This window comes from Caretta caretta, chromosome 9 (assembly GCF_965140235.1).
Source record: "Caretta caretta isolate rCarCar2 chromosome 9, rCarCar1.hap1, whole genome shotgun sequence".
Lineage (NCBI taxonomy): Eukaryota > Metazoa > Chordata > Testudines > Cheloniidae > Caretta > Caretta caretta.
The window spans coordinates 58948182-59058295 of record NC_134214.1 but is presented as its reverse complement, the minus strand read 5'-3'; the positions used below and the strand labels follow the sequence as shown (position 1 = coordinate 59058295).

At 56.6% G+C, this 110114-nt stretch overlaps 2 protein-coding genes and 1 long non-coding RNA gene across 5 annotated transcripts; 2 read left to right on the top strand and 1 right to left on the bottom strand.

Annotated features, from left to right (window-relative positions):
• Positions 1-3051: 3051 nt before the first annotated feature.
• Positions 3052-6921, bottom strand: BMP15 (bone morphogenetic protein 15). The gene is made up of 2 exons (XM_048865125.1): positions 6576-6921; positions 3052-3908 (listed from the first exon to the last, which is right to left on the bottom strand). The coding sequence occupies exons 1-2, from the start codon at positions 6919-6921 to the stop codon at positions 3052-3054; spliced, it is 1203 nt and encodes a 400-aa protein (XP_048721082.1).
• Positions 6922-34731: 27810 nt separating this feature from the next.
• SHROOM4 (shroom family member 4) lies at positions 34732-98619 on the top strand. Of its 3 annotated transcripts, XM_048864379.2 has the most exons (11): positions 34735-34956; positions 66751-66902; positions 73477-73608; positions 75183-77421; positions 79563-79624; positions 84655-85338; positions 88971-89101; positions 89184-89460; positions 90450-90627; positions 90890-91162; positions 92140-98619. In XM_048864379.2, the coding sequence occupies exons 1-11, from the start codon at positions 34819-34821 to the stop codon at positions 92407-92409; spliced, it is 4536 nt and encodes a 1511-aa protein (XP_048720336.2). In that variant the 5' UTR covers positions 34735-34818; the 3' UTR covers positions 92410-98619. The 3 variants fall into 3 exon arrangements, with proteins under 3 accessions (XP_074988448.1, XP_048720336.2, XP_074988447.1); XM_075132346.1 differs by lacking the exons at positions 34735-34956; positions 66751-66902 and adding an exon at positions 68175-70135; XM_075132347.1 differs by lacking the exons at positions 90450-90627; positions 92140-98619 and having other exon boundaries at positions 34732-34956; positions 90890-91155.
• On the top strand, positions 35135-37560 carry LOC142073204 (uncharacterized). The gene is made up of 2 exons (XR_012669943.1): positions 35135-36200; positions 37112-37560. It is a non-coding gene; the product is annotated as an uncharacterized LOC142073204 (long non-coding RNA).
• Positions 98620-110114: the final 11495 nt, after the last annotated feature.

The following is a 110114-nucleotide window of genomic DNA, read 5'->3' as shown; positions in this document are numbered from 1 at the left end:
GATCCATGGGTACTAAACTTCCACCTGGGGAGGGGCAGCCCTGTGCAAGCCAGCTACCCCCCACCTGCAGCCAGAGGCTGGGGCCATGGCCATGGCCTCGGCCTCCTGAGCAGCAACTCCCCTTTCAGCCTCAGCCCAGGTATTGCCACATCTAGTCAAGCAGCCAGTCTCCTCCCACACTGGCTGGGCATTTAATGCAGCTCAGAGGGGCCCAGGCCAGAGCAGGCCCTGGAGACTGAACTCTGCTCACAGCTGCATAGGTGCAGCTCAGGAAAGCCTGCCACACACAGAGTGGGCGCAGGGATGCTTCGCTGCTGCCTCGGCTCGGAGTGACAGACAACTGCAGGCTCCAAGGCTGGCAGCTCAGGGCCAAGCACCACTTTACATTGCACACTGTTTAGCCTCTTCTGCAGTGTCGCCGAGGTGGACAAGGGCTAGCACTAGAGATCATCCTGGGCATGTGACATAAGAAGGAATCTGAGTCCTTCTTAGCAAAACATGTCACCTCACTCAGACTCACAGGTTAGCTCTGCAATTGTCCATCTCCTGGCTCTTTTCACAGCCGAGAAGACCACCCCACCCTGCTGGGGAGAGGTGGTGGGCCAGTTCAGAGCCACCATCTTGCCCTCAGCACTGCCATTGATCCAGATTGTCCTTTGGCATAGCCCAGCTTTGGATCTGAGCTTTGAAGCTTGTGCATCAGTCTGTGGGTAGCTACCATTGTTTCCTTGGCACTGCCCAAGAAGGGCACCCCACTGCTCCAGCTGCTGGGTATGTCACTGCGCCTGGTCTCTGCGCTAGCTGCCAGGCCTTCCTAGCTATCCCAGAAGTAAATCCCCTCACTTGCAGACAGGCTGTGTTATAGGGATCTTTGCCATAGCATCCCATGGCATGACCTTGAGATAGTGGCCAAGAGTCCACATGACCTCCAAGGAGATGAAAGAACAATGCCACCCAAATTACCTTCCACTTCCAGAAACACAAAGTTCAGCAGACCCTCTGCCAGTGAGGCAGTCACCAGCCCTGGAACATGCTGAAAGGGGAAGACTAGACAGGGGCCTGGACTCAGCCTGGGGGAGCTGCATAGCAAGATGGGGTCTATTTAACAGGATCAGGATAGAGCCTTGCTTGCCTGAAGTTGTCTGCCCCCAGACTTGGATTCTTAACCCACTCCTTGCCCAGTGGAAATCTACCACATTGGGGGGGGGTTAGAAAGACCTGCCAGTAGAGGACAGGTCCCTCCCACCCAAGAAAAGGCTAGGATTCTCTTTAGCAAAAACAAACCAATTTATTTACATAACACTTAAATACAGCATATAATAAATAGAAAAGGCTGTAACAGGAATTCATTAGATTATGGCAGGCTACAGAAAGGAAAGCAATGAAAGCCAAGCAACATTGTAACCAGGGTTCAGTGGAACTGGGGAATACTCAGGCTGGTGCAGCAATAGGTAAAGAGGAAAGACTAGGAGAAAGGTCTCTGGACTCTGCTTCTAAGGTGCTTTGAACCAAAGGGAAAGAAAAGAAAAAAGGTTGCATTAAAGACTAAAATCTCATCCAAGTTGATCTGGGGGAGTGATGGGTTTCAGGTAGTTCCAAGAGAGTCTAAAACACAAGTGTCTAGTAAAGGTGGGCAATTTACTAGAGTTCACAGCTGGAGGGGATTAGCCAGAACTTGCTGGAGGCCTTGCGTGACTGGGCCCTAGTGCTAGGAGATGAGTTGCATCTCAACACCATCGGGCCCTGCAAGGGGTTCCCTTTTTAAGATTAAAAAAAGTTTAGTGCTTCACTTGAAGTGTGTTCTTTTCAGTTCCTAGAGAAGGACTTTTAAAAACTGCCCTTCCCTCTCCCCTGAAGCCATGGCCCAGAAAGACCCAGGGCTTTGAGAAAGTGACTCTCCAGATCCTGTGCTCCCCCCTCACCATGCATTGTCTCTAGAGCCCTCTGGCCAGCCCCTAGCTCACATAGCCCAACAAGCTACTGATGCAGACTACAAAGGTATTTATTTGGACAGGTCAAGTGTACATGTAATCTACTGGGATTAGTGGCCAATGCCAGAGCTGGACAGGGGGACAGCAGATATAGAAGTCACAGGACAGTACCAGTCTGAACTCAAATTAAGTATATGGAAGCCCTTAAAGTGAAGGACCCACACAGAAACCAAAAAGCCAGCACTGGCGAGAGGGAGACATTGACCCATAGGGGGAAGCCTTTGAGTATTAGAACCAATTGGCATCATTGCTCCCTGCTCCAGACTCATTTTAGGTTCCATTTGCCTGCAGAAGATTTAGCTTCCCTACCCCAAAAATCTTCAGTAGAAGAGGCCCAAGCTCCAGGCATCTCACCTATAACTCCAGCTTAGCTACTATTCCTCTAGAGAGTTCTGACAAGCACATTGCCATCTTCTCCATGGCCCCTTGGTGCATTGGAGCCATGCCCAGTTCCCACCTGGCCACGCAACTGTTCTTGAACACAGATGGAACAGTCTCTTCATACAAGAGGAAGCTCAGAGAGCATCAGACAAAACCCAGATGGCATGACAGTTAGTATATTCTCTAGATGTCAGTCCATCTCACCGCCCTGCCAATGGCTGAGCCATTTGACTAGTCATGCTTCCATCCAGTCCTGTAAAGCTCCCTAGCAGGAAGAGGAGTGCCCCGAAGAGAAGATACAAAGTGGCAGTCCTTTAATACAAGGCCCAGCAAACTCTTCCCTTTAAAAACTGCTGTTCCACAACATTTGCATAAAAATCCATTTGTAAAACATCCCAGCAGAGCCCAGTGTCCATTGTGCAATGGAGGCGGAGGACCAAGCCAAAAAAAATTGGACAAACTTTCTTAAAAACCCAGATCCTTTTGTGTGTGTGTGTGTAGAGGGGGCTGTCAAAAATGCAAAAAATTAAATGCACATTAAGCAAATTACTTCAGACAGCTGGGCATCTGGTTCACCATAGACTGAGTTGGAGTGGGGAGGCCAGGTGAAGGATCACCATGTCTTCATGCAAGCTCAGATGGTTGTTAGACATGGTGAATGGTTCTAGTGGGGAGGGCTTTATCTACAGGTGCAGGACTCTGCTATCATGTCTTCATACTCTTTATAGAGGATGCTGCCACTTTGCTCAATCATCAGCACACTGATGGGGCTGTACTTGTAGGGCACACAGGAGGGTCGGGGGACACTCTGGTCCACCAGCTGATTGACGAAGTTCTGCACGATGGCATGGTTGGGGGAGTTGTAGCCATAACGCAGGATGCGGGGGCATGTGCCCTTGCAGTACTTGGGGTTGTACCGGTGGGGGGCGATGATCCAGTGGTCCCAGCCCAGCTGGTTGAAGCTGACCCGGAAGGAGTGGAGAGCACACTCGTCCTTCTCAGTGCTGGTCTTCTGCGAGTAGCTGGGGAGATCCAGGATGAGGTTGCCTGCCTGGCGAGCTTTGCGACTCAGCACTGGCCCATCAGGAGTCTCCTTCAAGCCAGCTTTCCCTGTCTTGGCCCGGAGGCCTTTCCGAGTGTCATTGAGGTAGAGCAACAGGAAAGGGTCATTCATGGAAGCAGTCTCCTCCCAGCCAACTTCAGGCTCTGAGCCATCAGCTGGTCCCAGCCAGATACACACATGACTAAGGCGGAGCAGCTGGCTCTTCTTGGAGTCCCAGGCCCATGGCAAAGAGTGGGAAGTGATGTCCCTCTCCTCCCAGCTGTCCATCCTAGAGGAGACAAGGGTATTCCTCTTGCCTCTTTGAGGGGGTGAGAGCTTTGGAACCCCAGCCTCCCCAGCCAGCTGAACCACACAAGAGAGCTGGGCATGAGCCACTAGCAGAGTCTTAGAATAAACCACAGTGGCTCTCACCAGATGTTCACTTCCTGGCTGGATGTTCAGGTGGTAGTCGAGAGTCTGCATGTACCAGGGACCTGTGTGGGGGGAGGGAGGAGATGGAGTTAGTGTTCCCAAAAGCAAGACAGAACAGCCTCAAACTTACATACAAGCCACTTTGGGGAGTTTGTGCCCATGCTCCTGGAACAGCCAGTGCCCCCTTTCACCCTCTCCTCCTGGAACTGCCCACACCACCTAGGAGGTAGCTCAAACGCTCCCATGCATCTCCTGAAGGCCTCAAAGGGGCACTAAGAATGACCTGGATAGACCAGGCTTTTCTGCCCAGTTTGCTTCTTTAGAAAAAGTGCCACACAGGATTATTATTATTTTTAATGGAAGTAGTTTTGTCCCTAAAGTCAGATAATTTCGACCTGGTTTTTCCTAGGCGGCTTTATGGACAGCTGGAGATGTTTACATCATTACAGAAATCAAGGAAGTGAAACTTGATTGAGAGGGGAAGCTGTTTTGGTTAATTTAACTCAAGTGTCCAACAAACTGCTGGAGGAATGCTCTGTATCAAGTCTCCAGGCTGCTCCCATAGGTGCCCCAGAGAGATCTTTAGCAAGAGAGCCGTATTTCTGATCTTCTGAAAGAGACCTTATTCCTTCTAAATTGTTCAAGCTCTTTATGCATCAGAGAGAGCATGAAAGATTTCCTCCCCCACCCGCGGTTTGGAAAGCATCAAGGTCACATGGAAGGCATTAGAGAAGTCCAGAAGGTACAAAGCCCCAGCCAGGAAGGTACTAGAACCAGATTAGCGTATCAGCATCTTGCAGGGCTGCCTGGAGGAGCAGAGACGGATGGGGAGGGAAGGAGCATGCCTGCCAGCACAAGACAAAGCCATGTCAGAGCTGGGAAGAACCTCGGCCCTCACCAAGAAGGCAGGAGTTTCCCTTGAGCCAGTGCTGTGGCACCATCTCACATGGCCTCTGGCTGAGCCTGAACCCCCCTTGCATGTGAACACCTGCCATGGCAAGAGTCATATGCCATTATCCACTTCAGGCAGCTGGGCATAGTGGTTAGGACAGGAGTCAGGCAACCTTGGTTTCATTCTTTAACATGCCGTGGTCTGGTTGTGTGACCTTGAGAGAATTATTTCATTCCTGGGCCTCATAGCCCCCCCATGGACACAGGGCTGTCCCAGGAGCACCTCACAGGGGTGGGGGCGGAAGAGGAGCCTGCTCACAGCAAAGTGTGGCCAGACTGATCACATCCCCTTTATTAGGGGCTTGGGAAACAGCTGAGCTTTCCTGGCTCTCCATGGCCTCCTTGGCAATGGGAACAGCAGGCACGCTGCTTGACGCATTGAGACAGTAGCCAGACTCTCACTCTCCTGCCACAGACCAGCGGTGATGCAGAGCTGTGACTAGGCTGGGCTCCAGCCCTTGAGGAAGGGGGCAGCAACCAGCCCACACCCAAAAATCTTTTTATGGTTCCCAATTAGAGAGCTAACTGGAAGCACTGCTCTTCCTAGCCCAGACTCTGGGTTTGTCCCTATAAATAGCTGAATGAAGGAAACAAGTCTCTGCTCTGGGCCTCTCCCCAGCAGACAGCAGAACACACCCCCTTCCAGCGGCTCCATTTGACATAACAGACTGGACAGTCTTAGTATGAAGAGTTACGCTTGGCTGCTACTTGCAGCAGCACTCAGCTCAGTCATGCAAACAGCCAGCAGCAGAAGCCAGGGGAGACCAGCTGGTTGTGACTGAGGGTAGATTGCCGAGTGCCTGGGAGGGCAATACACGTTGGGCAGCTCTCTGGGCATGTAGGTCTCCCCTCCCACCCAGAAGCCTGTGAGAACCAGAGTCCCAAGGTAACCTGGGTCCCTGAGCACCGTGCAGCCAGAGAGGAGGAGGGGTGGAAACAAACAGCAGTTGTGTGCAGGGAGGAGTGAGGTTGGCAGCACAGAGGTGACAAGGCAAAGTCGAGAGTTCACTTCCTTGGCCAAGAACTCAGTACAGTTCCCATCGTGCACAAGACCTGCAGAGAAGCATGGGGGTGGGACACTGCCTTAGTCCTTCCTGTCACTAGCTTGCCCAGCTCCAGGGAGAACAGGCAGGTGCTTTGGACTGGAAAGGGCCAACATGCTGCAGTAACAAACATGGCCATTTGTGCCAGTGTACAGGGCAGAGCATCCCTGGAGCAGGGAGACCCCCTGTATCCAGCCTGCCCCCAGCCAGGGGGAGGCTCACTAGCTGGGGTCCTGATCTAAAGAACCCACACGGGGGCCAGTTCTGCACAACAAGGCCTGGAGCAACAAGACTCTGCCAGGCCACCTGCTGCCAGAAGATCAGCTCTCCTGTTCTAGTGCCAATGGGCCAGAGCAGGAGGGAGCTAAAGGCAGCATAGAGGAGGAGCGACTGAGGGTGGGGAGCTCTGGCAAAGAAGCAAAATCCTCCTGACTGGTGACTTTACAAGCACAATCAGCGTTATGGTAGCAGGGTTCCCAGCTCCCTACAGCTGCCCTTCCAGCTGCCATCTCCTTCAAGCCCTGGGCACTATGCAGCCAGTGCCCCCCATTCAAACACCAGCCCCCTGGGAACAGAATAATTTCCAGGGAGGCACCAGCTTGATCGTCTCCTCCCACCCCCTCCAGCCAACCCCCCAGTGGCTCCACCACCCCAGGAGACCCACCCGCCCACCGCCGGGTGGCTCACCCACCCCAGGAGACCAACCTGCCTGCCCCCCTATGCCTAGTGACTCACCTGCCCCAGGCTGCCTCATCTTGGCAAAGGGCCTGACCAGGCGCACAGCATTGGTGCCCAGCTTACGGTTCTGGCGGGGTCTTCCAGACCGGTCTGCCACATTCTGGTACAGGTTGAGCATGTAACGCAGCGGCTGCCCGCTGGCCAGCTGCTTCCGGCGGCAGCAGGGCCAGGCACTGGGGACCTGCTCTAGCAGCATCTGGATGAGGGGCAAGGAGGACACCCCAGCCAGGGCACTTAGGGTAGCTGGCTCCTTCTCTTCCTCCCCCATACTCAGCTCTAGGGGGAGCAGTGCAGCCAAGAGGAACAAGCTCCAAAGGGAGCAGAAAGGGCCCCCTCCAAACATGGCTAAGGGGCGGGTAGCAGGCTGTGGTTACAGGGATGGGCAGGGAGCTCTAGAGAGCTGGTGCTATGGAAGCCACAGAGAAGGGGGAAGCATTCTTCTCCCCCTCCCCAAAGGCAGGTGCTTTCTCCCTAGAAAGGGCAGGGTCCCAGGGCTTTCCTGCTTTCACTCAGCTGTTTCCACGCTGGGCCTTTAGGCAGCTTACTTGGGGGTGAGGAAAGTTTTGAGGCAGAATCAGACAATTTCTCTTCCCTGCCCTATTGCCCTCCCTTGAGGGCAAACCCTTCAGGATTAAAACTAGCCCCCCAGGGACCTGGCACAAAGGGGTTCCTCTGAATGCAATTTAAAAACCCCACTGGCCTGGGGTGGGGGACCAAGAAGGTCAGCAGGACCAGCACTCAGCAGGGGGCAGGGGGTTAAAAATCCTTGGGACCCAGACTAGCTCCAGCCCCTCCTCTCTGACCCAGACCACTGGGTTAAGAAGGGCTTAACCCTCACGTCCATTTTAAAGGCCCAGTGTTAATCAGGATTTAAAGGGCCAGGAGTTGTTCTCCACCTGCTCCCCATGCTCTGCTCTGCTGGGGCGGGTCAGGGACAGACGGATCTAGATTACAACACTAGGTGCCAGGAAGGGGAGAATAGGCCTCCCGGACTCTGACTAGCCAGGGGAGTTGGTACAATTGGGGCAGCTGCCAGGGGAGTTGGTACAACGGGGGCAGCCATCTGCAGATTGTCCCATAGGCACACTAGGGCCAATGACAGCTCAGGAGGCGGCCTAGTTACCAATAATTGACTCCTCTCTGTGGGGCTGCCTTACAGGGTCTCCCAGCTCTTCAGCACCTGAGGGAGGATTATTAGAGGCTAAGGCCTGGGTAGGGAGACCTCAGTGCTCTTCCCCACCTGCCACAGGATTCCTGGGCCACTCTCAGAAAGCCACTCACCTCCCTGCTCTGTGCCTCAGTTTCCCCATCTGGAACATGGGTTTGAGGATCATGAGCCACCTCACAAGGGGTCAGGAGGGTTGATGGGCCAGTGCCTGTAACATGCTTGGAGATCCTTGAAGGGGGAGTGCTGTGTGGCCTTATTGGCCTTCTAGAAGGGAAGTGACTTGCCCAAAGCCACTCAGTGGGTCAGTGGCAGAGCTGAGAAAAGGATCCAGTACACCTGAGTCCTGGTTCCCTGCTCCAGAAACAGCAAAGCTGCCAGCCCTGTCCCCCCTCCCACTGATGCAGTGTGCATGGGTACAGCGTCTCCACAAGGTTCCCAAGTGCCTGTAAGTCTGGTGCTGGGTGTCCCGTGCTGGTGCCAGGGCTGATACCAAATGCATGGAGAAGGGGGCGTGGCAGGGTTTACTCCCAAAGGTCCACTGCCACTGTTGTGTCACCAGACCCCATCCTAGCAGCAATTGCCTCTCTGAGGTGTCACGCACTGTTTGCTTTCCTCCCCACACAGACCCCCTCTCTGCATCCTTCCAGCTTCACAGTGGGGGATCAAGGCTTCCATGGGAGGACTGACAAGGACAGCATGAACCAGTGGTTAGAGCACTACACTGGGAGTCTGGACTCCTGGATTCTATTCCCAGCCCTCCACTCACTCTCTGTGTGAGCCTGGGCAAATGCTGTGCCTAAGTTTCCCCCGCTGTGCCTAAGTTTCCCCCGCTGGTCTGTAGGACATGTCCCTCAGGTGAAGGTGACATGCAGATTATTATCTGTGCTGTCATGAGCTGCCTGGAGAGGTCCTTAGCACAAGTCTCCTTCCCCCAGCCCTGGGCATTGAGGACTGTGCCACAGGCCTCTCATGCCAGGGGAAAGGGCCATGGAAGGGGATGAAGGAAGGGCTGGGGACTGGTCCCCACCTACTCAGGGAGGATTTTCCCAGCACAGTTCATCTCCTCTCAAGCAAGCATCTGAGGCCCCGTAGCCTTCACCTGGGGCTGTCAGTTCTTCTCAACTCACTGTCTCTAGCAAGCATCTGAGGCCCTGTAGCCTTCACCTGGGGCTGTCAGTTCTTCTCAACTCACTGTCTCTAGCCAGGGTCTGAGGGCATCACAGTCTTGCTGCCACTAGGTGGGAGATGCCCATGCAAGCCACCCTGTTCTGACTGGGACAGCGCTGCCTTCCCATCAGCAGCTACCTGAATCCTGGATGCTGCTCCAAGCCCCTGAGTATGTCATGCCCTGGGCTGCCTGCAGAGTGGTGGGTCCCACATGCTCTGAGCCAGTCTAAGGGTTTGGGTCAGTGCTTCCTGCAGCCAGGGCACAGGTCAACCTAAGCGTTAAGGCCTGTCCCAACCATAGCCCAGCAGTCAGCCACTAGCTCCAAGCTTGGAGGTGGGAGATTGTCTTCCCCTCCAGGATATTTGAGTTTTGCGTCTGTCTCCATGTGGCTGCAGTTGACCTAATTCTCCAGCAGAGGTCACTGTAAGCCTTTTCAGTGATGGGGTGGGAGGAGATGGGGATTTTGGGATCGGTATTCCATGAAATTGCGATGGAAGTTCTCTGTCCCAGTCGATGAGCCCTGGAGATGATGGAAATTGCTCTGAAAATGCATCTCACGAGAGTTAGAACCTCATGAGTTTTGCGGGTGCTGAGGGGAGCCTATGCCAGCCCGCTCAGAGCTTTGTGGCTAGCTGGCATGTGGCTTTAGCTCTGGCTGCAATGTTTCCTGCATGCACAGACTTCCATTGGATTAGCAGGGGTTCTCAAACTTCATTGCACCGCAACTCCCTTCCCACAACAAAAATTACTACACGACCCCAGGAGGGGGGACTGAAGCCTGAGCCCATCCGATCCCTGTTGCCCTAAGCTGGCGGGAGACCAAAGTCGAAGCCCGAGGGCTTCAGCCCCAGGTGGGGGAAGCTGTAACCTGAGCCCAGCAGCCTAGGGCTCAGACTTGGGCTCGGGCTCAGGTCCCAGCAAGTCTAATGCCAGCTCTGGTGACCCCATTACAACAGGGTCATGACCCACTTTGGGGTCCCAACCCACAGTTTGAGAACCACTGGATTAGAGGAAAGGAAGAAAGAACAAATATAAAATCCACTCCTCCCCAAGGTGAGGGCAGAGTGTGCACCTCCCCCAAGTCAGGAGGTCTCCCATGTGGCATTGCCCAGTAGCCCCGCCCTCTCCCCACAGTGGCATCTGGCACATGGGATCCTGACACCTCTGTGGACTCGCGTGTCCCTGCAGGCTCTGTTCCCTTCTGCAGTGGTGGTGCCAGCCCCCGGTGGATGCAGCTTGACCTCTCCTCAGGCGGCAGTGCAGAGAGGTCGGAGTAAAGACCTTGGCTTCCAAGTGTTGGCATCTCTCCTCAAAAGGGGACAGGGACACCCTGTGTGACTCTCTTGCGCCTGCCAGCCAGTGACTGGCCTCCTGGGCAGACTTACCTCTGGAGCAGAGTTCCCCTGGCAGGCAGGTGGCTGCTATGCCAGCCACAGCTCATGTTGGGGTGTCCCGGCCTACAGGCAGCCTTTCTGCCAAGGGAGCTATCAGGCAGCTCCCCGCTCCCTGAGCTGGGCCTTGCTCCTTCCAGAGCCTGGGACCCCAGTTGGTTGAGCCAAAGCCCACTGGAGTCAATGGGAGTCTTTCCACTGTTTTAGCAGGTGTTGGGGCAACCCCAAAAGCATCAGCCCACTTGGAGAGCTCCCATGCAGAGATAAACAGGCCAGGAATGAGAGAATTCACTGGCCAGAAACCTACGGGCCACATTCCCAGCCGCCGGCACAGTTCCAGCCGCCTGCACAATCCCACTGACTTTATGCCTGTTAAAACTTTTCTCCCCATTACAAAAGCAGAGGGCCAGGGTCCCTTTTGTGCTCTACCCCTCTGCATTCAGGGCCTGGTATCCCAGAGAGCTAAGGGCCAGCTCTCCCGTCTGGACTCCAGGTAGAGGAGGAGCATCACTCTTTGTCAGTGCAGCAGGGCTCTCAGGGAGCACAGAGTTGAATAGACAGGTTGGGACTTTTGTGCTCAAATGCTGTAAAACCAAACTGACTCTCTGCCCTGAATGCCACCAGCTTTGGTTCCATTCCACAGGTGGGGAAACTGAGGGTATGTCTACACTACGGAATAAGGTCGAATTTATAGAAGTCGGTTTTTTAGAAATCGGTTTTATAAATTCGAGTGTGTGTGTCCCCACAGAAAATGCTCTAAGTGCATTAAGTGCATTAACTCGGCGGAGCGCTTCCACAGTACCGAGGCAAGCGTCGACTTCCGGAGCGTTGCACTGTGGGTAGCTATCCCACAGTTCCCGCAGTCTCCGCTGCCCATTGGAATTCTGGGTTGAGATCCCAATGCCTGATGGGGCTAAAACATTGTCGCGGGTGGTTCTGGGTACATATCGTCAGCCTCCCGTTCCCTCCCTCCCCCCGTGAAAGCAAGGGCAGACAATCATTTCGCGCCTTTTTTCCTGAGTTACCTGTGCAGACGCCATACCACAGCAAGCATGGAGCCCGCTCAGGTAACCGTCACCCTATGTCTCCTGGGTGCTGGCAGACGCGGTACGGCTTTGCTGCACAGTAGCAGTAACCCCTTGCCTTCTGGCAGCAGACGGTGCAATACGACTGGTAGTCGTCCTCATCGTGTCCGAGGTGCTCCTGGCCGCGTCGGCTGGGAGCGCCTGGGCAGACATGGGCGCAGGGACTACATTTGGAGTGACTTGACCAGGTCATTCTCTTTAGTCCTGCAGTCAGTCCTATTGAACCGTCTTATGGTGAGCAGGCAGGCGATACGGACTGCTAGCAGTCGTACTGTACCATCTTCTGCCAGGCAGGCAAGAGATGAGGATTGCTAGCAGTCGTATTGCACCATCTTCTGCCAGGCAGGCAAGAGATGGGGATGGCTAGCAGGCGTACTGTACCATCTTCTGCCAAGCAGCCATGAGATGTGGATGGCATGCAGTCCTTCTGCACCGTCTGCTGCCAGCCAAAGATGTAAAAGATAGATGGAGTGGGTCAAAACAAGAAATAGACCAGATTTGTTTTGTACTCATTTGCCTCCTCCCCTGTCTAGGGGACTCATTCCTCTAGGTCACACTGCAGTCACTCACAGAGAAGGTGCAGCGAGGTAAATCTAGCCATGTATCAATCAGAGGCCAGGCTAACCTCCTTGTTCCAATAACAACGATAACTTAGGTGCACCATTTCTTATTGGAACCCTCCGTGCAGTCCTGCCTGAAATACTCCTTGATGTACAGGCACCCCCTTTGTTGATTTTAGCTCCCTGAAGCCAACCCTGTAAGCCGTGTCGTCAGTCGCCCCTCCCTCCGTCAGAGCAACGGCAGACAATCGTTCCGCGCCTTTTTTCTGTGCGGACGCCATACCACGGCAAGCATGGAGCCCGCTCAGCTCACTTTGGCAATTAGGAGCACATTAACCACCACACGCATTATTCAGCAGTATATGCAGCACCAGAACATGGCAACGCGATACCGGGCGAGGAGGCGACGTCAGCGCGGTCCCGTGAGTGATCAGGACATGGACACAGATTTCTCTGAAAGCATGGGCCCTGACAATGCATGCATCATGGTGCTAATGGGGCAGGTTCATGCTGTGGAACGCCGATTCTGGGCTCGGGAAACAAGCACAGACTGGTGGGACCGCATAGTGTTGCAGGTCTGGGACGATTCCCAGTGGCTACGAAACTTTCGCATGCGTAAGGGCACTTTCATGGAACTTTGTGACTTGCTTTCCCCTGTCCTGAAGCGCATGAATACCAAGATGAGAGCAGCCCTCACAGTTGAGAAGCGAGTGGCGATAGCCCTGTGGAAGCTTGCAACGCCAGACAGCTACCGGTCAGTTGGGAATCAATTTGGAGTGGGCAAATCTACTGTGGGGGCTGCTGTGATGCAAGTAGCCCACGCAATCAAAGATCTGCTGATATCAAGGGTAGTGACCCTGGGAAATGTGCAGGTCATAGTGGATGGCTTTGCTGCAATGGGATTCCCTAACTGTGGTGGGGCTATAGACGGAACCCATATCCCTATCTTGGCACCGGAGCACCAAGCCGCCGAGTACATAAACCGCAAGGGGTACTTTTCGATAGTGCTGCAAGCTCTGGTGGATCACAAGGGACGTTTCACCAACATCAACGTGGGATGGCCGGGAAAGGTGCATGATGCTCGCATCTTCAGGAACTCTGGTCTGTTTCAAAAGCTGCAGGAAGGGACTTTATTCCCAGACCAGAAAATAACTGTTGGGGATGTTGAAATGCCTATATGTATCCTTGGGGACCCAGCCTACCCCTTAATGCCATGGCTCATGAAGCCGTACACAGGCAGCCTGGACAGTGGTCAGGAGCTGTTCAACTACAGGCTGAGCAAGTGCAGAATGGTGGTAGAATGTGCATTTGGACGTTTAAAGGCGCGCTGGCGCAGTTTATTGACTCGCTTAGACCTCAGCGAAACCAATATTCCCACTGTTATTACTGCTTGCTGTGTGCTCCACAATATCTGTGAGAGTAAGGGGGAGACGTTTATGGCGGGGTGGGAGGTTGAGGCAAATCGCCTGGCTGCTGGTTACGCGCAGCCAGACACCAGGGCGGTTAGAAGAGCACAGGAGGGCGCGGTACGCATCAGAGAAGCTTTGAAAAACAGTTTCATGACTGGCCAGGCTACAGTGTGAAAGTTCTGTTTGTTTCTCCTTGATGAACCCCCCCGCCCCTTGGTTCACTCTACTTCCCTGTAAGCTAACCACCCTCCCCTCCTCCCTTTAATCATTGCTTGCAGAGCCAATAAAGTCATTGCTGCTTCACAGTCATGCATTCGTTATTCATTCATCACACAAATAGGGGGATGACTACCAAGGTATCCCAGGAGGGGTGGTGGAGGAGGGAAGGAAAATGCCACACAGCACTTTAAGCACAGCACTTTAAAAGTTTACAACTTTAAAATTTATTGAATGACAGCCTTCTTTTTTTTGGGCAATCCTCTGTGGGGGAATGGCTGGTTGGCCGGAGGCCTCCCCACCGTGTTCTTGGGCGTCTGGGTGTGGAGGCTATGGAACTTGGGGAGGAGGGCGGTTGGTTACAGAGGGGCTGCAGTGGCAGTCTGTGCTCCAGCTGCCTTTGCTGCAGCTCAACCATACACTGGAGCATACTGGTTTGGTCCTGCAGCAGCCTCAGCATTGAATCCTGCCTCCTCTCATCACGCTGCCGCCACATTTGAGCTTCAGCCCTGTCTTCAGCCCGCCACTTACTCTCTTCAGCCCGCCACTTACTCTCTTCAGCCCTCCACCTCTCCTCCCGGTCATTTTGTGCTTTCCTGCACTCTGACATTATTTGCCTCCACGCATTCGTCTGTGCTCTGTCAGTGTGGGAGGACAGCATGAGCTCGGAGAACATTTCATCGCGAGTGCGTTTTTTTTTCTTTCTAAGCTTCACTAGCCTCTGGGAAGGAGAAGATCCTGTGATCATTGAAACACATGCAGCTGGTGGAGAAAAAAAAAGGGACAGCGGTATTTAAAAAGACACATTTTATAAAACAGTGGCTACACTCTTTCAGGGTAAACCTTGAAAGTTAACATTACATACATAGCACATGTGCTTTCGTTACAAGGTCGCATTTTGCCTCCTCCCACCGCGTGAACGGATTTTGGTTGAATGCCAGCAAACATACACTGCAATGCTTTGTTCTACAGTGATTCCCCAGTACGTGTTGCTGGCCTGGAGTGGTAAAGTGTCCTACCATGAAGGACGAAATAAGGCTGCCCTCCCCAGAAACCTTTTGCAAAGGCAGAACCGCAAATGCCAGGGCAAAGTAATCCTTTCACATGCTTGCTTTTAAACCATGTATAGCATTTTAAAAGGTACACTCACCAGAGGTCCCTTCTCCGCCTGCTGAGTCCAGGAGGCAGCCTTGGGTGGGTTCGGGGGGTACTGGCTCCAGGTCTAGGGTGAGAAACAGTTCCTGGCTGTCGGGAAAACCGGTTTCTCCGCTTGCTTGCTGTGAGCTATCTACAACCTCCTCCTCATCATCTTCTTCGTCCCCAAAACCTACTTCTGTATTGCCTCCATCTCCATTGAAGGAGTCAAACAACACGGCTGGGGTAGTGGTGGCTGAACCCCCTAAAATGGCATGCAGCTCATCATAGAAGCGGCATGTTTGGGGCTCTGACCCAGAGCGGCCGTTCGCCTCTCTGGTTTTCTGGTAGGCTTGCCTCAGCTCCTTCAGTTTCACGCGGCACTGCTTCGGGTCCCTGTTATGGCCTCTGTCCTTCATGCCCTGGGAGATTTTCAGAAAGGTTTTGGCATTTCGAAAACTGGAACGGAGTTCTGATAGCACGGATTCCTCTCCCCAAACAGCGATCAGATCCCGTACCTCCCGTTCAGTCCATGCTGGAGCTCTTTTGCGATTCTGGGACTCCATCATGGTCACCTCTGCTGATGAGCTCTGCATGGTCACCTGCAGCTTGCCACGCTGGCCAAACAGGAAATGAGATTCAAAAGTTCGCGGTTCTTTTCCTGTCTACCTGGCCAGTGCATCTGAGTTGAGAGCGCTGTCCAGAGCGGTCAGAATGGAGCACTCTGGGATAGCTCCCGGAGGCCAATACCATCGAATTGTGTCCACAGTACCCCAAATTCGAGCCGGCAACGTCGATTTAAGCGCTAATCCACTTGTCAGGGGTGGAGTAAGGAAATCGATTTTAAGAGCCCTTTAAGTCGAAATAAAGGGCTTCATTGTGTGGACGGGTGCAGGTTTAAATCGATTTAACGCTGCTAAATTCGATCTAAAGTCCTAGTGTAGACCAGGGCTGAGGCATGGAGCGGGTCAGGGCAGCATTTTCAAGTGGTCAGGAGCACCTTGTGTTTGGGACCCCGAGGGTGTAACCCTCCTCTGCTGCACCAGGGTATGCGGTGTGAATCAATGGACTGGGCGATGAAACCGCAGCATGAAGGGTGCAGCGGAGATGAGCACCCCCAGCTCCCATCGACGTTGCTTCAGCGCCTCTGGAGACTATGCCCTGGGTCTCAGGCTGGGCTCCCAAAACCACTGAATATGCTGGACTTGGGGACTTGCCTGAGCTCAGGCAACGAGTGAGTGATAGCGCTGGAAATGGAACCCAGGTGTCCTGGCTCCAAGGTCTGTTTGTGACTAGGCCACTCATAGCTTTTAGGGCTGGAAGGGAGCATTGCGATTGTCCTGTCAGATTCCCTAGCTAATGCAGGCCAGCCAGTACAAGGCAGGGATTTCTGCCTCCAGCCATTGCTCCTGGGTGAGTGAGAGCGCCGTTTCAGGCTGGCCTCCACTCCAAGTGATGGATCCACATTCCTAGGCGAGCTGTTCCCCGGGGTGGATCCCCTGCCCTTTAAAAATGCCTACCTTATTTCTAGCCTGAATGGATCCCACTTCAGTTGCTGTGCTCCTGTCCTACTAAGATGGGCCTGCTGGGTTCGCCCATCCTGGGGAGAAGGCACAGCTGGCCCTTGTGGTTAGGAGTGATTGCAAGAGAGAGCGTTGCAGGGGCCACACCAGCCCGTCTGGCTGCCTCCTGCACACGCCCCTCTCGTTCCAGGGGGGCTCCCCCCAGCACGCAGGGCAGTGCTCCCAGTCCCAGCAGGGCTGTGCTTGGCTCCAGCTCTGGGCTCTCCCTGGGTCAGGGCGTGTGCTGTCACTCTGGAACGGGCTCAGAAAGCAGAGGGGACTGCATGGTCAGTCGCTCTCTCCCAAACCTCCCAAGTGGTGGGGGGAGCTGACTGTCCGGGCCTGTTCAGGGAGCCAGGTGGGGGGCTGTAGTTGGGGGCCCCGGCTCTGAGGTGCTGGGTGACTCATTGCTTAGGCTGCAGTACCGAGGGGATGTGGGGCCTCTGGACAGCTGGGGCAGAGCACTGGGATCCCATGGCCTGGTGGATGATTAACCAGCACTGGATTCCCCTGGTGGAGTTTTTGTAGACACTGCCCCCTTTTCACTGAATGATGTGTGAGACTCATAGGAGGGAGCGGCTGGTCTTACAGGCTTGAGTTGGTACAGTGGGTGAAGGATGGGGCAGATCACCCAGCTCCCATCCCAGCTCTGCCAGTGCCCCACAATCCTGCCTTGTGCTTCCCCAGCCCGAGGCCAGAGCCACAATGAAGCTGCGCCAAGGATCTGCAGCATGCCCTGCAATTCCAGTCTGGAGCTTCCCACACGCCCGGCACACACCTGCCACCACTTGAATGCTATAAATAGGGAGACACACCTTTCATTTTCGGTGAAAGCCTTCAGGCTGAGAGCTTTGCACAGAGCCAGGCTTGCAAATGCTTCCAGAAAAAGAAGGGACTGGGCCTCTGAAACAGGGATAGTTGGCATCTTATGAGCTCTGCCAGTGCCCCTCAGTCCCGACCTGCAGCCCCCTGCTGAGCCAGCCCTGGGCTTCCCACACACATACAGGTCTGTCGGTGCCCCTCAGTCCCGACCTGTAGTCCCTTGCTGAGCAAGCCCTTGGCTTCCCACACACACAGAGCTTTGTCAGTGCCCCGCAGTCCCAACCTGCAGCCCCTGCAGCTAACCCAGCCCTGGGCTTCCCCCCCCCCACCCCAGCTCTGCTGGGGTTCCTCAATCCTGACTGTAGCTGGCCCCATTCTTCAAGCCCTGGGGCTCTTTGGAGCAGACTCAATGCTGAAGAAGGGCCCTGTGGCTCTGTCGTGTACAGAAACACTCTGGTGAGTGCACCCTTCGCACTAAGCTGCCCTGTCTAATGCTGCCTGCGCCCCGGGATTTGGCAGCAGGGATTGAACTTGGGACCTCTGCATTTTAAAGCATGAGTGTGCCCTGCGTGAGTGAAAAGATCTCGCTCTGCCGGCTCATCAGCCTGGGTCGGTGTGTCCCCCCCCAACACACACACACACCGGGAAGGGGACAGAGCACCATGCGCAGTGACTGTGGCGTGAACCAGTCAGGTGGCCTCGACTTGGGTCCTTAGGGAGCCCTTCCCAGAAGCTAAAGAAACAGGGAATGGTGGTAGAGCGGCATCCCGTCCTCCTCACCTGGTGCCATGGGAGCTCCCCCTGGCCCTAACCCTGGATGTGTCTGTGGCTGGCCACCAGGGGGTTCTGTAGAGGCAAGTGGGCCTGGCAGGCAAAGGCTGAGGAGGGGGACTGAACAAGAGGCGTCTGCATGATATTGTGGATGCTGCCCCTGCCCTGCTGGGCTGGCTTTGGCCCCTGGGAGGAGGGGGCATAAATGACCAGAGTGGGGCACCAGGCCCAGGGCTGCTGCCAGGGAGCCCAGAGGCAAAGCTCCTGTGGGCCCTGCTGGGAGCAGGATGTGCTGGAGGCAAGAGGGGCAATCCATGGGGTGTGGCAAGGCTCAGAGACAGGCCAGTGCATAGATCTGGCCGACGGTTATGTGTGTCTGTGGGGGGATGGGGGCTTTGCACACATCTGTGTGTCTGCAGATATGAGCAATGTTTTGTGCACCTTTGCATGGCATGGGGAGAACTGTGCCCGGCGGGTGTCTCTGGGTGTGCGGGGACGTGTAATTGTGCATTGGTATTGTATAAAGGTGGGTGTGATTGTGCTGGGTTGTAGAAAGAGGTGTGTTTGGGGGTGGTGCAAGGTGTGTGTGTGTGAAGGGTGTGCATATGTGTGTAGTTGTACAGGGAGGGTGATGTGTTAGTGCTCACATGGCACTTGGGAATTTGGGGGCCATGGTATTTGGGGGATAAGCAGCTGAACATGAGCTCCCAATGTGACACTGTGGCCAAAAGGGCTAATGTGACCCTGGGATGCATCAACAGGGGAATCTCCAGCAGGAGCAGAGAGGGTATTTTATGCCTGTATTTGGCACTGGTGTGACTGCTGCTGGAATCCTGTGTCCAGTTCTTGGGCCCACAATTCAAGAAGGATGGTGATAAACTGGAGAAGGTGCAGAGAAGAGCTGCGAGAATGATTACGCGGTTAGAAAACCTGCCTTATAGTGAGAGACTCAACTTGCTCAGTCGATTTAGCTTAACACAGAGAAGGTGAAGGGGTGACTTGATCAGTCTATATCTATGTGGGGAACAAATATTTAATCATGGGCTCTTCGAAATGGGGCATACATTTTTAAGTGAGAGTAATTAGCCTCTGGAACAACTTTCCGAGGGGTTTGGTAGATTCTCCATCACAGGGCATTTTTAAATCCAGACAGGCTGTTTTCTTACGAGATCTGCACTAGGAATTGTTGGGGGGCAGTTCCCTGGCCTGTGTTGTACAGTTCCCTGGGGCTGGGTCCAGCTCTCCCTGCTGGTGCTGATAGGATGGGGGCTGCTTTGCTGCACTGGGCTCCGGTGCTCCTTGTTTTGGACAATGCTGCCAGGCCTGAGCTGTGCAAATAGGAAGGCCGTGCTGGAATGCTGTGTGCTGCTTAACATGGCCATAAACACAGCAGCAGAGCCATAAGCCATGGCAGAGCTGGGGCAGGTGCTGCAGCTGCTCTCCCCAGGTTACTGGCTGGGCTCTCCCAGCAGCCTCTCAAAGGGTGCACCGGGCACACACAACCCCTCTCTGCCACCATAAGCCACGGAGTTGGCAGGAACAGTAACAGAGACAGGCTGACCCACAGCTTCCCACCCCCCCGAGCTTCGGGCTGACCAGGTTTGGATCTGGGGTTTGGGCTCAGGTCCCTCGTGCATGTACACCTGCAAACACATTCCAGGGTCCCCAACCCTGTTCAGCATCACCAGCCTATTCTCCAGAGAGAGAAGGGGAGCTGCTCGCCCAGTGAGCCAGTGGCACTGCTGGGTGGATGAGTACCCAGGTGTCTTGGCATGGAGCCCTGCCCATCACATATCAATCATGCTCCCACCAGCAGTGGTTCTCCTCATTCCAAATGAACCTGGGCAAATCGTCTGGGGCTGTGCAAGTCCTCAGTGCCACTGGCCACATCTAGCAGTGAATGGCTACCTAAATGCCTGCACTTAACCCCTGGGTGCCCACCCGCATTGACGCCCAATGTGCCCACACAGCTACTCTACCCCAGAGGCATAGTCACATGGCCAGTGGTTCTGCGCCAGCCCTAGAGGCAACACCCTCAACACTCAGCAGTTGCAGAAATGGGGTGGGTAAAATTGGGGTTCCCTAAACCACTCCCAGACTCTCCCTGCTTGATACTGGACCCGAAGCTGCTCTGTCCAGGACAGCTCTGTCCAGGACAGCCACTCGGGCATTTCCAAGGGAATGGGCTGCTGGTAGGGTGGCCAGGTGTCCGGTTTTTGACAGGAACACCCAGTTGAAAAGGGACCCTGTCAGCTCCGCTCAACACCACTGACTGGGCCGTTAAAAGTCTGGTCGGCAGTGCAGCGGGGCTAAGGCAGGCTTCCTGCCTGCCCTGGCTCTGCATGGTTCCCAGAAGTGGCTGGTATGTCTCTGCAGCCAGTTGGTGCAGGGGCAGCCACGGGTGCTCTGCGCACTGTCCCCACCCTGAGCGCCGGCTCCACAGCTCCCATTGGCCAGGAACCATGACCAATGGGAGCTTCAGGCCTGTGGGCGCAAGCAGGGCGCGGAGCCTCCTGGCTGCCCCTGAGCCAGAGCCGGCCATGCCAGCCACGTCCCGGGAGCTGCCTGAGGTAAGCATCGCCTGGAGCCTTTACCCCAAACCACCTCCTGCACCACAAACCCCTCTTCCCCGGCCCCACCCAAGAGCCCGCACCCCAGCCGGAGCCCTCACCCCCCCCCCACCCAACCCCCTGCCCCAGCCCTGAGGCCCCTACTGCACCCAAACTCCCTCCCAGAGCTCACACCCCACACACCCCAGTCCTCTTCCACAGCCCAGAGCCCCCTCCTGCACTCTGAACCTCTCATTTCTGGCCCCACCCCAGAGGCCACACACCCAGCCAGAGCCTGCACTCCAATTCCCTGCCCCAGCCCTGAGCCCCCTTCTGCACCCAAACTCCCTTCTGGAGCTTGCACCCCGCCCCACCCCACCTCAACCCCGTGCCCCAGCCCAGATCCCCTTCCTGCACCTTGAACCCCTCATTTCTGGCCTTACCCTGGAGCCCACACACCGGAGCCCTCACCCCCCCCCAACCCCGTGCCCCAGCCCTGAGCTCTCTCTCACACCAAACTCCCTCCCAGACCCCACTCCCGCACTCCAACCTTGCCCCAGTAAAAACGAGCGAGTGAGTGAGGGCTGGGGAGAGTGCATGAGGAAGAGAGAGGGGGTGGAGTGAGCAGGGCAGGGCCTCGGATAAGGGGCGGGGCAAGGGTGTTCGGTTTTGTGTGATTAGAAAGTTGGCAACTCTCGCCTGCTGGGCTGGGCAGTGCAGACCTGTAACCTGTCTCATCTGACACTTGGGCAGGGCTTGCTGTGCAGATGGCGACAGGGACTTGGGTCTGTTCAAGTCAAGAGGCGTTTCCCCAGATTTTACTTTAAGGGTCTGGGGGGGTTGCTCTGAGCTGCGCAGAGCAGCTGAGACTGGGGGGAAATGTCAGTCTGCACCCCTAAACTCTCCAGCACCAGAGCTAGGGCCAGCACACAGAGCCAGTGGAACCCCAACAAGCTGTCTTGGGCCCGTCAGAGGAGGGGACCCCGCTATCTAGCGACGCAATGGTCATAGGTGCCGACTACAGCCCCGGAGCACCCACAGGGAAAAATTAGTGGGTGTTCTGCACCCACTGGCAGCCAAGCTCCCCTCACCCCCTGCCTCCGCGTCACCTCCTTCCCCCCCACCAGCGAGTGCATTGTGTGCCTGCTCTTCTGCCTACCTCCCAGCACTTCCTGCCCAACCGCCACCAAACAGCTGTTTGGCAGCTTTAGCATGTTCCAGGAAGGAGGGGGAGGAGCGGGAACATTGCTTGCGCTCAGGGGAGGAGGCGGGGAAGAGGTGGGGCTGGGGTGGGGATTTGGGGAAGGAGTTGGAATAGGGGCAGGGAGGGGGCGGAGTTGGGGCGGGGACTTTGGGGAAGGGGCGGGGCAGGGGAGGGGCAGAGTGGGGATTGAGCACCCACAGGAAAGAGGGGACGTTGGCGCCTATGCTGTGGTTCCTGGGCTGGCACACCCCATGAGGTTAGAGGGAAGCAAAGTGCTGACGGCCCTAGTTGCAAGTGAGATCGCTGCAATCCCACCACTCACCACTTGAGGGCAGTGAAATGCTCTCTGTCTGGTCATTCCAGCTGCAGAAACACCTGGCACTGTGCAGCTGGGCAGAGCCTGCTTCCCAGGCCTTTGGGGGCCAGAAATCCAGCCTGCGCAAGTGACAGGTGCTGGCTGATGGAGCAGAGACTGGCTGAGCCCCGACGGTCCCATGCTGACCGCCTCTGCCCTGCCCCCGCCCTGTGCTGGCTGCATCTGGTGCTGCTGCTGAGCTGCATGATGCTTTGCCTGTGGCTAGTGCTAGAGTGGCATTAGCCTGCAGGACTCCTGGGGTCCAGTCCCGGCTTTGACTGATGAGGTGACTTGGGGTAGAATCATGGAAGATTAGGATTGGAAGAGACCCCAGGAGGTCATCTAATCCAACCCCCTGCTTAAAGCAGGACCAATCCCCAACTAAATCAGGTAGGTCCATACCTCAGTTTCCCCACCTGTGGGAGGGAGCTATCGATCCTCCCCCACATAAGTGCTCTGAGATCTGTGGATGAGGAGCCCAGTGGCCAGCAGGGCTTTGTGTCTGTTCTCTTCTGGACACCATGATTCTGAATTTCACTGCGGCTCCAAAGAGCTGCAGTGGGGTGGCCCAGGCTGTGTGGGGAGGTTAGAGGAGGTGGCTGGGATGAGCTGCTCAACTCACGTCCCCAGGAATTTAAGGGGTGCTGATGCCAGAGTAAAAACTGCTTGATCTCTGGGTTATTGTTTAGGATGGGCCTGGAGCCCCCTCCCCCGCAACTCTGGACTGGACCTGTGCCCCGGCTGGGGCTCCCCATTCCTCTGTGCCTCCCCTCTCTCCCCGCCCCCCGCACTGTGCTCTGTAGCTCCTCCAATCCAGCATTGTCTCTTTGGCCTGAACCCCCGCCTTGCAGCCAGAGCCTGGGCCAGATCCCAGCTCATCAGTGAGGCTTTGTTGGACAGTGAGCCTGCTCCTCTTTTGCTGCTGGTAACAAAGACACAAGTCCCTCTCCTGCCCTGCATGGCTGTCCAAGGGACGGTTGCTTGTGTCCATCTGCACTTTGGATGGAGCCGGGCTGAGAGCCAATGAGCCAGCCTCCTTTTCCCCAGCCATCGGCTAAGAACTGTCCACTAGGAAGCAGTGGAGGGGCTGGTGTGGCTGGCTGGGGGCTGGGGCACGTCAAGCGAGACATGGCGAGATATGCTACAGCCCATGCTGCTCGCCAGCCTGGCTCCTTTCTCAGCAGGGTTGTTTCTCCAGCTAGCAATGGAGCAGTAGCGAGTGCCTGTCAGCTGCTTGCCTTGAGCTGCACCCCGGCTTGTGAGGAGCTGGGAGCGGGCCTTGGGACATGACAGGGTGTCCCTCAGAACCTGGTGTCTGGGCTCCCTTTGCTCCTCTGGCTGAATTACAAAGCCCTGGCCTGGCCGGGTGTGCGTGGTGCCAGGCCTACTTCTGGGGGCAGAAAAGGAATCTAGGCCTGGTTCAGCTCTGTCCACATAGCAACAGAATTCTGTGTGGCCTCTGCTGTAGGGACCCACCTGGGGAAGGTCCTGCCCAGCTCCGTTGCTCTCAACAGGCTGGCAGAGTCTGGAAGGGTGGCAGGCTGCTGCCACCAGGCACTGGGCTGGGAACAATGGGGTTTGTTTGTTAGCTCTGGGACGAGCTCCCAGCCCCCCGGCTTGGTAAATGACCTGGGCACCAAGGGCAGATCACTCAGACTGGAGGATGCAAATATAGGAACTTACATGGTGAGATGGGCACATGCACATGGAGCTCCAGCTCAGCCTTAGCACACATCCGCTGCAGCACCACCACCAGAGTGCAGGGTACTGGAGCTCCATGGGTAGAAGGGGCTGTATGGAATACGGGGTGGCCAGGATGACATGCTGGCGTGGAATATGTGGTGGTTGGTGCACATGGGAACTGGAGCACTGGCAGCTGGCACCCATGGGAATCGGGGCCCCGGGCATGTGCATATGGAGCCCAGGAGAATCGGGGCTGCACATGGAGCCCAGGGGAATCAGGGCCCCAGGCCATGTGTACATGGAGCCCAGGGGAATCGGGACCCCAGGGCACATGCACATGGAGCCCAGGGGAATTGGGGCCCCAGCACACTTGTAAATGGAGCCCATGGGAATCAGGGCCCTGGGGGGCACATGCACATGGAGCCTGTGGGAATTGGGGCCCTGGGGCATGTGCACATGGATCCCAAGGAAATCTGGGCCCTGGGACACATGCATATGGAGTACAAGGGAACTGGGGCCCTGGGGCACTGGCCTCTGTCACTGGATCACAGTAACGCCAAACACCAGGTCCCTGGAGCCCTTTGTTATATGTGGGTGATTGGTGTCCCCAAGGGGTGGACACTGTGTTTCATGGTTGGCACCTGATTTGCTCAAGGGCTCCCTGCAGTGCACAGCCTGGAGTAGCTAACCATGAAGCAGGTTCCCAGGTGGAGCTCAGGACAGTGCTGCCCTATGGCCATCCCCATCCCACAGAAGCAGTTGTAGGGGTTTCAACTCTTCCATGGCTAAGGATCAGCAGAGAGGATCTGAAGCCTAATAATGCCAGCTCCTGGGGACTCCCCATCCTGTGCGTGGGAGAGAGGTGACTTTGGCTGAGCTTTGAGCAGGTAGACGGACTAGAATAACCGAGATGATGCAAAGGGACATGGACAGAGCTGTGTGAGGATGCAAAGCAGGGGGTTGTGGGTCAGGATTGAGGGGCATTGACAGGATGGGTTGGGGGGAGCCCAGGGCTGGGCTATTGGGGTGAGGGGGCTGCAGGTTGGGATTAAGGGAAATTGACAGAGATGGGCTGGGGGGAGTCCGGGCCTGGGATAGCAAGGGGCTGCAGTTTGGAATTGAGGGGAATTGACAGAGCTGGGGGCAGGGAGAAGCCCCTGGCTGTGGTAGAATGGCTGCTTTTGGCCAGCACTGAGGTGAAGCAGCAGAGCTATTTGGGGGAACTCATGCAGCCCCAACGTACTCGCCTGGGGCCTGTGCTGCCAGCCCTTCCCCCTCAGCGGGGTTGCCTGCTGCTCAGTGTACAAATGTTTAACAGAGGCAAAGCTTGCCCACAGCCTCTCCCTGTCCCTTGGGGTTGCTGGCTGCGTTACCTGCCTCCTGCCATGTCTGGCACATGCTGGCTGGAGCACGGCAAGGGTGGGGCAACCGTGCCATAGACCAGGGCAATCCCCTGGGGCTGGACTGAGCCTTGTGGCTGGAAAGCCACAGCACCTGGACTCCCTGGCGGGTTAATGATTAGCCTGGTCTCATGACCTGGGGAGAGGTCTGCAGGTGGCTGGCAGTTAATGGGGTGTGTGTGTGTGACAGTGGTGCTAGTGGGGGCAAGAGGCTCCATGTGGGAGCCCCTGGCCTCTCCTCTCCTGCTTGACAGGCAGTGGGGCAAGGAGCTGAGGGCGCTGTCACCCCTGGCTGGGCAGCGCATAGTTATTAATGAGTGTCTAGGACCAACTGGGAGCAGTTATAAAACTGCCCTTGTTGTTGATCCTTTGCAAACCTGGGGAAAGTCCAACTCCCTGGGACGCAGGGGGATAATTAACAGAGGGGGCAGGACATAGGCGTCTCCCAGGAGCAGTGTGGCGCTGGGAAGAGGCTGAAAGTGTCAGGAATTTGCTCCCCTGGACAGTGGTGCCCTGCAATGCCCCAGAGGGTTTGGTGTCAGACAGCCAAGCCTTGGGCTCTGTGCTGCGGCCCCTGGCTGCTAGGCTGCATGCTCTGCTCTCCTTGAAGCAGGCTCCAGAGATTAGCGGGATGGGCAGGGAAACCAGAGCTTTGTGCGAGAGGCATCCCCAAGTGGGACCAGTAAAGGATCTCAGGGAGAGCTCAGAGCCCATGGCAAGAAGGATTTAACAACCTTACAGTAACAAACCCACCTTCCTGGGCAGCCCTATGGTGACAAACCTGGTGGCCTGACAACAACACTCCTGCCTTCCCCTGCAGCTCTACAGTAAGAAAGCTGCCCCACAGAGCAGCCCTATAAGAACACACTGGCCACCCTACAATAACACACCTGCCCCAAGAGGAGTCCTACAATAACAAACCTGCCTTCCCCTGCAGCCCTACAATAACAAACCTGCCCCACAAGCAGCCCTGCAATAACAAGCCTGGCAGCCCTAGAGTAAGAAACCTGCCCCACGGAGCAGCCCTACAGTATCAAGCAAAGATGTACTTGTGCTGGGGGGAAAGTTGGTAAAGGAAGCCAGTGTCAGTTCACAGCTTCCTAAAGACTCTGAACAGGAGAGCAATAAACAAGGCTTGCAATGTACGGCTGACATTTTGATAAAGTGCATTCAAAAGCCCTCAGCTGAGCTAGAAAAGTGGGAATGGTGGAGACGGGGTCAGGGACGCAGTCAAGTGATCCCCCAGGCCATGCAGCTGCGAGATGGAACACAATGGCCACCCCCTGCCTGATGGAACGGTTGCAGTCTGCCCCACTCCCGGCTCTGCACCATTCTAGACTGCATGGTGTGCCCTTTCCAGAATTCCTTCTTCGGGTTGGCACTTCACATGCCACAATGCCATTTCAGAGCAACAAGAGCAGATGTCGTCCCAGCGAGCTCATCAGGCTGTGGAGTGGCACAGGGATACTCTGGGCCAGTGTCGCTCATCCATCCAATATACCCCGGATGGACATCTCCCTGGCCTTAGCATACAGATCTTCATGGATTGCTGCTACAGGATGTGTTGACTGGAGCTTGCAGATGCCTACAAGTGTGGGCAGTTCCACATGGTTACAACTGGCCTGTGTGATTAGTTTGATATTTCCCATCAATCAGGCCCTCCAGCCTTCTAATCAGTGTTCCGCAGGATGTGACGTTCCTTGCCATGGATGGATTTGAACGGGGAACCTCCTAAGATAGCTCCCAGACCATTATACAGACATGGGCAGTAGAGATGCAGGGACTGATGTGGGTGCGATCGCTGCTGATGTGCATTTGTCCACCTGGCACATCAGAGCTTGGCTAAGATGCCTTGAGATCCTGGGCTGCAGGCTGCTGGTGATGCATAGAAGCGAGATGCCTTGTGACTCCAGTCGTCTTCAAAAGCGCTGGGAGTACAATGTTGTCTCTGCGAGTGAGGGGAGAGGAACCCGTCGGCCCTTTGTATATGCAGCTGCAGATGTAGCCTTTACCAGCTGGAAGACAGTTGGTTTCAACACTGAGACTCTGAGAACTGCCACAATCCCCTGGGTTTCAAAGCGCTGTGCACAAAGAACTAACCTTTAATCTCTGGCCCTTGGTTCAAGCCCGTCCTGGGGCAAAGCAATCAAAGGACTAGGAGGCAGAGTCAGCCAAGAGCAGAGTTGGTGGAGGGTGAAAAGGTTCAGGACCTTCACATAAGGAGTTCTGGGCCTGAGCTAGCAAGCTGCACTGAAGTCAGGATTGTTCCTTGGAGGGCTAGGTCCTGAAACAAAGTCACCTTTATTCCTGAACAGAGATCAGAACCTGCTGCAGGGCACTGACACCTCCCTTGCTCCAAGAGCTGGATGAGGTTTGCTTTGATGGTTGAGCTAATCAAATCAGGGCTTGCAGTGTCTGTGGGTGGGGTGGGAAGGGCCCTGCAGTGGGCTGTCATCACCTGAGGGAGCTGTGTTAAGTTCCTCATTCACTGGCCACAGCCTTTGCTGAGCTGGGCTGATCACACTGCAGGACACGGGGCGTCTGGGACACGAATGCAGCGATCTAAAAAGCCGCAGTTTCCTTCTGTCCCAAGGTGGCCATGACGTGGATGTGAGATTGGAGCTGGACCTCATGGCTGCTGTATGGTACTTGGCATGATGCAGTGGCTCTGTGCACCTGTCTCTGCCCCACACTCCCAGAGAATTATTGAACCTCTGACCCAGCTGCAACTTCTGTGCATGCTACCACTGCATTGCACTGGCCATTGTGTATGTGGAACTGCCCAGCTGTGTGTCATAGGCCTTATCCTGTTAACACCGAAGGAGATACTGCTCAGACTCGAGGGGCTGGGGCCTGTGTTTTTGGAGTTGGAGCGAGTGTTGCCTCCAGCAAGATGCCAGCTGTCAAAGCACAGAGACGCCCATGACATGCTGGAGGCTATAGACAGGTTATTTTAAAAAAGCAGTGGGAGCAGGAGGAATTGGGGAGGGTTGGAGGTGGGGAACTGGAAGGGAGGACAGGAGGCTCACAAGACAGTATGCATCCGATGAAGTGAGCTGAAGCTCACGAAAGTTTATGCTCAAATAAATTGGCTAGTCTCTAAGGTGCCACAAGTACTCCTTTTCTTTTTGCGAATACAGACTAACACGGCTGTTACTCTGAAGACAGTAAGGGAGGCCAAGTCACTGAAACAGCACAGCCCTCCTCCAGGCCCCTGTGCTCAGCAGGCCTCCACTCCCATGCCCAGAAGACATGTGAGGCACTCGTTTGAACAGACAGAAGCCTGCGGTGGCAGGGCCTGACTGGCCCAGAGGTCAGTGGTCGACACGAAGCAGAATGACCCTCTGGCAGCTTCTGGTTTCTGTACAGCATCCTCCTCCAGCCAGAGGACACAAAGCAGCAGAATCTCTGGCCTCATCCCTGTCCTGCAGCTTTGCCATCCGTACCCTCCAAACAAACAGCATCCAACAGGGCAAAGCAACAACTGTGGTAGCTGGTCTGTCTGTGAAATCCTCACTATGGTGTCTGGGCAGCAGCTTGTCACTCTGAGGACGTAAACACTGTAGCCTGAACAAGCTCCAGATGGGACAACTTGCAGCAGCTCATCAGATGTCCCCCAGGTACCACAGTGTGCCGGATCCAGGTCCAGGCCTTTGCCCTGCTCATCAGTGGGACTGGCCCCTGTTGCCTGAGAGTTGTGGCCTCTCCCTCCACAGCCATGACCCCTCTACTCCACTGGGCTAGCAAAACTGTCAGGGAGGCCCAGGAGAGCAGAGACAGGGCATGCACAGGAGCCAGACCTACACCCCCAAACTCCCTGTCACAAGATAAGAATTGTCCTTGGCCTCCCTGCGGGTAAATACTCAGCTGTGGAGAACACCCCTGCCACTCCTCTCACGAGCATGGCCCAGGGCCCGAGTTTAGCAGGCCCAGCTGCACCTGACCAGGTCAGCATGGGGGGCCCCTCCCTGCTGGGTCTCTGAATCCCCTGCTGGGAGTTAACCCCATATACCGCTGGCTGGCTGGGGCCCCTCTCCTAGGGGCCATGTTCACGTGAAAGGCATTAGCCGTCTGATGGCAACACCATGCAGGGCCGGGATAAAGAATCTGTGTCTTGGTGCAACTGTAGGAGTTGTAGGGAATAATCAGACAGGCCAGGAGACCTGGGCTGGCAGGTCGCTCTGTGAAAAGCATCCTGGGGTCTGGAATGACCATACGTGGACAGGTCATGGTTTTGGTATCCCCTGACAGACAGCCTCTTCCAGCGCTGTGCTGGGTGGTGGGTTCAGGCCTGACTCAGAGGGAGGAGCACCCCTGCTGAGTCACTCACACCATGTTCTGCAGTAGCTGGGGCTTTCCCCATGGCTTCCCATCCCAGCACCAAGCAGGCCTGGTATTGTGTAACTAGCGGGGCTAATAGCGAGACACCCCAAGGCAGCATGATTGCAGGACCAGATCAGTTTTTCCCTGTGGTTTCCCACACATGGACGTGCATCCCCCTCGGTCTGATGTCTGGCACGTCAGCCCAGGGAGCGTCAGAAGAGAAACACGGTTTCATCATTTCCCCATGGTTTGGCCAAGATTGTGAGAACCACCCAGACAGGCCTGAGTGTTAATGACAATGCAGTGACCTGGCCAGGGGCACTGGAGGAGACAGCAGCACCCACTAGCCAGCAGGAGGCACTCTGTATATCCACACACACCCATCTACCCTTAAGATGGTGAACACAGAAATGGACCAGAGAAGGGAATGAATATGCTTAACGGCAGCACCTGGGGCTAGGCCCCTTTTTGCATGGGGAGAGGTTTTCAAAGGCTTGGCCTATTTAATCTGGAAAGGAAATGAATAAGAGCAACTGATGGGGGCAGGACCCTGGCTCTGCTACTGACTCATTGTGTGGCTTGAGGTGCAACTCTATGTCTCAGTTTCCCCATTTAGAAAATGGGGATAGTGACACTGACCTCCCGCATATGGGTGCTGTGAGGATACACGAACTAATGTCTGGGCTGTGCTCTGAGATGCTCTGTTGGGAGGGCTGAGAGAAAGGCAAAGGATTATTATTTATTAATGAAGTCTGAAAGAACCATATATGCACTAATAAATGGCACAGCAAAAGCGAGCTGGGTGCTGCTATTTATCCCATCCCACAATGTACAAAGGGGCAGCTGGCAAAATGAAAAGGTGACAGTGGCTTAGAATCAAAGGAATCCTAGAATCAGAGAGGGAATACTGGTAGAATTCACCTGTGGAACCTGCTGCTGCTGTGCTGGATAGCACCACATTCCACTCAAGACCTTGCCAGACAGACCGGATTTACCTGGGCAGTGTTCAGACGCTATGGGCACTAGAGCAACCCCTGAGATAGACAGTGAATGATTAGGGTCCAAATCCTTTGCTGGTGAAACTCCATTGACCTCAATTACGTTACACCAGCAGATAATTTGGCCCTAGACATTGATCTGGTATTAACCTTCATGTTTCAGGCTTCAGCCAGTCTTTGTGAGACTAGGATGAGACCTACTGTCAGGGGCAGATCTGCTACCACAGTGCTCTTATACCTAACATGGAGGGCAGATTAGCCCACATATGCTACTGTAGGTGGCTCATACCTTCCTCTAAAGCAGAGGTGGGCAAACTATGGCACGCGGGCCACATCCGGCCCTCAGAACCGTCGGGCCCTAGCCTCCCTGGCTGGCGAGGCTAGCCCCTGGCCCCTCCCCCGCTGCCTCAGCTCGCCATGCCGCCAACAGTCTGGTCTGCCGCTCCTGCTGGGCAGCGCGGTGGCATGGCTGGCACCAGCCGGGCGGTAGGGCTGCGAGCTCCTGCTGCTTTGAGTGGCATTGTAAGGGGCCACGGAGGGGGGGATTGGATAAGGGGCAGCAGGTCCCAGGGGACAGTCAGGGGACAGGGAGCAGGGGGCGGTTGGATGGGGCGGAGGTGATGGGGCGGGAGGGGGTGGTTAGGGGACTGGGAACGGGGGGGCGTTGGATAGGCGTGGGTGTCTCGTGGGGCCTGTCGGGCAGGTGGATGGGGTCGGGGCAGTCAGGGGACAGGGAGCGGGGGGGGGGCGGTTTGGATAGGGGGTGGGGTCCCGGGGGGGTGGTTGGGGTGGGGAGTCCCGGGTGGGGGCGATCAGGGGACAAGCGGGGAGGGGGGTTGGATGGGTCGGGGGCTCTGAGGAGCACAGTCAGGGGGTGGGAAGTGGGAGGGGGCAGGGACCAGGCTGTTCAGAGGGGCACAGCCTTACCTACCCGGCCCTCCATACACTTTTGCAACCCCGATGTGGCCCTCGGGCCAAAATGTCTCCCCGCCCTGCTCCGCTCTAAAGCATCTGGTACCAGCCACTGTGGATACTGGGCCAGATGACCCTCCGGTCTCATCCAGTCTGGCAATTCCTATATTCCTGTGAATGAGAGCAGCACTTTACTGGGACAACCATCACAAAGGCTCTCAATCTTCATGCTGGGCATGCCCTGATCCTCTGATGGGCTCAGGAAGGAATTTTGATCCTGAAGATTGATCACAGGCTTTTCCAGCTTCTGCTAAGGGCCTAGCATTTGCCACTGTCAGAGCCAAGAGACGGAGATGGATCTTCAGTGTGTCCAAAACATCATTGGCCGTGTTCCTGTGCTAGTGTACAGCATGGTGAGTTGGCACTCTATGCCCTGGGGGTGTGGTCTGCCAGCTAGAGGATGTGGCTTGATCCCAATTCACCTAGTGCATGTGCACCTGCTACATCCTGCCACTGTGGCTTTCCCATAGAATATCAGGGTTGGAAGGGACCTCAGGAGATCATCTAGTCCAACCCCTGCTCAAAGCAGGACCAATCCCCAGTTTTTGCCCCAATCCCTAAATGACCCCCTCAAGGATTGAACTCACAACCCTGGGTTTAGCAGGCCAATGCTCAAACCATTGATGATTGGCCCCTCAGCGCTGCTCTTCCCCTGCTGGGTATGCGTCTCAGTGAGGTAAGGGCAGGGATCTGTTGGCTTTCAGTTGACCAACCCCCTGCTAATGTGACCACGAAGCATGCAGGCAGGTGGATCAACCATCTCAGAGGGACTGGAAGTAAATAGTTCCGGGGCAGGCATGGAGTGTGCTCAAGATGATGATGTCTCCCTTGTGCTGGGATCCCCCTGGGTATTGAACTGAAGTTAAGATCAGATGTGCCCCTGAATGTGCCACCTTGAAAACGTTACCGCACTTTCCCTGCTCCCTCGTCTCCCTCTGCCTTTGGGAAAGGCTACGGGCACTGTGGGAGCTTTCCTGCCTGCCAGTCACTCAGGCCTGAAGCCAAAGCAGAGCCACGTGCTAGGATCCCGTGCTCGGCAGGTGCTCTGGGGAGAGTGAGATGATTGCTGGCTTGGAGGGGTTCCCCCCCATCCCACTCCACCCCAGGGAAGGGGCCAGCACATCCCCAGAGAGCCCATGGCAGCTTTGCTACTGTGTGGTTCACCCCTCTGGCTCCTTTGCAGTCTGTTGCCCAGGGCAAAGTGGATTCACTCCACCTCGGGTGGGAGCGTGGAAAGTTTTCAGTCTGCTCCAGATGCCCTGATGGCCCGGGGATGAGGCAATTGCTTGGTGTGTCCTGAGAGCGACGCCAGGCAGGGCTGAAGTGAAGCACTGTGCAGCCAGCAGCAGAGAGTTAAACTGCAAGGGGAGCCGGGCGGGACAGCCCAGTGATTTTCAGGGTGGCTCGTTCAGGGGCACATCTGATCCTAGCTCACAAAAATGATAAACTTCATTGAAAAGAAATTGCAGAAAGTCCAGGCCCCAGTAGCTATGGCAACAGCATAAGGTCATTAGCCCCTGAGGCAGCACTAATGTCAGAGAGGAAGGATGGTCCAGTGGTTAGAGCCCTTGTCTGTGAGTTGAGCGACCTGGGATCGGCTCCGTGCTGCCACAGGCACCTTGTGTGCCTGTGGGCAAATCACCTAGCTGTACAGTGGATGGCCCTGTTTCACTTCACAGGGGTGTGGGAGATTAAATCCTTGGTGGTAGGGAGGGCTCAGATACTATGGGAATGGGGGCTGGGTATGTGAGTAGCTAACTTATACTGGCTGGCCCAAGATCAGAGGACCATGAAGGAGATTTGGTGCAGCATGGCCAGTCTGGGGGGATCTAGGGCTATACTGCTCCCCCTCCCCTTTGGGCAGGTTCATTTCCTTCTCCAATCAGGATTTGTTTTTGAAACTCACCAATTAAAAATTGACCAAGAAGCAAAAATACCTTGTAATGCTGGGTAAGGGCCATGTTTAAAATACCACTGCAGAATAGCAGCCTGCAGATGAGGTGTTTCTGTTTCACTCCGTGCTCGTGACCAGCTGGGACATGCGCACGCAGGACGTTCTGAGCGAGACGGTGAACATGCCTTTGCAAAACCGTGCAGGCAGCTGGGACTGAGTCATTATTTGCATTCTAGTAGCACTTAGACTAGACCCTAATCAGGATGAGGGCTCCATTGTGCGAGGCACTGCAGGCACATGTGGAGGAATCTTGCCTCACTGAAGCTCTCCCTGGGGCTAGGACATTACTCCTGGCCAGAGACAGGCGCTGCCCCGCAGCGTTTGCAATCTAATGAGATGTGGGGAAGAAAACCGGGACACAAAGAGGTGATATAACTCAGCCAAGGGCACACAGCAAGTCAGTGGCAGAGCCAGGATTAGCCACCTCCAGGTCTCTTGCCCCTGCCTGCCCTAGTCACTGAACAATGACTGAGCCTGCTTCCCAGAGGTGGAGACTGGACTGTGTACGAAGCAGAGATTGGTTTTCCAAGCACATACCTACAGGCATTCCTATATATCCACACACATATATCACCAAGGGGGGTACACACAGTCACCTGTCAAACTTCTAATCACCTGGGCACAGCATTATAGGTACATGCCAAGTGTCCCTAACTGGGTAGCAGGCTCTTTCCTTGCAAGGCTGGGTGCAACCCATGGGGCACTGAAGAGGGACAGGAATTGTTCTGAGGGATGAGTAAAATATCAGTGGCTTTCTGGTTATGACCAGTTCTCCTTAGAAAGGCGGGACACAGGGATTAGGCATCTGAGCTGTCAAGGGACACCATCATAGGACCTAACCACATCAGCCACACCATCAGGGGCTCGTTCACCTGCACATCTACCAATATGATATATATACCTGCTACTGTATTTTCCACTGCATGCATCTGATGAAGTGGGTTCTACCCCACAAAAGCTTATGCCCAAATAAATTTGATAGTCTCCAAGGTGCCACAAGGACTCCTCGTTGTTTTTGCTGGTACAGACTAACAAGGTACCACTCTGAAACCTGAGCTGTTAATGTTTCATGAGTTGTGCAAGGCTGATTTACACACACATGCACAAGGGTACCTACATACAAACACACGTGAGGATGTGCAGACACACATGCATCCTTCAGTATACATCTCTAGACATCCGTACCCACACACCTCAGTGTGCATACGGAGGTACCCACGTACCCAGGTACATATAGCCACATGCACACATGGCCATGCACACGTGTGCTTAAGCTCCCTATGTAAATACATACCCCAGCCCACGCCCGCAAGCGGAGAGTGTAACACTGAGGCCGGAGCCAGCCCCGCGCCCCACCCCGGCCGCGCCTCATTGGCCGGCCCCCGGGGCTGCCCCAGCCCCCGCTCGGCCCCCGCCTCCGTCACGCTGCTGGCTGCTCCGTGTCATTTCCTCCTCCTGCCGCGGGAGCCCGAGCTGGCCGGGGGATGTGGCGCGGGGGGTCGCGGCGCTAGCGGCCATGGAGCCGCCGGAGGAGCGCACCGAGAGCCGGTTGGTCTCCTTCCAGTACGTGCACGTGCAGCTGCAGGGGGGCGCGCCCTGGGGCTTCACCCTCAAGGGGGGGCTGGAGCACGGGGAGCCCCTCATCGTCTCCAAGGTAAGAGGCGGCCGGGGCGCGGCCAGCAGGAGGCGCTCTGAGCCCGAGAGGCGCCGGGGCCGCCTCGTCCTGCTGGAGGGAGCCGGAGCCGGGGCCGGGGCCGGGGCGCGCCTTGCTGGAAACTTTTGTCCGGGGGGCGGAAAAGCGGCTCGGCAGCGGGCGGGGGGTCCCACCTTTCTGGGCTGGAAGCTGGTTGCGACGGGAGCCGCGGCCCCTGCCCCGCTTTGTTTGCCGGAGGCGCCGCGGGGTGCCCTGGCCGGCCCGGGAGCGCGGGATCGAGCTCCAGGCAGGAGGGCGCAGGGAGCTTGGCCGGGGCTGGGGACACGCACACGCAGGGGAGGAGGCTTGGGACGTTCGTGGCCCCCGGGGCGATCAGACAGGCCGGGAAGGAGGGAAGCGGAGCCGGCCCGCTCTGCGCTGGAGGCGGGTCTCCAGGCAGCTGGGGCTGGGGGCGGCCCGGAAAGGGCTGGAGGCTGCTCCCCACTCGCTGCAGTGTTGGCGGCGCAGGGAGCAGCCCAGTCCGGGCGCCCGGGGAGGCGCTGTACTGCAGGCAGGAGCCCCCGGCGTTGGGGATGGGCCAGGCAGACCCTCTACGCTGGGTCTGTGCTCTGGGGGAGTGGGGAAGAGACTCGTCACCCTTCAGAAGCCGTGCGCCGCTTCCCATCCCCCTAGGCTGGCTGTGGCAGCCCCTAGCCAGGACACACTGCAGGCTGGCCTCTGGCCACCCCCCGTGTCTGTCCCTGGCTCAGCTCGTCCCGCTCCGGAGAGCTGGGCCAGGGGCTCTGCAGAGCGGGAAGGGCTGGCTGGAGGGCTAGGGACACTGGGGTTGGTGGAAGGTTTCCTGGGGTTGAGTAGGCAGGAGCCCGAGTGATGTGCTGGAGCAGCGTGTGACACCAGGCTGCGCTTCGCTCCCTGTTAATAAGGCAAAAAAAAAAAAATCAGAACCAAAAGTGTTTTCTTCCTTTGAGGGAAGAAAGGAGCAGGGGGTGGGGTGGGCACCTTGAAGACCCAGGTCTGAGCTCCTGTCAAGGCCAGAATTTGGGTGAGCGATGGATTTTAAAACAAGCTGCAGCTGCCCTCCCCTGCGCTGGGAGCAGTGTGTGTCTGGCACGGGATGAGGAAGAACTAAAAGAGACTAACCCCTCCTCTCCGTCCTCTGCGAGCCATTGGATGGGATGGAGATTGGTGCCAATGGCTGTCTCATGCAGTCTACTGGGGCTTGGACAGTTTACCAGAGGCAAGGGGTAAGAGCACAGGAGTGGATGCAGAAGGCCACAGTGAGGTGGATGGGGACTGCTCCCTGCCACCAGTGCTAGGAATGAGGAACTGATCTCTGGTTGTTGCTTGGGAGCTCTGTCCTTTGATGAGCACCTCTGGCTAGTCCGTGTTTGAAGCTGAGCTGCTTTAGGTGCTGCAGTGGAGAAGGGACTCTCTCTTTTCCTCCTCTAGATCTTAGCTGCTTGGAGGGAGCAGGGGTCTCTGTTACTCACCCCCTCACCCCATTCTCCATTATTGTGGGTCTTCCTCTCCATGTGCCTAACTTTTGATTCTGAAAAAGATGTGGGCGTGGGATGGATAATTGGCTGAATGTGAGTTCCCAGTGTGATGCTGTGGTCAAAAGGCCTAATGTGATCCTTGGATGCATAAACAGGAATCTCAATTAGGAGCAGGGACATTATTGCACCCCTGTATTTGGCACTGGTGCAACGTCTGCTGGAACTGTGGCCACTTCTGGTGCCCACAATTCCAGTTAAATTAGAGGGGGTCAGAGAAGAGCCATGAGAATGATTCAAGGATTAGAAAACCTGCCTTATAGTGAGAGACGCAAGGAGCTCAATCAATGTAGCTTAACAAAGAAGATTAAGGGGGAGCTGATCACAGTCTACAGGTACCTACGTGGGGCACAGATATTTAATAAGGGGCTTTTCAGTCTGGCAGAGGAAGGTCTAACATGATCTAATGGCTGTAAATTGAAGCTAGAGAAATCCAGACTGGAAATAAGGTCTAATTTTGTAACGGTGAAAGTGATTAACTAGTGGAACAATGTACCAAGTGCTGTGGTGGATTCTCCATCCCTGACAAGTTTTAAATCAAGACTGGGTGTTTTCTTAAGAGGGATTATGATGGGGAATTTTCTGGTTTGTCTTAAACACAGACTTGATGATCACAGTGGTCCCTTCAGGCCTTCAAATCGATGAACTCCATTATGCCTTTCACAATCCGCTGCCTCAGCATAACATTGATCATCCCAGGTGGCTGTGAACAGCAGCTGTGAAACTGACCAACATCTTGTTAACATCACTGCAAATGTGGCAAAGCTGTGAGGTGCTGCAGAAGCAATGGGGGTGTCTGCAGACTCAGGAAGATAGCACTGCATCTGGTTCTGCTCAGCTCACATGTGGAATGGGACTTTGGCTATCAGACAGGCCAGCAGCTTTCTTTCTTTTTTTTTAAAGGAAAGTTTAGATTTAGGAATCTGGCCCTGTGGTTCCTCACCATTAGTTCCATGCGGATTGCAATGAGAAGCTGCCTCTGATCAGAGTGGAAACTTATGTAAAGGGTGCTGAAAAGGAGGTTAAATAAACCCCAAATGCTGCTCCTGGAGCTGTGGACACATGACTCTGTTAATTTCCCATTCAGGGCTGGGCTGGCTTTCCACCCTTGCAATGGAAATAGCCAAACCTGCTAATAGCCGTTCCAGCTGGCTGACACTTGAGCTTTCTTTATTACTATTTAAAAATGCATAAGGCTGTAGTGCAGGTCAGGTTGTTTAAGTACAGTTCCCCAGGGGTGTGAAAGGGAGCAGGGTGGATAGGTTCAAGTGGTGGCCGTGCTGTCTAGAATGCATGTGTCAGGGGTGTCTGGGCTGAAGATGCGGGAGGGGGAGTTGAGAGCAGAGGGACAGAAGAGGCTAGAGGGGTTGATCTGAGAGTTGGGGGTGGAAAATGCCCCAGCGTGGATGCTGAGCTACCTAAGTGCCTCCTAAGCTGGGTTGGCCGCGGCAGGAAGCTGAACGTGGACAAGCATCTGAAAAGTGAAATCCCCAAAGAGGGTAGGTGACTGGTCTGGGCTAGAGGGTGTGACGGGGAATGGCACAAAGTTGAAAAAAGGGAATGGTTTGTCTGGGTCTCAGGAAAACATTCCTACCTGTGAGATCTGTTAGGCTGTGGCCTGGCCTCTCCCAAGGGGTTACCCATTCCTCTTGCCCCAGGTTGAGGCTAACAGCATGGTCCCCCTGGCCTGTGTGTGGGGTAGAGAAGGAGCTTGCCCCTCTCTCGTTGGCTGACTGATGTGGTGCCAGGGGACAGTCTGGCAGGATTTTGGCACACACTGGAACGCCTGGGACCCGTGAGCAGGGCTGGGGTTGGGAGGGGGCTGTAGTGGTTCTGAATATCATTCTAGTTCACAGTGGGCTGCACTAGGCCGTGTCCTTGCTGCTCTTACCCTCATCCTTGTGGGAGCTGCCCTAAAGAGACAGGACAAGGGCCAGCCAGCCCCACAGTTCCGAGGAAGGGCAAGAGCTTCCATCGTGCACTTAGCTGGGGAAGCATCCGCTGGCACTGCCTCTGGGAGCTGAAGTGGGGCGAGAAACCTCCCTGCTGACCATGGTGCGGCCCCTCCACGCCAGCTGCTGGGCTGTGTTAACAGTGCATTAGCCACAGGCCATGTTAAACTCCTCCAGGTGGCACAGCATTCCTGCAGGCATGGATGGGCCCCCGGGCTCCAGGCAGCTGCTGCCTGTTCTCCAGCAGCCTTGGCCCTGGTGTCTCGCTGGCCATGTTCACTGCCCTGGGTGCGACAGCAGCTGTTCTTGCCAGCGGCCTTGCAAAGGGGACTTTCTCAGGTGGGGTCCCCAGCAGCTAACAACTGGATTGAGTGTGAAGTTCAGCTCTGACTGGAAGTAGACTGTAAAATTAATGTTGTGTGGAGCCCAGAGTGAGCTCTACGGGCTCGGGGTTCTGCCAGGTTTTCATCCCGTGTGTCCGCTCCCCAGACCTGGGCTTCCAGTGTTTGACCAATGAGAAGATCTATGCTCTGAGCCCTGACCCACGGGGTGCAGGGCTGTGGGCCCTTTCTTCAGAGCCTCATTGGCTAGGAATCAGAGTAACAGCCGTGTTAGTCTGTATTCGCAAAAAGAAAAGGAGTACTTGTGGCACCTTAGAGACTAACCAATTTATTTGAGCATAAGCTTTCGTGAGCTACAGCTCACTTCATCAGATGCATACTGTGGAAAATACAGAAGATGTTCTTATACATACAAACCATGAAAAAATGGGTGTTAATCTGGATTTATGCTGGAAATGGCCCAACACCCATTGTTTCATGTTCTCTGTGTATATAAAATCTCCCCACTGTATTTTCCACAGTATGCATCCGATGAAGTGAGCTGTAGCTCACGAAAGCTTATGCTCAAATAAATTGGTTAGTCTCTAAGGTGCCACAAGTACTCCTTTTCTTATTGGCTAGGACGTGGCCTGCCCTGTGGTTCTCGCATTTCTGTATTGCAGACCCAAGGGTTGCTAGCCAGAGCCCTGGCAGGTACAGGCAGCATGGGGCTTGGGTTCCCAAGGGGCTCGTCATCCTGTGAGGCTCCCAGAACTCGAAGGGGTCCTGTGGGCAGGGCTGGGGGCGAATCACATGGGTGCCTGCAGGTCATAGGGAGCCATGTGCTTGATATAGGACTCTGGGTTTCTGGGTGTCTTGCAGCAGCCGGAAAGAGTGGGAGTTTCTTAGGGTCCTTCCAAAGCCAGGCCATTCTTCTTCCCCCAGCATTTATGAGGTCTGAAATGTATGCGGGACAGGGGTACACCTTGCTGGAGCCCAGCCTCTGCTCTCCCCATGGCTGTGTTGAACAGCGGGTCATTGCCCTCTCTCTGAGTTCCCAAGTCAGGGGGCAGTGGGAACACAGGAGTGACTGGCAGTAGTGAGGGCCAGGGCAGCTCCTCAGAGCCCCTGCAGATGCTGGTAGTGCTTTAGTGGGAGGAGGCCGCTCATGTTCACATGGGAGTGTTCCAAGGCTCCTGGGCCAGTATGTTGCTGCTGCACCCCCTTCCCCCTGCCCCCGCTTCTGGTGTGATGGAGATTACTGGTCCCCCCAGCTCCATGGCCCTCTCCTCTGGCAGCGTGGCCGTGGCCCTGTGGCTGTAACCCAGCTGCGGGCACCCTAGCTATGCGCGGTTAACCAGAGCCAGTGTGATGTCCCCCTACGCTGGCTGGGTGAGTGATCAGCATTGACTGCCAGAGGAGCCTCTCCCAGCTGCCTCCGGCTCTGGTTACACTTTCCCTCCGTCTTGCTGGTAATGAGAGCCAGAGGCCTTCGGGGAGGAAGGAAGTTTGCATGCCGAGGGGTGTGCATGTGTGATCCCAGCCTGCAGGCAGCTCAGGTCCAAATTCAGCATCCACCCTGCCACAGGGTTGGCCTGGCTGCACTCTGGAGAGTGGGACCCATCTCCTCCCCTAGGAAGCTGTTGCCTTGTTCAGAGGGGCTGCTTTGAGCTCAGGTGGGGTGTGTTGACCTGGGGTCTCCTGGCTGCCAGAGCAGGATGCATCCTCCATGTCTCCTCTGAGCCCTCCTGCTGTGGGATGCACTAGCAGCTGCGATGGGCTGGCAGTTGGCCCGGGATCTTGGCCCTGTGGGAGTGGGCAGGGCTCTGGGCTGATGTGCTGGCTGCACGTCCTGCACAGATGCTGCTCCCTCTAGGATAGTTGCTGGAGAAGGATCCCGGGCATGTCGGCTGCTTGTGCTGATCATCTCGGCCGGTGATTGTCTCCTCAGCCCACCCGAGTTAGAAGCAGGGCCCTTGAGTCCGGTCCCAGAAGTCTCTCAGCTCCAGCGTGCTCACATCTGCCTGTCTAGGCTGTGTCCTGGTCCTGTGACTCCCCACAGACAGCTCTGCTGGTGCCCCTCAGTCCCGACCTGCAGCCCCTGCTATCCCAGCCTTGGGCTTCCCCCTGAGTTCTGCCGGTGCCTCTCAGTCCTGACCCATGCCCCCTGCTGTCCCAGCCCTGGGCTCTCCACACACACAGCTCTGCTGGTGCCCCTCAATCCTGACATTCAGCTTCCCCGGCGTTTCCTGTGCACAGGCTGCCATTCATTTCAAACTGTTTGTCTTTGTGCTGTGGACAAATCTCATTATTATTTCTGACCTAGGAGTAGCACTTGAGCAGGAGGTGGAAGGTCAGTGCAGGAAACCTCTGCCCTACCTAGAGCCTGGCTGTTCTTGCTGCGCGTGGCTTAGTGCTGGTGAACAAAGGGCATTTGTTACAGCACTGTGTATTCAGGGGAGAATTCCCTGCAGGCGCCCTGGCTCCCCCCAAGCCCAGGCTGTTCGGAGCTGTGGGGTGGCGCTGGCCTGGCTGCTGCTGTGCTGCATGAGCCCTGGACGGGGGTGATGCCTCTTTGCACTGCTCTGGGGTGGGGTGGGGTGGGGCGGGGCTCCCCAGTGTTCCTAACGTGCCCCAGTGAAGGGAGCTGTGTGACGTTCTGGCACAGAGGGGGCATGTGGCCATAGGTACTTCAGCAACATCCCTAGGGGTCGGCGGGGATGGGAAGCTTTGCCCCAAAGTGGTGGGGTCTATTCAGGTTGCATTTGTCCAGCAGCAGGGGCACAGTCTATGGCCTGTCACTGCAGTATCTGAGTGCCTGGCAGCCACTAATGAGTCCCCCCAACACTGCTGTGCATGATCCCCTTGTTCCAGGTGGGAAACTGAGGCACGGAGTGGCAAAGTGACCTCTCAGGAAGTCTGTGTGGCTGAACCAGGGACTGAACTCAGATCCCTTGAGGCCCAGCCCTGAGGTGGGCTGTTCTCTGACTGGAGATACTCTCTTCATTCTAAAAGAGGTCGTGCTGGACGGTGCAAAAACCAGGCTCAGGGTCAGCACCTTCCATCCCAATGTCAGGGGGGTGTCTGTGTCTTCTGGGCCCTGCTTGCCTGGTGCAAGACCCCGTTATTAAATGAGCCCCCTTAGAAGAGCTGAAGGTGGCTTGTGAGCAGGGATTTGGAGCAATCAAAGTTTTGAATTGCTCCACTCCAGTTCCGCTCCAGCACCAATAGTGACTGCTCCAGCTCCGCTCCTACTCAAATGAATTTTTAACTAAATAAAAAAAGTGCATACTGTAATTTTGAAAAAACATTATTTTTATTCAGACTTTTAAAACAATTTAAATGTCTTCAACAGTGATACAAACTAGAATGATTAATAATTCATTCTGTAAAAAATTATTGCAGCAATCAATCAATTCATAGCCTGCTGCAAATCATTTAAAATTAACTTTAAAGCCAAAAACAGTCACTCTACACTAGCTTGAGTTGGCATGTTCGAAGCAATTCTACAGGCAGCCTGAGTGTGGTGTGGGTAGCTATGAAAGGCCTCAAAAACAAACTTAACTTTTAGCCTACCAATAGACTCCATTGCCTCACAATCTTCCCGAAAGTTTCTCTTGAATAATGCTTCATTACAATTATGAATCGCAGAAACTCGCCGGCGTCTTTCTTGTTTATCCAATTCCTTTTCAAAGGCGTCATCTTCTGAAGAATTGGTGCTTGAACTATCTCCATTTCCCGGTGATGGTTGAAGACGTCTCTGGGATGGACACTCGAACAAGTTCAGAGTGGAGACGGAAGTTTGAGAACAGCCTGCTATTTCTGAAGGATGTGAACTTTCTGAAACTGCAAATTCGATTGTTGATGACACCTTTTGTTGTGTTTTGTTTTTGTTCAACCTCTTGTGCCGACTTCAAATGTAGCAATAGATTTTGTTTTTCGAGTCGTCGAGCAATATCAAGGAGCCCTTCCTTTGCCTTTGCTATTTCCCTAGAGGTAAGAAGAATCCAATACCATGGGTCAACATAAACTCCAGCAAGGAAATGAATATTGTCAAAAAGCTTCTCTTCGTGTTTCTGCATGTAGGATAGAATTCCTTCTGCAATTTGTCCACCATTTTCTTTCAAGAATTTTGACAGTTTTCGCCATTCCTTCATTAAAACTTCCAGGGTTACATCAACAGCTTGCAGAGTAACAGCCGTGTTAGTCTGTATTTGCAAAAAGAAAAGGAGTACTTGTGGCACCTTAGAGACTAACCAATTTATTTGAGCATGAGCTTTCGTGAGCTACAGCTCACTTCATCGGATGCATGCCGTGGAAACTGCAAAAGACATTATATACACACAGAGACCATGAAACAATACCTCCTCCAACCCCACTGTCCTGCTGGTAATAGCTTATCTAAAGTGATCATCAAGTTGGGCCATTTCCAGCACAAATCCAGGTTTTCTCACCCCCATACACACACAAACTCACTCTCCTGCTGGTAATAGCTCATCCAAAGTGACCACTCTCCCTACAATGTGCATGGTAATCAAGGTGGGCCATTTCCAGTGCAAATCCAGGCTTTCTCACCCCCCCGCCCCCCGGAACACACACACACACGCACAAACACACTCTCCTGCTGACAATAACTCATCCAAACTGACCACTCTCCAAGTTTAAATCCAAGTTTAACCAGAACGTCGGGGGGGGGGGGGGGTTAGGAAAAAACAAGGGGAAATAGGCTACCTTGCATAATGACTTAGCCACTCCCAGTCTCTATTTAAGCCTAAATTAATAGTATCCAATTTGCAAATGAATTCCAATTCAGCAGTTTCTTGCTGGAGTCTGTCAAGTCAACAGCTTGAAGATTCATGATTGTTTGGTTTGGCTTTGCCAAGAAGTCTCGCAGGTTCTTCACTTCGTCCCATTCAACTTTTGTTAACTTGAGTTTTCTTGTTCCAGCAGCAGCCACTTGTTCACAGTAAGATTGAAAAACGAGAAGCCGATCAATCATTGCAAATGTTGAACCCCAGGGAGGCACAGTATCCAATGATTGAGTTAAACATGTAGATCAAGCAGAACACTTTGAATACTTGACAACGACTTGTCGAATTTTTGCCAGAAATTTCTTCGCATGTTCTTTGTTCAGTCCATCCTAGATTGCCAACTGAGGAGTGTGAATACCACACCTCATCAGTTGGACTTTTGAGTCGTCCTCATGACGCCGTGTTGGAAGTATAAGGCTAGGGTCATTAACCCATTGCGCAGCAGCAACCATGTTGAGCTTGATTTCATCCATTCCTTTAGTTCCTTCATCAGGCAAAATAGCTTCAGTTCTGTCCACATCCCTGTTCTCAGAGGTAGAAATGGTTTCGTTGTCCTCGCTTAAATTTTTGATGGCACACGTCATGTTTGCTACATTGTCAATGCAGATGCTCAGCACTTGCATTTCACTGATCGCAAATTTTTCTAAAATAGCTTTTACTTGAGTTTTCATGTACAAAGAATTGCGACGCCCTTCAGTGTCGATTATGTCCAAGGTTTTTACCACAGCTTTATCTTTTCCTTCTTCGTAGTACTGAGCACTGATTGCAAGGAAATTTCTGTTTCCATGGGTTGCTGCATCCATTTTCAGGTAGCACAATTTTTGCTCCAAAGCTTTCTTGAGCTCTTCGCGACCAGACTCAGCGGTGCTGACAACTAAATGACGAACCGCATCGTGCCCTGTCGAAATGCCAAGCTGCCGACCCATTTCACCTGCAATTTTTTGGAATCCTTTGTTCTTTAGCCTGAAGGTAGTGAGTGGTGTTGAACTCAAGCAAGCCATTTCCATCAGTCCTTCATGGAAAGTACTGGCATCCAGGGTGACTGTAACCTTTTGAGGACTTCAAATATGAGTCAAGTTTTGTTTGCTCAATTTTGGGTTTCTTTTCAGATGAAGCGCTGCAAAAAATCTTTTCTCCAGGACTTTTCAAAGAGCTAGATGAACGTTGTTTAGCTGCGTCAGCTTTCTGTTTTGCCTCATCTTCCTGGTCCTTTTTGGTAACCAGAGCCGCATAGTTTTCAGGATGATTACGTTTTACATGCCGCCAGAGGTTGAGACTTTTCATGGCACTTGCTTCACTTGTCTTGAAGCTACATGGTTTGAGCTCGCCATTCACTTCCTTTTCAACCTTGCACGTTGCCAATTTCTTCTTTGCTTTTCCCAAAAGCCCAAATTTGGGCTTTTCAAATTCAAAAGTAAAGACGTCGTTGAGATCCTTTTCTGTAAATCGACTATCAATCATGGGGGGCAGATTTGGTTTTTTTGTTGAAGCCATGGCCAAATCTTCTTGTGCTGCTACTGCAGCCAAATGTTTCTTGTTATGATCTTTGAAAAGCAATGAACGAAAAGCATTACATTTTTTTTATAATGTACCTGCTTGTGGTATCTTAACCACTTAAGGTACTTTGAATTTATTTTGGATTTTCTGGACAAAAATGATTGCATTTTCTTTTTACACAAAATTATTATTAAAGTATATTTTAACATGTTTCTTTCAGTTTTAATGAAGTAAAGTATTTTTAATATACATAACTAATATAGATTTTTATTTATAAATTGCAAGTTTTTCTTATGAAATTTGGCGGTAAAAATATTCAAAATATTTTCCAAAGTTTTAACTAATATCTCAAAAATGCTTTAATATAGATGTATCAATAAAATTTGGTATGTGCCATAGCGTTAGTATGTGCTATCGCTGTTCTACAACATTAATTGTTGGGAAGTAACGAGGCTACACATTACAAGGTTGAAAATAAACTTTAACGGGAAAGCGGATTCAAATTGCAAGCACAGTCCTTTTAGTAAAGAGAGCAAATTTTCAGAAATATGTTTATAATGTTTCCAGCCTGATGAAGGAAAAACATATTTCTGAAAATTTGCTCTCTTTACTAAAAGGACTGTGCTTGCAATTTGAATCTGCTTTCCCGTTAAAGTTTATTTCCAATGTTCTATCATACAACATCATTCAAATAAAATTATTTAAATTACAGGTGTCGTGAACTTGGGGGACTGGGCTAATTTTATTTAATATTTTTTACATCTTTGACTATTTAACAGATACGACCCTGGCATATGATTTAATGCTAAAACATGCATTTAAATGGTACTCTTAATTTATTTTGTATAATTAACCGTTTCTGAGAAAACTGTTTAGAAATTTTAATCTGCTTAGATGCTTAGAATGATACAAACAATTTTACTTATTACTTATTTTTCAACTTTGGAACCATAAATATTAAATGTAATAATAAATAATAACCAAAATTATTAACTTATTATGGAACATATTACCACTCGTAGCCAGGGGCAGTCGACGACAAGCCTTTGTTGAAATATGAAAAAAAAAGTGACCCACCGCCAGTTCGGGATGCCTATGGTTTAAATAATTTTGGATAATGTAATATGGTAGCACATACTAATGCTAAGACACGGACATAATTTCATTACTTTATATTAAAGCGTTTTTGAGATATTAATCAGAAATTAACTTTTCAACATCTCCTTGAAGGGACTGTAGCGCCCTTAGGAAGAATTTTAGGACACCTGTTCACAGAAACGTTTTTTCTTAAAATGATCAAAGCATTCACCCCCAAAGTTTTGTTGGACATTTTCCAATCACTCTGGATATATCACAAAAATCACTCCTAATTTATGCAAAAATGTTTACTGTATATTTATTTGCCTGCTGCACGCGACTTTTTCAATAAATTTAAAATTACAAACAACGCTACCAAAGACCGTTGAACAGATGACATATAAAATAAGTCTTCCAGAGTGATACGGGAGCATGTACAAATGAACAAATGGTAACAGGAGCCCGTGTGAGAAATGAGCTTAAGTGGTTAATATCTCTTGCGATATCTTAATATATCAATAAACAAAAACATTATTTATTTTGCAATATACCTGTTTGTGATATCTTAAATGTTGCATCTTGCGTCACACTTTTCCATAATCGCAGCACTCAGCGCATCTCGTTGATCAACCCTTACAAAAGAAGTATCAACACATACTAATCTATCTAACTAATCTACGCGAGTACGTACTCCCCTAACCTTGACACAAGGGTGGGAGCAGTCTGCAGTGTTGCCGGATGTCTGATAATTATCTGATTCTTTAATAAAACATATCTCCAAAAACCTTTGTAATTTTGTATCTGTACATTAAATCTTGATTTCGGCTGATGTGAGAATAACTGACATATTGTGTAAAGTGGTAAAGTAGATGTTAATATCAGTTGTTATACAATCTGAAACTTTTTGGCACCTTTAGGACTTTCTTGCTAAATATCATTCATTTTGGATTGAAAATGGGGGGGAAAAAAAACCTGGAGCAGTAGACCAGTCAAGATTTTCTGTGCTCCGGCTCCACTCCAGCTCCAGGCAAAAACCTGCAGCTCCACGCTCCAGGTCCGGGCTCCACTCCAAAGGCCTGCTTGTGAGCGGTCCATAGCGAGTGTAACACCAGGTGCTCTGCTCCATCAACGCAGGCTGTCCTGTCCGTAGGAGCCTTGGGCAGCTCTGCTGGGCTGGTGCCAGTCCTCTGCGATGCTGGGGGCTTAGCCTTCGCCCAGGCCTGTCCCTTGCCCAGCGTTCAGCCTTGGTGCGGTGCTGTTGGCCCTCATCATGTCTGCGAGGAAGTGCCACCCTGCGGGCTGAAAGGATACAGTTTCTTTGCGGCTCTCTGCTGGTGCAGGATCCTCCAGAGCAGCTCAGGGCTTTGCTGGAACTGCTGCTTCCTGGCAGCCTCCCGGGCAGAGCCAGCCCTCGCTCCCAGCGTCGGGGCTGGAGCTAGGCATAGATCCTAGCTGGCTCCATTGTGTCCCATGCTGCGTGACCAGTGCTGTCCCACCTCTGCCCAGCCTTTGCTCTTTGCACTCCTGTTGGCGGAGGGTGGGTCCTGGGGGTGCTGGCACACAGGGGTCTGTGCTGGGGAGCACCGAGGGGCTGCAGTGATGCTGGTCTCCATGCTATGTCTGCCCGTACTGCCTCCCCTAGTGCTAGGGTCCCGGGGGGGGATGGGGAGGCCAGGCTGAAGGCCAGAGCCGTGCTGGCTTGGAGTGATTGCACCTGCTGACAGTGACGAAAGGTTCTCGGGAGGGGCATCTGGGGGGTTGTCAGCCTATACCAGGAGTGATGGGTGGCCCCGTCCAGCATGGGCAGATGTGCCTGGCAGCTCTGGCTGGTTACTGGTTTCCAGTAAAACTATTCTCCACTGTTCAGCCACTGTTCTCCAGATGACTAACCAATTTATTTGAGCATGAGCTTTCGTGAGCTACAGCTCACTTCATCAGATGCATACCGTGGAAACTGCAGCAGACTTTATATATACACAGAGAATATGAAACAATACCTCCTCCCACCCCACTGTCCTGCCAATACCAGCAGGACAGTGGGGTGGGAGGAGGTATTGTTTCATATTCTCTGTGTATATATAAAGTCTGCTGCAGTTTCCACGGTATGCATCTGATGAAGTGAGCTGTAGCTCACGAAAGCTCATGCTCAAATAAATTGGTTAGTCTCTAAGGTGCCACAAGTCCTCCTTTTCTTTTTGCGAATACAGACTAACACGGCTGTTACTCTGAAACCTGTTCTCCAGATGTGTACGAAGCCAGCGGGAGCAGGCCTAGGGCACGGCTGTGCTGAGGAGTGAGGGAGACTGGATCTGTTTGGGGGGGCTGGGGCCAAGGTCTCCTGGAGCTGGGTGCTCAGAGCTGTGAGTCATCCCTGAGCTGAAGCTGGGGCCGCTCTCCCTGGGCTGGAGTGTCCCCACTGTGAGGACAGAGGTGGGGAGTGCACCCCTGCCCAGGGATTTCCAGAGCACTTCTCTGCCTGCATCCACCAGGGACACCCGCACTGAGGGCAGCAGATGTGATGTGTGCAGGAGAGGGCAGGGCCAGCCTTGGGGGTGTCTGGCACACGCAGCCTTTTCCACTCAAACTCATTGGCAGCTCTGTGGGGAGGCCCAGCACCAGGGTGAGGGGCCACTGGCAGCACCTGCTCCCCTGACTGCCTGGGGATGTCCTCGCTCTCTGGTCCCCGGGTATGGTGGGTGAGGATGGGGCCTGGAGCTCCCGCTTCACCTGGGCTCTGGGGGTTGGAGCTGGCTGGTGCTTGGCCAGGAAACCTCCTGGGGAGCCCACGATGGTGCAGAGAGGGGTGCCCCATCCCAGGGTGGTGCTAGGGGGCGCTGTGCTGGGCCATACTTTTGGTGAGCTGTGACGGTGATCCTCGGGGTTGGTATGAAAGGTCCTGCAGCTCAGAGGGGAGAGGGATGAATTCCAGTTGGGGGGCCCAGGTGTGTGCTGTGTCCTCAGACTGCCCCTAGCGACAGCACGTCCAGGACGCTCCTCATGTGGTTATGCAGCGCTGCTGCGGGGGTCTGAGCTGACAGGGGAGGAGTTCTGGGTGCATGTTATGTGGGGGTGGAGGGTTTGTGCACTGGGGACCATGTTGCTGAGGGGTGGGGAGTGTGTCTGTCTGCATGCTGTTGGGGGGGCTCCCTGTCGGTAGGCAGGTCTCTGGGCGGAGGTTTGTCTCCAAGGCCCCGTCTCTGCCCCGCTGAGCTGGAAGCTGAGCGCGGCTGATGGTTTTCGGCAGCCCAGAGAAATGGCAGGTGCTGTGGGAGTGGCTCCGGGAAGGGAAGGGGCAGAGAGTGGTTCTTGCCTTGAGCTTGCGCAGTGGCACCAAACTGCCCGTGCAGGCTTGGGAGCTGGGTGCTTAGGGCTGCTGGGGGTTTGTAGCGCGATCCCCACACTGCCTGGAGAGGCTTGGCTGGAGGGTTTGGGCCCCTTGGAATTGCAGGATGAGCATGTTAGCCACCTGCTCCCACCACTGTGGTTAGCAGTGAAACAATTAATGTTGATACTGAAATGCAGGGCCAGGTCCTGCTGCCAGGGAAGTCAATGGGACTTTGGTATTGACTGCTGCGGGAGCAGGCTCTGCTCTTCAAAGTGATATCATTAGGCTTCAGGTCAACACATCTGTGAGTTGTTTTGGGGTATTGGCAGGTGTCCCTGCTGTGGTCACGCTTGTGCTGTGTTCAGAAGGGTTTCTTTGCAGCCATGAGGGCAGGTCTGTATAGGGGTGGGGGATGTCTCTCCCTGGCCTGTGGTGACCGGGGGAGCAGGCCTGCATTGGGAAGCCTCTTCCCTTCAGTACTGAGGTCTTTAGTGGCTTAGGCAGAACAAGCCCCTGTTTGTGCTGGAATTGGCCCCTGAAGCAGGGGTGCCAGCCCCCGAGCCTCCCCCAGTGCACGCAGCCGTCATGAAACCTGCCAGACAAAGGGATGGCCCTGTCTGAGCCCTGGGGCTGGGCTCTCTGGCCAGCCGGGGCAGCCAGTGACTCAGTCCCATTAGCTCCCAGCTGCCTTCCCCACCTATCTGTCCACAAATAACCTTCAGCTCCAGCCAGCAGAATCCTGGTATTTCTCTCTGATGGGTCTGTGCCCTTGGTGCAGGGCCAGTCACCTGCCTATTTCTGCTCCTCCCTTGTCTCATGCATCTGGGCATGGTTCCTCTGGGCAGCGTCTGCTGGCTCCCTAGACAGCTTTGAGGAGCAGTGGGCGCTGTCCTGGGTTCTCTGCTTGGTGTCCCCCTCTGGATCCCTAGTTTTTGAACCTGTGACCTTCACTCCTGACCCTGTTGTTCATTAGTTGTCCCCCATCTTCAGTTGGTTCCTGGGTCCAGTGGTCCCTCTCACAAGGCTAGGAGAGGGGCCTTTAGATGTAGGTGGACTTGTGCTCGCCCACCTCCCAGAGTTCCAATAGGGTCTGCCCTGGTTCTCCTGGCTGGTGCCAACCTCCCTGCTGCCCTAGTTAGGAAAATGTTGTGCAGGCATCAGGGCTCCTTTCTTCCCACCTGTCGCTCCCCATTGACTACCTGCCCTCCACGAGCACAGCGCACCCAGCAGGAATGGGGGATCTCCCTGTGTGTGCGCGCACACTGACACTGCAGGCAGACTAAGAAATAAAGTAAGTCCTACTGAAGCACCGCCCTCCCCTTGAAGCTGGTCAACATTGCTCATCAGAACAGATGTAACACAGGGATGGTCCTGTGTCTACCATACCTGACTGTGCCTCTCTTTGACCAGAGACCCACACAGTCCCAGTCCAGGTAGGAGTGCAGCACTGCTGAAACACAGCCACCTCTGGGGTGGAGGGCAGCAGCCAGCCAGACACAGCAGCGGGGAAAGTAATACCTGGGTAGATGACCGAGGGGTTTTAGGTCATTGTCTCCCAAGGGGCTAGCAGCCCTACCTAGGGGAATGTCTATTGGCTCCCACCCCCGTCTGTCCCTGGGGCGCTGGTTGGACACATGTGACATCTGCTCCTCTGCGGCTGTAGCCCTTGGGTGGGAGCCTTTGGCGTGGCAACCCTGGGGAGCCGTAAAGCGAGCACTGCGCTAGGGCTGGCTGTGTTCCCAACTGCTGAATGCTCTGGTTGCTCCTGAGTGGGCTCTGAGCCTCTGTTCCCCTGCTGCTGGGTACAACTGGCTCTGGGGACAGCAGCAGGGTCGGTAAAGCAGCATGGCTGGAGGGCTCCCAACTCAAGCTCCCTCCCCCCCCCACTCTGATCATGTCCTCTGGGAGAGTGTGAGCTCCCGTAGCCTCTCTGTTGGGCTCTGCAGCCAGCACTGCGGGGGTTCGAAGGGCAGAGGTCTTGCTAGACAGCCCCAGGTGTGCTCTCCGTGTGGCAGACTGGAGGCAGTGCCCCCACAAAGAATGCTGATGGGTTCAGCCATGCTGTCCCATGGAGTGAGGTGGGATCTGTGGGGAGTTGCGCCCTGCTTGGCTGGGTTAGCTGATAGGGCCAAGATCCTCGCTCGCTTAGAGGACGTGGCAGACTCTGAGCGATCCTGGGGCCGTGGAGGGCGGGAGCGCTCCCCAGGCATGGCCGGGGACTGTGGGGGCCGGCCCAGAGTTGGGAAGTTGCTCTTTCCCTGAATTACAAGTAAACTGGGATCAGCTGTGCTGAAATGGGCAGGCAGCTGTGCTGCAGGCAGGGTGACCAGTGAGCTTGGGGAACAAGCCAGCCAGAGCCACCTGGGGAGTTGGTGAAATGCTAGGGGCTGCGGGAGTCTCTGGCCACTGGGATCCAGGGCCAGATTGGGCCTGTTTGGAGGATCCTGCTCCACTCCCCTCACTTGGCTTCTGGCTTGTAGCCCCCTGCACTCTCTGCTCAGGTCAGGGAGAAGCTGGGGGCAGGGAGTTTGTGGCACAGGCTGTCTGGCCCAAAAGGAGCAGCTCTGAGCTGAGCAGGCAAGGGGGTGGGGACTCAGGACTGGCTCCCTGCCCCCGGATGCATGCTCAGCCCAGTGTTGGGCTGGTCAGAAGAAATCCTCAGATGAGAGTTTGTGACGCGACCTGTCCGGCCTGTGAATGCAGGGGCTGTGCCTGGGCTCTAGGCAAAGGGGATGTGGCATGCACAGGTAGCAGCGATCTGCCTGCACAGGTTGCAGAGCAGCAGCCGTGTTAGTCTGTATCCGCAAAAAGAACAGGAGGATTTGTGGCACCTTAGAGACTAACCAATTTATCAGAGTCGCTCAAGCCAGAGGGGCTCCTCCATACCAAAGGATCCCTGGCCACTGTACTTTTCCGCCCGGTACGGAGAATCACTTTGTCCACACTGAAATGCAGCCACCTCTGAAGGCGGCAATATAGCCCACAGCAATGCTGCCCAGCAGTTTAAGACAGGAAGTGAATGATCCAGGGGGACTGGACCGACCCAAGCTGGAGTCTGGTCAAGACAACAGAGCTTTGGGGGTGCAAAGCACCTGCGGCTGTTACTTAAAAGTCCCTGTGTGCTCAGGGACTCTCCCCTGCGCTGTCCACGAAGGCAGCGCTTCTGGCCCAGCGCCCTCATGCCACAAAGGGGAGAGCGCTCTCTGCTGCATTTCTGGTCCCCGCTGGGCTGGCTGTGAAGCGGCTGGGACTCCCCTGGAAAGCGAGCCCCTTTTGCTGACTTCCCCTCCCCCGCGTCCATCCGTGGCTGGGAGTCTGGGGCTGGCTAGCCGGGGGGAGGAGGGTGGCGGCGTGCCGAGCTGCAGGAAATCGGCTCTTAAACCCACCCTAATTAAGACAAAGCCACTTTCTCCTCCCCGTTCCTGGCTGGGAAGGTTGCTGGGCCTGGCTGTAATTGAATTACACAGTTCCCAGGTCGCCGGAGGAGACCCTGGTGATGACGTCAGCGCAGCGTCTAGACTCGCCTTGTTCACTGTGTCCCGCTATAGCTGCCACTGGCTGTGCTTGGCCAGAGCCAGGCCTGGGCCGGTCACTCCCCCAGCCCCGTCCCTTCGTCCTGAGGCCTTGAGGCAGGGGCTCCTGGCCCAGGAGCTGTGACTGCAGAGATCTGGGGCCTGTTGGGGACCCAGTGTGCCCCATTGGTGAGCCGTTCCCTCCCCAGACCCTGTTGGATTGGCCACGTCCGTTCTGCTCTAGCAGGAGGGGCGTGGCCTGGTTCTGTGTTTGCCAGTGGTTTACGCAGATGGGGGTGGGGGATGCAGGGGAGCCTCTGCTGACGCCCCTGGAGGCCAATGTGCGCCAGGTGGCCTGAGCTGTGTCTGCCGAGAGCGAGCCCTGCACAGCGGAGGGGGATGTGAGACGGTGACTGAGCTGCTGTGCAGCGTGCATAGGGCTGTGGCATAGGTCGCAGGACCAGATCTGGCCTGGCTCGGTTCTGAGCGGGACATGGACTGTGCGGGGCAGCTGGGACACCGGGCAGGGTTTCCAAGGAGAGGCAGGGGCATGAGGGGTGCCGGCTGCAGTCCCCCCAGGCTTGGGGGAGGTGTATGAGCAGGCACCAACATGCCCACCAGGGGGCAGCATGGGGAGCCTGGCTGAGCGTGGTGGATGGGCTGGGATGGTCTGACTTCACTGGGGACACCAGCTCGTGGTGCCTAGGGTGAGGCTGGTCGCCAGGGCTGGGCCACAGCAGGAGGGCAAGTTCCACCAGCAATGGGAGAACTGAGTGGAGCTGATCTCAGGGGTCAGGCGGATGTTGGTGGGGCTCCAACACCTGTGAGCACAGCAGGCGTGGGGGATGGGCTGCCTCAGTACTGCCTGTTTCGAGGAGGTACAGTGGCCCCTGGCCAGTGCCTGACCCTCACCGGGATGCAGAGAGATGAGGCCGGCATGCGAGCAGGGCAGCCCCCCTCACTGCTCCATCTTCACTCGAGTGCTCAGGGCCGAGCCAGGGGGCCCTGCTTGCGGGCATCAGGAGCTGCTCTTGGTGTGGTGCTAGGTGACCAGCGAGCTGCAGGTCCTGGGCGCCCCTTGCCTCTGCCCCCTGAAGCCGCAGTGTGGGTGGGGGGCCCCAAGAGGCTGGGTTAGGGCAGGAGCTCCGGCAGCTGCTCTCTGAGCCCCCTTGGCTGCCCTGTGTGAAGCGTCATTTATAAGCCCAAGTGAGATTTGCGAGTGCTGGTGCTGCTGTGCATGCCTGTGCTCCATCCCCGGGGGACTGTCTCCAGTCGTCATGAGCCCTTAGGTGTTGGCCCTGCACCCTGCTGTGCCCAGGGGGACCTGCTGCCCACCAGGCTCTGGTTGGGATGGGCCTGGTAGTGCTGAGGCATGTTCCCGAGAATGGGGCAGAGCTGGAGGAGGGGCAGGAGGTCACCTGTCTGGGCTGACAGAAAGGCAGGAAAAGAACCCAGGAGTCCTGAGTCTGGGCCCTGGTCTGGCTGTGTGATTGCCTAGGCGGGCTCCCTGTTTAGCCAAGCTGAAGGGCAGCGCACACTCTCTGCCCCTGACATGGACGCTTAGGAGTGGGAGCCGGGGAGCAGAGGCCAAAAGCTGCTCCCACTGGGCAATGCCCACTTTCCTGGGCAGCGCCTCTCGTGTGGCGCAGGGTGAAAGCTGACCCATGGCTCCCAGCGAGTGGCATGTGTCCCGATCTGGGCTCCTGGCTGCAGCTGATGGATGACCTCAGTCAAGGCCACATGACCTCTGTGCCTCCATTTCCACATGTGGAGCCTGGGGGCGTGAGAGGCCAGGATCCCCGGGGCAGCGGGAGCTGATGCTGTAACGGCACCAGTAAAGCCCAGTCTGACCAGGTCTGCCCCTCCTCATCCCAGGCCCGCCCTTGCCCTTGCTGTGAGTGCCTGGCCACGGACTCTTGTCCTGCTGCCCTGGGTGCATCCCTGTGGCTGCAACCTTCTGCTCCTCTCCCAGCTCTGGGCTGATGGGGCCGTTGGGCAGCTGTTTCCTAGTGGTCAGGGCAGAGCATGAGCTGCCTCAGGCCAGGCTGTGTCCCTAGCTGGGTCACTAGCCCTCTGATGCTGGGGGTCGCTGTCCTTCACAGTGAGCTAGGGATGCTGCCCCAGAGGGAGAGGGGGCTCTGACAGATGGGGGGTTGCTGCTGAAAGAGCCCTGGATGGGGAGTAGCCTCCTGTTAGCACTGGGAGCAAAGGGGTGCATGGCTGTTGCTGGCCTATGCAGTTACAGCAAAGATGATGCCTGCTTTTCCTGCAGTGGTGCTGGAGTGTCCATGCTGCTGCTCACATCAATGAAGGTCTCAGAGCTGGCATCTCCCATGGGCAGGGCCCTGTATGGGCCCCCATGGTCAGCAGTGCATCTGCCTCTTGCGGGGGCAGCTGCCAGGATGGCAGAGGGGGCCCCAGGCTGTGCTGGAAGCTCCTGTTGGGTGCAATGCCCTGGAACCATCCCATGTGGGGTCCAGGGGGTTGCAGGAAGCCTGCTCTCTGCCAACATGCAGAGCTGCGCTGCCCACCCCATGGGAGCAGCCTGCCTATTGGAGAGTGGTTCCCTTGGCACCTCTGGGGGCAGTGTGGGGCACTGATCCAATTTCCAGCCTGAGGAGCTTAGCATCAGGGTGCTGGGCTCTGTCCCCTCTGGAGGTGTCACCATTTACCAGCTCCCCTCAGTGCCTGTTTCACCCTGCGCCCAGTCATCTGCTGGTCCATGCCAAATGGGCCTTTACAGTCGAGGGTGCTTCATGCTCACTGGCATGGTACTGTCCCAGCCCCTGCAGGCTTTCTACCCCTGGTTCTGCCCACTCCTGACCTGCAGCCCCTGCTAGCCCAGCCCTGGGCTCCCCCTGCAGGTGTCTGGCTGGTGGATCTTGCCCACATACTCAGGGTCTAACTGATCACCAGATTAGCAGTCAGGAAGGAATTTTCCGCTGGATCAGATTGAGGCAGACCCTGTGGGGTTTTCACCTTCCTCTGCAGCATGGGGCATAGGTCACTTGCAGGTTTAAACTAGTGTCGATGGAGTTTCTGTAATTTGGAGTCTTTTTAAATCATGATTTGAGGACGGCAGTGACTCAGCCAGAGGTTAGGGGTCTATTATAGGAGTGGGTGGGTGAGGTTCTGTGGCCTGCAATGTGCAAGAGGTCAGACTAGATGATCACGATAGACCCTTCTGGCTTTAAAGTCTATGAGCTCTGCCCATGCTCCTCACTCCCAACCTGTTGCCCTCTGCTAACCCAATCCTGGGTTCCCCCCTCCCCCAGCTCTGCTGCTGCCCCTCACTCCCGATCTGCAGCCCCTCTGGCTGTGTTGGTCCTGGCCCCTCTTCTCCAATTTGGGGTCCTATGGAATCGCTAGCATGTCCCATCCCCCCGCATGATTCCAGCCATTCTGGGGAGAGCTGGTGGCTGAGCTGTATCTGCCGAAGTGGTGCTTAACATTGTCCTTGGATCTCCCTGTCCCCAGGAGCAGCCCTGGAGGCCGGAGGTAGATGAATGGGAGGCTTGAGGTGTTCTGCCCCGCCCAGGACAGGCAGGGAAATCCCAGCCCAGCCCCATCAGCTCTCCTGCCCTTGGTCCTGGCACTGGCCTTGCACCACCCCCACCCCAAGAAAACAGACCGCTCAGACAAACCACCTTCCATAAGCAAAGTCAGCTCTGACCTCCGTGCATGCCTGCCTGCCCACGGCCGCATCTTCGAGCCCCTCTTGGCCTCCAGGCATCTGAGGGAGCTCCCTGGCCTGCAGCATGAGCAGGGGGGACATAGAGCAGGTGGGCTGGAGCCCCTCTGTCCCCCCTCCCTCCCCGGAGCCCTTCTCTCCCCCGGAGGGGTTCAGCCAGGGCAGGTTGGCTAGCGGGAGCTTGTGCTGTTACCATCTCTGGTCTGTGGCTCAGCTGGAGCTGGCAGTGCCAGAGGGCAGCACCTGGGGGCAGTACCCTGGTGCCTTGTGCCATGCATGCCAGGGATGGTGGTGCTAACACCTCTCTCCATGGGCTGCACAGAGCCCAGTGCCTGCTGTGACCTGGGGCTGGTGTGCAACTCCCTCCCCGCTCCTTCCCCCAGGCGCTGAGATTCCTCTCCTGGCTGGGATCTGAAAGATGGGGTGGGAGCTGTACTGGGCCGTCCCCTCATCTGGACTCTATTTCAGCAGCGCGCCAGAGATGGCAGGAATCCGGCGTTGGGAACTGGAGTGATATTTATTTTCTTTTCCAAATCCCAGCTCTGCCCTGGCTGGCGTCGATCAGAACTTTGTGCTGAGCCTGTGACTCGTCGCACTGTCAGCGAGCACCGGGGAGCCCCGGGAGTTCCTGGGGCCAGGGGAGCTTGCTGTGTTCCAGGGGCCCTGCTGGGGGGCTGTGGGGAGCCTGCTGCATGTCATAGGGGCTGGGGGAACCCAGTGTGTTCTGAGAGGCTGTGGGGAGTCTGCTAGGCCCCGTGGGCAGCCACAGCGTGCCTGTCGGGGGGGCCTGTGGGGAGCCCCATGGCCAGCCTGCTGCGCGCCCAGGGAGAGCCCGCTGTGTGCTGGGGGCCGTGGGGCTTGTGGAGTGGATGCGACCAAAGCTGCAGGTGAGGAAGTGACAAGAAACGCACCTCGTCTCCTTGGCTCATCTGAAGCTGTAGTTCCTTCCAGGCCTTGCTAGGTAAGCAGGGCCACGTCTGGTATCTCCTTGGCTGGGAGTCGCTGTCCCCAGGGATGGCTGGCGTGCTTGCAGGAGCTGGCATGGCTGTGCTCTCCTCTGAGTCAGTTGCCCTGGACCCAGTTGGCAGCACCAGGCTGTTTGCCCATAGAAGTGAGGATCTGGGGCAGGGTGTCCCTGGCTCGGTGGGGAGCACATGCTCTATGGGGGTTGCATTGGCCTGTAGCATCCTCAAGCCCCACATTGGACTCTGCCAAGCTGGGGCCCCACAGCCCGTTCCCGGGAATCCAGCTTGGGAATCCAGCTCAGGTTATTTGCAGCTTGTGCCAGAGCAGGGCCTGGTGGGTGCCCTGGCGTTCAGTGCAGTGCTGGGGACCACAGGTAAGATCCTGCAGAAGCCGTGCTGTCACTTTGGCAGGGGGACGGTCAGTGATGTGGGGGTGCAGTAGTGATGGGTGTTGGAATGGCCCCTTGTTGCCCCTCCCGGGAGGGACTCAGGCAAGGTACCCCTGTGGGAGCGGAGCCAGTTTACCCAGTTCCATCAGCCGGGGAAGGATCTTCAGGCTCAATCACATCCTGTTTGGGGACAAGCCTAGGCATGAGCCACTGGCCATGCCTGTCCCTCCCTGGCACTGCCCATGCATGGGCTGTGGAGGAGCAGGCTGGTGTGGGTGCTCTGGCACCAGAACCAAGCATGAGAGGGTCATTCAGAAGATTCCCACTCACCCCATTTGTGCCATGGCACTGGAGGGGTCATGGGCAGCCCTGGCCTGTGGGACGTTCCCACCCCCTACCCCACCGAATGGAGCCCAGCGGGTGGGGGAACCAAGTGAGAGCCGAGCTGCTGTTGTGCTGGAGTCCATCGGCCAGCTGTGGCACCAAGCGTGGGGTGAGCGTGTGGGGCGTGGCATGAAGCTGTCCCTGTCATTGCTTGGGGATGGGGGACATTTGGCCCCCTGGGCTGGGCAGGCAGGGTGCTCCTCCTGCCCAAAGGGGGCTGGGCCTGTTGGAGATCCAGGGGAACAGAACCGGAGACCAAAACACAGGCCTCTCGCCTGGAGGGGTGTGTGGGGTGCCCTGTGGTGGGGGCCGCTGTACCCAAAGAGGCAGTGAAACTGAGCAGGGCACTGGACTCCTGACTCTTTCTGTGTTTGCCACATTGGGTAAGCTCCTCCCTGTTTGTGCCTCAGTTTCCCTTGTTGCAGTGGGGCTAGTGCAGAGGTGGGCAAACTACAGCCTGTGGGCCACATCTGGCCCACGGGACCGTCCTGCCTGGCCCTTGAGCCTCTGGCCGGGCAGGCTAGACCTCTGGTCCCTCCCTTGCTGTCCCCCCTACCCCGCAGCTACACAGCCACGCAGGTAGCGCAGATAACTGTGCGGGGCAGCTGCTAGTCCTGCCGCTCTGAGCAGCATGGTAAGGAGGCAGAGAGCAGGGGGGTTGGATAAGGGGCAAGGGGTCCCAAGGGGCAGTCAGGACAGGAGCAGGGGGCAGTTGGATAGGCATGGGAGTCTTGGGGGGCGGGCGGTGGATAGGTTTGGGCAGTCAGGGGACAGGGAGCGGGGAGGGGTGGATGGGGGGATTCCTGGGGGGGGTGGTTAGGGGTGGGGGATCCCGGGAGGGGGCAGTCAGGGGACAGGGAGCGGGGGGGGTTGAATGGGTCGGGGTTCTGAGGGGGGCAGTCAGGCAGCGGGAAGTGGGAGGGGGTGGATAGGGTGTGGGGGGCCAGGCTTCCCTACCCGGCCCTCCATACAGTTTCGCAACCCTGGTGTGGCCCTCGGGCAAAAAGTTTATCCACCCCTGGGCTAGTGCTACACTCCTTCCTGCCTATGGCACTTTAAGCCCCTGAGGTGATGGTGCTGTATCAGGGCTGGCTTCCACCCCGCTGTTCCCCTGCACAGCACCCCCTAGTGATGCACATGCACCATGTTGGGGCATGGTAGCTCCTGTCAGGGGCACGGTGGCCTCATGGCTTGCAGTGGGCGCAGATAATAGTGATAGCATGGTGGTGCTCAGAGGCCCTGCTGGGTGCTGTATGAACACAGAGAGGAGGCCATCGCTGCACTGCGGGCCTCCAGCTGAAGGACAAAGGTGGGCTGGGAAGGGGGTGCAAGCCAATGCATCTGGGTGAGTCCTGGCCCTGCCTGGCTAGTTCTGGGGCTTGTAGCTTGGGTGGCGGTTTCCATGGGGGTTGTGTGGGGAGCAAGGGGCAGGGGAGAGGACTATAGAGCTGGGCAGAAGTTTTCCAGTCAAATTATTGTTTGGGAGGGTCGATATTTGGTCTGAAATGATGGACTCCATTTGCTGTGAAAATGGCATCACAGTGCCTCATGGACAGGGTGGATTTTTTTTTTTAAATTTTAAAAATCTGATTTTTGAAATTTACATCAGATTTGTTTTGATAGGTTTTTTCCTCAAAAAACATTTTATCTAAAGATGATAGTTTTAATTAAGAAATATTATAGCTCAAAGATATCTCATCATGGAATAGGGATTATAAATTCGAATTCTATAGTATGAGACAGTATGTTCATGTAATGTTTAAGAAAAGTTTGTAAATGAGTTCCAACAGTTCATGGATTAGGGTCCCCATTTTATGGGGTTCCAAGGACTTCTGTATAGATTATTTAGGTTAATCTTTCTATCTATCCAATGGGGCTGAGTTTAGAAGATACCATCAGAGATGCTTAGTTTTGCCGTTCTCAAACTGTGGATTTGTGTCTTCAGAGATAACATGCTTGTTAACAGCAAAAATGTTTTTAATTAATTAATATATAGAGGTGAGAAATAACAGACCTCAACCCTATTGTCCCTCTGCAAATTTGTGTACAGAGTCAATCCCTTACCTCTTTCTAAAAGTGCAAAGTTTCAAAAAGTTCAATTAATAGAAGATTGTTGGGGGCAGAATAGATCTGGACAAGGAGAAGATGTCTGGAGATAAATGTGAGAAGGGATGGACAGGCAGTAGAAACAAAAGTGAAACTGTTTGACCAGCATATTCCAGAAATTTTGAGGTCTTTCTGAGTGTAGCCTTCATTGATTTGAGATCTACCATACCATTCTCTCTCTAGAAGGGAAAACCTATAATGAGAGCAGGCCATAAAAGAGACCCAGTTTGGGAATATTTTAATGAAGTTCCTCTACCTGTGAAGAATATGTATTAAGGTTATAACAACCAACAAGAATGCATTTTTATATAGAAATCCATGATTAAATCGAGTCTTCCTGACTGGTGATTTAAATCAAATCCACCCTGCTCATGGGAGTTGTAATTCAGCTCCCTCTGGCTCCCGTTCTCTATGGGCCAGGTGCTCTGGCCAGACTACATTTCCCATGGGGCACCGTGGCAAGCAAAGCCTGTCATGTGCCTACTCCCCTTACCTGAGTGCATCATGGGATATGTAGTCTGGATGCAGCATGGCCAACCCCAAGTGTTCAAACATCACAAGTCAGCCCCCCAGAACCAGGAGATTTCGAATGCAGAGTAAAAGGTGGGCTCTCTTGGTTTGGTTGCTGAGTGTCCAGGCTGGTCTGGTGAGATTTGCCCTGCACTTCGGAGAGCTAGAAGCATAGGGGTTTTTAAAATGAAGGCTGAGATTCTCCTCTTGTCACAGGACTCCAGGTGCTGGGGCTTGAGAAAAAGCACCAAATATCGCTGGGCGAAATCATGAGAGTTGGCAACTTTGTGAACTCTAGCTCCCATGAGGCACCACTGGGCATTTGGAATTGCTTTATTTGGGGGTCCAGACCCCGTTTGCGAGAAGCTCTAGAGGAACTTGCCAAGCCCTGAGGTCAGACGGCTGCGCTCTGTCGGCATCGGGGCTGTAGGGGCCCTTATGGAGGGATCTGAAGGTGGAGGCAGTAGCAGCTGTTTGAGTTTGATCCAGGAGTTTCCTGGTATAGAGGGGGCAGCACGGGAGCCAACACAGTGGAATCTGGCAGGTGATGCTGGGAATGCTGCTGAAGCCGCAGCAGGCGGTTGCCTGCCCAGATGAGTTGGGAGGTCTTTGGGCTGTCTCCTAACCCCTGATGGTTTGAGGCCAGCTCTCCCCTTGTGTTGGGGATGCTCTCAGCTGCTCTGTCCCAGTCTCACCTCCTCTGGCTCCATGCTCCAGGTTTGGACTTTGATTTGTGTGCTCCCTCAGCCTCCTCTTCTGTGCTGGGCTCCATGCATCTGATGCTGGTGAGATCCGGCATACCTTTGCTATGTTCTTGCTGATACCATCGCTCTGCGCAGGGAGTCACCGGCCACCTTGCTGCGCCCGTGGATTCACCCTGCCCAGGGATTCATATGTTGGTTTGATTCAGTGCTTGTCTCCCAGCCCCAGGAGCAGTCTCCTCCCCAGAGGAGGTGCAGCATGGGGAACCCCTCCGCACACACCCCGATGCTGCCCTGGGCTGGAGGGGCCCCCTTGCAGGGGACAGCAGCAGCCTTGCCTCTAAGGCACATGTACTCATTGGCCTCTCTGTGGAGATGGGCAGCACTGGGAACCTGTCTGTGCCAATGTGGGGCCAGTTTCTGTGCAGTGGCAAGGAGCCAAGGCCCCAGTCCACGCTGCCCACCGATCAGCGAGTGGGGCTGTCGGTACTAGCACTTTCAGGCACTGATCTAGGCTGGCAATGCCCGGGAGCTGGAATGCCCAGCTCCCCTCGCCTACAGAGCCCCTTGTCCTATGCTTGCCATGGGGTGGATGTACTGATACCATGGACAGGGTGACTGGGAGCTCTGGACACTGGGCTGGCATTTCAGCTCCACAATGGGCTTTTGTGCTGCCCCAACGCTGCTGGGGAATCTGCGGGGAGAGCAAGAGACATTTTTCAGCTTCCTTTCTTTGCTGTGAGATGCATGTGACTGGGGCGGGGGAGGGAGGCAGGCCACGCCACGCCCCGCTGGGCTGCTCGGCTCAGCATGCCTCCACCCCAGCCTGGCCTGTCTTGGGAGCACCTGGCCCCCTGGGGCAGAAGCCTCCTGTCCCACAGCGGATCCCCCACGGTTGATTCGACAGCCGCCCCAGGCCAAGATCCAACAGTTGCCAGGTTGGTTTTGTGGACCCGGGAGCACCAGACCCTTTGGAGAGTGGTACGAGCGCCGCTGCTGTATAACACCTTGGTCCCTAGTGCACTGCTTGTGAGGGAGGGGGAACTCGGCTTTCCTGCTTTGGGATTTCCAAGCTCCCCAAGCAGGGTTGGGTCAGGGTGGGGGAAGGGAGGCTCGGCTCTGTCTGGGGGCATTGATATGGAGAAGGGGCATTGATGGCCTATCCCCTTTGCAGATAAAGGAGCAGCACCAATGGTGTAGGCAAAGTGTGGGGGGGGTCCACATCTGGGACCGGTCCAGGGTGTGGTATCCTCCCAGCAGGGAATTGGTTAAAGCTCTGGGGGACAGGAGTGCCAAAGTGGTGGGTGAGGAAGGGGGCATAGTGGAGGATGGGCACTGGGGCGTGCAGAGCGACGGCTGGGATGGGAAGACCTGCCCTGTCTAACCTGTGCAGCCCGTGCTGGGGGAGAGCGGGGGTCAGGCACAGGGCTGGACCTGCGGTGTGATGTGCAGGTCGGCGTTGCCCTCAGTGGGTGCAGCAGACAGTGGCAGGAGCCCTGATAGCCTCCTGGGGGAGCAGGATCACCCCTCGGAGCCGATCCCTGGCCAGGACTCAAGGCACCTTCTGGCTTCTTCAGGGTTTACCAGAATCCCAGCTGCACTGGTGCAGCATGGCAGGAGGGCCCATAGGGAATGTCTGAGGGATGGTGGGTGTCCACATGCCATGGTGATGGGCACTGGGGCAGTGACTAGCAGTGCAGGACGGTGCCGCAGGATGGTGTGTTGTCACCAAGGCTGCCAGGAGCCATGTGGGGCTAGGCACAGGGATGAGGGGTTGGAGGGTCGCTGGCGTGTTCTGCATGGCCTTTCTCCCACAGAGTGGGGAGGGCAATACAAGGCTGTGACCCTGGCGCTTGGGGCCAGGTGGGCCTAGCTTGCTGGCCTCCCCAACGGCCCTGGCGCAGGGCTACTCGCTCTGTCAGAGCGAGCTCGGGTGCTGCTAGCAGCCAGAGTCGGATCAGTTCCATAGCTCTGGAATTCCAGCAGCCAGACCAGGGAGCTGCTGTCCTGGAGTGGGGGCGCCATGTGGGTGGGGGCCATCAAGAGCTGCCAGGCTCTTCGGAGCATGCCAGTCTAGCTGAGTATTGTGCTGGCCTCATGAGTGGGCATAACCCCCCCCCCCCATGCACACTGGTGTTAGGCAGGGGGCTCGATGGCAGCCCAGGATGGGTACTCCAGTGTGAGTGAGTGGACCCTGGGGCCCAGTCTGCCCTGGAGCGTGGGGCATGTTGGCTCAGGCTGGCCACCCCGGGGCGGGAGCCCTGGGCTTTGCTCTGAGGCTGCTTGTTTTTTTCTGTTTGTGCTGCAATCACTGTATCCATGTTCTTCCCACCTGGTCTGTATTAACCCAGGTTCCTGAGGGCTGGGCAGGGTTGGGCGCTGGCAGCCAGGTCCCCCAAGGGCTGTGTGTGGGAGAGTGGGCTGTTCAGGAGCTTGGGGCTTATGGTGTGGGAGGGGTTGGGGGTAACGTGAGCATCCACAGCACACTGGGGGGTAGCAGCTGCATGAGGGCCGGGACCCCCATCCACTTCAGGCCCACAAGCCAGCTCTGGGCAGGCTCCCCAGGACGTGTTGCTGCTGGCTGTGGGAGTTCCTACAGCTTCCTCCTCAGCCACTGTTCCTGGCCACCATTTGAGGGGGGTACTGGGCCTCGGTTCTGATCCAGCACAAAAATCCCCATGCCCTAGAAAGCTGGGTTGAGACCCGAGACCCCCGTCACACCAGCGATCCTCTCTTGAAGCTCTTAGCAGGGTGATTTTCCTTAGTGAATGTCGCCAGCTAGACTGTCCTAGGTGGAGATGGAAGCTCTCTTGCTGTGGCCCCTTCTAGCTCGGTCTCCTTCCAGGCACCTGCACAGGGGAGGCCAGAGTTGGTTCTAGTGGCATGGGACATGCCCCTCTAGGAGCTGGGCTGTGAGCCCCGGGCCTCGCCCAGCAGCTGCATGATGGCTTCAGGCAGGACGCTGCGGCTCAGCAGGGGTACCCTCTTTCCTGAGCCAGCTGGGGTTAATAGCAGCCAACCTGGGAGCTGGTGTTGGACTGCCGTGCCCTGGGGCACGGGTGGTAAGGGGATCTGCTGGGCGTGTAGGGATCAGGGCCAAGTGACATGCTCATGGAGCCACATGCTCGTGGCTGGTCGCACTCCCAGGTGAGCACTTGAGAATGGCCTGTCCTGTCAGAGCCGGAGGAGGGATTTCCCCAAATGGCAGCCTAGCGCCCCATCAGCCAGAGGGGCCGTCTCCCCTCAGCCAGCTGGGTGGGGGAGGGAGTCAGCTGCTGCCCCTCCCCCCTGCTTCGTGCCCTGTAACCTCTTGTGTGCCAGGTTCAGTGATGGGTTCAAGCATAATATGACTGGGATTGAGAGAAAACCTAGGGCTGGGGGAGGAGGAAACTGGATGCCTTCGACAGAGGGGATACTGGGATGGGGGAGGGGGGAGCGGGCGGGCGGTGTCCAGCCCAGCCAGTCCATTCAACTGTGTCTTGGTCTGCTGGTGGCTGTGCAGGGACATGTGTCCCCAGTGATATGCTGGCACCTTCTTTCAGACTTAGCCGGCCGAGACACTTGCTGCCAGACAGCTGGTCTCCAGGCGCTGTGTCATGGTGGTATGGGTTGGGGGCACTGCTGCCGCCTCCACCCAAGGAAATCATCTTCCCCCATCCCCAGCTTGGATTGGCGAGCAGGTGGGGAGGCAGGTAGAGGAGCTGAATGTCATCGCTGGGAGGGAGGAGGAGGAATGGGGGTTTATGTGGATTTTGTTGGCGATGGATGGGTAGGGTTGCCAACTTTCTATTTGCAGAAAACCGAACACCCTTGCCCTGTTTCTGAGGCCCCACCCCTGCTCACTCCATCCCCCCCTCCCTCCATTGCTCACTCTCTCCTACACTCCCTCATTTTCACTAGGCTGGGGCAGAGGTGCGGGAGGGAGCGAGGGGGTTGGGGTGCAGGAGGGGTCTTTGGGCTGGGGCAAGGCGTTGGGGCACGAGAGGGGCTGCAGCTCCGGCTGGGAGTGTGGGCTCTGGGCTGGGGTTGAGGCGGTCGGAGTATGGGAGGGGACTCTTGAGTTCGAGTTTAGATGCAGGAAGGGGCTCAGGGCTAGGGCAGGGGGTTGGGGCACAGGAGGGGGTGAGAGGTGTGGGCTGCGGGTGGTGCTGCTAGTCTCAGGCAGCTCCCAGAAAGTGTCCGGCATCTCCCTCTGGCTCCTAGGTGGAGGCGCAGCCCAGCAGCTCCATGCGTTGCCCCTGCCTGCAGGCGCGGCCCCCACATTTCCCATTGTCCTCAGTTCCCGGCCAATGGGAGCTGCAGAGCTAGCGCTCAGGGCGGGGGCAGCGCATGGAGCTCCCATGGCCGCACCTATGCCTAGGGAGCCAGAAGGAGATGCCGGCCGCTTCCCAGGAGCTGCGCGGAGCCGGGCAGGCACCCTGCCCACCCCGCTGCAGGTGACCAACTGGACTTTTAATGGCCTGGTCAGCAATGCTGACCGGAGCTGTCAGGGCCCCTTTTCGACCGGGCATTCTGGTTGAAAACAGGACACCTGGAAACCCTATGAATGGGGATGTAGGGGTGAAGGGAGGGGTTGGCAGCAGGGAGGCTGTCACCTGGAGGCCTTCAGGCCCTGACTCCCGCAATGACTTTCCAGCCCCCACAATATATGCACCACCCTGCTCCCTACCTTAAAGGGTCCTGGTGGGACATCTCCATGGACATGGTGTGTTCCAAGCTCTGGCCTTGTGGCCCTGGCACCCCCATCGTTTGGCGAACTCCCAATCCCATGAGACCTCTATCCTGCAGTAGCTGGGCCTGGGGCTCCCCTCGAAGGCAGGAGGGGTGCCAGGGGGGCGCGGTGAGGGCTGGACAGCTGGATGTGTTGAAACGGGTTCCCTGCGTCACTGGCCAGGGTACTGGGGCATCCCCAGAAATCAAGGGCCTGGCCGCCCCACACCCCTCTGTGCGCGGGTGAGCGCAGCGCCCGGCCCATCTGGGTTGTCTTGGATCTGTGCCTAGGTTGAAGATGGGGGTAAGGCGGCCCTGTCCCGCAAGATGCGGACCGGGGACGAGCTGGTGAACATCAACGGCACCCCGCTGTACGGCTCCCGGCAGGAGGCGCTCGTCCTCATCAAGGGCTCCTATCGCACGCTGAAGATGATTGTGAGGAGGTAGGAGAGCGGGGCCCTGGCTGGTCTGTCCTAACATGGAGAGTGGGTGAATTGTCTTAGAGCCAGCACTGCTGGGGGTCTCCAGGCCCCAGGGAGGGCCCCATCCTGTGGGCAGAGGGGAGAACCGTAGGAGAATCCAGGTGGCAGCAGTGTAAGGAGGGGTCCCCCCCCACCCCAGAGATGCTGGGGGGCATCGAGGGGCTGAGCTGACTGGGCCCCGGGTTGGTATGTCTGGGTGCTGCGAGGCCCCGTCCGGCCCAGTCAGGGGAGAGAACAGAGCAGAGGCGTTTCCCCAGCAGCCCCAGCCCCCTGGCACTCACTGCCCAGAGTTAGGGCTCCAGGCTAGAGGCTGCATCTGGGGATGGCTAGGAGCATGTGGCTGGGGGCCGGGTGTGTGCCTGGCTCACTGCCTTGCTGTACAGGGGGGGCCATGGGACCCTATCTCCCTTCTCTGCCAGCCCCCGCCAGGCCACCTCACCTGGGGATTGGGGAGGAGACGCTCTGAGCAGGGCTGTCCCAGCAGGTGAGGGCAGGGGGTTGGGGGAAACTGTGGGGGGGGTGTGTTGGGCTTTCCCCATTCACAGAGGGGCAATGAGCCGGGTTACCTCTCTCCTGCACGTGGAGCTTCCTGGCCCCTGTTTGGTTCTACTGGGCCCCCCACTCCCCACAGCAGGCCCAGGCTCCCCTGCTAGCTGGGAGCAGCTCAGAAACCCCTCACAACCCCCTCCCTGCTCAGCCTGTCTCTTTGGAGGCACCTGACCCCCAAACCCAGGGAGGAGGAGCAGTGGGGGTCGGACCCCCCCTTCCTCCAGCAGTCAGGTGTGTCTGTCTCCTCTCTGCTCTGAGAACCCTGGGGCTGACCCCCAGCACCACCTTATCTCCAGACCCCCAGTGCCCTGCCCCCTTTATCTCCTGATTATTTGGGGTGGGTGAGTCTAGCCATGGGGGGTCTTATTGTCCTAATAGTGGCTGAGCTCTTGGGCAGGGGTCTGGGAAGCTGGGCAGGGCACCCCTGTTGCTGCGGAGCTGACAGCAGGCCCCCTGCCCCCCCACCCCCTGGGGCGCTGGCAAAAGTGTGAGGACTTGGGCGGAAGGTCTGGCTGGAGCCAGGGCCCTTTGCCCCTTTGGGCTTCCTGATGCCCCTGCCGGGAGGGAGGCAGCCTCGGTTGAGCTCCAGCAGCAAGCTCTGGTGTATGGGGGCACAGCTGGGTCTCTGCCTAGGCAGGGCTCTGGGCTGTGCAGCCCCAGGGAGCCCTAAAGCCGCTGCTGCCCTCTGGTGGCTGGAATGTGACTGTTTTCTACTGTTTAGAAGTGCCTGGACTGGAGGCGTGGGGCAGGACACAGCACAGTCTGTTGGCCCCAGAGCCCTGGCGTGGTGTCAGGGATGGCTCCTTGCTGAGCCCCAGACCCTCTCCCCTCCCCAGGGGGGCTACGCCCTGCCACTCCCAGGAGGGGTGGCTGCCCTGGGGCTGGCACCCAATCTCTGGCCCGAAGTCCGGGCCCGAAGCCTTTCCTGAGCACTGTGGCAGCCAGGCTCCTTGCTTGGGGAGAAGAGCCCCTGGACTCGGGGTGGCCCATTGGCTTCTCCTGCCAGGGCCAGCGCAGCCAGGATCCCCATGCTCCATCCCTCGACCGCAGGCAGGGAGATAGCTGCAGAGGTGTGGCACTGGCTGGGAGGGGACGCCCCAAGGGACCCAGTATCTCTGACCACAGTGCCCCCTTGCCCCCCGAGGAACCATTTCCCTGGGCCAGAAGGTCTCCCCGATGAGCCCGGATCAGCCCGCAGAACCCGGCGCTTGCTGCGGCTGTGGGGCTGCTCAGTGCCAGTGACATGGGCTGGGGGCTCTGCCCAGGGAGCTTCACGTGGGGCTGGGGGATTGGGGGAGGGTGAAATGACCCTGGCCCCGAGCTCTGAGCTGAGCTGGCTTTCGAGGCTCCAGCCACGTTTCCTGCCCCCAGCCAGGGGCTCCCCTAACTCCCTGGCCCTGCCACCCTCCCCAGAGCTGAGGCTGCAGGGCTGCCTGTTCCCCTTGATCTCTTCCAATCTCCACCCCCCTGTGACCTCCTTCTTACCAGGCTCTTCCCACGGCTTCCTGTGCGAGGGCAAGGGCCGGAGGTGGGGGGCGGCCAAGCCCAGCTGCTTCGGGCAGGGAAGCGGCTGCAGCTGTTGTGGTTTGTTTTGTTGCAATCAGCACTAGTGCTGGAGCGAGTCCCCAGGCAGAGCCCACAGCCTCCCCAACTCTGGCTGGGGTCTCCCTGGGACAGGGTGCTGGGTGCACCCTGACATCAGGGCCTGGCCGGCCTGCCTGGCCAGAAGGTGACCTGGCTTCTTCGTGCTGCCATGTGGGGCAGCCGTGGCCCCTCACAAATGGCTGCGGGAGATGTTGGCAAAGGCAGCCCCTGGGCATGCCAGCCAGAGATCCCTTCTCTAGCCCTGTGGCCCTTGGCATTGTGGGAAGCAGCTACTGTGAAGAGGAGGGGAGCACTAAGGCCATGCATAGGCCCTGCTCTCCCCTGCAGCTGGAAATGCTCCCTGATCCCCAGGACAGCCCGTCTCGGCCGAGAGCCTGTGGGTGCAGGGATGGTCCCCTTTCCTCCAGGGCGCTAATGACTCTTGGGATCTGAGTCCCTTGCGAGGAGCAGGGCAGGGGCCTGTCTGGGAGCCTGCTGGTCCCACTGACTCAGTGTGCCTAATGGGGCTCTTGGGCCAGCGGGGCTGGTGCTGGTGGCTCTGCTTGTGCCTGCTGTCCCATTTCCTCCTCATGGCTACTCACGGAGCCAGGAAGCCCTGGGATGCTCTCCAGCCCCAGCCAGCTCCCTCCCTGTTTTCTCTCCCATATGGCAGCGAATTCCTTGCTGTCCAGAGCTTATCTCCCCTGAACATCGCTTCCTCACTCCCTTCCTGGCTGCTGCGGGTGCCCGGGAGCAGGTAGACGATTGGCCGCTGGGCCTGGGGGTGGGGCTCTCCGGACCGGCAAAGACTCCCGGAGAGCACTGGGATCGGGGTCGGCAGCCACAGTGCTAGCAGAGGCTGCCCGGTGTGGCACAGCCAGCGAGCGAGGGCACCGTCTATGTGGTCTGACGTGGCACCCAGGCTCGTGGCTCCACAGCACGGGGGGGTTGGGCTGTGCTCCTGGGGGAGGCTTTAGGGGCAGCAGGTCGGCCACGAGGGACGCAACGCTCTAGTCTTTGGGGACACCCAGCCCAGATCTCTCTGGAATCCCGCATCCATGGTGAGTACGGGGCCTTGGGCTGGCAGGGCTCCACTGGCTCCTGGCACTGATGGCCCCTTACAGCCTATCTCTGGGGAGCAGCCTGGTTTGCCCTGGAGGGAGCCAGGCCCAGTGGGACATGGGGAAGGATGGATGCCCTGCTTCTTGGCTTATGCCTTGCCGAAGTTGGCAACTTCTGCCAGGAGACGTGGGGCACAGCTCGGGCTCCCCAGCACTGCTTGTCCTGTGGCTTTCAGACAGCTCTTCTCTGGGGCCCTGCATAGCACCTGCCCCCTCTCCCACTGGAGTGTGCCTGAATCCTGACAGAGCATCACCTCCTGTGACTCCCATGCTGAGCACACAGCTCTGCCGGTGCCCCGCACTCCCGATCTGCAGCCCCCTGCTAGCCCAGTCCTGGGCTCCACCCCAGCTCTGCCGGTGCCCCTCACTCCCAAACCACAGTCCCCTGCTAGCCCAGCCCTGGGCTCCTCTCTACACAGCTCTGCTGGTGCCCCTCAGTTCCGACCCATAGCCCCTGCTCTCCCAGCCCATGGCTCCACACACACACAGCTCTGCCAGAGCCCAGGCCCCCCCTCCACCACCCCTCTGTCCCAGTCCTGCCTCTCACAACACAGAAGCAGCTGGTCTTGCCCAGTCGTGGGACAGCTTCATGATGTAGCCAAGCCCCTAAGGTTCCTAATGGTTTTGAAGCCCATTTCACTCAATGCCAGTCTGGGTGGAGTCAGGGTCTCCTGAGAAGTGGCATGTTCCCCTGCACTGCACCCTGTCTTTCCAGGCCTGGCAAGGGGCTTGTGGCTCGCCCGTGGCCGGCTGCTGTAGTCATCTCTGCCTCCCCTCACAACTCAGGATGCAAACTGCAGGGCTCAGCAAGACCCCCTCTGATCTTGGTACTGCCCTCGACTGAGCAGCATGGGCACCTCGGCCTTATCCCCCGAGGTCTGCAGCTGGATGAGGGGCTGCCCTTGCAGATCAGACCAAAGGCAACGTCTGGGGCACGCAGCTGCTTGGAGAAGCCTAGACTGGGCGGCTGTTCCTGGAGGAGCCAGGAGCTCAGGGCCAGCACTGGGGCGCCAAGCCATGTGCCAGCAGTTGCTTGCTCAGTGCCAGCTAACAGTGGTGGTGCAGGGCTGTGCAGGGACGGGTCAGGGCATTCCAGGCTGGGCCCCCAGCCCCTGCGCTGCGGCACCATGTGGCCTGGCACAGCTTCCTGTGCCCATCCCTCACTGGGCTGGGCTGCCACAGGACTCATGTGGTGCCCTGTAGTGGAACAACTGAGCCTACCTTCTGGGCTTCCTGGGGGTGATTCTGACCTCCCCCCCACAGGCGCATGTCTCCCCGCAGGAGCGGGCAACTGTGCAGTCCTGCTGTGCTGGCCTGGCACCGACCCCACGGAGCCCATAAATCCTGGCATTATTGCCATGCTATCAGCACGCGGTCCCTGACCCCCACACAACAGCTTCCTCTATACTTCTCGTCCGGCACCGCCTGCACGTCAGCGACTCCGGGATTGGGATCCCAAATCCCTCGCCCCTGAGAGCAGGGAGATGGCTCTGCAGAGCCCACTTCTTCCCTGAGGGGCCGGGCTGGCCTGGCGTGAAGTCATTCTCCCCCTGGCTGCTCCCTCCTGCAGCATTTGTTAATAGCACCGCACGGCCCTGTGCTGGGAACCCGGCTGGTTCCGGCTCCCAGCCCTGTCCTTCTGGCGTCAGTTTCCCCTTGCTCCTGTTCATTGTGTCACACCGTGCTGGCCCCTGGTTTCTGTTCAGTCCAGCCTGGGCTGCTGGGCTTGTGCTGAACCAGGGTGTGATGCTGTCGTGTAGGGCTCTGGGACACTGAGCAGCTCCAAGGCTCTGCTCAGAGTCCCCTTCCCTCCCCCCGTGGGGCATTGTGCATGGCAGGCCCAGGGGCTGGGAAGGGGGATGAAAGCCAACTCAGCCAATGCATAGTTCATGCTGACTCTTCTGTCTCCTGCCAACCTGGCTCCTTCCCTCCATGCCACTTCGTCCCCCAGCACCGTGCCCTACCCCACGTGCTGTTGGGATACTCAGGCTGGGGCAGCAGTAACGTGCCATCGCAGGGAGTCTCTTGGCCTGGCTCTGGGAGCCTGGGGTCGAGTCCCACCATTGGCCTGTGAGTGCAGTGCAGGACCCTGTACTGCTGGTGGAGAGCTTGTGTGTGCAGCCAGGCCCAGCTAAAATGCCCCTATTTGCTCTGTGGGGGCAGGGTGCTACCAGTCTGGGTGCTCCTGTGGGTGGCAGTTTGGCTACCTACCCTGGTAGCCCAGTGGCAGTCAGAGGGCTCCCAGTCTCCCCATGGGATCACCCAAGGCTGTGAATTACTGGGGGGATTTGCCTGAGTTCTGCCTCCTGCTATCCAGAGCCAGGCCTGGGCTAGTGCTCTGTGGAGGTGGCTGGGATCTTTATTTAGGGCCCTGCCCTGGCTTCCTGGTATGAGCCCGACTTTCCAAGTTGTCCTACCTATTGGAGCAATGCCCATAGAGGGTGGGGGTGGGGCTGCCTGGATAATCCCCAGCACTCAGCCAGTGTGAGTCCAGCCCGCAGAAATCATGAGACTGGCTTAAAATGTAGGCGTTAGACCCGAAGCTGGTTCCTCCGTCTCCTGGCGTCTGAGCCTGGCGGAGCCCCTTCGCCAGCTTTTCTTCCCAGCCACCAGGGCTAGAAACCTGCTTTTTCAAAATCCCACACTGAGGGCCGAACATAATCCCATGACTCTGGGAGCTGGGGCTTGAGGATATCCCAGGCTTTGGGGTACTGTGCTGGAAAGGGAAGGTGCAGTGCGTGGGTAGAATGGGGACTGAAATTCTCATCACCCAAAGGGTGGGGGGGGCATTTATCCCAATAGCGCTAGCCCCTCCTCTGCCTGTTGGAATGTTGCGGAGGGAGGGGTCCCCCCCATTGTTTCAGTTGGTGGGGAGCAAATCCCTGGCCCTGCTGGCAGAGAGGCAGGAGTGGGGAGAGCCATGAGGGGCAGCCTGGAGAAAGGGCTTCCGTGCCCTGGATGGCTTTGTCTGCCTGGTGGGAGGCACCCACTTCCCACCCCCGAGTGCCAGCAGCTCCCAGCCCTTCGCTCAGAGGGACGGGAGCTCCCCCAGGATGGGGAGCGTGGGATGCCATCCTCTGGGCTGGGCAGACACAGGGTGAGAGAGGACGCCCCCAAAGACCCCAGTAAGCTAATGGGGAAGTCCTCCGGGATGTCCCGTCCGTCCTGCTAAGGGAGCCTCTCTGTGGAGGACGGGACGGGAAGTTCTCCAGGAAGTGAGCTCAGCCCAATGCCTCAGCCTGGTTTCCTCTCCATTCTTGGCTCTGTGCTGCTCTTGGCAGGAGGAACGTGCCCGTCATCAGGCCCCACTCCTGGCACCTGGCCAAACTCTCCGAGGTCCGGACCGAGGCTGCCACCATGCACTGTCCCTCCGACACCTTCAGCTTGTCTTGGCACTCAGGATGTGACTCCAGGTGAGTCCCACAGCAGCTGGGGTGTAGCCCAGTGTGTGCCACTGGCTCTGCCTGCCTGGACTTGCTGCCCTGGGGCACCTGAGAGCCCTCTGGGTGGAGGAGCCCTGGCAGGTGCCTGGCTCTAAAATGCCCCCTTGCTGGAGCAATCCAGACCCAAGCTAGCTGCTCCCCACCTCTGGAGCCCCTGCCTTGGGCTGCCTCCGGCGCTGGGCCGGGGCCCAGCAATGGTCGCTTGGTTGCCAGCCAGGCATAGGTGGCTCCGGGTTGGCTGAGGCTGATTTTGAGCCTGGACTCATTTCTCTTCCCTGGAGGATTGCAGAGGGCAGAGTTAAGGCCAGCCATGCTCCCCAGAGCTGCCCAGGAGTGGGTCCCTTAGATGTGAGCTTTGCTCTCACCCTGGCCCTCGGGGTAATGCAACCCGTCTGTCACCGTTAGCCCTTCAGTTCCCTGGCTGAGCTCTGCCTTAGTGTTCTCTGTGCCTGGGCTGTGGGAAAAACATCCTTGTCCTGCTGCAACACAGAGGGCTCGGACCAGAGGGCCACATGGCCCCTGTGACACGCCATTAGCCAGCTCTCCAGAGCACGCTTTATCCCAGCATGAGTGCATGTCTCACCCTGGAATTTTCCACCTTGGGCTGGGTTGTCTCCAAGCCCAGCACGTTCTTCCCCTTGCTGGCCTGGCTGGCTGCTGCCCCGCCTTCCACTGGGGCCCTTTGGTACTGCCACAGGGCCCCCTAGGCCCGTTCTGACGAGGAGCTGCCCTGTTCCGTGGCTGTCTCCCTGTCTTCTCCGGGGATGGTTCCCCCCTTTTTCCAGCTCTGGTTTGTTCTGCTGAGCTCCGATTCCTGAGCAGGAAGGGTGGCGGGCCAGAGCCGGCTGCGTTGCGAGCACGGAGCTAACAAATCCCAGCTGTCTTGGCCAAGTGGGGGGCTGCGAATGCCACACTGCCCACAGTCCCAGAGGACAGGCGAGAGCATGCTGCGGGCACAGTGGATCCCCCCCCCTCCCCCTGCGGGCCAAATCCTGCCCTCGCTTATGTGCAGTAATTCTGGCTGCGACCCCTGTTGCCTCAGAATAGGAACTAGCATCCTGGGGCTGGGCAAAGGGCAGTGAGACGAGCGGAGCTGGAATGGGCAGATCACCTCTTCCGGGAGCATCACCTGGCTCTGCCCACCACTTAATCCACCGAACGGGGAGATACCTGATGCACGCAGCCCCTGCCCACGGTGGGGCCAGGGCAAGGCTGGAACCGACCGTCCCCAGCGGGGGCAGGCAGGAGGTCCCACCCCTTGTTGCACCAGCTTCTTGCCCCACTCCCCCCTGGGCCCCCTGTGCAGTGCCCACAGGGGAGCGACTCCTTCCTGACCATGGCAGGGGAGCTGCCCAGGAGCTTGCCAGTGTTGTGTGAGCTTGCAGAGCTGGGGTGTTTGAGGGGTGCACTGGGCCAAGGGGCATCTGGTCTATACCTGGCCTGTGAACGGCACCGTGCGGCACAGGCCGGGTTTCCTCTGCCCATGGCGCTGGGGGGGAGGGTGTTTGCCCGGTGCCGCTCACACTTGCTGTGTCTCTCTCCAGTGACCTGTCCCTGCAGTGGGCCCAGCTGTCTCGCCATTGCAGCACAGAGAAGAGCAGCTCCATTGGAAGCATGGAGAGCCTGGACCCGCCCAGTCAGACCTACTACGAGGGCAGCCTCTCGCCCGTGGACCAGAGCATGTACCAGAACAAACGTGACTCTGCCTACAGCTCCTTCTCAGCCAGCTCCAACACCTCGGACTATGCCCTGTCCCTGCGCCCCGAGGAGACCTCCTCCACAGACTCCATCCTCCAGGGCCTGGGCCCCAGCCGAGCCCACGAGGGGCGCTACCTGCAGACAGGCAGCGAGGGGGCGGATGTCTCCTGCCAGCTGTGTGGGCACCTGGCACCCAACTCCAGACCCTCCTCATGCCCCCACGAGAGCAACCTGTCAGGCTCCTCCAAATCAGGCGCCCCTCCCCAGCCCCCCGTCAGGAGGGACAGCCTCCGGGCCTCCAACCCCCAGCCAGCTGGCACCGAGCGACGCCGGGCCTCCGCGCCCGCCGATGTCCTGCACCTCCCAGGCAGGTGGACCTCAGACACCTTGCTGTGCCTGCGAGACAAGGAGCCCGAGGGGGTTGGAGGCCATCCGAAGGAGCGCCTGTCTGCCGACCAGTACTACATGCTGAGCTCCCACCTGGACATGGAGCAGCTGTTAGGGGAGAGCACAGAGCATCCGCACGGAGCTGCCCGTGGGCAGTGCCAGGACAACGGTGCCCACGAAGGAGAGCCAGGCACCAATGGTGACCCTCCCCCATCTCCTCGGAAGGGGCACCGGCACAGCGCCCCTGAGCAGCTGCTGGCATCCCAGCTGCACTCCCTGACTGTGGCCACAGGCAGCAGCTGCTGGGATACCCAGGTGCAGGATGGGCACCAATGGACTGTGAACCCGCTGCACTTGGAGCAGCCGTGCCCTGGCCGACAGACAGAGGATGCCAAAGAGCAGTTGTGCGGGGATCCAGCCATGGGCACAGACCGGGCTGACGACCACACGACGCAAGCCCAGCACTCCCCCAGCTGGGCCCAGGACTCCTGCCACAGCCAGGGGCCATACAGGTGTTACTCAGAGCTGGAGAGATCCTGCAGCACCCCCGGTGAGTCAGCCACACCTCCGCAGCCTGCTGGCCTGATCCCCACGTGCAGCTCCGAGGCACTGGTAGAGGAGGGGAAGGAGTCCGGGGAGAGCAGGCCATGTGCCAGGAAATTGGGCCCTTCTCATCAGCGATCGGCCCAGCTTCGGCGCCGGAGCGAGCGCTTCGCCACCAACCTGCGCAATGAGATCCAGAGGAGGAAGGCCCAGCTGCAGAAGAGCAAGGGCTCTGTGGCTCTGCTGTGCGGGGAGGAGCCAGTGGAGGAGACTGACGAGCCGTGTGAGAGCCCCCCTAATTCCTCAGCCCTGCCACAGGGCAGGCTGCCTAGCTCAGGCATGGCACAAGCCAGAGCCAGGTGCCTGAGCCCCACGTCGGGTGTGGCACCTGCTGGGAAACTTGGCAGGAGCCCCAGCCGCCCTGCTGACAGGAGTGCCCCCACCCCCCAGTCTGCACGGAAAGGCCCCAGCCCCCCTGCCCCCGACAGGGAGAAGCACTGGGCTCCGGCAGCTGGGGGCCGGTGGCGGTGGTCTCCAGAGCACAAGCTTCAGCGGGCCCTGAGCCCTGGGAAGGCGTACGCCAAGGGGCCGGAGGCGCCTGCCTCCCCGCTGCGCCTGGCGGAGGATGCTGACCTGCTGCCCTTTGCTGACCGGAGGAAGTTCTTTGAGGAGACCAGCAGGTGCATGGGGCGCCTCCCGGCCCGGCACAGCAAGCCCCCCAGCTTCCGGCCGAAGGCAGCCGAGCCGCACGCCTTTCAGCCACTGAGTGCTGAGTGCCGGGAGCTGCGGCGCCGTTCCGTGGACCAATCGTACCCACCCCTGTCGCCTGGGCGGCAGAATCTCCCCGCCTATGCTGAGTGCTGCCTGGAGCCGCCTGTGTGCTATGCCGGCCTCCCGCGGCATGCCGAGTTCGAGTACCTGCGGCCCTTTGCCCGGGCCTGTGCCGGGACGGCCCCACTGCGTTGCGAGCCCTGCCTCTACTGCTCCAGCGACATGTGCCCCACACTGCTGCAGAGGAACATGCAGCCCAGCCACCATGGCTACCGCTGCCACCCCCACCCCTGGGTGCCACGGTGCTCTGACTGCTGCTGCTCTGTTCCCCACAAGGCTCTGGAGGAGAGTGAGCCCTGGCCTGGGAGGAAGGCGTTCTTGCCGGTAAGAGATCCTCCCTGCAAGCAGTCTCTGGTGCCAGGTGGGCAGGCCCTGTGGCTGAGCCTGGCCCGGCTGAGTATCAGCTTGTGGAGAGGTGCAGGGGAAGGCTGTCGGGGATTTGTCTGTCTGTCCCTGGGGATGGGGAGCCAACCCTGCTTAAACACTGGGAGTTGCCGCCTCCTTCACCCTGCCTCACCCTGAGCCCTTTGCGCCATGCCAGCCACTGGCAGCAGGAGGCACCACTCCCCTCCCCTCCCAGGCTGTTTGAAGCTGTGGGGCAGGGGGTGTTGGAGCAGGGCAGGGGCAGAGTTCCTGGGAGGCAGTAGGGGACAGGGGAAAATGTGTATTGCGTGACTGCATTTGATCCCCAGTGGTTCCCCAGCTTAGGGAAGGGGGTCTGTCTGGCACATGCCCGGTGTGTGTGGGAGGAATTGGGTACCCCTTGCCTGTGACCTGCCCATCTCTGCCAGGACAGCGACTGGCATCCCCTGCCATTTGTGTTTAACTCAACCTTCTCCAGAAATGTGCCATGGGGACCCCCTTGCCCCCCGCCACACATGCCCCTGCCAAGCCTGTAGCAGGCAGCCGGTGTCCCTCTGGCACCCCTAAGTCCTGCTCCTACACTGGTGGAGAGGGGAGGGCGAGGAGTCAGGTTCCTCATGGCTGTGCCCCCCGGCCAGCAGATTGCTAGCTGCGGGCCAGGGCAGCGGGAGCCCAGGGAGGGAAGCGGTGGGTCTGAGCCAGGGCAGGATGGAGCTTTGTCTCTTCTGGCCTGGGGGCACAGCCAGGGAGCGTTAGCCAGGGGATTACTCACCAATGGTGATGCTGTGCCCATCAGCCCTTCCTCCTCCCACCCTGCCATGTGTCCCCATACCATTGGGGTGGCATGAGCGTGGGAGAGTGCTGCATGGCAGCCCATGTAGCCGCTGGGCACCTTGGCATTGCTGGCTGGAGAACAAAACTCGGGCACAAGTAGCATTGTGGTTGGTGTTTATTTCTGTTAAACCCAGTGCTGTCTGCAAACCAGAGCCTGAGAGAGCCGCAGCCTGGCATCAGGACGCTCACCGGGGGGGACCCCGGTTCAAGGGTGCCTGATTCAGAGCAGCCACTTGAACCCGGGTTTCCCATGTCCCAGGTGGGTGCCCCACCTGCCGGGCTGCTGGCTGTTCTGACCTCTCCCAGATTCCATCCCGGACCCCAGAGAGTTTCTGCCGCACGTTTTTCGTTTGGCTGAATCTGCCTTGTCTGACCCCCCCGCCCCTGCCAACCACCCATCCACGTGCCAGCTGGCACCATCCTGCCAGTGGCCTGTTTGTGGCCAAGCCCTGCTGTATCACACGTCCTTCCTGGGGGTGTCACGCTCTCCTGTCAGTGCAGGCTGCTGGGGGGAGGGATAGCTCAGTGGTTTGAGCATTGGCCTGCTAAACCCAGGGTTGTGAGTTCAATCCTTGAGGGGGCCATTTGGGATCTGGGGCAAAAATTGGGGATTGGTCCTGCTTTGAACAGGGGGTTGGACTAGATGACCTCCTGAGGTCCCTTCCAACCCTGATATTCTATGACGTTGGTGTCCCTTGGCTGGGGGTGACTGGAGACAAGAGGGATGGGTGAGGGGGTGTCGTTTCCTGGCAGGGCCTCAGACCCCAAGGGGGCGGGTGTCCTGAGGGGTGGGTTGAGGCCCTGGTGCCTGCCCAGCTCTCCCGCTCATGCCCCGCCCAGCTCCATACCTGTCGGGCTCTGACAGGACCTGCTGCGCTTTGGTGGCCGGAGCTGCCTGCGTGAGCCAGTGCAAGCCCCAAAGCTCCACTGCCCAGGGAGCCTTCCCCAGTGCAGTCTCTCCACAACAGCTGGGAACCAGCCCTGCAGCCCAGCCCCACGGAGGGAGGGCAAACAGGCTCAGCAGGTTTGTGGCTCTACGGGAGGGCAGTGGGGGGTGGCAAGCGAGTGCTAAGCTGGCTGCCAGGACCATGCGTTTCCTTGCTGAGACTCTGCCCTGGTCTTTGGGACTGTGAGCGGAAAATAGCCCCTGTCCTGCTCCTGGGATGTGAGGGGTGGGGGGCAGTGGCTGGGCGGGGGGCTGGAGAGCACCAGTGGGAGGGGCGGGTGGCTCGTCCTGGCCATCTCACTCCTCTGATTCTTGTTTGCAGGAATTTCCTCTGGAGGAGTGGGAGCCTGGGGTGATAAACAGGAAGGGCAGCCAGTCAGTGAGGTAAGGGCTGGGGGGGGGAGGGGGCAGGTTCCTACTTCGCAGGAGCCTTTGATGTGGGGCTGGGGTGTGGGGTCACCGATAAAATGGCCAGCCAGCGAAGGGGACAGAGGCTGCCTGTGACACTGGATCTCATGGAGAGCCCCGTGCACCCCGGATGGAGTCCCCAGCACTCAGCTCACCCAGACACTTTGCTGGGACACTGCCACTTCCAAGTGGTGGCCTGGTGGCTTGGGTTGGGCAGTGGCCCTGCCCTGCAGTACCTGCTCGGTTGGGCTATGGCGGGGGGCTGCTCCCATCACCCAGCCCAGGCTCCTACCTGCTCCCCCATCTGGGGTGCTGTTGATGGAGGAGAGGGGTCCCTCCTGGCCAGCGGGGAGCACCTGTGGTGGTTCAAGGCTTTGAAGGTGGACAAGGGGGTGAGAGCTCTGAGGAAGAAGCCCCAGAAAGTCCCGGGGTCCTGAGTTAGCAGCCCAGGCTGGGGGTATCATGTGCTGCAGGCCGTGGCGGGGGCCGCACAAAGGGTGGGGGTGTCTCCCAGCATGTTTTAGCTGTGCTGGAGCTGGGGCCATCCCCTGTGGTCCTGGTGTCAGGGCCCCAGCTGTGGGGAGTGGGTCGAGCTGAGCCTGGCGTGGAGGGGACATAGTCCAAGTGCAGGCTGGGGGGCCAGGCCAGGAGCAGCAGCCCATGCTAGTGCCATGTTGTAGGAGCAGGTTGAACTCAAGTCGATGAGTTGTGCCAGGCTGGAGCCAAGTGAGCCAGCTGAAGCAGGGTCAGTGGAGCTGAGACTGGGTGAGAGGGCAGGAGCGGAGCAGGGACCAAGGACATGGAGCAGGGCTGGGCCAGGAACCGGGAGCTAGGCAAGGGACCAGGCGTGCACAGCAGGGTCTGTTAGCAGCAGCAAGCCAGGGATCCTCCCAGCTGCACTGACAGCCTCCAGGTGTTTTTTCTTAAGCAGCGTGCCTGGGCCAATCCAGAGCACAGGAGGCTCCAGCAGCCAGCACCTCCCTGCACAGGACAGCCAGTGGGGCTTGCACTGTGGGGCTCAGAGGAAGCTGTTTCCTGCTTTGCTGGAGCTGTGAGGTGGCGGGGTGGACACCATAGCAGACCTGGCTTCCAAGCCCACAGATCCTCCCTGGATCGCCAGCTGGCCCATGGGAGTGACTGTGCCCGGGGAGCTGCTCTGCATGCAGTGCTAATGGCCAGGGCACAGGGTTGGCATCTGGGTCGTGCTGCTGCTGCCTCTCTCATGAACCCAACAACAAAGCTCTGGGCACACGGCCAGAGAAACCTGCAGCCTTGCTGCCAGCGCTGAAAGGCCCTTTTTAACCCCGGCCCAGCCGTCAGCCCCGAGGAGCCAGGAGGAGTCCATGTCTCCACGCACATGCTCTTACAATACAGAGGATCACCAGAGCCCAACTAGGGCCTCGCAGTTTCAGTGTCTGGGACAGGGAGGCAGCCTGCTGTTGGGGCTTCCCAGGGTGCTGCTTCTGCAGGAGGCCTGGGGATTCTGTCAGCAGGATTCCCTGCCAGGATAGCCGTTTGGTACAGCCCTGGCTGTGGTGATTTGTGGTGAGCTTCCACCCATCAAGGAGGTGCCTGAAGTGCTGTTTCCAGGCACATGAGCGCCAGTAAATCCCCACACTGAGCACATGAAGGCTGCACAGACAAGCAGGGAAACACTGAGAATGTTGTCATCTTGGGCCAAGATTTTCAAAAGGGCAATCCACAGCTTAGGGCCCCAAATCCTATTGAGGTGCCTGGGCCCAGATCCCCAGAGGTCCTTAGGCCCCTAACTCCCATTGACATCAATGGGAGTTGGTACCAAAATATCTGTGAGGATCTGGGCCCTGAATAACAGCTGATTTTCAAGAGTGCAGAGCACTGATCTGCTCCGTTAGCCTGGGTTCTGAAGAGCCTCCCAGGTACCCCTACAATGCAGATGATAGACTGTAATTCAGAAAGGCTGGCTAAAATCAGCCCTGGTATTGGGGAGTTAGATTATCCTAAGGGATTTAGGAGCAGGAGTCCCACTAAAAGTCTTGGTGCCGAACTCCGGAGGGGCTGAGTTTTAGGCATCTGTTGGTTTAAAATCTCAACCTAAATTTCCCAGATCTGATTTTGGTTTGGAAGCGAAATACCAAATGCTCGGCAGGCACTGTGGAAAGCCAAGCTAAGGCAAAGCAAACAGCCTGTCTTCTGCCCTGTGCCTCCTCCCACGTGGACCCTGCTAAGAGCCGAGGGCCAGGACTGAACCTTTCAAGTCATTTTCAACAGTTTGAAAGTAACAATGAAACATGCCCGGTCAGCGCTGGCTGTGAGCAAGGTTGTGGCCAGCCTAGCTCGCCTTGCAGCAGTTCTCACACAGGCACGCTTCGGGGCCCTGCAGATCTGCCTTAGTCGAACACAAGCCGCTGGTCTTGGTCCAGGAGAGTTGGCTGGAGATCTGTCTGGCCCTTCCACGCTGAGCTGTGTTTGGTGCAGCACATGGTGTGGTGGGTCAGTCCCTGTCCTGGGGTAGCCAGTTCTCTGTTGCATGCAGTGGACTAAGGAGAAGGGGGCAGGTTAGTGGGTGCAGCTGAGAGGTGCCCATGCCATGGGCTCTGAATTAGGCTGCAGGAGGGATGTGGGCTGTGACTGGAGGCAAAGGGTGAGGCGATGCAGCACATTCCCAGAGGCGGGGTCAGCAGAGGAGGCTCAAAGGGCTAGGCAGGCTATCCAGGGAACAGGAGCCACATGCCAGGCGAGTCCGCCGTGCTCTGCCCGAGATTTGGGCTGATACACTAAGGCTGGTATCCGGGTGACACTGTTGTACTGGGAGAAAGTGCCTTGTTCAGGTACAGCTGTTCTGCTTCCAGGTGGAGCCAGCCAGTGTGGGGTAAGAACGTTTACAGTTGTGACTGCGGGGCCAGGTTACCTCAGCGGGAATCAGTCAGGTTTGTGTGTGGCCAAGGCCTCACTGGGGAAGATGGCTGGGGTGAGGATACCAGGCTGCCTGACAGGAGAGACCAGCACAGGAGTTCAGAGTTCCTTTGCCTTTCGATTTCTAAGCTTTCCCAGGTATGCCCAGCTGGTGTCCCCACCTCGCTGTGTTCCCAGGCTTGCCGCTAGCTTTCCTGGAAGGGTTAGTTTTTCCCTCTGTCTCCAGCTCTGCCTGCTTGTAGCTGAGAACCACATCTCCATGTGCCTCAGCAAAGCGGGCGTTTGAGCTGGCTCCAGCAGGATTTGGATTTGTGCACAAGCTGGGGGTTTGAAGGGCATTAGTGTCAGATGCCCACTGACAGGGCCCTTCCAGAAGCCCAGCCAGAGCACATGGCAGGGTGTTGTATGTTATGCTGCGTGGTCAGTATGCTGCCCTGAAATGGGCCTGCTCTCTGCCTTGTCCGGTCAGGGATTTCCTAAGGCTGGTCCTAGCCCTGGTGATCTCAGCCCAGACCTTCAGGGTTTCCCTGCCCCTAGCGTTCATTTTGAACTTACCCTTCATTCCAAGAGCAGCCAGATGTGGACATGCCTGTTCCCAAGGCAGCTGGCACGGCAGTTCCAGAGGAAACAAGCCAGTTATTTTAGCAGCTTTACCAGGCGAGCAGGGAACGGAGCAGAAGGGCCCAGAGGGATACTGTCACCAGTCTGTGCTGAGATGAGGGTCTGGCAATAGCTAGAATCTGGGATTGAGGCAGGGCCAGGGACTGTCCACCCTCAGTCCTTGGGAATGTGGCATGCTGCGCAGAGCTGCTGCGCTGCTAAGAACTGCGTGTCTAGCCCTCCGTGGAAGGATTTTCCATGGGGTATCATAGGGATCATCCTCATGCCAAGCTCTCCTCTGTAGATCGTAAAGCACTTTACACAGGAGGTCAGTGTCATCGTTCCCATTTTACAGATGGGGAAACTGAGGCCTAGGGAGGGGCCAAGGGTCACCCAGCTAACCCAGGAATAGGATCCTGGTCTCCTGAGTCCACGTCTAGTGCTCTGCCCTCTAGACCACGCTGTCTCCAACACAGGTGTCATGTCCAGGGGAGAGGCAGCAGCAGAGCTGCTGTTTGGTGCCAGGCTCCCTGAGGCCTGTGGCAAGGCTGGCAGACTCCCCTGGCCTTGCCCTGCCTGCTGCGAGCAAGGCTCTCGCAGGGCTGCTTGAAGCTGAGGTGCTGGGGCTCACCCAGTTAGGTGGGTTAGAGGCTGTGATCAGTGGGATTGCTGGGGAGCTGAGCCCAGGGTCTTTGACTCCCACCCTTCTGGCCTAGCCAGAGGTGGATTAGGGGTTTGTGGGGCCCTGAGCCAGAGCAAGTGGGGGCCCCTCCCCACCCCTTTCGCCTGCGGTCCCCCCGCCTTGGGGGATTTGAGGACCACCGGACAGGCAGGGGCACCCATTTTTTCCAGGGGCTCCCCAGTTGTCTGAGGCCCCTGGGCATGGGCCCCATTTGCCCAGTGGCTAATTCACCACTGGGCCTAGCCCATGGGGACGCCAAGCAAGGGGTGGGCTGGAGAGTGAGGCCATGCTGCTGGGGATAGCGTGCTCTGTGCCTGTCCCTCTGGGGGGGACTGACAGTTACCACCAGCTGTGGCAGATCCCACGGGTCGTGCTGCTGCCGGATGCCCTGGGCCCAGCCCTGTGATCAGCGTGGGGGGAGGGGAGGCAGAGGAAGGACTGTTCAGTGGGGGGTCTAGGACTCTGGAAATCCCATCTCCCCTCCCCATCCATGCCATGAGGAGAATAGCCCCCCCTCCACCCCAGGGGCATGAGACGGCCATTCCATTGCAGATGGGGGGCCCAGACACTACGGGTGGAGTCGGATAGGTACCTTAGTGAGAGGCCAGCACTCTGGGTGCTGGCTGCATGGGGCTGGGAGCTGCCCCAAGGCTGGGCTTGTCATGGCAGTGGGGATTTGGTCCATAGAGAAGCTGCCTGAGGGGTTTCTCTCTGACTCCTGGCTCCTATGGCTGCCTGGTACGTCAGCGCTAGCTATCCTCAGGCCAGGCAGGAAGCAGGCTGGGATTGAATGGTTTCGGGGGCATCTGCCCCCAAATGTTTTCCCCAGCGAGCTGGCGCACTACGAGATCGGCTTCCAGAGGGAGGGTCCCTTCCGGCCCTGCTTGGAGACCTCCAAGCAGACGTGGCCCCCGTGCTACCGGGCCACGTCCTCTCTCGACCTCTCTTGGGATTGCGAGCGGCGCGCACCAGAGAGCCCAAGCGAGCTGCTCCACCGCCCGCTCCGGGGCAGGGCCTTCTCCGAGAGCCACCTCAACATGGAGCCGCCCAGCGCCCAGGGCCAAGAGAGGAGAGACGCCCCGTTGGCCAAGCTAGATGAGACCTGCCCGATGACTCCGTGTCCAGCCAGAAAGAAAGGGCCGCCCCCTCCACGGCCCCCACCCCCAAACTGGGAGAAGTACAGAACTCGCCGGGCTTCCCACCACCACCTGTACCCACCGGAGCCCGCTGGGCCCAGCTCAGCCTTGCTGGCGGTGCCCCTGGAACAGCCTCACCACCAGGGCGGTGGCAGCATGGAGACAGCAAGACAGCGCTCCCAGAGCCTTCCTCTGGACAAGCTCCCTGGGGACTCGGCCAAGCCCATGGCCGTCTCACAGCCTCGAATGCCTGGCACCCTCCCACAGGAATCCCTGGACACCAGACACCTGCCAGAGCAGGGGAGCAGCCACTATTACTGCCATGTCTCGCCTCGGGAGCCACTGGCACTGGACACGGGCACCAGGGACGCTCCCAGGCAAGTAAACTGGGCCCCCTCACCCCGATGGCGGGGCCCACGGCCTGTCACTGCCCCCTCACCCCCAAGGGGCCTCACTTACTTCAATACCATGATCTGTTCCCTCTTGAGGCTGCTGCTGCACACTGCCCCCGATCCTAAGTGTAGTAATGGGCTCCTGGCGTGCATCCTGTTCTGAGCCTATGTCAGGGGGGTTGCACCTGCCCCACTCTCTGCTGAGGAGAAACCTCGTCCTTGCTGGGAGTCGCTGGTTATGGGGCTGTGCCAAGGGCTGGAGTGCTTTGGTGGGCATCGGCCATGTGTAAGGCAGGTTGCTGAGCTGTCAAGGCCTTGGACCATCCACCACCCCTGAGCTAAAGCAAGTGAGAGGCTGATGGCCCTTGGAGCCGTCTCAGGCCCTTCTGTGCCATCACTCCGTGCAGCTCAGGGGCTGAGCTCAGCACCAGCACCCCACTCCCCTCTGGCACAGGAGCCAGGCTGGCATCCGTGCCCTGCTTGGCAGCAGGTTGGTTAACCAGGCCGGGCTTGTCCCTGGGATGCTGATTCCCGCAGCGCCAGAGGCATGTGGGGACTGAGGAATGCCTCCCCCGGCCCCCATTCAGCTCTCATGTGTCTTACCATGGGAGTTGGGGGTTCCCTTTCCCATGAGCGCTGTCTCTCTGGGGCGGCTTTGGGCTGGCTGTCTGTCCTGCCGATTCCCTGGCCCCTGGTCCATCATGGCTCACAAGAGCCTGGAGCAAAGGGCTGTTGGCCCAGGCTGTCCATGTCCAGGGAGGGTGGATCCCCTGCTGGGCCCGGCCTGATGGCAGGGGCACCTGGAAAGGCCAGAGAAGAAGGGCCGTGCCCCGGGCTGTGTTTATCTCTGCTTGTTTGGTACTTCAGCAGTAGTGAGTGTGACCCTCCACACCTCTGTGGGAGGGATCCTTGGGAGCATCTCAGCCCCCCACTGAAGGGGTGGATGTTGGATCTTTAGCTCTGAGATCCTTTCTCCCAAGTGTCAGAGTAATAGCCGTGTTAGTCTGTATTCGCAAAAAGAAAAGGAGTACTTGTGGCACCTTAGAGACTAACCAATTTATTTGAGCATGAGCTTTCGTGAGCTACAGCTCACTTCATCGGATGCATACCTTGGAAACTGCAGCAGACTTTATATACACACAGATAATATGAAACAATACCTCCTCCCACCCCACTGTCCTGCTGGTAATAGCTTATCTAAAGTGATCATCAAGTTGGGCCATTTCCAGCACAAATCCAGGTTTTCTCACCCTCCACCCCCCCCCCCACAAATTCACTCTCCTGCTGGTGATAGCCCATCCAAAGTGACAACTCTCTACACAATGTGCATGATAATCAAGGTGGGCCATTTCCTGCACAAATCCAGGTTCTCTCACCCCCTCACCTCCCTCCCAAAAACCACACACACAAACTCACTATCCTGCTGGTAATAGCTCATCCAAAGTGACCACTCTCCCTACAATGTGCATGATAATCAAGGTGGGCCATTTCCAGCACAAATCCAGGTTTTCTCACCGCCCCCACCCCCATACACACACAAACTCCCTCTCCTGCTGGTAATAGCTCATCCAAACTGACCACTCTCCAAGTTTAAATCCAAGTTAAACCAGAACATCGGGGGTGGGGGGGTAGGAAAAAACAAGGGGAAATAGGCTACCTTGCATAATGACTTAGCCACTCCCACTCTCTATTTAAGCCTAAATTAATAGTATCCAATTTGCAAATGAATTCCAATTCAGCAGTTTCTCGCTGGAGCCTGGATTTGAAGTTTTTTTGTTTTAAGATAGCGACCTTCATGTCTGTGATTGCGTGACCAGAGAGATTGTAGTGTTCTCCGACTGGTTTATGAATGTTATAATTCTTGACATCTGATTTGTGTCCATTTATTCTTTTACGTAGAGACTGTCCAGTTTGACCAATGTAAATGGCAGAGGGGCATTGCTGGCACATGACGGCATATATCACATTGGTGGATGTGCAGGTGAACGAGCCTCTGATAGTGTGGCTGATGTTATTAGGCCCTGTGATGGTGTCCCCTGAATAGATATGTGGGCACAGTTGGCAACGGGCTTTGTTGCAAGGATAGGTTCCTGGGTTAGTGGTTCTGTTGTGTGGTATGTGGTTGTTGGTGAGTATTTGCTTCAGGTTGGAGGTCTGTCTGTAGGCAAGGACTGGCCTGTCTCCCAAGATTTGTGAGAGTGTTGGGTCATCCTTTAGGATAGGTTGTAGATCCTTAATAATGCGTTGGAGGGGTTTTAGTTGGGGGCTGAAGGTGACCGCTAGTGGCGTTCTGTTATTTTCTTTGTTAGGCCTGTCCTGTAGTAGGTAACTTCTGGGAACTCTTCTGGCTCTATCAATCTGTTTCTTTACTTCTGCAGGTGGGTATTGTAGTTGTAAGAAAGCTTGACAGAGATCTTGTAGGTGTTTGTCTCTGTCTGAGGGGTTGGAGCAAATGCGGTTGTATCGCAGAGCTTGGCTGTAGACGATGGATCGTGTGGTGTGGTCAGGGTGAAAGCTGGAGGCATGCAGGTAGGAATAGCGGTCAGTAGGTTTCCGGTATAGGGTGGTGTTTATGTGACCATTGTTTATTAGCACTGTAGTGTCCAGGAAGTGGATCTCTTGTGTGGACTGGACCAGGCTGAGGTTGATGGTGGGATAGAAATTGTTGAAATCATGGTGGAATTCCTCAAGGGCTTCTTTTCCCTGGGTCCAGATGATGAAGATGTCATCAATATAGCGCAAGTAGAGTAGGGGCTTTAGGGGACGAGAGCTGAGGAAGCGTTGTTCTAAATCAGCCATAAAAATGTTGGCATGCAGGAAATGGCCCAACTTGATTATCATGCACATTGTGTAGAGAGTTGTCACTTTGGATGGGCTATCACCAGCAGGAGAGTGAATTTGTGTGTGGGGGGTGGAGGGTGAGAAAACCTGGATTTGTGCTGGAAATGGCCCAATTTGATGATCACTTTAGATAAGCTATTACCAGCAGGAAAGTGGGGTGGGAGGAGGTATTGTTTCATATTCTCTGTGTGTATATAAAGTCTGCTGCAGTTTCCAAGGTATGCATCCGATGAAGTGAGCTGTAGCTCACGAAAGCTCATGCTCAGATAAATTGGTTAGTCTCTAAGGTGCCACAAGTACGCCTTTTCTTTCTCCCAAGTGTGTGTTGGATGTTTGAGTCCAAGGGGCTCTTTAACCAAAAATCCCAGCAAGGCATGTCAAGCTCAATGTCCCATCTGCCTGGTTCCTGTGGCCCTGGATGCTGGCGGGGGAGGGTGGGACCTGACTGGGATGGGCTGAGCTCGCAGGGACAAATGCTCCCCTCTGCCTCCCCCGACATTGACTGAACCCTCTGAAAGCCAGACCGGGTGCAATTGCCTTTGTGCCCTGCCCCCCAAATGTGCTGTTTTCCAGCACACACTCTTGTCAAACTTGTGGCAAATCCCCTGGGCCAAGGCTGTTCCCAGAGTCCAGCCAGTCCAGAGTCACCCCCTGAGGCAGGGGGGTTCCAGCTCCCCAGAGGGTGTCCTCCAGTACCCCAAAGGCTGGAAGCTCTGGGCCCTGCTATGCTACTTAGGCTCCCTACTAACATCTTTCCTCTGGGATTGTGCCTACAGGCCAGACGGGCCCTCAGAGGAGGTGGTGAAGGAGACGCCGCGGTGGGATATGGGCAGGTCTGTAAAGGACGAGCAATACCAAGTGATCAGCTGGGGCCAGGAGCGCCCGCGGCCTAGCCCCCCCTGCCTGGGTGAGTGGTACTTCCCTGTGAATTCCCGTGGCATGGGCCCATGTGGCAGTTGTGGTTGCTCACTCCCTGCCTCCTCCTGTAGCCGCCGAGGAGGTGGAGTCGGCCCAGGAGAGCGCAGAGGTGGAGAGCTGCCGGCTGGCCAGGCAGCCGCCCTGCCGCATGACCTCAGAGGAGCTGATGCGAGACGTGGCGGGCAGGGATCGCTCCCTGGCAGGTGTGCTGAGCCCAGCCTCTGGCATGGTGACAGCTGCCGAGGTCATGGGAGAACTCTTCTCGGCAGGGGACCGCCGCTCGTGGAAGGACCATTACCAGCAGGACTGGCGGCTGGAGAAGCAGAGTGAGGCTGAGGCTCAGGAAAGGTAGGAGACGTCTTGGCTATTCCTGGCGGGGCTGGATGTTGATGTGTAAGTAGCTCGTGAGTGCTGGTGCAATCACTGGGGCATTAGGGGGTTTCACATGTTCGGTGCAAGTTTCTTCAGCGTGGCTGCAGAGCCCCGAGCAATCACAGCATGTTCCCTCCTGCTGGGCTTTGTCCTTCAGTTGCCCATTTCCCTGTGTCCCCAGCCAAGCAGCCCCTGTGGTTGCTGAACATTGCAGTGTCACCTCTGCACTGTCGCAGTGGCAGGTCGTTCCATGTGGCCTTGGGGACGGGGCCGCCCCAGTGCGCCCATACTGGGGTGCCAATCATAGAATCATATAATATCAGGGTTGGAAGGGACCTCAGGAGGTCATCTAGTCCAACCCCCTGCTCAAAGCAGGAGCAATCCCCAACTAAATGGCATGGGGACACTGCAGGGATCCCCCTGCGCTCTAAATGGGGGGGGGTGAATTTCACACCCGCTCCCAGGGCTCAGGCAGCTGGCAGGTGCTGGGCTGGACCCTGCAGAGACAGAGACGGGCATGGGACCTGGGCATAGGCAGCCAGCAGCGCTTTGCTGCTGCTCTGACGCAGGAGGCAGAACAGCGAGAAAGTGCCGTCTCTGTGCTGACACCCACCCGCACCATGTGGCACCAAAAGAGACCGCTGGGGGTCTGGCCAAGTCCAGCTCCTGCTCTCCTGAGGCTGCTTAGCAAACCCATGGGCTGTCACAGGCATCTCAGCCTCCAATGTTTAACCCCTCTTCCCCATCTGGCAAAGTGCAGCTCCTGTCCCCAAGCTGGAGCTGGGGGATCTGGTGGCCTGAGATTGTATGCTTAGGGTTCAAAGAGCCTAGTGGAGTTAGGAGCCATTAGGATTCAGGTGCAGATTCCCCTATGTCCCTGCCAGTAACTTCCTCATTCTACAACTGGGAGCTCAGCTTCCCTCCGCTCTGTACTGTGTCCGACCCCGTGTGCCATATGTTTACAGGGAGGAGTTCCAGCCCATCTCCCCTCCCCTGGGGGGCACCGTCAGCCCCACCTCCTACTCAGCCTATTACAACACCTCGGCGGGCAAGGCTGAGCTGCTCAACAAGATGAAGGAGTTGCCGGAGGTAGCAGAGGGGACCTCAGAGGAGGAGGTGGATCACGAGCTAGCGCAGAAGAAGGTAAAGTGGGGCAGAGGTTATGTGGATTGTGCACTGTCTCTAGGACCTGATATTGCCAGGAATAGAACCCAGGAGTCCTGACTCCCAGCCCCTCCTGCTCTAACGACCAGCCCCCACATCCCTCCCAGAGCCGGGGATAGAACCCCGGAGTCCTGACTCCTGAGCTCCCCTGCTGCACCTCTCATGAACATGGCACCTGACATGACCCCTGGGTTTTAATCGCCTCTCCCGCCCCCTGCCCCACATTTCTCTCCCTCCGCAGGCACAGCTCATCGAGAGCATCAGCAGGAAGCTGGCGGTGCTGCAGGAGGTGCAGCGGGGCCTCCAGGAGGACATCAACGCCAACACAGCGCTGGGGGAGGAGGTGGAGTGCCAGGTGAAGGGTGTCTGCAAACCCAATGAGTTTGACAAGTTCCGCCTCTTCATCGGAGACCTGGACAAGGTGGTGAATCTGCTGCTGTCGCTCTCGGGGCGCCTGGCCCGGGTGGAGAATGCCCTCAACAGCCTGGACCATGAAGCCACCGAGGATGAGAAGGTATGCGGGGAGGATGCTCTGGGGAGGGGCACAATCCTCTGTATTGGCATGCACATGCCAGCTCGTCCATGTCACCGCATTAGCCTGGGCACCAGGACAGTGGGTCACAAGTAGCAACAAAGGTCTGATCCTGCCAGAGCCCCAGGAATCTGTCCTCCTCCATCCCCTTAGCTGACATAAATGCCCTATTCCAGAGGTGCCTGCAACAGTGCACAGCAACGTTCTATAGGCAGAAGTGGGGCAGAATCCTGTGTTCAGCTGACCCACAGGATGAATTTCTGGGGCAGACTGTGGTTACCCAGGTTAAAGTGTGGCGGGGACACCAGGGCTATGGGTCAAGATTTAGTAGTGCCTTGACCCCAGTGCTGCATTAGCAAAGCACAGGTCAGACAGGTGCTCTGTCTCTGTTCAGGAGAGGCTGTGGGTCAGGAATGAGGGGCATTGGCAGAGCTTGTGGGGGGTGGAAATCCAGGGCTGGGGTTGCAGGGGGCTGTGGGTTGAAACTGAGATTCTGGCAGTGCATGAAGGGGAAGCTTCCCCAGATTTCTGTGCTGTCTCCCCTGACATCCAGTTTCCTCCAATATTTTTAAATTAATTATGTGGCCTGGGTACTGTCCTGTTGTATTGCGCGGGGGAGTGTCTCACCTGGGCACTACTCTGTTATGTGTGCATGTGGGGGTGGGGGAGGGTGTCTCACCTTGGCACTGCCGTGGGGGGGGGAGATCTCACCTGGGCACTGCTCTGTTGTGTGTGGGGGGGAGGGAAAGGGGGCGGGGAGGTATGCCTCTCACCTGGGCACTGCTCTGTTGTGTGCGGGGGGGTCTCACCCGGGCACTGCCCTGTTGTGTGTGGGGGGGGGGGGGGAGAGGGTGTGTGTCTCACCCAGGCACTGCTCTGGTTGGGGGGTGTCTGACCCCCCAAGTCTCTGGTGGGTCTGCCGTGTGCATTCACTGCTCCCTGCTCTGCACCCCCAACAGCTGGCGCTGCTGGAGAAGAAGCGGCAGCTGACGGAGCAGTTGGAGGATGCCAAGGAGCTGAAGGAGCATGTGGACCGGCGAGAGAGGGCCGTGTTCGGCACCATCTCGCGCTCCCTGCCGGCCGAGCAGCTCCAGGACTACCAGCACTTTGTCAAGATGAAGTCAGCCCTCATCATCGAGCAGCGGGAGCTGGAGGAGAAGATCAAGCTGGGGGAGGAGCAGCTCAGGTGTCTCAGGGAGAGTCTCCTGCTTGGGCCCAGAGATTATTAGTGCCAGCACTGCACTCCTGGTGGCCACGTGGCCATGGTCTCGTCCACAGTCATGTGGCCTAGAGCTGACGGCTACGGCCTTCTCATGGGCTGCTGCTGGAGGACCCTGGAGCAGAGAGGGTTGTGTGGGAGTGTCCCGCCACCTCCCACAGCCTCCCAGCTGGTGACCCAGGTGAATGGTGCCAGCACACGTCGTTCTCCTCCCTCCCGACCAATGCACCAATTCAGTGGGAGCCTATGTGCCATCCAGCCGGCAAGATCCAGCAGGGCGCTGGCACAAATAGGGCGTTCAGCACTTCCCAGGGTGCCACGGCCTGAAGCCCCAAAGAGGGGGAGGGTGCACTAGTCATCTCCTCCAGCATCGACCTGCCACGGGCCGGGTCACCAAAGCCAAGCAAACAGCGCTCCGGGTGGGAAGGGCTCTGCTGGAGAGCGGCCTGGGATTTCTGGAGCTGAACTGGAAGCCGAAGAAAACTGGACTCTTCAACACGCCAAAGGGGATGTTGCTTTCGCTTCCCCAGCCCTTGCCAAGGTTTGCAGCAGGATCTACATTTCACCGGGAGAGCCCTGCAACTGGCCCCTGCTGCTGCCTGCTCAAAGATCCCCTCACGTGGTGCCTATGGGGGTACCAGCAGGGGGGGGCAGAGGGCATTGCTGCCCCACTGCCATGACCCCAGTTAGCACGACCAAAGAGGGTCTCATAACAGTGCCTGGTCGCGCGCGCGCGCGTGTGTGTGTGTGAGAGAGAGAGAGAGATCCCTGCGAATGTTATTTATTTTTGTATTTTAAATTGCTTTTTTCCTATGGAGGGGCCTTGTGGGAATGGGGAGAGGCATGCGGGAATGGGGAGAGGCACATGGGGAGGGGGAGGAGCCAGGGACCTTAGCTCGGGGGAGAGCCTGTCCCCAACGCTACCTTCCTGCCCAGCCCTGGCTTTGGGCCCATGCGCTAGGACTGTGCATTCCACCCAAAGCAGGGCCTGGAACCAGCAGCCCCCAAGGGCCAGGGAATGGTATGAGCCTCTGGCTGGCTGCCAAGCTGCCTGGCTCTTCCTCAGCCCTCACTGTTTTGGGTTTGAGGGGGTCAGGGGGGCTCTGAACATCCCTTACTTCCCACCAGGTTCAGGATGTTCTTAACCAAAACCTCCCCCTCCTGCAGCCAAGGCCAGCTCCTTCATCAGCTCCACACCAGGAGTGGGCACTACCCCCCCCAGTGCGGGCCCCTCACCTGGGGTTTAGCTGGGGAGGCACTGCTCCCTCAGTGCAGGCCCCTCGCCTGGGGTACAGCTGAGAGTCACTGTCCCCCTGGGCGGGCCCCTTGCCTACCATTTGTTCTGAGTCCATTCCAGGAGGGTCCAAGAACCTAGACCAGGATCACCTGGTATCAGACTCACACTCAGATTCTGCTGCAGTTGCGGCTCATTCCCAGCTGTTGCCATGTGGGGCGGTGTGTGGGGCAGTGGCTGGGGCATGGGAATGGAAGCCCAGGACTCCTGGGTTCTCTTCCCGTCTCACCTACTGATTGCATGTGACTATATGTAGTTCCCTGTCTGTGCCTCCATCCCATCTGCTGTACAATGGGGTGATGCCACCTGGGCATCTTAGCAAGGAGCTAGGAGCTCTGTGTAGAAACTCCCATATCCCAGACTGTCCTGTCTCTGATAAGCTCAGACACCTAGTGCCAAGTGGCCACCTGCCCTGGCTTTCAGTCCCAGCGTCCACTTTTCCCTGGGGCATGTGGGGTCCGGATACTCGTCCATTTGTCCATGGGGTAGCTTTAGGTGCCTTTGGCCAGCAGCTCTGGTGGCTTTGGTGTGTGATGGGAGGGTCCGGGCCCTGCTGTCACACATGCTTACACTAGGGCACTGACTCTCCTTCACCGGCCTCAGCACCTGTCCCATTTGCACCTGCCCTGCTCCTGTTTCCATGGCGGAAGCCTCCCGGTGCCCTTGCACAGCGCAGGTTGGTGCAGGTGTAGCACTGCACCTGCCCTGCCCATCCCATCCCCTTGCTTTACCCCCCCAGCTCTGGACCCGGTGCCACCACCAGGCCTATCCAGGGGCATCTGCTCCCCATGTCCTATTGCAGAAGTGGAGTGGAGTTCCATGCCCTAGTGGAATGGGTTCTGGAGTGCGCCCCCAACTTGGGTGTGTGATTGCTGATGCAATGGGCTGCTGCAGGCGTCCCAGTTGGGTACCCCCTTGTCTTGCTGGTTGCCACTCTCTGTAGGAGCTGCTCTGGCTCTCCAGGGTACCTTATAAACACATTATACCACATGAGCAAGCAGCTCAGGGATGAGAGACAGCAGGAGAAAGCACTAACCCAGGAACCAAATCCTCTTTCTGCCCTCTCTCTGTCTGGGCATTTAGCGTGGCCTAAGCAGCCAGATCCCAATCTGTCCCAGGTGCAAACCCCATGCCATTGTTCTGGGATTTACCTCCCTGAGAGCTGCACCTGGACTGTAGCTATAGAGACATGGTAGCATCCTATCGTTCTGTAGAAAGAGGTTCAGGCTGGGATTTCCTGGCATTAAGGACTTGAGCTGGTCTGTTCCTCCTCGCCCCCCCCCCCCACTCCAGCACTTCCAGCTGTAAAGGGTTAATCACTTCTTCCCCTAATACACATGGCTTCTAAGTAACCAAAGGAATTTGCTGGGGATCTGCCACAAATTCTCAGCCCCCGACATCCTCTTCCTCTCCATTGTGTTTGGAACAATAGTCTAAACCCACTAGGCGCTTAACTCTCTCAGTGCTGTGCTGGGCATGGCCTACGCCTGGGCTCAGAGCCCCTGCCCTGCTATCTGTGATCTCAGTAACACCAGCCTGCCTAGTCTATTACTACAGAGAGGAGGCTGGTGCTACCTCCCAGCTGGCTCCTGACAGGACGGGCAGAGCCCCTGGGAACTCTCTCTTTCTGGCAGTCAGAGGGACTGTCCCTCCCCTGGGAGCTGAGTAGGAACCTGACCAGTGGGCTGCCTCTCCCACTAGCAGCCCCTGGGGAGATCCCTGCTGTAGCTCTGCAGCTGGGTGTGGGGGGCACATTCCCAGAACACCAGGGATGCCAGCCCTGCTGCAAATGCTAGTGTGGGGGTGGAGATGGATGGAGCATAGGAGGAGCTCTCTGGAGACAGGAGTGTGACAGCACTTGTTACCATGGGCAGGAGCTGTGTCAGGCAGAGCCCATGCAGGGGGCACAGCTCTCCATTCACCATGGGTCAGAGAAAAGTGCAAGGGTCTAGCCACAGTTCTGGGCTGCTGCTGGTCTGAGGTCATGGAGCTAAACTGGGAGACAGCCTGGCCCTGCCCTTACTCTGATCCTAGAGTGTTTCCAGTGTCCTACCTCCCTGCCTGATGCATTTCCAGCCTCTCCCTGGCGTTGTGCCATCCAGAGAGGTTGGGATAGGCTGATGCAGGTTGTGTGCCCAATGGGACTGTACAGACCAGGGCTCTACTACTGGAGAGGTACTGAGCCCTCATTGCATTAGGGGTTGCGGGTGCTCTGTGCCCAATGGGGATCAGGCCCCATGCCGGCCTTCTAGTGCATTTCCTTTCCCACTCAGCTGCAGGGCATGCAGTGGGCAGCTAGCTGTAGCCAGACACCCTGTCACGTGCCATTCCCCATGTGATCATGCACCCAGTGAGATACCTCAGCCAGGAGTGGGCCAGGGACAGGCATAAAAACAGACATAAATTGAAAATAACCTAACCCTTTGGTGATATAAAAATAGCACTTAAAAAGGGATGGGTCATTTGCTTATGACTCATCTGGGTCATACTCTTTTTAAGGGGAAGTTTTTGAGCTAGTGATTGTGGGAATAGCTAAGACACTAAACTCTTCTAGTGCTCCTTAACACTAACTGAAACTATGCTAAACTTTTGATGAGTGTTTCTCCACCCAGGAAGAGATTGGAGCAAGGACTGGATGTTTTCAGTGTGCTCATGGCAGTAAGAGCCAACCCTGCAGAAGTCTCTCTCGCATCCAGTACTAAAACCTTGAAAAGAAATTCGACATAAGCTTTTTGCTGAATTTGCACGTGATCTTTTCCAATCAAGCCTTGGAACCTGAATAAAACTGGCTGTAGCCGAAGAGGAAATAGCTGCTTTAGAAAAATAAACAACTGATTTCCAAATAATTCAGGTTGAGTAATTACAATGTTATGTGAAAATGCAGCAAAGGGAGCTCAGCATTTCAGTGCAGGGTATCCTGTTCCCTCCAGGAGCTGATTAGAGCCATGGGATGAGAAAAGACTCTTGAAATAATACAGGAATATTGAACTGGAAATCCTCATTGTTTCCATGCTGGGCCCTGGATTTCTGACGTGAATCAAATTCCTGGAATCCTTTCTGAGCAATTAGCAGATGCGATGTTACAGCCCCTTTTAATGAGTCTCCTCCCCCAGAGTGTTTAGAAATGGAACTGGGACGTGGCACCACTTAACAATTATCTCCAACACCCCTTACGTGCAATGACGAAGCCTCCTTAACACTACACAGATTTAAAAGTTCTGCTGTACTTTTCACCCTCTAGGATGTTGGACCCATTGCACTTCACTCATCTAAGACAGTGGAACTAGCCTGGTCAAGATCACACACTGTCCGTTTCACTTCCTGATTTTCATGCACTTACCCAAGGCTGCCGTGATTTGAGTTTCTAACACTACAGGGAAGGTTAAATCCACCCAAAGCCTTTGGAGCCTGAAAATGAATCATTTATATGCCCAGAGCCCAAGACGCACCCACATGTACAAGCTAGCAAATGTGATTGTTTATTGCATGATGTCAGACCACATAGGCCCCAGCCAGGCCTTCTGGTTAAATCTTCGTCATGCTAATTGTTTCACCTCATCCCCCTACAGCCTGTCCTTTCCCCATGTGGTGTATATGAGACGGGCTCTTGTCCTAGGTCTCCTGCCTTGCCCTGAAGGCCCAGGAAACGTCAGGCCATGGGGTGCTGTGCCCCACAACACAATTCCCATGCCATAGACTTGAGCCGCTGGAGGTGTAGCTCAAAGTGTCCTGCCGCTGGCCTATGGCTTCCCTATGGGTGTTGGGAAGAGTTGCGGTCGGTTATCAGCCAACAGGCATACGGGTTCCTTTGCTGACAGCCTGGGGCAGCTGTGTTCAGTGGGTGTAGTGGCTCGGCTGCTGGTTGGTTTCTGATCCTGGCCCGTGGCTTGACAGCCCCAGGCTCCAGTCCCTGCAGTGCACATGCAGGCCCCGGGGCTTGGAAAGGGCTCTCCACTGGCTTTCAAATGGCACTTTTGCTACTTCCTGCTGCACCCCAGGCCCTGGCCACAGCCCCATGGCTAGCTCCCCCCCGCCTCCATGTGCAGTTGTATTCAGCACAGGAGCCTGTCATGGAAAGGCCTTCAGATACCCCTAACTAAAAGCCCTGGTGGGTGGGGAGCCTTATTTCAATTGCCCAGTAAAAAGCCACACGCAGGGGCTCACCCCCATGGCTACTGCTCTGTGCTGCGATGCGGGAGCCCCTGGCCAGCAAGGTAGGGTGAGCAGATGTCCTGATTGTATAAGGACAGTCCCGATATTTGGGGCTTTTTTTTTATATGGGCTCCTATTACCCCCCACCCCCACCTCGATTTTTCACACTTGCTATCTGGTCACCCTACAGCAGGGACTAAGAGTGCTGTCCAAGTGGGGAGGGAAAGTGGATCTGCAGAGCCCCTGCTGGCCAGTGGGCAGCCTACAGGCTTTAGCAGGCAGGGAGGGGTGGGAAAGGTGCTAAGGAAGGCCAGGAAGCCCTCCCTGTGGCAGTGAGACAGGAGGGAAGGAACCTTCTCAGTGCTTGGAATCACAAATGTGGGTGTTGAGCAGCCCGGAGCCCCCACTGGTCATGTGCTGTCTGGTCTCCATGGGTGTAACCCTGACTGCCAGCATCAGCTGTACTGTTATAGTCCTGAAGCCTCTTGCCTGACGTGCAAGGCCCAGCCCAGGGATGTGCCAACTGTGTATAATGGGGTTTGTGCCAATGTTGTATATTTTGTGTACCATTGTGCTTCCTACACACTAAAGGCGCAGTGGGCTCTGTACAGCGTCCCAGAGCGGTGTTTTTTACAATGTTGTGTGTATTTTCTAAGCTGTTGATTACTGAACTTGTTAGTGTCCCCTAGCTCTCTGGCCGCGGGTATGTATCCCCACCTGGGGAGCACAGGGAGGCGAGGGACACGCTGCATTAAACAATGCTAAGGACAATGAGCCAGTGGGTGTCGTGTGATCGTTCATGCCGCTGCTGAGATGTGACAGCAAGAAGATTGAGGCCGCTCTCTACCGGGAGCCGTTTGCTGGTGTAGCTCTGCTGGTGCCCTAGCATGCCTAGCGGGACCCAGCTTAGCCTGGCCAAGCTGCCTGCTCACTGGCATTGCTTATGGCAGCCATGCGAAGGGTAAAAGCACAGCTGGGGCTGAACTAGGGCCTTTGCTGGCAGTACTGTGGCACTTGACTCACACCTCTGAGCAGCTCAGCCACGCTGCCAGGCGTACCTGGGCTTCAAAATGACCTGGGAGCCTAATGTGCTGAGCTGCTGTTGGCTCCTCAGGCCTGGGCACGTTTCTGAGCCCCCTCATGCAGCCCTGCAGCTGGCCCAAAGGGTGGCTACTCACTGGTGGCCCACAGGAGCCAGCAGCTCATGTGAAATGAGTGTGACAACCTCTGTCTAGGGAACACTGGGCTTGTCAGCTGAGGATCAGGCTGGGAGGGAGATGGAACAGACTGTCCAGCAGGTTACACTGGCTCCCTCTTCAGTGGGGCCTGCTACTCCCTCAGCTAGCGGGCTCTGCATTGCAAAGAAGAGGCCCTGGTGCCTGCCTGTGCAAGGAGCTGGGGGCGGGGGATTGCTGCATGGAAGTGATTGCTGCGGCTGCTATGTGGGCCAGTTGTGACCTGGATCTGTGTGGGGAGAGCTAGGAATCTTCACCTTTATTTCTAGTCTCAATTTGTCTGGCTTCAGCGTCCAGCCAGTGGCTCTTGTTCTGCCTTTGCCTGAGAGAGATGAAAGAGCTGAAGCAGTAGCACTGGCCCCTGGGCGGATGGTGGGAGCAGGACTCTGCTGGCTCGCATGGCCACAGAACTTTTAGCTCAAGTCCCCAGGCAGAATCTTTACTCTCCAAAGCATCATGCCCATCTGTGGCACAACACCAGTCCTGACACACAGCCTGGCCATGCGCAAGGCACAAAGAACCCAACTGCATTCTGATCCCAGGGTGCTTGTATAAAGGCCCCCTTTTTCCTTGTCGAGGGGCTGGGCTTGCTCTGGGGTCCGTGCAAGATGACTCCCCCCAAAGCCTGAGTAGCTGTGCACAGCATAGCCACATTGGTCGCTGGAAGTGTAACCCACACGCCTCCTGGGTGTGGCGTTCTGTCCCAGGTAGCGGCACTGAGACCACTTAAAGAGAGAGAAATTGAGTCTGCTCTACAGCCTTTGCTAACTGCTAGTTGGCTTTTCACTCGGGGTAGAGGCTCACGCACTAAGCTCCAGAGGCCCCAGGTTCGATCCTGCCCACCGATAACTGGGGTCTGTCGGTGTTACAAAAGCACTGGCCGCCCAAAGGCAGATTAACCTGTTCTAAAGCACCAAAGCAGCTGCTACACTGAGTGGGCACGAGGGGCATCCCACTCCTGTCAAATCTGCTCTTGGAGACAGCAGCTCAGTCACAGCGACAGGTCTGCTTCGGCAGTGACTAAAGCCCATGTTGCAGCCACTAGATGGCACGCTCGGCCTGAGGCTGAGCCCCGCTAGCAACCTGAGCAGTGGCCCTTTTCTCTCTGCTACCCAAAGCCTGGCCTTGCCGAGCCCCAGGCTGGGCTGTGCTGCAGGCAGCAGCGGAGTTGGTCTCTGGGCAGCTGCCTGTTTGACTGCTGGGTGTCCAGCCAGCCAGGCGCTGCCCCCGCGGGCCCTTGCCTTGGAAGCTTTGCGTGGAGCTGAGATCTGTGCGTGAGGCTAGTCTCACCCCTTCTCCCTCTGCATGGTGCAGCCCAGCCCTGCTCCTTTCTCTGCTCTAAGTTACCCAGAATTAAACAGCCCAGCCTGGCTGTGGCACAAGCCGGAGAGATGGTGGCTGTGTGACCATGTTGTCACAGTTCAGGGCAGTTGCACCTGTATTCCCCCTGCTAGGCCTGTGAGGGCACCACTGGTCTTGCGACTTCCCTGCAGCTGCCTCTCTTGGGCATAAGGTTGCCAACTTTCCAATTTCTTAAAACTGGAGACTACAGCCCCCCTCCCCTGTTCGCTTGCTCCCCCCTCTTCCCCCGGGACTCACCTGCCACCTACAGAGCTGGGGTGGGAGCTGCAGCGGTGGCTGCTCATGAGATGCAGGTAGGAGTCAACCGTGGCTGAGAAGGGGCTGACAGGTTGATGGCCCAGCAGTGCTCCCAGTCCCCACAACCTGGGCCAGGCTGGCAGCAGCATTTGCAGGCAACAATCGTGGGGGTGCGGGGGTGTTATCTGTCTGTCTGTCTGTCTGGACAAGCCGGGCTGGGCTGGGGGAAATCCCCTTCCCTCCCCACGCTCTGTGGGTGAGCTGGAGGCCAGGCTCGCAATGAGCCGCATACCCTGAGCCTTAAGGGCGCTGCTCCCTTACCCTCCCAGGCCGGGCTGAGCCCCCATCCAAGTGGCACTGGTGCAGCAAAGTTTCCTCTGCCCCGGGGAGAAGCTCCCTCCCCACATGGGATCCCCAGCTCAGTGCTGATCATGTGTGTCTCAGAGCCCCTGGAGTGGCTTCCCATGATGATGGGATGTTTCTGCAGCAGGCAGGGAGGGGCAGAGCTGGGGAACAGAGAGGAGCATGGAAAATAGGACAGGATCCAAACACAATCCCACAGCGTGGATTGGCACCCACCTGGCTCACAGCCATGCTGCCCCCACTCTCTGCAAGTGCCCCACTGCGGTCTCACATACTGCGGAGGGTGCTGCCTGGCCCCCCCATTCTGGTGTCCCTGCAGGCAGTAACTGGACTTTTGGTGTACAAGTCCCCTTCTGACTGGACTTTCTGGTCAAAAACTGGACATATGGCAACCGTACTCGGGCTGCAACCCGCATCTCTCTCTCTCCTGAGTGGGAGTTTTCCAGGCTGCACAGCTCCCTGCCAACCCCGTGAATTCCCCAGCAAAGGCAGGCTGCCTAAGCCGCCTGTGTTATGTCTCTCCTCTGAGACAGTCAACAGTGCATTGCCCCAGGTAAGCTACCACCCCGCTCTTGCTAAGCAAGGACAGTTATTGGTAAGGTACAAAGCATCCCAGAGAACCCCACACACATTCTAAGAGCCTTACCAGAGCTCATCCCCCCAGCTCCACCGGGGCTGTCATGCCTCGCAACCCTTCCCTAAGGATTGGGGACCCACTGGCCAGAGGGGCCTGTCCATTTGCTGTATCTGAATCAAGGCACCAAGGCCGTTTGAACTCAGGCTATTTACGCAGAAGTCCTTTCTTTGGCTGTCAGGCTCTGGAGAATCCCATGTGACCCAGCAGGTGTGATCCTGGCCAGGTGCTGGTACCTCCGTGGTTACAGCCTGAATGAATGTGCCTAATCCTCTCTCACTGTTCCTAATTCTTGCAGGGCTGTGGGCCCTCTCCCCCATGGCAGACAGACCCTGGCCACAATGATACAGAAACTTCTTTCAGTGAGGTTTGGCCAGGCTATTGCAGGTGGTTCCCAGCTCTGTCACACATCATAAACAACACTATAGTTTTGCATGCACAGGGGGCAGAGCTAAAGACACCAGATGTGCTGCATTTTGCCTGTTGCAGCTCCCTCTAATGCAGGGGCATGTTCCATTTGAAACGTCCCTTGTGTCGTGGCTGGCTTGGCATTTGCAGCCGGTGCAGAGAACAGTGATCAGGTCCCACACAGCTGTACTAAGCCAGCCATCACTCCCCAGGGCAGCCAGGGGCACCAGATGTCCATCCCGGTGAGGCTTAGGCTCCCATGATGATACTCTTGGCATCAAACAGTGGTTTTCCTCTTGCTTCTCAGCCACCACCCCCAGTGCAGGGACATTCAAAATGGGTTAATAACGGGCACATCCAATGCTGGTGTGCCATGAGCCAGCAGCCTGCCCTCCCCCAGGGCTGTATAAACCTTACCCCACAGACCTGCCCACATGGGTCAGGGGAGGAATATCTACAATGTGAGCATAGTTTGCATCATACCTGTGGGACACCTGCAATGCGAGCAACACCCTGCACATCCTGGGGCTGCCTCCTTCAGTGAGCAGATGCTGCAGCAGCTCCCCCTGCTGGTGGCTGCTTCTGGCCTGGGCGCCTCCCCCAGCACTGTGCTTCCTGACTGCCTGAACTGCCAGCCTCTGTCCCTCAAATGCTGCCCTGCTCTCGCAAAGCCCCAGCTCAGCCCCCAAGCTGCAGGATGCGGCCATTCTCCACAGCCAAAGCTCAACTCTGTCACCAAGTGGCCTGGCCAGGTATAGCTAGGCTGTGCCCAGGGTAGCACTTCCCAGTGCTTGGGGTTGTATTTGATGTGCCAAGTTATCATCCTTGTCCCTCTCTGATGCCTAGCAGCTCTCCAGGTAGCATTCTGCTCTCTCTACCCCCACTTTCCTGCCTCCAAAGGGCCAGGCAATAAAGATGCATGAACTCCCATGTCTACACTACACCCAGGAGAGGGAGGAGGGATCATGCCTTGCTCTACACAGGGTTAGATGGTACAAACTGAGGCCAATGGAGCAGTGCTGATTGACAACAGCTGGGGAGCTTGTCCCAGTGATCCAATGGAGCGCTGTTGATTTATAGCAGCGGGGGCGCTGGCCCATAGTCCTGCCCAATGACTTCTCCTTCCAACCAGGGCACCCCGGGCTCCCTGCAGGGAAGCTCCGTGAGCTGGAGGCCAAGTGTAACTGTAACCTGCCCCACAGGGCAGTCCCATGGTATGCTCCTGGCCCAGCTCCCAGGGACAGACTCATGGCACTTTCAGATGGAGAGAGATTGGACTCTGAAACCAGGTACCCTAGAAATGCTCATGTGCAGCTGCCTCAACCAGGTGCCCATAGAATCTGCCAGCTGCCACTCAGCGCAGCGTGGCATGTCTTGGTGCAGATGGGCAGGTGCCAGCAGCGATGCAGGCACAAACTGGAATGGGGCCTCTGGCAGCAACACACAAATCCCCAGGGGCTCTTGAGCCTGGCTAAAGGGGCCACTTGTGGGCATTTCTAGGGGTGGGCTCCTTTCCCCCCAGAATGCACCAGAGCATGGACACATTCTCTCAGAATTCCCCCTGAGCATGGCTGTTTGCAGCAGTGCTGGTGTACCCCATGGGCAGCAGGTGTTACTTGAGCCCCTCATTTCAGTCTCCAGCATTGGCCCACAGCTAGGATTCAAATTGCTGTAGGGGCTGGACACTTGGGATGGCTTCCTCTGCCCAAGTATGTAAGCCAGCCACAGTCAGTGTGTGATGGGTCCCTCAACGGCCTGACCCACAGAGTCTGCGTGACAGTGCCCATGGGGGTGTTCTGCGGGTGGAGACCCTACTGCGTGCCAGCTGGCAGTGAGAGCAGCTTGATCACTGTGTGGCTGTAATGTAGGCAGATCCAGAGCATGAATTTCACCCTTGGGCAGGGTCCCACTTATGCCCTGAGGGCTCATGCTGACCCTCTGCATGGGTTTAATTTCACACACAAGCCAGATGCTTGGCGCCGTGTGGGCTCTCCCAGCCACTGGGTGGCGGTGTTGAGCCTCGGGAAAGAGAAAGGCCTTGCCGGGCATTTCCAGGTCCCTTGTGAGCTTGAGTGAGTTTTTACTGAAACCAAACGTGATATTAGTAAATGTGCTGTGAGGAGGGTGTGAGACAGGGCCGGGGCCACACAAGGGAGCTACACAGACCATCAGCAGGGCGGTGAACTGACAGGGGAAGGCAAAAGATAGGAACACCTGGAAGACAGACAGAGGTGGGGGAGGCAGTGAAAATACAGCCCTTCTTAACACCAGCCCCATAGCATGTCCCTCCCTTTCTTCCCACCAGCTCAAAGTGCTTTACAAAGGAGGTTACGCAGCATAACCTCCATTTCACAGATAGGGAAACTGAGGCACAAAGCAACAAGCTGACTTGCCCAAAGTCACTCAGCAAGTCAGTGGCAGAGCTAGGAATAGACCCCAGCTAGGAGGGCATCACAGCTAGGAGCAGATCCCAGCCCCATGCCTCCTGAGTAGATGCCCGCTCCACAGTGCTGGCCCATTGTTATGTAGAACACAAGAGGGGCTGTCTCACTCGATGTGAGCCCAAGCGAGATCAGTGGGACTCAGCTGTGCCCTAGCTGTGAGGCCGTAGAGCTGGGCCAGAGGCCCATGCCGTGCTGAACAAAGAGCCCCTGCCTCCACTCCAGAATAAGTGGCCGTGTAAAGGCTGAGGTCAGTGGCCGGATTCACGGCAGCACCCTGCTGGGCCATGAGCGTGCTGTAGAGCCGAGCTGAGACAAGGCACCAATCTCAATGAGGGAGGCCCGCAAGCCAGCAAGGAGGTATCCAGCATCTGCCTGTCTGTGCTGGGGGTGGGGATGGGATCCGAGGAGCTGCCTGAGAACCTGACAGGTGCTGTAGGGCGCCTGGCCATGCCCTGCTCCCAGCACAGCTCCATGCCGCGTGGCTCATCTGTGACTCAGCGCTGCCATGCACCTCACATGGTCCATTAAAGAGGAGTGCTGGGGCTGGAAGCATTGGGGACTCCACTAGCGAGCACTGTCCCCGAGCCACAACCTCACTGCAGCGCTGCAAGCATGCAGGGCTGTACACCCCGTGGGAGTGGAGTTTGTTTGTGGGTGGGGCTACAAATAGCTTGGCATGCTGTTGCTCAGTATGATGGTTGTGCCTAGAGGTCCCCACTGAGCTCAGGGCATCATTGTGCTTGGTGCTGTACAGACCCGTGGTGGAATGAGCGATACATAGAGTGTGGTCTAGCAGCTAACGCATTGGGCTGGGGCACTGCCCAATGCCTCCATGGCCATCTAAGACCAGCGTGGGTTGCCATGGAGAAGCAGTTGGCACTGGCCGCTGGCTACGGCTAGCCCCTGCTCCTGGCATTCAAGGCTGCCTGAGGGGGCAGCAACTCTGGCCCCGCCCATGTTGGCTGCAGTACCAATGAGGTGCCAGAGGCACTCAGCACCCTTGGCTAAACAGCCCAGCTAGCTGGGAACCATGGATCTGGTGGGAGGGGCAGACCTAGTGCCCAGTGGGGCTCAGAGCCACTGACCCAGATGAAGGAGTCACTGCCCAAGTGGGCTAGCAGGGTTGATGTGGAGGAGCCGTCACCTCTCGGTGGGGCTGGGTGTGATTGCTGTTGTGGGCAGGGCCAACCCTGTTCGGGCCTCAGACGTGGCTGCGGGGCTGACATGGCTCAGTGCTGGATGGGGTCTTTGCCCTGCAGTGGGGCTGGGGGAGGAGCTGGCTCTGTCTCTCTTGGCCATGCCCTGGCAGGTCTCCTAGCTGGGCATTGCTGCAGCCAGTGGGATAGGATTCAACATGCTGCTTCCCACTCCCACCACATGGGGGCGAGCTTGGGGCACTACGATTGTACCCTGCACAGGCTCTGTGTGGTGCTCTGTCCCCCATCTAGTGGTGGCTGGGCCACACACAGGTTGCTGAGCATTCCTGGCCTGCACAGCAGGCTTTAGCTCAGAGGTTGATGGTGTCAGATTGGTGATCGCAGGTTTGATCCCTGCTGCCAGTGACCCTCCCAGGGCTGCCGCATTACACAGCCATCTCAGCAGTGGTGCAGACCCCCTAGAAGCAGGGGCTGGACAAAGCCATGGCTCTCCAGGGCACAGGGCAGGCCTTATGGAGAGCCAGCATCTGCCTTCCACTCCCAGTGCAAAGCCCAGCCCATGCCAGCAGTGCGGGGTGCCAAGGCTCACTCTTCCCAGCTGTCTGCCCATCAGCCATGCCAGCTGCAAGGCAGGGCTGCCCCCAAGTCATGCTGCTCCCCTACTTGTACCCTGCTGGCTGGGCGAGCTGCCTGGAGGAGCTCTGGGAAGAGAGGTGCTGCTGGCCTCTCACTTAGCAGAGTGTGGGAGCAGAAGGGGCTAATAGGGGACACAGGGAGGGTGGGGAAAGGCCCTGCCCCTTAAAGGGCACCTGCCTTGGCTCCTGTGGGCACAGTGCTGCTCTCCTGCTGCACCACATGTAGCGCCTGTGTGGAGCTGGCCATGAGGAGAAGCCACTTGGGTGGCTGGGAGCAAACAGTTCTCCTGCTCTGGCTCCTGAATCCACTGCCTTCTCTGTGACATCACCATTGTTGCCATGACAACCAGTGGTGATGTCACACAGCAAGGGACTGGATTTGGGAGGCAGGAAAGCAGGTGTAGTCCTCAGCTGTTCTATTTGACAGGTGGGGAAACTGAGGCACAGGACAGTGGCTCACCCAATATTCCACAGATCTGTTAGGTCCTGAGCCTGCCCCATTGAAACCAGCTTCCACAATGGGAGCTAGATTGTGAACACTAGCAGTGGCAGAGCAAGCATCCTAGAACAGCTCCCACCAATGCCTCATCCCTGCCCTGGAGGGAGCCCCCCTGTACTCATAGGAAGGGAGCTAATTCAGTGACCCATTCAGTCCTCCTCAGTTTCCCTGCTGAGACAGAAAAGAAGGGGGGCAAGCGTGATGGTGTCTTCAGTGCTTCAAAAGGTCAATTTTACAAAGCTGAAAACAACGATCAGCTGGGAGGATGTATTTATACAGAAAAATGCAAATTATAATGAGAGACTGTTTAAGAATATTTTAATTAAGTGACCCAAAAGCCACACTCTCAGAATCAAGAAGAAAGGCTAAAAACAATCAAGCTGGTTTAGAAAGAAAATGGAAACAGCTGTAACTACCCCTCTCCACTTCATCCACCTCCCTGATATGTAACAAATAGTAAAAGGGGAAGTTGATGAAAATGAATATAAATTGGAAGTTCAGTGTTGTAGAAAATTGATAAGGGAAGCAAAAGGACACAAGGAAAACTCTATGGCCAACAGACTTAAGGACAATAAGAAGGAGTTTTTAAAGTATATTAGAAACAAAGGAAGTCCTAGCAATGGTACTGGTCCATTGCTAGATGGAAATGGTAGAATTGTCAATTATAATGCAGAAAAGGCAAAAGTGTTCGATAAATATTTCTTTTTTGGGGAAAAAAGCAGGATGAGTTATTACCATATCATATAATGATGATTAAATACTTTCCATATAGAGAGTAACTCATCTGGATGTTAACTAGCAGCCACTAAGTTAGACATTTTTAAATCAGCAGCTCTAGATAACTTGCCTCCAAGAGCTTTCGAAGAGCTGGCTGAGGAGCTCTTAGACCCATTAATGTTTATTTTCAAGGTGTCTTTGAACACCAGGGTCATTCCCAAGGATGACAAGAAAGTTAATATTGTGCCATTATTTAAAAAAGAGTAAACAGGATGAATAAGTAAGAATAGACCTGTCAACCTGACACTGATCCCAGGTGAAATGATAGAATGGCTGATATGGGAATCAATTAATAATTCATTGTGAATAGTATAATTAAAGACAATCACCATGAAAAATCGTTCTTCTTTGAGTGCTGGTCCCTACGTGGATTCCAAACGCGGGTGTGTATGCACGTCGCAGGCTGGAGATGGAACTGTTCATGGTTGACCCATGTGTGCATCGTGCATCAGCGACGTGGCATGTCTGAGACTTTAAGACGTTGCATGGGTCGATGCCGCTCCAGTTTCCTCTTACCACCGCATGGCCGGAGTTGGAACCCCTGTTCCTTGGTGTTCTTAGCCATCTAAGAGTACTGCAATCAAACCTTTCATAGTATATAGATTTCTTATCTAGTTAATTAGTTGTCCATTATTCATTGTACTTAGGTTCTCTCCTTGGACTCCCCCTCTTGGGGACTTCTCCTTCCTTCCGGCCCAGGGACTATGCCCTGTCAAGCTGGCTTCAAAAATTGTGCCTTGTGCCCTTGCTCCTTCGCAGTGAGTGACGAGTACACCCATTGCCTGTACTGCCTGGGTAAAGCCCATATAGTTTCCCGCTGCTCCATCTGCCGCTCATTCCCATCACAGACTCGAGCAGGTTGTGAACTTCACCTCTGTAATTTTTTAATAGAATCATAGAATCATAGAATATCAGGGTTGGAAGGGACCTCAGGAGGTCATCTAGTCCAACCCCCTGCTCAAAGCAGGACCAATCCCCCATTAAATCATCCCAGCCAGGGCTTTGTCAAGCCTGACCTTAAAAATATCTAAGCGTATGTCTACACTACGAAATTAGGTCGAATTTATAGAAGTCGGTTTTTTAGAAATCGGTTTTATATATTCGAGTGTGTGTGTCCCCACAGAAAATGCTCTAAGTGCATTAAGTGCATTAACTTGGCGGAGTGCTTCCACAGTACCAAGGCAAGCGTCGACTTCCGGAGTGTTGCACTGTGGGTAGCTATCCCACAGTTCCCGCAGTCTCCGCTGCCCATTGGAATTCTGGGTTGAGATCCCAATGCCTGATGGGGCTAAAACATTGTTGCGGGTGGTTCTGGGTACATATCGTCAGGCCCCCGTTCCCTCCCTCACTCCGTGAAAGCAGCAGCAGACAATCGTTTTGCGCCTTTTTTCTTGAGTTACCTGTGCAGACGCCATACCACGGCAAGCATGGAGCCTGCTCAGGTAACTCACCGTATGTCTCCTGAGTGCTGGCAGACGTGATACTGCATTGCTACACAGCAGCAGCAACCCCTTGCCTTCTGGCAGGAGACGGTACAATAGGACTGGTAGCCGTCACCGTCATGTCCGAGGTGCTCCTGGCCACGTCAGCCAGGAGTGCCTGGGCAGACATGGGTGCAGGGACTACATTAGAAGTGACTTGACCAGGTCATTCTCTTTAGTCCTGCAGTCAGTCCTATTGAACCATCTTATGGTGAGCAGGCAGGTGATATGGATTGCTAACAGTCCTATTGTACCATCTTCTGCCAGGCAGGCAAGAGATGAAGATGGCTAGCAGTCCTATTGTACCATCTTCTGCCGAGCAGCCATGAGATGTAGATGGCTTGCAGTCCTTCTGCACCGTCTGCTGCCAGCCAAAGATGTAAAAGATAGATGGAGTGGATCAAAACAAGAAATAGACCAGCTTTGTTTTGTACTCATTTGCCCCCTCCTCCCCCGTCTAGGGGACTCCTTCCTCTAGGTCACACTGCAGTCACTCACAGAGAAGGTGCAGCGAGGTAAATCTAGCCATGTATCAATCAGAGGCCAGACCAACCTGCTTGTTCCAATAAGAACAATTACTTAGGTGCACCATTTCTTATTGGAACCCTCCGTGAAGTCCTGCCTGAAATACTCCTTGATGTAAAGCCACCCCCTTTGTTGATTTTAATTCCCTGTAAGCCAACGCTGTAAGCCGTGACGTCAGTCGCCCCTCCCCCCGTCAGAGCAACGGCAGACAATCGTTCCGCGCCTTTTTTCTGTGCGGACGCCATACCAAGGCAAGCATGGAGGCCGCTCAGCTCACTTTGGCAATTAGGAGCACATTAAACACCACACGCATTATCCAGCAGTATATGCAGCACCAGAACCTGGCAGAGCGATACCGGGCGAGGAGGTGACGTCAGCGCGGTCACGTGAGTGATCAGGACATGGACACAGATTTCTCTGAAAGCATGGGCCCTGCCAATGCATGCATCATGGTGCTAATGGGGCAGGTTCATGCTGTGGAACGCCGATTCTGGGCTTGGGAAACAAGCACA

What these genes read in the sequence shown, in the direction of transcription:
- BMP15 (XM_048865125.1), bottom strand. Translation starts at nt 6,921, where the DNA reads ATGTTTGGAGGGGGCCCTTTCTGCTCCCTTTGGAGCTTGTTCCTCTTG. An exon ending in GATGAGGCAGCCTGGGGCAG is followed by an intron (nt 3,909 to 6,575) that starts GTGAGTCACTAG and finishes CCCCCCACACAG; the next exon opens with GTCCCTGGTACATGCAGACT.
- SHROOM4 (XM_048864379.2), top strand. Translation starts at nt 34,819, where the DNA reads ATGGAGCCGCCGGAGGAGCGCACCGAGAGCCGGTTGGTCTCCTTCCAG. An exon ending in AAGGGCAGCCAGTCAGTGAG is followed by an intron (nt 79,625 to 84,654) that starts GTAAGGGCTGGG and finishes TGTTTTCCCCAG; the next exon opens with CGAGCTGGCGCACTACGAGA. An exon ending in GAGGCTGAGGCTCAGGAAAG is followed by an intron (nt 89,461 to 90,449) that starts GTAGGAGACGTC and finishes ATATGTTTACAG; the next exon opens with GGAGGAGTTCCAGCCCATCT.